The sequence below is a fragment of the Hypomesus nipponensis genome, chromosome 23, assembly GCF_054491055.1.
Source record: "Hypomesus nipponensis isolate SF chromosome 23, ASM5449105v1, whole genome shotgun sequence".
NCBI classification, from domain to species: Eukaryota; Metazoa; Chordata; class Actinopteri; order Osmeriformes; family Osmeridae; genus Hypomesus; species Hypomesus nipponensis.
The window spans coordinates 5,604,319-5,710,823 of NC_140383.1; the positions used below are offsets into that span (position 1 = coordinate 5,604,319).

Below are 106,505 nucleotides of genomic sequence, written 5' to 3' on the forward strand. Positions count from 1 at the left end.
CTGCAGATGTAACCCATGGGTAAGATTGGTACAGACAAAAAAGTTTAAAGTCTAAATTCAGGTGAACACCATGTATTTCACAAAGGCTCTTCTTTGCCACTACCTTTGTCATGTTTAGTTATCGTAAACGACACAACTGGGCACTCCTAGTCAGGCAACACAGTCCGAAACATGCATTTGAATAACGGCTATAACACCAACTCAACAGACATAATAAAGATATATCTTTATTGTAACAGTATCAAACTACAAAATGACAGATTATTTATGGACAGACACCAGAGATAATCCCAGACTATGAGGCATGAGGGAGTGATGTGCTTCCTCCTCTCTGGTTGAGGAGTTTCTCCACCAGACTGTTGGGAGGGGCCAGATCCGCAGGGAGCTTGCCCTGGGCGTTCCTGCTGGAGCAGTCTGCTCCGTGATCCAGGAGGACTGAGACCAGCTCAGGACTGGAGCTACGAGCCGCAGCATGCAGGGGAGACTCCCCATTCTTATTGCTGTTCACACTTGCTCCTGGCAAAGGCCAAAAACACAAACACCTCAATTATACTCAAAATTATACGTTCTTCTCAGTTCAAAAACCACATCACATTGCTAAACAAATTGAGAATATCTAGAATTTTCTGAAAATTGCCTTGTTAATGTTTGGTAGATGTATTTTGGTAGAATGGGATGAGAACTATTTTAATGTTGCTATTCCTTTTACAAATTCTGCCTTGTAATTCTGCATAAAATTGCTCACGATGCAGTAAATAAGGCCCTTAGACAGTCACACAAATTCTCTGGCATGATCTCAGTCAACTGAAGAAAATTCAATTTCATACCCAGCTGAAGCAATCTCCTCACAGTGCTGAGATGCTGATTGGTGCTGGCAATGTAAAGAGGGGACACTGATTGGTCGACATTGTGATTCACATCTGCACCATGATGAACCAGCGACTCTATGCACTCCAGGTGACCTGGGCAAACATACTATATCATCAGACTGTGGGGCTAAATGCATGGAATCATCTTAAGACCAGATTACAAACATGAGCCTGAGGTTAGGCAACTGAGTATTATAAGAAAAACAAGGTACTGTTTTAGAGGTAATTTCCATCATACAGTTGAAACCTTACTCTGCTTGGAAAGACTAAGGATAGTCTTAAATTTTTTAAATATTAGCCATGTAAATTTACATATTTTCCAACAACAAAGACTTTCCAGAAGAAAACAGAAGAAACAATAAAAAATGTTTTGGTCAATGATACATTTTCTCTCCCAAATTTGTAAAGAAACAAAGGTGCAACAATGCTTGGTGCAAACACATGGTAAATCTAAGCCTTCCTCACAACCTTCTGACATGCCTGTAGAAGGAAACTTTGAGAAAGAGTCTGTCCTGGAGAATGTGGCCTTTGGCTGACCTTTGGCTGCAGCTCTGTGGATGGGGGAGTCTGAGAGGCAAGAGCCTTGAGGCACAGCCCCATGCTGCAGGAGCAGGGTCACACAGGCCACATGACCCAGGTCACAGGCCTGAGACAGGGCAGTGGTCTGCTCCACAGTGGGTGAGTTCAGCTGGAAAACAACATGGTACTTCAGCTCTAATGAGAAGGTTCTCTTTACTCTGTACGCTCCATCTACTTCTTTTGGGTCAAAGATTATTGACAAATAGGAAAACCTCTGAACCGTTCAGTCAAGCACTGACAACGTCAGTATTGGAAATGACAAATAATTGCTGTCTCACCTACATTATGTATGTTGATGTTGACATGGGTGGTGCACTGTGTACTACTCACACCCCACAGATCTGTCTTTTGAAAGAGCTGATAAATTTGTCAGTTTTACAGAAAGTTTTTTCCTCACATTTTTGGCCAAATCATGTGACTTTCTCAGTATGAGTATTGTTCTCTAAGGATTTTTATAAAAAAGCAAACAGCCACTTGTCTGTATTTGTGGTTAATCACCAACTAATTTCACACACACACAAATAAAAAATCGGGCAATAATTGCCCGATTTAGCAGAATGATTTGTGGTTACTTTGTTCGGGCTTCATGTCCTTGTCAAACATTTATGTCCTCAAAGTTAATTTTTAAATGACATGCTTGACTATGCACCCAAATTTCCCCGTCTAATTAATAAAGCGTCATCTTCTCTCATGCTATTTTGAAGTGTTTCTACTTTCAAGAGGCCTCTTTTGTGAACAAAGTATGTATATGATGCATCATCTTACTGACATTAGCCCCATTGTCTATCAGAATCTTGGCACATGCAGTGTTGCCCTGTAGACATGCCACATGGAGGGGAGAGACTCTATCTAGGGTGGCCAAGTTCACACATGCTCCCTGTAAAGACCAAAGAATTATGTCAGGAAAATAAAACAAAGCACCAAAACATCAAAACAACCAGCCTCTCATTATCTTAAATTATATAATGGTTTAATGGTATATTCCCCTCATGCAGTAACTTGCTTGGAAGTTGATTACTTAATGTAATGTTGGACATCAAATAAAACTATACAAGTAAAGGCATGCGCTAGTATGATAACACATCCAGAGCAGTCCTGTGTGCAACTGTACCTGAGTAATAAGCTTTTGCAGACTGAGAGTATGGCCGTTGTAGGCTGCATCATGAACTGGAGACCAATCAGACTGGATATCTGTCGGGGGGAAATATCATGGTTAATTCATTCATAGGTACCTGGACTGAATGCTTAAGCTTTCATCGCGTTGTACCCAACTCCTCTGCTACTCACCACTCATCAATGGGTTTGAAAAGAAAACGACAGATCCAGTTTGACCTGCATGATTGTCCCCTAACTTCTGTTTGTGTCCAGTGGGCTGTGCCATTGTTTGTAAACTCTCAGAGCACCTCAGTTGCACAGATGTTGAAACTTTGAAACGCAAGAAGGTGACACTGCGATCGACTGAGTTTGTGTGTTTGTTGTTTCAGCTCACAGATGTTTTTGTTCCTCCTGACTGTGTCTGTCATGCAGGAAGAAGAGGACGTCCTGGTTGAGCAGGTTTGCAACTTGACACTGTCATCCCAGACTGTTCATACCTGTCACCTCGAGCCAGAGAGGGACCGGGGAAGGAAAAAGTTCACGCCTATCACCTTAAGCCTGAGCGAGAAAGGAGGAGGATCCTGAATTTGAGAGCGAGGAAGGGATTGGGTTTGGGGTTGAGAGTGATGGGGTGAGAGTTAGAAAGAGGTGGAGTTATATACCTGATATAGACACAACAGACTCAGACATGCAGGAAACTTGTAGTATTCTTTATTCAAATGGTGGCATAGCTCATTTTAGTGATGGCCTCCTGAAATAAAGGTGTGGAGTCCAACACAAGATATATTCAATAAATATTTTAAACACTTTGAAACTGTTTTAACCTTTCAAAAATATTTTTTCTCAAATTTCTTTAAATGCACCCTCTGCAAATTTTTACAAGGATGTGACAGATGCCTGAAACCTACTTTGGTTACTCACGCCACTGCACAATAAATGCTGAGTAGGACTTATTAATTCAACCCAAACTATTTAACAAAATAAATAAAATAAAAACTTTTTGTAAAATACATTTCCAATGGCAGCATTTGAGCGCACATCACATTAATCTACGATGTCACTGAGTCCAATTTGGGTTTGGGCTAGCGATATTGAGGAAATGGGAAATGAGCCACTCTCCTATCTCCGGTTCCAGGATTTGTTATCCGCCGTCGATCACTTTCTGGAAATAATATTACAATAAAACTTTAAGGGAAGTGACGAGTTGAAGAGCTCGTGGAGATGAAATTCCTTTGTGCCATTGGGATTCCAAGGACTGCAACTCGAAACACATCGTCATAAAAAGAAAAGCGAATTGGAGAAGTGCGTCCATACACAGCATAAATAGTACGTCCAATTAATTCCATATCGCTTTTAGCATTATATGATTGTCTTTCTACTGCTCTAAGTCCATAGTCAAAAAAGTGATGTTGTTGGACAGTTATTATCCACCACCAGATGGCAGTCTCAGAGAAGGGACTAACTGCGTTTACGTGTGTTGATGTTACGTAAGGCGTTGATGATGCTGCAAACTGTCACTCTACAAAACAAGATGATAACAATATTTTTTGTAAGATTCTATAAATAAGCCGTACTGACTTCGTGACTAGTGATCGTACATTGGTAACTTTAGGCTATCACGGTAAGATAGGCCGTGCATATTTGCATTCTTGGATGTTTAGCCAACAGAATAATTACTAACATAGGATAGGCCAATATGTCCCACGGTTGGCCTATTTCATTCCACATATTTTACGCACGTAGAAATAAAGTTCATATGAAGGTACAAAACAGACAGACAAACAAAAAAAAGCATTAAAAGGGAAATCAGAGGGCACACCCCAAACACCCTATTTAGTAGATTATTTGACAAATTGATTGCATGTTTTATTAACAAGCCTATTAAGCTACTGTGGATGTATCTTGAATTCAGCCTAGGCCTCTTCAGGTAAACCCTTAGGTTAATTATTTTACTACTACAAATACTACAATAATTTGGATTGTAGAGGAAAAAATAAAGCTAAATTTACTCCAAGCATTCTTCACAGGAACATTCTTTTGGTCGTCTTCGACCAATGTGAGGCCGTTAAACCCTGACTAGAGGGATTAAATGGAAGCACATGATGATTCAACCCGTGATTTTACTGAGCGCATGCCATCGACTAAATGAATGAATTTCTCCTTCTTTTCTTCCTCTGACACCGTAGCACACTTCTCCACACAGTCCATGATGGCATCCCCAAGGCTGGAGACTTTCTGCTGCCCAAACCGAGACGCATCCACCGAATTTGTCATTACTTTTCAACCGCTTTTCTTCGGTGCCATATGCATTGGCAGTGCAAGTTTGAGTCTCATTTTTTCAATACTACAGATTTTGCCCAAACGCAAGGGCTACAGACGTCTTGGACAGTACCCTTTGCCGAAACCTGCGTCTTCCTCGAGAATATTGTTCATAATCAGCATTTGTGATATTTTGGGATGTGCAGGTAAGGCCTGATATTTCTGTGCTCAAGCAAGGTTTTCTAATTAAATAAAGGCAGCCCAAGGAATTCCACGTGCCCTTTAGGCCTATGGGCAGTCACACATCTGACAAACGGATGTAAAAGATAAACGTTTTAAAAGTTTGTCCAGAACCTGCACTTGGAATATATAGCTCCACACTGAACTGAATTTGAAGACCAAGTATAGGCCTTTGACATACACACATTTACATAAAAAGAAGTAGCGGGATATGCATGTGTGATGCTTTTCGCCACTGCCAAATGACTTCAAGATCATTCAAACCAGAATTGACAATTTAATTCTGAAATATAGTTCCTCTGAAGGATGTATTCTAGAGACAAAATGTTGTCATGTTTTCTGTGAAAAGAATTTTGTTATTTTTGTGATGGAAATAATACCCTCCTCTCCATTTGTTGGGATTGATCTGTAATCCATTTCATTCAATGCCTCTATAAAAGACAAGGTAATTGGCAATGGAGATGGTAATACTCGTGAATTATCAGTTTATCGAGAATAAGAGTTGCATTATCTTGCTTGTTCTACAGTCAATGCATTGTTTTAGCCATATATGGTTCCTGTTTGTTTCTTAGCACGGTTCATTTTCCACTGCAAGTGAAAGCACTTAAAAACAATTAAAGCATTCCTTGGCCACAATTTAGACGCAAACACCCAGCACAATGTACGTCACAGGAACTTCCTGAAGGTATTCTCAGTTTTCCAAACCTTAGTGCTCTGCAGCTGGGCCAGTCCATTTGATAGAGGAAGTGGAAAGACCCTAATAAAACATAACCCGGCGGCCGATTGTATTTCCATTACTAACATATGCAACTATAACCAAAAGGATTCCATGACAGAATCGAATAAACAAGCTGTATTTTCGCAGAAAAAGAGGAGATGCTTTGATAATTGTTATGTGTCCCTACAAGATAGAACTATTGGTACTAATATTATTTGCTTTTACTTGATTGTTGTTGATGCATACAGTGTCATCAGTGAGACTCACCGACACAGCGTTCTCAGAGAAGTGTAGGGTGAGACAGTCACTGCCAAAGCCCTTGTGTTCCTCTTGTGTTTCTCAGGAATCATAGTGAGATCGTCCATCTGGCTGGGGATGCCAAACCTCGTCAGCGGTATCTCTGTGGCCAACAGCAGTGATGTCTGGCCAGAGGTGTTTTGTGTGGGCAGCGCCGTACGTACAGTTCCTTAACTTTATCTCTCAGCAAGCTCATCACAAGCTACTCAAACGGAACTCTGCGAAAATCAAGCCCATAGTATACTCTGTTGGACATAGTTACTTGCATAGAAAGATTGGTTTAAAGAAATGCATGTTCTGAATAATCTTCACCTTAAAAACATTTATTCTTACACAAACCTGTGTCTGAGGAGAATCAGCAGTGTTTATAAAACAGCTAATCTGCAGGGAACCTGACCCAGATTCAGGTTTGGTTCTTAGAACAAACTACTGAATCCCACACGTTCAGAGAAGGTCATGTCTCAGACTGTGAAAGCACAAATAAGCGATAAAATATACATTTCTGTAGCTGGGATGTCTAAGCGCTCTATTTATCAGGTGTACTATAAAGCACAAGGTTATACTGGACAATTAAATTCTTAGGTCATGACTTTTGTGTGTGTGCTGAAATGCCAAGACCATTAAAACTATTGCAAATAAACAGGCACCAAAGTAGCATCGAAATGGCCCAAACGCAGTTTATCCTCATAGTATTCATGTGTATCTAGTTGAATGGTTGTGCAGCGTTATCATGATGTGGTGGATGAGCCTTGTTCTGTCCTACAGATGTGGATCCAGCTGTTCTTCAGCGCTTCCTTCTGGTGGACCTTCTGTTATGCTGTGGACGTCTTCCTGGTAGTCAAGAGATCTGCAGGAATAAGGTACACCGAAAACACTAACATATCTTTGTTTGTTCCTCTGAAAAGTCCTGCATGTTGCGATGTGGATAAAAACAAACATTCGCACTAAATTATTCAGGCATTGTTAATTAAATTCCACTTACATTTGGCAGACAGAGAAAATTGAATATTTTTGCAGGCCCTTCTGCTTTAGCCTCCAACTCCATTTTCTGTGTAATCAGTGAGATACTTGATGTTCAGAGAACTGAGTCTCATGATACGTGACCTTTCAGTCTCACGCTCACTTTATCATTCTCTCTTGTTCTCTCTCTCTCTCCCTCTCACTGTCTGTCTTTCTCATCCCATCAGCACTATCATCCTCTATCACATGATCACATGGGGCCTGGCTGTGTTGCTGTGTGTTGAGGGTGTAGCCATGCTATACTACCCATCAATCTCCAAGTAAGAAAATAGTTTTCTTCTCAGTTGGGTCAACACGTTCCTGTAGTTGTCTCCAATCGATTCTAGACGCTAAATACCATGTCTCAAATGTTGCCTGATGTTTAGAAAATACAGTACTTACGTTTATATGCATAACCAGAGAGTCCTGTTATTTGACACACTCTGACGTGTCGACCTTTTGATTGCAGTTGTGAGAATGGTCTTCAGCATGCCATCCCCCACTATATCACCACCTACGCTCCCCTGCTGCTTGTGCTTCTGGTCAACCCTGTGCTGTTTGCCCGCACCGTATCTGCAGGTCAGTGGACCCTGCATCTCAGTCACTAGCTGAGACACATTGAGAGGAAGAAGTTGAAATAAGTATAACGAATATGCAAATATGACAGCTGCATGATGGTCAAACATTCAGCCATGGAGGTAGTTGTTTCATGTCATGATGATTGTTTTTAAATGTGGAATTTGAGATTAACTGAACTTTTGACTTTTGACTTGTGAAGTTACATCCTTACTTAAGGGACGACAAGGAATCTACACAGAAAATGAAAGACGCCTAGGCACAGAGATAAAGATACGCTTCTTCAAAATCATGCTGGTGTTCTTTATTTGGTGCGTATTACTTACTCTTTGCTGAGAAAATGGGATTCCCATTGTGACGCATGAGCAATATTGTAGACTGTATTCTATGCCATGTTCTCAAGATACAGCACAGCAACTCTTATTCTGTCTTCAACACACGGCTTGAAAAGGAAAAAAAACCTGCTTCTGGAAACAGCAGGGCTTGGGTGTGGGACTGTAACAGTCCAAATCCTTCCTCAGAGATTAAACTAACTGCAAATTCACTGTTTTTGCTAAATTACTTTCCACATGCACAAATCCATTCTATGTATATATATATTTAAAAAAAGATGATAGACGCATTCTGTATATAAAAGGGTTACAGTGTACATTCCTTGTTGATATTGTTCACAGCTGGTTACCCAACATCATCAATGAGAGCTTGCTCTTCTACCTGGAGATGCAGATAGACATCAAGGCTGCCACTTTGAAGAATGTGAGGAACGCAGCCCTCATCACATGGTTCATCATGGTAGGTCTCATCCTCAATAGATTTAATATGGAATTCAAAAAAATAATTGACCCAAGGTCATAACAGGATACCAAAGTGAGAGCCAAGAAAGGCTATTCATCCATTAAATAACTATAATCAAACAATCAAAGGATAGTTGGCATTGCATATACCGCAGACTAGAGGATATATGGACTGAGGGCTGAGGTTAGGGTCTGTGTGTGTGTTTCTATTTCCAGGGGATCCTCAACCCAATGCAGGGTTTCCTCAATACCTTGGCCTTCCATGGATGGACGGGCATGGATGTGGACCTGAGCCTACAGCGCAGGAGGGAGCTGGCCTGGGACTCTGCCTCCACCTCGGCAGCTGCCACAGGGGGCTACAACCCAATTGTAGGCTCCACCCTACTCTACCAGAGTCACGTCCAGGAAGGCAAGAAGAACAAGACGGCCAATGGGCATCAGCCGTCCGACGCGATCAGCGTCCTCTCAGAAGGTAATGGGTGGGGCACTCAGAATGGAGACTCTCCTGTGTATGAGGGGTGGTGAAGATGACCTTCCTGTACCCCACACATGGTGCTTCCAAATGCTGCTCGGTCGTCTCCTCCACACACCTGGGTCGCACAAGCTTTGATCGTTTTCAAAAGCTACAGGTGTTTTAGTGTTCCAAAATGATGTCTTGGAACATTGTGAATGTTATTTTTTGTTTTTTTTGAAGCTGAAGGTTAAGATAACCAGAAATGACCAGGGACTTCATTATTGTACATTATTGTACCAGGAGTGCTGTAAATCGCATGGAAGGATTTGTATTTGCGGAAATAAATTACAATTAAATGTTTTATCAAAATGTAAAATATACATGCTCTCACATCTCTTGTATAAAGATGTGAGGACTGAAATATGAAATGTATTTTGGGAGAAATGTTTTTTTTTTTTTTTTTTTTACTATTTATGCAGAATTAGTGAAGCTTACCTGTACTCATCGCATAATGTACACAATAATTCAATGTTTTGGTCAATATTCAGGATTCCTGACAAGGACCCTGAATATGTACAGTAATGAACAACTCTCAAGAAATAAAAAAAATATTTCAAAGGTTTTAATGTTTCATGTTTATGAATATAGCCCAGAATCTGATAGTCAGAAGGTTTTGTAAGTAGCTCTTAAACTATATCACCATTTTTTTCTACATAACCTTCTGACAGTTTTTTTAAATTACAAATAAAAATAAGACATTACTTTCCAGACAATTCAGAATCCCAAAATACATTTTCCAGTCATATAAAATCTACAGGTTTAAACAACTGGTTGAGAGAAGAAGCAATGAAATGTAAATGATTGAAGCTCATGTCTGTCATTTATAGAGTTTAGAAAAAGAGAATGTTCATCGAGACAGTTGGAAATTTTGAAGTCCAAAAACAGGTAACGTACACTTTAACACAGCCATCTCCCCCCATTTTGTCTTGCTAGGTTCTGAGTCTAGTACAATTGAAATCCACATTTCCAGTGAGCTTCGCGAGTATGAGGATGTAGACGCAGATGAGGAATCGCTGGAGAACTCTGTGAAGCGCTAGCTGGGGCCAAATGCTGCAACAACCACCAGCCTCTTCTCTCTCCACTCACAGAGACTGTGTTCATATTAAGTTTGCCCAAGTCCTCGTCTAGAAGGACCACTCTCTTTTTCCAGCGCAGGATTAGAACGTTTCAATACATACTTTACAAGTATTTAAAGCAATCTTTTGTGAGCTGTACTGTGTTAGTTGTTCTCCATCAATTGATATTTTATCAAACAAATATTGCACTATATCTATAGAGTATTCTCTGTCTTTATGCAACACCCTAATGGGCTTTGCCTGTTTGTTTCCACAGTACACAATCCTACTAATTAGTCTGCTATAGATGAAGTGGTGTTATATTATTGAATCATCAACTGTACAGTAATGGAAGTCTCATGGACAACTCACCGTTTCATGTTGAAGTCAGTCAACAGTAAAGACCTGTGATTCCCCATTGATAAATAACACAAAGGCTGACCTTTAAATGTGTTTGAGTTACTTGATAAACATGCGTGTACTAAATTCAACACGTCACCAGATGGCAGGCCTTGTGCATCAAATCTACACAAATGCTCATTCGCACCCGGTGCATCAGATGATTAGGAGTATTCATATGGGTTGTTGAAAAGTTAGTTTTTCTTAGTCGTTTTAATGTTGTTTTCTGTCATGTTTTTGCATTCTGGTTCTTTTTCATATAAAATTAAACATACATTTTTAAGTTCTTGTTCTAGAACTGCATGAAGGTGACAGTCACTGCACTGAAATCCCTTTTTACTTTAATTTCACCACTTTCAGCTAGATCAGGACCACCAGTGATACAACATATATAACTTATGCTCAATAAACGTCCCAAAGAGGACAAAATCATGACAATACAGAACACAGACACAGTAATTTCTAGTATCAAAATAGAGTGATTTATTTGAGACATTTGAGTGTTGACTTTATCGTCTTGGAAACAGGTGAGCGCACGCCCTGGTTGGGAGTGGGAGAGAAAGATGGCCGTCACAGCACTTGTTTCACACTGGGCCCTTCAGCAAGCCAAGATGGCCCCCAAATAACAGCCCCATTCTTAGTCTGACACAGACAATAATGGCCCTCTGCAAAAAAAAAAAAAAAAAAGATTATGTGTAAAAAATAAAATAAAAAAAAAGAAAGAAAATGCGATAGGAAATAAAATGCTGGCCTTCTCTCTTTACACAAATCCGAAACATAAGCTGACCCTACCCTGAAAAAGTGCACTTAACATTGCTCTAAAAATTTGCTTTACTGAGAGTAAAGGGACCAGAAAAAAGGCATATCAAAGTCATGGCCTGTTAAGTTTGTAGACACTGCTCTCACAATATAACCCCAGTAAGCTGAAGCAGACAGACATACTGCACACAATTAAAGCTAAGCCCATAATACAGGCATTCAAATAAGAAGTTAGATCTGACCAATTAGATCAGGCGGTGGCAACATCGGGACCTCAACCCAACTAAACCAATCACAGCTTAGAAGCAACAGCAGTACTTTTACTTAACCAATCAGAGAACGCTCAGCCAGTACAAATAAGACACTGGATTTCTACCCGACTGATCAGGGGAAGGTGTCAAATAGAGAAGGGTTGTTAGAACAGCTCAGTAGATGACCCATGACACTGTTACTTCAGCAGCATTGAAGAATTGAGATAAAAGTTGGCTCTTATTTCAGGTCAGTCCATGTGGTGTCTGTCTGTTCAGCTACCCAGACGCCAGGCTAATCACAGACGAGATGTCACGAGAGTTGCAATATCCTGTTCCAGAAATGGGAAATCCAAGCGCCTTGGGCTACGAAGCAAAGCAGGTGACAGTGCACTCTTGTTCAGTTCCATTCTGTCCACCGGGTGGTCTGCTGCAGCAGGCGTTGCTGAGGCACAGATCCCACTTGGCTTCAAAGTAGAAAAGCCTTAGAGATGAGGAACAGTATAACTGAGATCCAAACCAATGTCACACATTACTGACAAAGCACCTTAATATACTGTATGCATAATTGGCAGAATAAAAGAACAAAGAATGTGACAAAAGAAATATGTCTGTCATGCACCAGTTATCCAGGGTCTTGTAAAGTATTAGGAAAGAAGCTCTAGCCAGTGTTGAGCCCCAAGATGACATTAAAGTGTACTGTATATAAACCTATATACACAGTATATAAGTCTGTGTATTTATCTAATTTACATATCTTTACATTCATTAAATTTACATCCAGAGGGGAGAATATACACCTTTGGCATCTCGTACAGACGCCCACCAAAATGTTTATCCTCTAGTAAACCAAACTTCGTTTAAACTTGGCAGTTTTTTGTTGTTGCTGACCATGATGTTATTAAATGTGAGCTCAGAACTACTCTCTCAGCAACATATTTTTCAGACTTCTAAAAGTCAATTTCTTACAAATTCGGCTTGAAACAAACCACTCTCCACTGAGGAGAAGTTAAGCATTTTTTCATTTCAGGATGCTAGAGTATCGCTTAGGATGTTACCCTCCTTGAGCCTTCCTCTTCTTACTCAAATCATGGAGTAACATTTGCCCAGAGAAGTTCTAAAACACAAATCTTTCTTTCACGATTCATCGGCAAACACACATCAACACTGATTTGTCTGTTTTCACACCTCCTCCTGTGCACACCTTCTTTCTGGAGGTTTCAGAACCTCAGCCAGTGAGCAGGTAGACCACAGGCCAGGAGAAAGACAGCATGTTACATCATCTCCTCAGACAGAGGGTCAAATCAGGAGGACTGGCTTCAGCCCAGTCCAGTGGATTCTCCCAATCCCTTTGTGGTCTCCCACTGGAAAACACGTCCATGGGACGTGAGAAGTTTAGGAGGTTTTGGTTTGCCAAAAAGGTTTTCACACTCCTGAAATGTGGTTCCACTGAGGATGTTGTCAACACTGCCAGTCTTGCTGGAGAGTGTCTGCTGATGTCAGATGGCCTTTCACTGCACAATCCATGGTCCGTCTTCAAAGTCACTGCTAGGATGCTATTTTCGTAGATCAAGAACACATACCTGGAGGGCAAAGATAACAGGATTAATTAGACGTGAGTGTTTCGGTTCCCCTCCTTGCAGCCCGGTAAGCAGAGACCAGAGTGGTGGGTGTTTTTTAACACATCACCGTTATCAGTGTGTAAGCAGCAATATGGATGTGAAGGCTAAACAGCTGATAAACAGATGCAAAAGGAATTGGAGAAATTAGACGTATTTACATACAAACGATGTGAAATCATGATAAGGGCGGATGTGAAAAGGGGAAATCTTACCGATCCATCGGAGGCGCTGGCACCCACTTTGTCTCCAGTGCTGTTCCAGCAGACCTCGAATATGCCGCCAGTCCCCCTGTAGCTGTGCACCAAGGCCCCCGTCTGGAAAAAGACAAACCACAACGATATCACAACCAAGTCCAGAAGGATTGGCCAGTTTCCTTTCCATTCAACCAGGGGACACCCCCCCCACACACAAACACACACACATCTAAAACAAATCGACATCCCTGCATTCAACATCAGATCCTCACCATGGTGTTCCAGATGTGGACACACTTGTCGAAGGAGCCGCTGGCCAGGTGGCGCCCGTCGGGGCTGAAGGCCACGCTGTAGACGGGCTCCTGGTGTTTGGTCAGCGTGTGGATGCACACGCCACGCTCCACGTCCCACAGGCGCACTGTGGAGTCAAAGGAGGCACTGCGGGACCACAAGAGCACAAGACCACACGGTCATGTCTTCTGCTGGATGCTACAGAGCCAAACAAGAACGTGTCACACTATCCACCCTTCAACCCCCTGTTAGCGTAACACAGATGTGATCGTTCGAAAGCAGGCCCCACAGAGTACCGTCACACGTGTGATTCTGAACATTCCAACCCACTATTTTCCGATAGACAAAAACTATATGACAAACGCTATAGTAAGGCTTCAAAATTTACAATTACAACAAGTAACACTGGCAGGTAGTAGCATTGCTACGAGTATGCTCGGTTGCTAGGTAACGGAAGCTAACTAAAGCTAGCTAGCTTCCGTTTTGAAAAAATAACTCACTCTGGTGGAAGCGTCGGTAATAGAACTCACTCCTTAACAGGTTAGCTAAGGTGTTATTTTGTGTGTTTTGACACCAAATGTAACAGGTTAACAAATTAAAGGTTATTTTTGGTGCAGGAACATTTTGCTTGAAAACATATACAGTATCATAAACAGATTCCTCATGATGCTGTCACCAAAAAAGAGACAGATGAAACAAGTGGTCTGACAGTCATCAGCACTTGTTCATTAAAATTTTATTTTTAGGTAAGCTGAGCCACCTCCAGCTACATTTAAAATTACACTCTGAAAAGCTTTGGGGAAAGAAATGTGAGATTAAACTAAATAAAAAATGAGTTGAAAAAAAAGAAAAAGAGAATACATTATGGGACAAGAAGCAAGCTATATCTCTCCCACAACGGTGACATTTACTTAAGATCATTATCCTGTTCCTTGCAAGCCGTGCCAATAGTGGCGGTTTTACATCCGCAGTGAAATGATGTGCCTGTACTCTAGGATGTCAGTGGAAGCCATAAATGCCTGTGCTCGTTGAATTAGAACATTTCCGCATGCTGCACGCATGTCAAGGTCAGGAGCCAAGGCTCTGGGCCGCTGGCAGAGAGTGAGCCAAGGTCTGCATGGATTTCATCTTGAATGTCAGGGCTTTATAAGAATCTCCTCCTCCGGTACGCACGTCTGTTCTCCTCTTACAAGACAGTCAACGTTTTCTCATTTCGAGCCCTTTCGTTTTAGTTTGCTTGCCCGGGTACTGCGTAGGGGGACGGAGATGGTGCCGAGTCTCACCTAGCGAGCATGATGTTGGAGTTGGGGTTGCTGGTTCCAGGGCCTGTCGGGCTCCACTTGATTGTGTATATTTCTTTGCTGTGAGCTTGGAGGTCATGGACACACACGTCCTGCTTCATACTCCAGATCTGACAGAAGGGAGAGCAGGAAGCAGCATTTTAAAAAGCGCAGTGGAATAATTATTGTCCCAATGCTGACATTTGGGTTAGGCTAACTTAAACTTGATTTTACAAATGGGCTTCATTTAAAAACGTATTTACACCAATTGCGTTGGAAAGTATCAATAGATTTAGCAGCAGTCATCTTCCCAATACTAAATTCAATTTGGTTCCAGAAAATGCCTGAGAAAACTATTGGAAACCACTGCACGAAGGGACCGACTTGTTGATCATCTAGTCTCACCTTTAAAGTCATGTCATCAGAGCAGGAGGCCAGCAGCATTCCTGATGGATCCCACTTAATCGCGTTAACTTCATTCTGAGAGTCAAACAACAAAGACAGTCTGTAAAGAATTCTTCAGAACAAAGTGGAACGCGCAGAGCTCTTTTTGCGTCTCCTCATCCTCTACGCAGAGAGCCCGTTGTGCGACGACCGCCGTGTCTTCCGTGAGGTGGAGTGTGAAGAGCGCGCCGTGTGTTTACCGTGTGTCCCTGGAAGGTCTTGAGAGGGCGGTCGCTGCCCAGCCGACACACGTGGATGCACATGTCCGTGCTGCAGGAGGCGAAGGTGGAGTTGTTCTGCCAGTCCACGTCCAGAGCGGGGGCTGAGACACCAAACCCAACTCAGGTCAGTCATGTCGACACGCTATATTATCTACTCTGGGCTTGCTTCACTGACATCAACAACTGCAGATTCAATCGGCAGCTACAGATCATCTTGATTTAGCTTTACCTGAGTGGAAAGGAAACTGCTGCTTGGCCTCTCCTGTGTGTGCATCCCAAATGATTGTCGTCTGGAAATGGACACATGCATTACATATATTTTGTGTAGTATTTGGATTCTTTATATAGTGATTTGATCTATTCTGTTTGCGACTGGATGCTACTTCAAATAAAGTCTTTGGAAGCTTTTGGCCAACACTAACTTCTTTCTGAAAATAATGACTTCATACTTTTCAAAACTAATGTACATTTTAAATGACCCCCACCTTATCTACACCAGCACTGAGGATAGAGTTCCCCTTCTTATTCCACTTCAGTGCAAATATGGGCCCTTTGTGTTGCCCCAAAGTGCTTGCCAGATTACCTGTGAGGAGACAGATCAATGTTCTTCAGAAAAAAACAGCCTTTGATATGTGTAACACACAGACCATAACATCATTGTCAACTACAAGGAACTGAAGATGGTGTATACATACCGTCCTTCGTCCATATCCTTGCAAATCCATCATAGGACCCTGTTGCTAGAAGAGTCCCTTCGCTCTGTTTAGGAGGGAGGGGGGAGGGAGGGGGGAGGGAGGGGGGCGCGTGGACCAAAACGTTACTTAACTACTCTGGCTGCACGGAGACAGTCAAGTGATTTCCCCCCTGTTTTGAGGCAGAGCATGCAAGATGGGTGAAGACCTACATTCCAGTCCAGTGAGGTGACGTCTTTGTTGCTGGGGACGTCTTGGCCTCCCTCTCGGATGCAGTGGCGCAGCACCAGTTGGGTGGAGCTCGAGTTACTGTTCTCATTCAGGTTCCAGATCCTGGCTGTTGAGTCCCCAGAACTGAATGCATAAGAAACAGAACGACCAGTCAACCAGCAGCCACATCCACACTGGTATGTGTGTGTGTGTGTGTGTATATGTGTGTACAGTATGTTTCTCTTGTTGAATATTGGAGGGTCTTCTTCAGACTCGACACATCCAAATCTCTTGGTCCAGCCAGGCTGGTTCACTTGTACATTCAGAAGCATTCAACTAAAGGCCCACTCACCCTGAGGCTAGCAGGTCGCTGACTGGGTTCCAGGCACAGATGAACACCTCGGACTCATGGCCTCGCAGGACTGTGGCCTTGCTAGCTGGGATCTCCACATCCACATCCATCTCCATCTGCTCACTGTGGTTATCTGATGACACAACATCCCACCCTCGGTTAGCTACATACCTCGTACCACCCCCCAGATATCAAATACACAAACTAAAATACATAAGTTAAGATAAGCTAAAATAATTACGTAGGCTACACGTTCTATTGGTTTGGTTTAGAAATGTTAATAAAAATGTCTAGTAAATAGATGTCTGCCTGATATTTGATAAATCTTCCCTTAAATACATTTTGATAATTAAATGGGAGTTAAATGGCACACAACATTTGCCTCAAAATGGAAAACCGGTTATCTATTAAGCAATTACAACATAATTATAGCTTTTTGACCCACTTTAAGCAGCCTCTAAAGGAAGGAGCTACAGTTTAACGGGAGGAGCTGGGTATTTGAACCTGAGCTTGCATTGTTAGAGAGCGTTCCATGTCTTAGTCATTACACTAGGACAATTCTGCTTGTAGCCACCCAAACTGTTAACCCTTATCCCAGAGGGATCTGCTGACACAAACATCCGCTACCGGCCTCCCCTGGCCTGGATCGGCACCCAATCCCCTCCTCTCAAGTTTCTCTGACTGAACTTTCGAACTTGCTAAACGGAACAAAAAGATGGTAAATGTGCCTGGTTCGAATCAGTGTAAAATGTAAAACCCAGTGTTATGGGGTATCACATCGCTGTTGTACATCTCTTAATAGAAGTGCACACAGACACAGTTGGGGTTGTTGACGCGAATGTCAGGCCTGCTCTTACTCATGTTGTGAGTGCCGTTCTCGTCTCCATTCTGCATAGCCTCTCCGTTCTTTGGTGTGTTGCCGTGGTGACCCGAGACGCTGGCGGCCATACCGCAGGACTGTTGCTGGGCCAGTTTGTCGCGGAAAGCCTGTTGCCGCGTCTGCACTACGTCTGGCATCACCGCGTCGATAAGCGACAACGACTCGATGGGCCGCCCGTCAAACACCGTACCATCCTGCCAGGAGAAAACACACACACGGTTACTGACCCGTCAGTGTTCAGTAAAACAAAGAAGCGTTAACTGACATCACCGACTATGGGATTTGATTTCCTTTGTTTATCAGACACTATAGTGCAATGACGTCCAGTGGTGTCATTAGAGAAATCAATAAACCTGCACTGCATTCGGATGAGTCTGCACAAGGTTGAACAGAGCCAGTATATTAGTAGGGGCAGCCGTGCGTAAATAGCACCATTGATTTCCATGCAGCAAGAGGTGTACAGTTCGCTGGGCTGAAAGTTTAGATGGCAGTGGCTGCGTTTGGGGGGGGGGAGGGGGCACAGGCCACCATGCCAGGAGGCTGCAGTCTGTTTGCTCACCTCATTGATGCTGATCTCTGCCTCCACATACTGGAGGCCCTTCTGCAGGATGGAGATCAAGGCAGCAGGGGGCACTAGTGTTCCATTGATGTTGGACTGGCTGATGTGGCTCTCGATGCCAAAGGTGAAAGCCGAGTGGGAGAAACCTTGAAATGAAAACAAAACCAAAAAACACTTCCTTAATGAAAGCACCAAAGACAAAAGTATTGTCCGGTGTGTGAAAACATGTTTTCTGAACGGCAGTATCAACAAAAACAAATGTTTCCAAACTTGTCAACAATTGCGATAAGGGCCGGTTGAAATGCCAGAGTTGGCATGCTTTTCTCGAATGACTAGCTTGAAAGAGCGTTTCCAACAATGGAGTAATGAAATACAGAAGCTGCGGCCTCAATAATTCATTCACGGCCTGAGAAATAGGTTAGAGTGAATGGCATGTTGACAACTATACATATGAAGGAAATCGATCCACCAGACAAGCATATTGGAGGGCATACTGGGATTATATTTTCCACAAACATTAAGTCAAGCGATTGTGGTCGTCTGTCTCACAAGTCTACTGAGCGGCTTTCGTTTTTTTTCGTTTTGACGAGTCAGTTAGGCGGAGAGCAGACATGGTTTGGGTGGCAGTCATACCTGATTCTTGGAGATATCTGTAGACCAAGAAGTTCACTTCGTCACTGGTTATACTCATTTTAGCCCACCTCAATGGATGAGGTATTTAGGAAGGTTCCGCCCACTCTATATAATAAAAAAAGAGAGAGAAAAAAATAAGATAAGATATTTGGTGATTATTATTTACATTTTGCAAGACTTGGACCAAGCCTCTCCTCAAGTGGACTGAAGCAGATGGCAATACATCCATCATGTTTGAGCGCCAAGAGATAAAGAAGCCCCTTGAAACTCGGAGCCCAGGGTGAGCAGTGCAGTGCTTCCCCAACACAATCACCCAGGATGTTCCTGACTTCCTGTCGCCATTAGCATGTGCACCCCCATCCGCCCCCCTCCCTGTGCCCAATACAACAGTCCAAGCCTCACTGACAGACCCAGCTGCTGGGTCACTTGACCAGCCAATCAATCTCCACGGCTGAACCAAAGTATTTCTCAGCTCTTCACCCTGACCTGACAACAGTGTGTTCGAGTCAATATCCATCTGGGTAATAGAGGATCGAGGTTGGAGTCTCCCCTTACTGACCTAGCCAGTCATCTAGATAGAAGGGTATCTGATAAAGAAAGGGGGCCATAACATGTTAGGTTGGAGAGATTTAGTAAAAGGCAAAGGAGGGCATGGAGTTATTTTATCCCTCAGACTGGTGCTAAACCAACACTGCAGTATTACACAGTACCTTTCGTTTTGCAGTAGCTAAATGAAATGCCAGACTGGTTACAGGCAATAAGAAAACGCCTCCGCCATACTGACTCTGGCCGCTACTATTCATCCACCTACATGGAAAACATCCCCTTGTTTATATGTACATAAAGACACCAGCCAAATATATTACTCTAGACAGTTTTAAAACAATCCACGCTTGACATTCTCACCATTGTCATGTTTGATTATTTATTTCTATTCACATGGATTGAAATTACTTTATGAATAAAATCAAGTCGCTGAACAATAACATCATTAAAATGAAGGGATTTCTAATACTGACAACAACAATTATTCTGCTCCCACTAATAAGACCTTGTCTTCAGGCTAATGAGCACTTAACAAAAATAAATGATTCATCATTTTCTAACAATATATGAGCTAATTGGCAGAGGCGATTGTGCATAAGAATAGTCAAAGGTGGAATCTAATATCACTTTTAAATGAGCATGATTCATAAAACGAATTAATGATGGCTTAAAATGGTCTGGAGGATTAAAATCTCCAGTTGCTCAATGCCAAACTCCTAGCAAATCTCAACCAGGCCATTATTAGACCTGCTTCTAGGCTGGACTGTGAACACTGTTTGTATGTGCTTTATTTCAGCCTTACCTGTGGAAAGTAAATGGAGGACCTCTCTCTCTCTCCAGCCCAGCCCAGCCTGTCAGGCAGTAGGAATGCATGTCTCTCAAACCTCCATACCAAACAGCCTCAGCTCTCACTCATGTTTCTCTTTGGTAGCATAGCAACAAGCAGGAACCAGCACAAAATAGACAGAGAACAGTGTTGTCCCAATTACCAGTGGGCACACTGCCAACAGGGCTGAACATGTTACTCAACATGAATAATTCACCGTTCACCTTGGGATATTCTTTCAGATGGACTCCAGCTTTTATTGCACCACCACAGACACGGGCCATGAATGAAAAAAGCCTGGAATTGGCCAAGCAGGAGCGTGCCTCACAAATTCTTCCAAACAGGATGAGATGGCTGCTTTAATTTTGAAGGCAAGTGAGAATCAAATCTCACACACTGGGACATTCCCTCCTCTGGAATCACAGTGGCTGGAATGCATTTCAAATCCCCAAAAGGAACACTTTTAACACGAAATCCCTCGTTCCAGACAGCTGGGTACATGAACATTGTGGTCGAAAGAGAAAAAGGCATGTCCTAGTCCTACAGATGGCTACCCACCAAAAACCTCTCAACAGACACAAAACCCCGCAGTTTCAGTTAGTGCAGCCCCACAACCATGGCTAGACAGGAGCACAGAGCCACACTCGTTCAGCCCATTTGATACCAGGAGGGGCCTGGAAGCTTTTCTGTATCAAAGCTGTGAGCCAGTGCTCCCATGCCTGCTGCCACTCCACAACAAACAACTGGAACCATAATTAGTGAGGAGCCTGGAGGGGCATGAGTGTCTGCCAGGGGAGTCGGCAGCAGCACTAATCCGTGTATCAGATTGGGCGCATGACGCCACCATCCATTACAACGCTCCCTTGGCATCCAGGCTGTCCCTTGATAAAAAAACACGGCCTCTTCCAGGGATGCTGACAGAAACGCTTACCTAGGCACTAGCTTTGTGCTGTGGCGGGCATATCCACTCGCTGGTAAGGTAAGGGTAGTCCCACGAGGAAGTCATGATCCGTTTCAAGTGAAAGGAATACGGCAGAGACAGTGACAGACAGCACCAGTGAAGACACAGGCTGGGACTTCTGATACCACAGTACAGTAAAAATGCGCAGTGTCATCTCACCCCAAGTGGATATCAGGAATGAAAATCGTTTTGCATTCATTCGCTAATCTGTTTGCACAACCCATCACATTCTTTTATATTCCATTGTAATACAAGACCTTGTGTTTGTCATCCTGACCAGGTCATTGAAATTTGGCTCCTTAGAAGGAAGATATTGGCAATGAAGTTACAAGTGTTTTCTCCTTCATGCGATGACTCACTCCACTCCAACTGTTTAAAGCCAGCATTAGGAGAAGAAAAAAAAGATTTGGACAGCAAGACTCAATTAATAAGGATGTAAACTTAACAAATCCATACAAAACCTGTACACTGATCAACAGCATCAGGTGGTTTGTTCTGCCTCTGGTGCGTTTCCACTATTAACATTAAGGTAGTCAGGTGGCTGAACAATGAGGGAATCGGGCTAGTAATCTGAAGGTTTGCCAGTTCGATTACCGGCCGAGTCAAATAATGTTGGGCCTTGCCTCAGGGGAATGGCCCTGTACTTAAGCGTAAGTCGCTCTGGATAAGAGCGTCTGCTAAATGACAGAAATGTAAATGTACATTCATTGCAAGCAGTGCCACATCATACCCTACCCTACACAGTGAATTAGGATCCGCATTCTATTGAACTAACAAATGGATATCCCACTGGGTAATGATGAGCTTCCCTGTGGTGGTCCTCTGGCTCATTAGGGTCATCATTACTCCAGAGTAACAGTTATTACTTTACGACGTCATACCACTTTAACCAACCAGCCCTTGACACAACCTTACAGGTCACAGCTGATTTCAAAGCCTGAGGATAGGAAGTGAGGACAATAGCAAGGAACAGACCATAGCCAACGCATGACTGCTTTGTGACCAAGCACAACCAATAAATAAATAAAATACACTGGATTGAAATTATGTTGTTGATCGGTTCATCTACTCTAGTGTAAAGAGTCCTAAATTGGAACCTTGGTACAGATATGAAGACCTACAGAGCAGAATAGGATATCAACAGAGCAGCATTGGAAAACTGCAAAGGCACATTTTCTCTGGCTAATCTCCTCTAAAAATAGATATCAATTCTGGATGTTTCGTGGTGTAGAACTCAGGGACAGAGAATTTCTGTCGCAGATGAGAACATTCCATTAGAATTCACTCTTTGGAAAACCGCAACAGACAGGAGGAGCATTTTGATACCTAGAAGGAGAAACACACGACTCAAGTCAGATTACTTTTAAAATTATGTCTCTTGGGAATACAATCATCATTATATTTGGCCCTGATCTTGTTCAGACTGCTTCATGTCTCATGATATACTATACAATTAAACAACTCATATGTTTCATACAAATCAGTCCAAAATAAAAAAGTGAATTCTGATCATAAAGTTGGAAATCACCTCTAAGGAATCAACCAAATCAGACTGAGCAGAGAAAAACAGTTGGTTTAAAAAGTGACTGATGTAGAAAAACAGGACACCACAAAAAAAAAAAAGAGGAAGGTAGAGGCATATTCTACACTACACATGCCAAGGACCCCATTTTCTCTTGAACAGTCACCTCCTGACAGATGTGCAAACAAGACCTGGAAACAGCAGCCATTTTCTCTTGAACTGCCATGCTGGGTTAAACCCGCCTTTGAAGCTTTGGGCTGCAGTCATGGGGGATGGGAAGGGAGATGGGGTGGAGCTGGTTGGTGTCTGACAGGGGGTGATAAATAAAGACCCAACAAACAGGTAGTCACAACAACTATACGCATTATTCCTTGCCTTCTCAATGAGTCACTCAGTGACGGCGGATGTAGGTTGGAGAACCAGTGGGGGTTGGTAGGCTAGTCTACTCTCTCAGGGATCCTCCACTCCCACGCCTGTCTAGAGGTGGCATGAGTTAGGAGTTACATTGCTGGAAGGGTTAAGGGTCACAAATTGCATGCTCCCCCCCCCCCCCCAAAATCGGCAGCATTGCAATGACTAAGAGAATACAGACACAACATAGCAGCTGGGAACTTTTCTAGCACGAACACAGTGATCAACTTTGTCTCAGATATCTGTGACCTAGTCTTCGATAAGAAACTACATCTAAACTTGATACAGTATGGATGCACACCCTCGACACTCTACACACAGTTCCACTCCACTGCTACAAAGAAATCCCCAAATAACGAAAGAGCCTGCTTACCACAGCTTTTATAATCCACATTCTTCACAAAGAAACAGACCAGGGTAGTAGACACATTTACTGCCTGATTAGACGCCTGCCTCTGGCCTGTGCTCTCCTGTTCCCAAAGGAACATGTGAGGACAGCCACAGATACACTGGCTAACAGAGCGCGTTCATCATGACATGATCATTATGGGCAGGAACTTACACCCGCCGCCCTCTGCATTCGCAGATTTGCCTCTTACAAAAACGACACATCCCGCAGAGACGGCAACTGCCTTTCTAATCGTTGTGCGTTCAACAGCCGTGGGAGACGGAAGACTGAAGGCTCTTTAGTCCTGGCAAGAGCACCAACGGGGTAATTACTACTGGAATCAGCCTTGTAAAATTAATCCATCATTCCCCTGAGAGGTAGTCCATGTCTAAATACCAGGTCTCTACCGCGGAAGCAGTATGGCGGGGGAGAATACAGAGGGCCTTATTTCTCTGTCTGAGAACAGTCATTCTCATTGCAGCACAACTGGCCTCCCATGTCTGGTCCAAGTCATCCTTAACACTGTATAGGCACTGAGTAACAATGGTTGTGTAGTTTAGACAGTTGTGCTCTGCCATTTACTAATTCATGATATGTAAATATGATATAGGTGTAGGTTTATGGAAAAACTGTGTTGGTGTCCTTGTCATGAAAGTCCTTTCCGGGTGAGCCGGGTGAAGGTTTTTATTTCACTTTGGACCGCACCTTAGTTTCTTGCCAAAGCCAATGTAGGAATGAACTGCAGTTATTAACAGCTCCAACTCGAGATGGTTTGTACAACCCGAGCAGAGTTTTTTTTAAACATTATTCAACACCCGGGCCTTACATCAAGAGCAATCATGACACAAACAGCCAACACCACAGGTTTGCAACATTATGTGTCACTGTGTTGCATAATTTGATAACAGACTTAGAATTCCTGACTACAACTCCTGCCTAGATTAGCTGTTGACTTAGCGGTGAGATAAGCAGCAAATTCAATAAAGCAGGAGATGCAGCTGTCAGACACAAAACAAGCAAAGGTCTCCTTGCCTGCGCATCACTGAAATTATGCGGCATTCTCTTCAGACAATGGTAAAAATTTCAAGACTGAATGGAGCCGATATCCTTCAGTAAGTATCAGATGTACATATGTGCGGATGTTGTTTTTTTCTTCAAATATTACTCATTAGACTCTAAACATTTCAATCATTTTCCACTGGGCACAGACCTTGTAGCAGCAGGCAGCATACTGTCCCTGTGACTTTATCTGTCTCACCGTGACCATAAGGCCTTTTCACTCATAGGCTCACTGGCCATTTCATACTAAGCTGTAAACACGGTGATACACCATTGTGAGCAATAAAAGTGTTTCTATGGCGACTAAAAGATCCTGATTCTCTGTCAACAGCTGCTCATGCCATCCCAAAGTGCTTCTCCACCCCCCCCCCCACCTTCTCCGCCCCCCTCCTTTCTCCTTCAGCCTTCCTTCTCTCTGACACCAGGGTCAAGCAAGCAGGGAGGCCGTATCTATTGAAACACTAATCTTCATTCAAAGACATGCCCTGACTCATAGTTGGACACAGTCACATTAGTAGAGAGAGAGAGAGACACACTATTTCTACTAAAGCACCTCTAAAAAGGATGAGATTATCTCTCGGATTTGTGTGGTGGATAGATCTGCCCTACTATGTTTCACCAAAAGTATCAACTGTGAGAGCCCTATCCTGCAAATGTCCACTGAAGCAAACCAGTTACCAGGACCTTGACAGCTACTAGACTAATGTACATCTGCTATGTGCATTCACAGTATAAAGTGCGAGTTCTTCATTACAAAGGGCACTTACCCTTTCACACGAAAGCTTTCGTAGAATTCACTTGGCATGCAGTCATCACAAATAGGATTAGTGGCAGAAAAACAACAAGGACTTTGGATAGATATACCTGAATGTGCCTACTATTCTGTTCCCTTTGTCTTGCTTAATCATTAACCTACTCTTCCTGTGATGATTTACAACTATCTATGCATTCTGGAACTATTTATACAGTGTTCCATTGACAGTACATGGTTTGGACATTGTGAACCGTCTCGGTCGAGGAACTATTGGAGTCAGGGTTGTGGCTTCACAGCTGCAGTTGTCTGGAGTCATGCAATGACAAAATAAAACAAAAGGCTTTCTTTAAACAAATGTTTTATCAGATAGGCATGCCATATTGGCATATTTTGTCCTGTGACATACATGTAGAATGAGCGAGAGAATCTCAAGTCCCTTAACATTTAGTCAGAGAATTTAAGTGAATGTACTGCGGGTAGCGTGCTGAGAGTGTATCAGACTACACACAGCAGGATATGACAGAGATAGAGGATGGCTAACCAAAGCAGAAATGAAACTTTCACTGGCATCCAATAGACAGTTGCATGGTACCCGGAGCAGTGTTCCCTGAGCCACTGTTCAGGGTTTTCCTCAAAATAAGATAACCTCAACCAGGGCTGGCCATGGCCAAGGTTGCAGACAGATGACCTACATAAGCAAACGGACAGCAGAAGAAATATTTACTTACCATAAAATACAACATTCATTGAATGGTATTGACGCATTACGTCTTTCTAGTAAAGGAACAGGTTTAAGCAGATGAATAAGCGGTGATTCATAGTTAACTAAAGATTGATAGCGCTGGAAATCACTGTGCCAATCCCTAAAGCAGGAGGCTGCCTATATCACCACATGAACATCCTCTCCATCAACTAGACAAGGAACTAATGGATGCATTTAACAACAGTTAACTACCTCTGTACTTACCATGAAACTGTATTCCCTTTACACTAGATTAATTTTATATCGTACTTGGCATGTCTATTGCTCTGCAATCTTCTGAGTTACACAATTCACAGAGCAACTGATTAGATATGCCTGGGTGGCTTTTGATCTTCTTCAGGGTGGGAGGAACAGTGGGTCTTCTACAAACTGTCTTCTAACAAGGGCACCCACAATTCTTGCAGTTTAGGTCCAAGAAAAGAAATTGATGCAGTAAGTTGGCTAGTAGCCCACGTGAACAGCAAGCCTCTTTTGCCATTCTTGAAAAAGAAAAAAAAGATCCTCTTCCCATGTTCTATCATAAATAAATATTGCTGTGGAAATATTTGGACAGTCAGATACAGACTTGCAGAGCAGTTGTTGCATGGATTTAACAGGGGCTCACCCCTCACTGGCTGCTGGTGAAGATGGGAATCTCTGCCTTGAACGCATGGGGATTGTTCAGCACAACGTACATAATAAGATATCCTCCAATGTTGATCTTCTCAATCAATTGCATCATGATGTATTTAGGGCCACCAAAGGGAAGCTGGCAACCATGTCTCACATGCGGTGCCCTGCAGCTAACCGCTCACCTAGTGACGCACTGTCACCAGCAAAGTCAAAGACAAAGAGGTCTCCTCAGAAAGAAGATCACGAAAGCTGTGGGAAGACATTTTGAACCCCATGGCCCAACTCTTGTTATCCATGTATGCCCTTAGGGAGCAAAGCAAGCCAAGACTAAACCATCTTCCTCTTTAGAAACATCCTACTGAAAACAAAACAATAATATAATCTCTCAGAACAGAATGTTCCCTGAGGTTTAAACCAATTCAGTCTTTGCTGTTCCAGTCAATGTACAGAGTTATCTCTTGCTGCAGAGGCACTGGGCCATCTTACCAGGCTCCTATTTTAAAACATACTAATGGGTGGGAACATTACAACACTAATAGCTTTCACAATTCCTCAAATGGAAAAGAGCTGAGTCAAGAAAAGCAATTAGGCTGTAATAAAACCTCATTGTTCTTAATAAAGGGCAGAAAACAGTTTTTCCTTATGACTGTAATTGGGTTTCACAATCACCCAAACAGGCAAGACATAAGTAAGAGTTTTTTTTCTCCATATATTTTTTGGCAATCCGATAGGTTCACATTGTTTGAGGTGGCAAATGTCGGAAGAAACACCACAACCATGCTTGTACGCATCGGAACACTGAGTCCCTCCCTAATGTAATTGGTGTTTGGGAGAAGAAGCTGATGTTAAGCATGGCAACATATAAAATGCCTTTATGAAAAGCATGTTTGGAAACTCTACTTGCTTAACTAGAATAAATATTACAACACAATTACTACATACTTCAAGGAAGTGCAGCATAAGCCATCCTGAACAACCTCATCAACAGGTAACGCATAGGGTGTCACGGGCCTATGACCTAAGAGGCCTTAAGAACCCATCCATTCCTGAAAAATCTGCCGTCCATGTTTTGCGTACACAATTCGAAGTAACTTTATTGCCCACTCAACTTTCAATTCAAACGCACTTCAAACAGGTAAAAAATGAATTAGGTTGAATTTGACCTTTATATCACACGTTAGAATGACAATAGCACTTGATAAACAGGCCTATAATGAAATGAATATATTGACTGATACTGTAACAAGACTGTCCCTTCCTTACCCGGTGAAAGCAAGTGGTGCAGTTGAGTGACCCTCCCCTCCCCCACTCATAAGCTTCCAAACTATCTGTACGGGAAACGACCTTAAATTGTTGCATATTTATTGAAAGTACGAGTTAATGTCAATTGATTAATGGTGCGTAAAAAAATAAGCTTTTATTGCTTTAAACAGAAGCTTATGAAGCGAGTTTAAGGTACTTGATGATCACAAAAGAGCGACAACGTGCTAACAAAAGTTACTGTATTTTTAACTGTGATGGGTGTTCGCTTTGAAATATGTCCAGAAATGTAATGTATAATCATTACTGTGACATAATAAGTGAACTGTTAGAATACATCAAAATAATTGATCCAGTGAGAGGCATTTCAACACACGTGTTTAAGTGACAATGTGAGCCGGTGCATTACAATACCCACAATATTATCCCACAAATGGGTGCAAAGACTCCCTGTAATACACTGTGCAGCTACAAGGTTATTCATGACACTTGAGCGAGAGTTCCAACTTACCTTTCTCTTAGAGAGAGTGCTTGTGGTATTGCCGCGCCACCTATTCCTCTTCCACAAGGAGAACCTCCAACTTCAGTGAGCGAGCGGCGACTTTCCTCCCATTTTGCTTATCATAATTCGAGTTCTGATTTAACGATGGTCTCCAATTACGTTCAGTGCGTAACTAGTCTATTTCACCTCGACAATAAATTATGTGATATTTAGGTATGTTTACATTCACAGCTGTGAAGCCGAAGAGGTTGGCTTCGGAACACTTTTCAGCGTTTCTGAGAATGGAACGCAAGAGACAGCAGCAGCAGGCACTCATCGGCAGAGGGAGAGGTGGGGTGGGGTGAGGGGGGTGGAAGAGAAAGATAGAGAAACCCAGAAGGGGAGAAAAAAAAACGGTACACTATCACTGTCCATGTTTTAGGAAAAAGTCAAGCATTATTAGAATCATACTTTTTTTCAATGGATTCCACTTAAAATCAGGGATAGCATTTTAATTCGTTATCATTCCTATTTACAACATAGGGGTTATTTATTAAAACGGTAGTCCTATATTTTGACGACCGAATTCTACATTTAATTTGCATTTAAATTATCAGTGATGAAAGGGTGTGTTTTTGATTTGAGATGTGTATCACTTATAAAGATAAAGGTCAGCTGGATCAAGCCATACGGCTTCTTATTTGCATTTTTTTGCATATGCCATGTCCAAACTCAATTTCCCCTACGCTATATACCAAAAATATAGGCTACATGTTTGACGTTACATCGTGAACCGAACCGAAATACTGAACTGAATCTACTGCAAGAAAGGGCTACAGCCTAGCCTAGTAGTGGAATTCTTCATATGAGGAAACTGTACCATGTATTTGGCCTCTGAGCCGGTTCCCCCTCCCCCACGGTTCCGTATTTTTTGCCTGCCCGGTCACAGAGTGGTTGATTAATTCTCTTTTCGCCTTGCTCAGTCATTCAGATTTGGAAAGTAAATAACAAGTTGACATCATTACGGCTCTACATTGGTGTGACACATTCCTTTGGTTACCGTAAAAAATGAAACTTTGACGCCCCTAAAAGTAGAGGGCTCCGAATTATGCAATTTATTTAGGCTACTATGCAGCTGAAAATAAATAAATGCAATTTAGTTTTCAAAAACACAGGTTTGTATCACATGAAAGCCCACACATGAAGAACACTAAAATAAAGAAAGATCCTGCTTTTTACTAGTGACAAGTCAATATGCCCTTTCTCAGATACATTTGATCTCATATACTGTATATTTTTAGTAAGGATGTATGCACATGAGTTATAAGAAGGATCAGCCATTCCAGTGTCACAACACGGTCATCCAGTCGCATGACGGACAAAAACCAGGCGACAAATACATTTTGTCCACAATTGCACATTTTGTCCACATTCGACAGAAGAGAAAAGGGTTTGTTACAGTACGAAGCAAGCAACATGCCACATTTTGGATGCCCTGCTATTAGGGTATGTATGGGAGGCACTCTTCCTGCCATGGAGCTGGGGCTGACCTCCTAACAAAGAACAGGTTCAATCTGCTTCCCCTCCCCCAACCGGGGAGACTGATGAGGGTCACATGACCTTTCTAGACAGCACAGAGCGCGGATGGTAATATGTAGCTGTGGGGGAAGGGTGCCGCCAGTCACACGACTCTCGTTGGGCTGTAGAGGCCTGGGAAGCGCGGGGAAAGCTCAGCCTGTAGCAGGGGAATATCCAGCTGTGTGTGTGTGTGTGTGTGTGCGTCACTATGCTGCAGTGCCCATCGACATTTTGGATTTAGCTTCCTGAGCCCCTCCAGTTTTATTTATACCACAAAGAGAATATGAGCACGGGGTGTGTGAGTCAGTGTGGCAGGGCAAACACAGATACACAGGCTTTGCGTGTGTGAGAGAGAGGTGGGGAGGGGAAGGGAAGGTGTTGCTGTTGTATGCTGTTGTACCTGTGTGTGGGTATGTGCTTGTTCATTTTTGGTGTGTGTGTGTGTGTGTGTGTGTGTGTGTGTGTGTGTGTGTGTGTGTGTGTGTGTGTGTGTGAAAAAAGCGAGAGAAAGAGAGAGAGCTTTGTGTACTTTGTAACACTGTACTTCCCCTCCCCCACTCTCCTCCTCCCCTCCCCCACTGCAACCTAACAGCATAGGCAGGAGGGTTTCTGTGGTGCTGTTATGTCATTCAGACCCATTTTCCAGACCAAGCAACGGCAGATACAACAAAAGCAAACCAATGGCAGCTACATAACCTATGGTAGTTTACACAGGTATATTTATACGTATGTAGTATGTACGCACTATGTAAAAATATACTTCTACTAAATCACATAAACATTTCCGTTTCACATTTGACACTTCACATGCATAAGCGTTTTTTTATTTTTATCCAGTAAATTCTTTACCTAATGATCTGTAGTGGGAAAGGGAGGCAGCGGAGGAGGGGAGATTAGGAAAGGCGGGAAAAGTAGACAGATGTCAGAGAATCGGGCTGAGGTGAAGGGTCAAGGGTTGATGACCTGTGGATCCTCCAGCTCCTCCTCTTCTGCCCACCTCCTTTCCACTCCTGCACTGGCAGTAAAGTGCCTTTGATTGTCATGACAGTTCAGTACAGTAAAATAATACATTCTTGTTTGGAGTCTGGCTTCAATATGCTCTGAAATCAAAGCTTGTTTTCGTTCCCCTTGAGTCTTTGGTGACACTGTTGTGTGCTCTCAGTCAATTTGTTGGTGTCATCATCTTATTATAGTCTGAAGAAACCCAAGTCCTACACTTGTTGCAAGTGTGTAAAAGCACACAACCCAACTGAATCATTTTATCATGAGATTGTTCATTGATTACCGTTAAAACACAGGTTTACATTTTGCCCCTGATTACAGCAAACCTTCTTGTCTTTTTTTACATAACTTTTGAACCATAACAGTCACTGCATAGTCAGAACAAAGCGTCACAGGCTTTGGCACCTTGAAGTGTGCACCACCATGTACAATGCAGATGACTTTAACAGTTCTGCTGGTTGAAATGTCAGCAATTAGGTTTCCATGGAGATCCTAGCAGCCCTGGACGGGGGCGTGTTATGAACATCCTTCACACTTGGCTGCTAAACTGAAATGATAATTTACAGTTCAGCCTCTGTCTCTCTCATATAGGAAACTGTATTGAGAAATATTGCTAAACGCTGTGACTGTATAACTTGTGTAATTACCATAAAATTGCAAGGCAGTAACCTTTTACCGTCAGCAGTATTAACATTGAATTATTGTGTCACATGGTTGCATTTATTCTGCGTCGTTTTGAGTGGCGTTGAGTCAAAAGTAGTTTTTTTCACCAACAACATTGAATCATTAGGAAAATTTGTTTTTATTTCATAGAGAGAAACACCCCCGAGAATGTGGGCTGACACAGACAGTATATTGTTAACCAGAAGGACCTGGGAGGGGCAGGGCTGCCTTAGTTATTGCTGTGAAGAGGATCGGTGGATTCAGCCGGCTGCTGCTTTGTCATATCAGCATATTGCTGTGTAATGGGGCCCTCCAGCCAACCCATGTGGACACACTGATCTGTCACCCATACACAATCACTCTGCAAACTCATGGGGTTATTTAGAACTGGTTTGTCTACCTACAGGCACACGCAAAGGATTTGCATGTGACCAAATGAGAGAGAGGTTATCTTAGGCAAAAGAAAACTAACTGTGTTTATCACGTTGGGATTATAGTCATCAAATTAAGATGGTGATCTTTTTTAAATGGATGAGATGACTATGACAGGAATACATAATGTCCATTTTATCACCTGATTAGTAAACTAGGTCATGAAAATCAGTTTTTGAAAGGGTGGAGAACAAGCTGGGAGGGAGGGGGTATGAGAGAAAACATTAAGACCAAAATCTGCTTCATTTTCCATCATATACTTCATTATAATATTGCTTGGAGTTTGATTTAACAAAAAAAAAAACTTTTGAATTTTCTATTGTTGGGTTAATGAGTCTGGAACATCTTATGGAAATAAGTATGTCCAAAAATCAAAAGGGGGAAAAAAACGAACCTCGACAGGAACTGATCTTGAAGTTGTGTGTGGCCACATTGCCATCTAGTGGTCATTATAGAGCTCAACAGACATCACTGTATCCCGGTCAACTTCGATCAAGGATTTCTAGGGCATCTATGTATAGAACTCCTCTACACTAATCTGTAGCATATACAGGATCAATATTTAAATATTTATAACATGTATATATAACATCGTTTTCTTGACACATCATGAATACAGAAAGTCTACTGCTCAAGTTGAGGGAAATGCCTTATATGCTATGACTGAGTAAGGATAACACAAAGAACAGATTAGGAATGGGCCTGTATCATGGGAAATTAACATAACTGAAAATGTGACATACACACTCACCCTAAACCTAACATTAACCATAACCCTAACTTTTTAATACTTAGATTTAAGCAATAAGCCCCAAGAGGCCGTGGTTTGCGCTGATTTTAGAACAGGTAAGGGTTGTTAGGGTTGTTAGGCACTTTCGCAAGAAGAGAAAAAAACCCCTTATTTTGCAACACCAAAACATACATGATTAAGTGTTGATTATTAATTTAGCAAAGATCCATGGTAAATTATGATAAAATAACAACAATATATAGGGATATAAGTTACCGTTGGCACAACATAAAAATAATCGTTTTTAATTTAAAATAAAACATTACGTTTATTGCATAATTTTATCCAGGCAAATGATTCCACCTGGTGGCAGACATTGGAACTGCCAGGCTATCGTTTTTTTATGTGACATTAATGCAGGGAGAGGCGACACTAACACACACACGCACGCACGCACACACACACACACACACATACACACACACACACACACACACACACACACGTACGCATTGAGGTTACTTGCGGAGACCCTTGTGTGAACAGGGAAGACCACACAAACTCAACACAGAAAGGTCCGGAAGATAGCCCAGGACCTTCATGCTTTGAGAAGTGAGTAAATGAGTAAATCTTTTTATTATTAAATTCAGAAAACCTATTGAGGTAAGGCTCTTAAATGCAATATACATTGTAATTCAGAGCCAGTGTTTTTGATGGTTCAGTCGTGCTTGCCTAATTAGATGGATATCTGTTGTTATGATGTCATCCCAGGGTTGTGTAATATTTGTTGCCACGCTTGACTTTACAGAAAATGTGAAGAGTATCTGAAAATCATCCAAGATACTTCATCAATGTGCTATCAGGATGTATTCAAACAAAGAAAGGGTCTTCTATCCTGAAGTACAGGGCTTGTTTGTTCATGTTCTTTTGATAAATAGACACACACACACACACACACACAAACACAAAGGAAGTGATGGATTTATTAAAGATTAACAGATAAACATTCCACACTTTCTATGCGTTGTTTTCCTCGATGGTTGTGACAGAAGGGCCAGAGATATGCATCGGTAAAATTCCACTGTTCTAGTGACCAGCCAAAGTGTGAACCAATTTCTTCTTGGTTTCTTGGTTTTCAAGGGGAAATAGGCAACTGCCAGGCTGTGGACACAGAAGCAGTAAATGTTCAAGTGGTCATGCCTCAATACAATTGGCAGAGACTTCTTTATGTACTTTGTCTCGACATATCCAGAACTTAGCTGATTGCTGTCTCTCATCTGAGTGGCCCCTTTACGCAGGTGTGGGTTTATGACAAAGAACACACCTGCAGCCCCGGGATCAAAGATCACCAAGCAGTAGAGCTCTATGTACCTGTTTCTTCTTCAGTGTAAATAAATGACGTAAATGTATCTGGTGTGTTGGCAGTGTGTTCAGCTGGTGTGTTGAAACACTTATGACAGTAACATGCAGTATCATGTAACCGAAAGGTCCACCTAGATATAACCAGGGAACCATAACTGTCTTCAGTATACGTCCAGAAGAATTTCATTGAAATTGTGTAGTGTGGAAACAGTGATTTGGCTTCTCCTAAATGTAGCAGCTGCAAAATTCTACATGCTGGGAAAGGAAACCCACAACCTAGAAAAAATTCAGATCAATCTTACATGCTTGGGTTAAAACCGATATGTTATTTGTGTAGAGGGACAGTGTATGGCTTAGGATGGGGTCAGAGCGAGGTCAGAGGATCACATCAAGGGTTGAGGTGGTGGGGTTAGACCATTCAAAGGTGGTTGAGGGATTAAGGGATCTGAAAAGGAAGTTTTGGGCTAATGAGTTTGGTTTGGGTTTATGTTACTTTCAAAAGAATGACTTTCTCTATGCATTTCTCATTATTAAAATGTGGCCCAGAGGTGGGATGAGGATGGTAGTAAAATGCAGTAAAAGGATGTAAATCAACACAATAACCATGCTTTGATAGTCCACGGGGCACACATTCAAATCACTCTTGAGCAAACAACTATAAAGTTGTCTTCACACTTAGGTAATGTATGCTTTTGGTATACACAAAATCTATACTCAATTAGTTTGGATGCACTTCTATTTACACATGGAAACAGAAGTTACCATGGAGACCCCCAGTAATTAATGGTCCGAATTAAGGGAGTGACGTGGTTCGTTGAAAATCAAGTCCCACCTCTGCCCAGACAAACACCTCCAAAACTGCATCTGCTTTATGGCCTGAGTTCACTATTGGCAGAGGCTTTTCCCAGTCAATGAAACAGTGGAGTGGAAGAGATGCGTGTCTCCCAGGCTGTATGAGACATTAGGACCGCACACAGGCTTCGTGTTTCCTCCACCACACACCATAAACCCCCTTGCCACACATGGCTGTAATAAGCCAACAAATTAAGCCATTACACAGTTTTTAAGGTACACAGACATCCGCGTTTAAATATTTTAAGAGTAGCAAGGGATATCTCACCAGGAGTTGCATTGTGTCTGAGACCACCAGGGATCTGAACACCCATTCAGAGTCAGAGAGCAGTATCATACCTCCAGGAGTGGGTCTACACAAAACACATTGGTTTTAAAGACTTGATGGTCTGTCACTGTGGTTCACTGATAACAACAATCAAAAGCTCAATATTTCATAAAACAGTACAGGAAATATGGGAACCATAGTAGTATGGGAATGTAAACACCTCATCACATCAGTTAATTAATGACGTTTTTAGAGGGCGATCCCCACCTTTGGTACTGGCAGCTTATGCTTTCCAGGATATACTTGTTTGGGCATCTTTAAGGATTTCTTTTATTACAAAGGGAAAGGCAGAAGAATTGGCTCAGAGCAGTACTGGTTGAAGGCAAGTGGGCATACCTTAGATGAATGTAATGAAGGAGTAAGTCTCAGTTTCTGTCTAATTCTGCACAGTTTAGGATCAACACATAAAAGCTCATTACATTGGTGCTGTAATGGTATACAGGCAAGCAGTGAGTAAGCTAAGAAAAGCAAAGCGAGAGTGTCTTGTAAACCCTCTAGGGAACTTTCTTATTAAATACAGACTCTTTTTTTTCTTTTTTTTCTCTCTACAATAAATGCCTGCGATTTCAGCCTTTTCCTACATGTCATATTTTCTCCATTCCTAGGGCTATGAAACAATGCCAAATGCTGGGAGTCCATGTTGAGGAATGTGTTTAAGGATGGTTGTAATTGTTTTCCAGGTAGAATTGTTTTTCCAAGCTACTGTTAAACGGTGAGGCCAGGCTGGAGCAAAGGGGTTCCCTGGGATGCTAGCAGGCTGTGCCTGTGCCATATGTGGGGGCTTGGTTTAGACAATCTGTGTACACTGAATTTTGCATGTTTGTATTTGTTGCGTCATCAGTAGATATATGTAGGTTTATCTGCTGTACAAAATAAAGTACATGTTTTGGTCAGATCCATGCCTGTTATACAGTTTAGGGTACATCAAGTAGCTACTCAATGTTTTTGGCTGAATATATTTATTTATTATCTTAGACTTTGAGATTAAATATAATAAATGTGCATTATTTGTACTGATTAATCTTAATTTGAAACTAAGTCTCTACATAAGATTTCAGGCAATAACGGTGTAAATGTAGGCCTAGTATGCTCATTGCAGGACACAAGAGTATTGCAAAATGAAATGCGTTTTCAATCATTGTGATGATAATTGAATCGTGACGATCGGTCACGATTACAGCTTCAACATCTATGACCTTCCACACACTGTACCTGCTTCTATACATTCGCTGTATTCGCCAATCACCGCGCAGTCCTCCAATAGCAGAGCACATGAGCGTCTGACTCCTCCCCTGTGTATAATTGAAGTTTCTTTAGTTTCTCCAACGGAGTATACGCGCAGTGTAGTCCGATCTGTGGAGGGATAAAAAAGCAGAAGCTGAGGACCATGTTTCCCAGGAGCCTACATGTGGGCGCTACTCTCTGTCTATGGATTATAGTGTTGTCTACCCAGGGAAATGTGTCCGCGAAGAAGCACGATGACTCCTTCTTTACTGGCAGCATTTATCGAGCAAGATGCGCCTCAAGATGTCTCAGCCTGCACATCACTCGCATCTCTGCGTTTTTCAAGCATTCTCAGGTAAGAGCATGTTGCTCTATCTAAAAGTTTTACTTAACTGAGTCCTTCCATCCCAAAAACACAAGATTCCCATAAGTTTCATTTAATTTAATATCTCTTTAGACGAGTATATGCAGTTAACTACTTCATGTAATAAATACCTGTTTGTTGTAGTCCACTTAGTAGGCAAGTAATTAAGGGCTGCTGAAGTTTTTAGCGTGACTAAAGAGGGAGGTTCATATACTATGATAATTGGACAGTCCAGAGATGTTAATGGGACAAGCCTCGGAGAAATGTCTGTTAAAATATTAAATGATGGCAACTGATATCCATTTGTTGTGGCGGCAGTCTTTCAAGCTATGGGGCATCCGTACTTCTTTTGTAGACTGACATATGTACATGAAACATACAGTATATTATACAATGATATTCATTTTGTATTAGTTCATCATAGTTGAATGTTTTCTAAATCAGATGTAAATCATTGTGCATTGTGAGAAATTTTGATTTTTACATTTTGATTAACAAGTCTGAGAAAGTTGTGGTGGGTCCACTGATCCAATGGTTTAAATATGATGTTATTTTCATAGCTGAGATTCCACTAGGATGTTGCCCAGTTTTATTTCTCACCACAGATTAAGTTAATTTGCCTCTCCGCGTTGCCTCACAAAACCAAGACAATAAATTCTGAATGATATTCCCCTAAGACCACTTAACATATTGTGATGCTTTGTAGTGGATTTGTTTGAAATTGAATTGAAGTTATTTGCTGAAGATTTATCCTTGTCCTCTGGGTGATTTGGTATGTGGTGTCAGAAGTTGTTTTTCACCCTTCACTGGACACACTGTTCTCTCTCAGGACTTTAGTCAAAGAGCTGGCCTCGAAACCTTCCTCCCTTAACTCTCTTTCACCTCCTCCTATCTGCCTCCTGTCAGCTTTTAAACCCTCTACATTTGCATTTACAAGGATGAAAAAAGTTGTATTTTTCAGTTTCATCAGGCCCTTGCTTTATTAGTGTTAAATAATCATTACAAATCAACCCAAAACTTCAGTTCACTAGTTGGGCCCCAGAGACAGTATTCTTAAACCAACCACCTCAACCTCCTCGTCTACACTGGATACATTTCTGTTTAAAATAAATGTCTTTTACCAAAAGTGTTTGGTTTCAAATAGGTAACAAATCGACATTTGGCATGTTGGAATGTGTTCCAGAGACCATCTCACTCACCATCTCATCTCACCACAGCAAGAGCCGAAAGGGCAAACAGGTCATTGATGAAGTTACACCTATAATGAACCGATAATGGACTAAATAATTGACTGCAGAGCTTGAGTCGCTGTGGTTAAAGTCAGGTGCATTCAACGAGGAGGAAATGAGAAGGATGTGTTGTTTATGTAAAGAGAGGCGCATTTTTAGCCTGTGATAAGGGGGCTGATTGAGCAAGCTTGCCAGTCTAAGAATAGAAGGCAATTGTTGTTGATACTCTTTTAAGACTCTTGAATGCACTGTGTTCCCAACGGGCCTTTCATGTGGAAATGGGAGGTCTGGTCAGCTGCAAAAACACATGCCTCTCCTCCCCCCTGCCCTGCTGGCCCTTGCTCTTGTCCCTGGCCTGCCACCAACTGCCATGCAGCATCACACCTCACAGACTCCTAGAAAATACACTGATGCTGTCCCTGTGAGGTCATCCTTCTGCTAAATGCAGGGGTCCACTCGGACTAAGTGTGATAATCTCTAATGTACTGTTGCCACAACCCTGGAGCATGCTCAGTCAGCACAACCTACAGGTGGATACGCGTCCTCCAGCAGATCTTGTTACTGCGGCAGGCGAAAAAGCAAGCTGCTCCACTTCAATGATTGAGACTGCAGACCTTCTAATTCAACTCAGAAAGCCTTCATGCTCATTTAATACTGGTTGAGGAAACCAAGATATACAATATTTCAAGTTTCGCGGAAATTAAAGTTCAGCAGTATGTCAAAGGGAGGAAATTTACTATTGATAATCGAGTTTTCATTAGGAAAAAGAAAGTATTAATATACATGTATGCTTTTTAACGTACTAGTTACTTTTCAACAGGCAATTTGTTTTTTTAAATCTGTTTTTAAGATGTAATTTCTCTCGTTACATTGAATTTACATTTGTGAAATCCTTCCAGCATTTAACTGCCTTCCCTGACGCTGGCTTAATCTGGAATCAAAAGCTTTTTGTTTGAATATGTCACCGATAATGAATTACTTCGAGGTGGAAACATGCAGATTCACAGTTGGAAAAAGAGTGGGTTTAGTTTTTTTAATTTATGGTAACTGCTGATTTATAGATGTACTATTTCCAAATACATATGTATTTATTGACATTTTTCTTCCCCTGTGGGGGGAACTTGTCACCCTTGTACAATAGACAGAGGGGAACACCCAGTCATAAATATAGCCTCCAGACACTTTAAAATATTAAGAGTGAACTGGGGTCTCTGTTCCCAAAGCATTCTGAAAGCATTAGCCATGCACTGGATTATTTATGTGAGGACCTATAAAGCCAGAGAACAAGGTGTGTCCATCAGGTCTTGTTATTTCATTAAGACGTTCAATTTTTTTTTTTAATTCAGCCTTTCATTCCCGGTATTGAAGTTTATGTATGACACTTTATTTGGTAAAGGAAAGAAAAACATGGCAAAGTAGTTTTTCCATGTCTCCTCATTTTACCTTTGATATGTAACGACTTTGAATGGAATGAAACCACAGACACTGGCCTTCTCCTGGTTAGAGGTTTTCATTGGTGAAGACAGTGGATGAATGGGCTCTGTGTTACTTCACTTTACTGTAAGAGCTTTTATATCAGGATAGTGCTGTCTGTAAATTTGACCTCCAAAGGCTTCTCCATCTCTGATGAACAGGCATTCTCACCTGGATAAATGAAGCTTCAAAACCATCACATCATGTGAAAAAAGTCAAACAAAATAAAGGAGCACCTGAAGAAGTTGAATGTGTCCTATCTCTATATCTGGAGTTCACTTTTAAAAACATGACCACACACATACTCTATATATATAAGCTTTGAGACCTTTTATTTTTGCAGTCGGTAGTGCCTTGACCTGCAGGCTCCAGGGTTAGTTATTTTGGATCTGATTGTAGAGCCCCTGGGCAGTTGAAGGACACAGTAAGGCTGCTCCTTGCCCTGTCTCTGGGGTTGGTCACTGATGTACAAGAGCTCATAGACTTGCACTCTATAAAGGGAGCACTCAACAGACAAGTCGGATATTAATGATCAACGCTGTATTTATAAATGGTACATCTACACCAAGTAGTCTGGTGGCTTACACAAAATCAAAGAAGCCTCTAAAGGAAACAAAATCATTCTGTGTCAGTTTTTTTTTTAAAGCAGGAATTCTGTTCTCAAGGAGGAAGCAACACTTTATCCACGTTCCTCTCAGAGGCCCAGACAATACAACATGCCACAAGCCACCTGCTTAGACTGCTCAGCCAACACAAGTCGTATTACATCTGTAGGATGAACCCCCTGTTTACATAACTCTACCAGTGACACTTAAGAGAAAGCCCTGGGTTCACCTCTCTCTCTCTCTCTCTCTCTCTCTCTCTCTCTCTCTCTCTCTCTCTCTCTCTCTCTCTCTCTCTCTCTCTCTCTCTCTCTCTCTAGCTCTCTCTCTCTCGCTCTTTCTGGCTCACTCACTCACTCACTCTCTCTCTCTCTCTCTCTCTCTCTCTCTCTCTCTCTCTCTCTCTCTCTCTCTCTCTCTCTGTCTGTCTGTCTGTCTGTCTGTCTGTCTGTCTGTCTGTCTGTCTGTCTGTCTGTCTCTCTCTCTCTCTCTCTCTCTCTCTCTCTCTCTCTCTCTCTCTCTCTCTCTCTCTCTCTCTCTCTCTCTCTCTCTCTATCACACACACACACACTGCACTGTTTGGGCTAAACCCAAGTCATTTTAGCCAATGCATGGATAGCACCGGATGAGTGTGGGACCGGGAATGTCCCGGTGAGTCTAAAGGGATGAAGCTCTGACCTATAATTATTCCCATTGGTCCCTGACATGGCAGGGTCAGGTCCGGACAGCTGGGCCAACATCCCATTGAGCCCTGGTGCTACAGAGATGCTGTCACACATCAAAATTAGCCCCTCACCGGATCCCCCACTGTCTGCCTGTCGTTCTGTCCGTCTGCCTGTGGGATGCATGGTTTAGAAGAGGTGTCACAAACAGGTCTGCTGATTTAAGAGCACGTCTGGAGTTCTGACAACGTGTATAAATTATCCTGAGGGATGGTGTACCGGTGGAAATGTCAGGAGTTTAGCCTATTCGCAGAGTTACCAATTGATGATTTGAACTTACCTGATGGATAGCTTTTTGTATAATGCGGATAATTGTTTGTCAGGGAATTGATTGATTTGATCCAGCCCAGTGTTTTAACCACTCATATCTACTAGGGTTTTCAGACCAGTCGTAAATGTGCATTAAATAATAGTTCTTAATTGAGAAGTGTTACATGATAAAATGACAAGATTAGTTTGAATCATCCATGCTATGCCAGGAATCCCATTTTAATTGCAATCAGCTACAGGGAAACTTTTCAAATACACCTATGAGGAGGAAATTCTCTGTCCTCGACCTTGTCATACAATTATGAATAGCTTTGAAGCTAACTGACCATTATCCTTGACACCAAAAGCACAACACTCACCGGTACTGAATGGCAAATTAAACCCTTTAATGATAAGTTCTCCGCTGAGGTCTCTCTGGGAATTTCCATGGATTACATTGTTTGAGAAGGCTTTGAACTTGACATTGAACTTGAACAGACTTTTGGCTTACAGACCCTTAAAGTTAGGCTATGTCCTGCCTCTGGGTCTTATAGCAAGGAACAAAGCACATATTCAGGACTTGCAATGACTTTTCATTTGTAACATACAGTGTATGTATTAGCCAATGGAAATTGGCTTTTTGGAGAAGGTTTTGTATGATTTTCTCACATCTGGATTTTCCCAGCTATTCGTGGTTACAGAAGAATATCAGTTGCAGTAGTTGCGGCTCAATACACACATACACCTGAGCCTCCAACCTGGACACAGAGGTATATTAAAACCCTCCAGTGAGTTAATCAACTGGTCATTTAGTCCAAATATAATTTATCATGCAAGCTATCCAGTGCTCAAGTGAAAGTGTAATTGGTGCAAATGCCCCTTGTGGTTCCATGTGCTATTGGACATTCAGGAAATAGCCACTCACAGAAGTCATTTACGCCCATGGTCTGTATCACAGCGACTGAGAGGCACTCCATATTCAGCCAGCTCAATTAGGACCAAATGTTGGGTCTCTGTGGTGCCTAGAAGGTGGCACTTACTCAGCCATTAGTGGGAATTGGAGGTGTCTGCAGTCTGCTCAGGAGTGCTGACATCAGTTCCTGTCTGGTTGACCTGTCGGGATGTCTGTTGGGGAGATCAAACAGACTCTGATAAGAGCTGAATGCGGGCACTGCAGTGCTCTGAAGCTGACCAGAGATCTGCCCCCACAGCTCTGACCTTGCTGTCTTGTGTTACACACTGAGAAGGTTGCACTGACCTTTAGGAGCCTTTTGGGTTTGTGTATTTTTCCTGTGGTAATTGGCGTCTCATGCAGGGAAGTTGTGATGGGAGAGATTTTGAATGCTCTCCTGAGGCTGGGTTTGGGTTTGTTGTGCGCCACACCCACATTGATGACATCAATCTCATGGTCTGCTTTTTCTGTCTTTCAGAATAATGGATCCTTGGTGTGGTGTCAGAATCACAAGCAGTGCTCAAAGGTGAGGTATCGACAACACTCCCAACCTGATGTACACACTCTGACCAATGTCTATCTACGGGGGGGGGGGGTCATACTCATATCAACAGGTTACTGCACCAACCTACAATATTCGACATATTAAAGTGAAACATGAAAACGTTGTGTCTTTTTTAATCCGAGTTTACACTGCAATAGGATTTGTCTATGAAACTCTTCCCGGATACCTTGTTTGTTTTTCATGCCCTGTCCTGTGGATGGTTGATGTAAAGCTAGTGTTGACAGCTTCTCTGAAAAGACGGTGCTGACATGTTCCCTCAGCTTCCCTCCGAGGTGCTGACAAGGCGCTTGCTGTTGCGCTGAGTAGTCGGCGGAAAGGGTATTCTGAGAGAAGAACCAGGAGGTATATGATGACACCCCGGTCGTGCTCCCACGCACGGGAGAGACAGGAAAGATGCACTCTCTCTTCCTACCTGTCAGCATCTCCCCTTTCCCCCTGCCCCCTCTCTTTTTCTCTCTTTCTCTCTCTCTCTCTCTCTCTCTCTCTCTCTCTCTCTCTCTCTCTCTCTCTCTCTCTCTCTCTCTCTCTCTCTCTCTCTCCCTCTCTCACTCTCTATCTCTCTATCGGTTTCTCTCTCTCTCTCTCTTTCTCTCTCTCTCTCTCTCTCACTCTCTCTCTCTCTCTCTATCTCTCTCTCTATCTCTCTCTCTCTCTCTCTCTCTCTATCTCACTATCTCTCTACCTCACGCTGAGCATGAAGTGAGCCCACGCGCCGGCTCCGACTGTGTCAGATGTGGAGGAGGGAATGTAGACCTGGATATAAACATCAATTGAGCGAATGTTCACCGTTCACACAGATGTTTACAGTTTTCACTTTCAGGAGAGCATGTCTTTGTTTGCTTTTCCTTTGTGAAACAAAAAACTTGAAGGAACAGCTCACGGGATGTGTTTTCATGCAGAGATGATGACAAATTGGACCTCATCCTTGCCTGTGTTTAGTGCTCTTGCTGGTACGACTTGTTCATCCGGCATGGTGCGCGCTACAAAAACAAATTCATCTAGTGTAAATGTTTGCCTTTCTCACACTTTTATTGAGTCCTGTTTTATGAATCACATACCTTGAAATGTCCAAGGACACTCGTTTATTTGCACGGGCAGAAGCTTAATATTGTTGGCCATTTAGAGTATTCTAAATGATCTGGCAGCCTATTTTAATCGTACATGACAACAGGGAAAAATCAAAACCTGGAAAATGAGGGTCTGCTGTAGTTGACTTTACAGGCACGTTTGGTGGAAACATTAATCACAACAGTCAAATCAATCTCGTGATCATTTTAATTGATTTCAGAGGTTTCTCTGTCCAAATTAAGGGAAAATGCAGCTCATTTAGTCCAGAATAATCTAAATTTTACTATACTATCCTGTTTACATATCAGCTAGGCAAACATTTCTACTCTACATTCCTTGTTCCTTCTCCTTTGGAGAAAAATGTACATTAGTAATAACGCTTCTGATGTAATTCCCAATGAGCAACAAGCGAGTTTGGGTATTATAAGGAGAGATAGGCATGCCTTCTGTTAGAAACGAGACTCATTTGTTTTCACTATAATGCAGTGAAACTTGTTTCTCTCCTTTCCATAGTGATGGCCAACATTGGTTCTTGGCACTAGTCATTCCCCAGTCATTCATCAGGAGTTTTATGTTTGAAAAGGTTTTTGCTGGCTGCAAGTCCATGCACAGCATACTGTTTTCATAATCAACCCGCTAACATTGCTGAATCTCCGAAAATGCCAGAGATTCTTTAATAGACATCTTGTTCTCCCTATACTCTAACAAGCATGTCCGTTTTGCACTTGTTAACCCTTGACTTTCATATGCATGAGTTGAGTGCATTCTTGAAAGTAATTGGATGAAAGGTTTACAAGGCGTGTTGAGCCATAACAAATATTGAACACCCTCATGGTTAAGTTTGGTTTTAAGGAAGTAAGATTTTCAAATTCTGTTCCTATTCCTTTTTTGACGTTTTCCAAGGTATCTACACATGGACTGTCTTCTTACTTCAAGCTTCTTCCCAGGTCTGGTGTTTGTGGAACATACGTACACACACTTCACACCCCCATGAGGAACTCAAGTGTTTACCTAAGCTCTCTGTGGATGTCAAAACATGGAACTATTGTGGAAGCTCCAACAATCACCCCAAATGGGGCCGTGTTGTACAGTGACCAAGGGTGAATGACTCTACAGCCCCTGATTAGCCTCTCCACTTCATCAACAGCTCACAGTCAAACAGACAGACAAAGGTGGTGTCTGGAGCCCCCCTCCTCCCTGGGACTGGGGCATGCTCCCATGGCTTTGCTCAAGGCCCTTAGTGAGCTCCCTGGCTGTGGAGATAATGTGTGGAAAGGCTGGTTAATTATTTAGACAAAGATGCGGTGACCCCGTCCATCTGTCTGCGCTTTAGGAAATCAAAGCCTCCCGTTTTCATTTGAGACGGGAAAGTCATCTTGGCCGTCTCCTGTGCAGTGTCCGGAGTCGGCCCCGCTCCCAGTGTCCCTATTGTCATGGTAATTAACCCTCTTGCCCTCTCGGCGGACCAGAAAGAGGTTTCGCGCGGTGCGGCATGGGGGAGGCATTAGCATGCTATAACAGTGGCCCAGCAGCCCAGCCCTATTCACATGGGACGCTGGCATTTGTATGAGCTATTGTCATTCTGTCTTTGCTTTGATAGCGTCCCACTTGAGAAATGTGGAAGTTTGAGGAGAAAGTTTTGAAAACTACAGGGCGTTCTCTCTCTTGACTGTGTGTGTGTGTGTGTGTGGATATGCTAGAAAAGAGAGCAAGCCAAAACGCTTTCCACATTTGGAGCATGGCTGACATAACTGGGTAGCTTTCCCCAAGGGTGTGATCCAGGCTCCAAATCAAATGCTACGATTGACTCGAGGCAGCTAAACGCCAGTCTGCAAATAAGCAATGCACTTCATTACTCAAAGTCCTCGAAGGGTAGGAGAAGAAAGGGGCCGTGTCTCATGCCTGGATGAGTTGGCCTCCTCAGACTCTCAACCCAGAATTCAATTATTTCGTGTCTGAAGAACATTTTTCTATTTTCTGAAGAGAAACATAAAATTCTGCTCCAGGATACATTTGTTATGCCTCTGTGCACAGTTTCTGACCAGTAAAACAGATTTCCCAGTGAACTAGAAAGCATGGATTTCTAATCTGAAGAGATTTACTGTGGTAATCTCTGGGATAGCATCTATCTCTAAACTGTGGGCTGATTACTGCTGCCTCTCTCAGTTTTCCTGCCACATGACCACACAAGGTTTTTTCAAGAGCTTGCAGAAAGAAAAAGCCTTAGAAAGCAGGATTGTTTAGAGGAAGCTGTTTGACGGCAGTGCGTCCGTTTTGGAATTGAACTGCCCCAGGTGTTCCTATTGAGAGATTGTAGAAGTGCTTCTTCCAACCAATCATACACACAGTACAATGATTCAAAATAAGACTATACAATGTCATTTCATTCTCTTGGTTCACATGTGCCACAACCCTTTATGTTTGGGACTAAGGTTTTGGAGCAGTTTGCTTGACTACTAATCATTGAAAAGCTATGTCTCTCATTCAAAAGTGTCTTTCAAAGCCTGTCTTCAGCCCCCCTTCCAACCCCCTCATTTTCTCACGCCCCCCAAAAACGTTCAACTTCCCCAACAGTAGTGTTTTTCTAGGTCAATCAGTCCAATAAAATTTAATTGGTAGCACTGGCTCAGTCATGATTCTGCATTAATCTTCATTAAAAAGAAAAATAATAGTAAGAGCTTAGGGGGAAATATCACATTCCTTTTTGGCTTCAAACTTAAAGAGTGTGTCATGGCAAAGTTACTAAGGTCTTTGTGTGGTCATCTTTTCTTTGGCCCGTGGGGCAGTATATTTTGTGGTGCTGTGAAAAGCCCTGATAAAGTAGGTTCTGTGTGGAGGGTTTATGGCGGGGCATGGCACATTTTCTGTTCTTGGACAGACTTCAAAGCCCCTTTTGGTCACGTTGAGACCTAACACTCACACTGGACACCTCTGATGTGTGTAGGGCAGCACTACTAGCACTAGCCTGGACACATCAGGCCAAATCTGAACCACCCCACTGTCTTTTGTCAGGATATTTTGTTGTATATTTTGATAAAGGTTAGAGGCATGTGCTTAGTTCGACCATTGGATCCCAGACTGACAATTGACAGCGACTCTCTCGATCTTACTTGTCGAAGAGAAGAAAGAGGAGCACATACCTCAGGGTTGAAACTCAGGCTAAGCTCTTTTTTTGTTTGAGTTTGAGGCCTGTTTGTGTGTGTGTGTGTGTGTGTGTGTGAGAGAGTGTTTGTGTGTATGTGTGTGTATGATAGAGAGTGTTTGTGTGCGTGTGTGAATGTGAGAGAGTGTGAGAGAGAGTTTGTGTGAGTTTATGTGAGAGCGTGTGTGTGTGTCTGTGTATGAGAGAGAGAGTGTTTGTGTGTGGGTGGCGAAGGAGTATGAAGCAAGGCTGGTCAGTCCCAGCAGGACAGACCTGATCTGGACATGGCTGTTAAGTTTCATTGGCTGAGGGGGGTTGCTCCATTGACTGCTATCTGTGGAGCTCATTATTCACATGGTGGGTGGCAGAGAGCAAACCCCCTCTGCCAGACCAGACCAGCAACCCTTGCAGAGAGGAGACTGAACAGCCTTCCATCTCCACCGGAGATGATAGCCTGGGACTGAACTGTAATGACGATGATAAAAGTGAGGTTAGCTAGACTTCCTCTAGTGAGGTAGCAACTATTCACTCTCGCTGTTTTAAAGCAGCAGTTAGAAGAACAGGCATTACGCCATAATTTTTTAAAGGGCATTTCAGCCATGTATTAGCTGTTTCGAATATGCAAAAAAAAAACGTTTTAGTTTCCGAAATAATCTTTCAAAGCAACCCCCGATTTCACACCCTCTCCTCATCAAATGTCAGATGGTTTTTAATTTGCCTGGTGTCCATGGAAGGATTATTGTAATCAGAGCTGCTCAGAACAGTCACAGCAAGGCAATCTGTTCTCATCCAACTGCTTATGCTCCTACTGAGTCAGTGCAACTCAGGGCTCTTTTTCTGTCAATTTACCAAGACGCACAAGCTCAGCTCATCTTGAAATCCCTCCCTATCTTGCTCTTATGTAAACCCTCATCATAGAGACCTCACAAGCTGAAAGAGTTTAAGAACATTGCTGTTTGGTAATTAAATGGGATCTATTCTATTTGGTCCATCGATTGACAAAAAGGAACTTGCCTCAGGCTCAGTTTTGTTCAAATTATAGTTTTTTTAATGGGGATTTTGGTTCAATCAAATCACATCTAAAACACTCATTGCCATTTTAGCTGTTAACTTTTGTGAAAAAACACATGCATTCTCTGTGATATGGCTGAAGGGATGGAAAGAATGGTGTCAAAACCTTCAGTGGCTCTTAGCTTCTATGTAATCTAGGGCCTTGTGGTCAGTCTGTCAGCAGAGTTATTTACACATCTAGGATTTACCAAGGCGAATTTGCCTGTAATCAAAAAATAATTCATCCAGACTTAAGCTCTGGTTTGATCCTTGCAAACACACAGCAGTGTAAATCCTGAGCCCTTTGGCCCTGGCCTTGCCCTGTGGCCCTCTGGGTAATTCAGGACCCCTGTGAGCAGTGAGACATATGGAGAAAACGAGGAGCCTGACACCCTGATCCACCATGAGGAATGTCTTCTAGATTACCACAGTGCTCCTCATTATCTTCTCTCGAGCAGGAGGTGATGCAGTTCAGCCCTGGTTAGCAGGGAGGACCACTCCCATTAGGGATCGCTAGCAGGAGTCACTGGGGGCAGGTTGAGTGGGATTAGTGGATGTGGAGTGTTTCTCAACCTCAAATAAACAAAGGCAGATACTGGTGGAATGTGACCGCTGCATGTGATTAGTTCCTTCTGCCTCCCGTCGAAGACATGTCATTTTAGACATGTTGTTGACCTAGATTTCAGACCACTTGATGGTACAAATAATCCCTACTGTCTTTTTTATATGGCGGGGAGCTAGAGACCATAGGCTACATGGTTTCACAGCCCCGTGCGGCAGAGGACAGCAGGAAAATGTTAGCAACAGTTCATTTGTTTGCTATCCCGTCAATTCTCAAAGGAGAATGGGCCGTAAGAGCAAAGCCTTTTTTTTCTTCTTTTAACTTCTTTGTGAAAAATTTGACCCGGTTATCACAACCATAAATCTATTAGTGTTTAAGAAGTCTAAATCGAGCCGACTGCTGGGAAAGCACATTAGCGCTTGATCCCGTTTTAAACTCTGCTTTCATGTGTCCATCAATTTTGTGACGTTGCGGTGGTTGGTGTCATCGCTCGGAGAAGTGCAGACGTGTGGGAGTAGGGAACAGCAGCGAGGGCCTGTGCTTCCCAGGCTGCTCCACAGTGAAAGGACAAACAGCGTCTTTATCGTGAATCTGACCCGACGCACCACGGAAACATCCTGTTGGCTCTTATTGTCATGAAATGTAAACCGAACCCTGAGAAAAGTGATCGGCGGGGTCTCCGATTACGGCCCACTGTAATTTTGTCCCTTGTCGCGCTTAGTGTAACAACTTCAAATGGAGGAGACCTGTAGAGTCCCCCCCCCCCCCCCCCCGGCTGCTTTGATAGTCTCTGTGTCTCGTGAAGTGATGGACTGGTTTTAGTGAGTAGAGTAGGATGTCTGTGTGTGGTTAGGTGGACTGCTGAAACAGAGTCATGAAGTATTAAGGCAACAGCTATTGCATTCCACAGCAGACAAAGCCCAATCCTGGCAGAGCTCTTTTTTTCAGCTCATAAATAAAGCAGGCATTTCTGATTGTGGGGTGTATGTATAATTCATGGCCAGTCCCCCCCCCCCCCCCTCTCTTCCCCTTCTCGCTTTCTGGCAACAGATTCCTTCTAGGCTCTTTGTTGTCTGCTCCCTCAACTGCATTTAAATTAATAATTAAAGTGATACTCGAAGAATGTCTGTGACACCACCTGCTATGCTGCTCACCATATCATGCTCCTGTTGGAGAACAATATTGCTACTCTTTAGCCTTATCAATTCCAGCCCAAAAGAGCTGGAAATCGACATTGTTTTTCCTGGTGTGAAAGTTAGGAAATTGTTTGTACTGTTTCCAGGCCATAAACTATTAAGGTATTTGGGCAATTTCATTAATTAGGTCTATCAAAACTGGACATGAGATGTTTAATTTGACTGGAAATACATTTAATTTGCCTTTAAATATTGTAACATTAATAATGAATAGACAGTAATAAAATCTGTAAAAAATGTTTGGCAACAAATATCTGTAATGTAATAAAAAGTATCAAAGGTGTTTGAAATATGTAATAAACAAATATTTTTCTTCCCTAACGTAAACTATGGAAGTTACAGAGAGAGAGAGAGACATGCCCCCTGGTTACATTTCAGGGTTGTGAACCCATGACGGTAGAAAGAGACACAGTAAGTCATGTATCCTTGGTAAACTCAACCAACACAAAACCAACAGACGCTTTTGAAGTTTGAATCAACCTTAGCAAGCTGTGGCGAAAGATGAGGGATTGTGTGTGAGTATGTGTGTGTGTGTGTGAGTGTGTGTGTGTTTAAGGAAAGAGAAAAAAAGGTGGTTCTGAATCGCATTTCAAGTTAGAACACTCTTGTTCATTTGTCTCTGTCTCCTCCATCTTGAAGCACATAATCCACTCCAGGACGGCAGCATGCCTTCACTGTCCTCCACATACACACCTGTGTTGGTTTATTAAGAGCACAGAAAGACAAGCTGGCAGTCTCACGCATGACCACACCCCAGAAAGCAGACCAGAGCACTGAGTATTATGTGAAAGGTTTACTGTAGCAGTCGACTAGCTCAGCACCCAGCCACTCCACCCAGATTTATTCGTAACAGTTTTACAATCCTATGAAAATTAATGGTAAGTCAAAGACATATTGGAAAGGCATATTCACATCTTATTTTATACTTATTCAGATCACAACTCGCAACACGTGATGGAATATGTTTCCACTTCCTTGATGTGGGGACCTCTTGTTATGATACTCCCAGAGTGCATCAAAAGAGATAGGCATTTGAAAAATGTCACGCAGCTCGTTTAAAAAGAACTTTTTTCGGGACATGGTTGAAATAAAACACTCGACTTGAATATTGATTTGGATGGAAACCAAGCTGACTTCTGAATTCTCTCTAATGCAATTTGAAGTGGGGCCTGTGCCACGAATAAGAATGAGAGAAACAGGGGGATGACAGGGGAACCATCCAGAGTAATGGCACTCCTAGTAATGCCTCTGAGACACAACTGGGGTGGGGTGATGAAGGAGAGAAGGAGAGGCATAGAAGAGGCAGGGAGAGAGGAGGTGGAGGGGGGGTAGAAGATGCAGAGAGAAGGGAAAAGGAGACGGAGAGAGGGGGAGAAGAAGCAGGGAAAGAGGAAGAGAAGAGAGGGAGAGGAAAGGCAAAGAGGTTAAGAAGAGGCATGTAGAGAGGAAGTTGGAGAGGGAGAGAGGGTGAGAAGAGACAGGGAGAGGCAAAGATGAGAGGGAGAGATTGAGTGGGTGAGGTCATGAAAATGTGAGTAAAACAAGAAAAAGAAAGAGTAGAGAGAAGGAAAAGAGAGAGAGAAAGAACGGAATTGAGTATGCCAGGAAGAGAGAAAATGTGTGAGTGAGCACTTTAAACCCAGAACTGAAGTAAGGTTTGGTGACCAGCTCCTGGATGGGTCGATAAATATGAGCAGCCTCGAAGCTGCCCGGAGTAATTGAGTCTGGTCGCCGTGTGCGTGAAAAGCGCCAGGGCAGCAGAAAAGGCCCATAACTCAGTGAGATAGGAGGTGGGATTTACAGCGTGTGATCAACAACAGAGATTCCCTCATATCTGCCTCTCCCAGAGGAGTTTGGTCCCTACGCTCTCTCGCCTGCCGCCCAGGGAGTCCAGGCACGCCCCATCAATATCCCCCAGTCCCACCCGGCACTGACACCAAACTTCAGACCCTGGGTCGATAGCCTCGGCTTGCCGGAGCCACCTCTTACATTATGAGATGACGTGGAAAAAAACTTAGGCAAGTGGAGCTTTGGAAAGTTATGCTCAGGTGACTGTAAAGCAGAATTCATGGGTACAGAGAAAACTCTCTTGTCAGTTATGCATGTGTAGAAATGCTGTGTTTACTTGATCGATGTGAGCAATTATGAAACGAAAGCATCCATCATATCTGTCACGTAATAGCCACACACATCTCCCCTGATCCAGCCGCATGATTGTACAAATAGGCTCAGGCTGTATGGGAAAATGTCTCCTATGCGATACATTAGTATGAATTATATTCCCACTTTTATTATGTCTGCAGTGCTTATTGTAAGGCCTGGGGCAATCTTGCCTGGTAGCAGTTCATGCTTCATTAACTGAAGCAAAACACTTCTGTGACATTTTGTACATGGATTTTTCCCTCGTTTATGTTGTTCCAGCTGTCCCCTTTGGGTAGGGTTTTTTTTGTAGTTTTTTTTTTACGATGGACAGAGATAACCAAGCCCCCCGGCCACAGGGGAAGTGAGTTCTAGGTTGCAGAACCACCCTCCCCTCCCCCTGCTTCTCCCCTCCTCCCCCACATCGCCCCAGCCTCTGCCACCCACCCTCCACTCCCCCTGCTTCTCCCCTCCTCCCCCGCATCGCCCCAGCCTCTGCCACCCACCCTCCACTCCCCCTGCTTCTCCCCTCCTCCCCCGCATCGCCCCAGCCTCTGCCACCCACCCACCACCCCACTGCTTCTCCCCTCCTCCCCCACATCGCCCCAGCCTCTGCCACCCACCCACCACCCCACTGCTGTGTCCTGGCCGTGACAAACTGAGGACGAGCTCTTGGCATTGGCAGCCATTCAGGCTGACTCTCACATCGGCCCCACAGAAAGCCTTTCAGGGTCCCCCGGTGCAACAACTGCTGAGTTTTATTACAGCGTGAAATGGGGAGTGAAAAGGCCCCATGGACGGTCCTACTTAGCCATGCAGAATGTGTCACTTTTGGGGAGGAAGATAAGAGCACAAAAGAGAGAGTTGGGAGCACAATCGCTTTTGTCGGGAGACTGTTAGCAAACAGCTCCAAGTCCATAGAAATGGCGAAATGTGCTTGTTTACATCTGAGAGTGAAAACATTCAATTCAAGATAAATTGGTTGAAAATTGTGAGGAAATATGTTAAGTACTCATAGGAGAATGGCTTGCTGTTGTTATTCCAACAGATGGTAGCATGGTTGCCAGACTGAGAGATTTGCTTGAAGAGAATGTCAAGCTGACATCCACACTAACAGATGTACCATGTCCATCCCTATTAGAATGTGTCTTCTGTTACATGCTTTCTTTGCCCAGCTAAAATCAAATGGTTCTGCCCATGCTAAAGAGTCACAGCACCTGATATTGTTGGAATTGGCAAGAAACTGTGTAAATTCACAGTTTCTTTTGATTGATGAGAGCACCTTTGTAATTATATACAGGCTCTTCTATTTGCTTTGGCAAGACATCTGTCGTTAAACCCCTCCTCCTCTCCCACTAAAATGTCAGGTTGTGGGTGTGTCTGGTGAGAAATGCTGACAGATTGTCAGTTATCAGCACACCTGTGGAGAACTATCACACAGACCACTCCAACGCTTACGTTTTATGACCCCTTTTTACAACATATCCATTCCCTTAAGAAAATTGTAACAAGGGAACACATTCCTAAGATATCACCTTCTGGTAAATCAGCATCCTGCACACGTGTGTGTGTCTGTGTGTTTGTTATGTGAACAAAACTAGCTTCAAGGGTTAATAATTAGGGGAAAGGCTGAAGAATGGGAAGAGGCTGGTTCTGGAACCACAGAGCAAGCATTCTGATCTGTGTCGCAACCTCCCGTCGTGTGGTACAGTACACTATCTTAATGACCGTGGCTTGGCACGCGAGTACAGGCATCTCGAGATAAGTTCCTAATCCATTTGCACTTTCTCTAAAGATCTGGCTGTATGCTCAACTCCACAGAGACACCGTCCTATGAGAATAGCCCGTTTTATTTTCTCCCCAACGGTGGAATGCATTCATTCCTCGCACACAAGATCTTTCAATGGGAAAACGGGCCTGATCCTGAGGCTTACGAGTGTATGTTCAGTGATTTGTAGAGGGGATTTGTGGGCTTTAACGTGTGGGTTACTGGCGGAGGTTCCTGTAGAGACTGATGGAGCAGAAGGCTTCCTTCAACGCCTCATTGTTCCAGGATGGTGCTTCTTGAAGATGGGGCACGGTGCTGCTGCCAGGGCTGCTTCTGCCCTCCGCCTGGCCGCCTGCCACCCGCTCCCGACACTGGAGCTAGATGGAAGTGTTCAACGCTGTTCACGCTGCCTCAGGCTAGCGTGGAGGAAATTCTGAAATTCATTTGAGGACACCGGTGGTGTTCAATATGGCATCCTCGCAACCTTTTGACTCCTTCCCGTTCTCGTACGTTTTCAAAGTTATTTCAGTTTCAGGTTGTCGTTGTGGTGTTCAGTGGAGCCTGCAGTGGGTTTGTCTTGGATTCCTAGACCAACATAACTTATTGCAGGGTCGTTATGAACTGACACTGATACATTCTCCAGCAGTGAAGGCTGAGTCACACAGTGAAGACAATTCTGCATTACCCTGAGTGAGTTATTATCTCGTTGCTTTAACACTTTATTGGACAGACGAGCCAAACGCGACCCAGCGACAAGACACAGACAGCGGTAACGAGGTGAGGGGGGGCTGGGGGAGAATCACAGCACAGCATGTCATTGTGAGCTGGCAGGCGAGCACAGGGCCCTGATTGCAGTATGTTTCACCAGAAGCCAGATTTGAGCTTCAACGTGTGCCTGTCCCGCTCACTCCATAAAAAGCAAATAAACTTTTCACTGGCAATGGCATAATAACGACAGAGGCTGCTAATGAGCTAATTAAAGACTCGTAAACACAGGTTCGGCTCCCTGACTGAGATGTGTAATTTTGTTACATCGACTTTGCGTTTAACTGATTATTATGATGAATGCACTGACTGTACTATGAAGACATGGGCGCTGACTGTAACGCCAGAGACATTTTTTCTCCTGGGTTTCCATATGCCGTTCTTGGTTGGTCTGGTTCTCTCTGAAGTAAGGCATCCAGAAGCATCTTGAGCCCAAGGTTCACATCAGAATCATTCCCCCTCTCCTCTCTCTTCCTCTCCTCTTCTCATTATTTTTCTCCAGGCAGTACCCGTCTCTTCTTTATCAGAGACGATTTCCCCCCCACTGACCAACCATGTTGAACTTTCCCAAAGAAGGAATGTGGTGAAGACTGTTGAAAGTTAGCTGCTGTGACTCCATCACTGTTAGCTGGTGCAGGAGGCGAAATTGAATGACTAGCTCCGGCAGGTCTCTGGTTGGTGTGGTTTGGGCCTGTCCCAGAGGTTGAACAGAAGCAGCGCAGCAGTGGTTTCTCGCTGGGAACCCTCTCCTCTGCTCTCCGCTCCTCTGCTCTCCGCTCCTCTCCTTTCCTCTCTGCTTCTCTCCTTTCCTCTCTGCTTCTCTCCTTTCCTCTCTGCTCCTCTCCTTTCCTCTCTGCTCCTCTCCTTTCCTCTCTGCTCCTCTCCTTTCCTCTCTGCTCCTCTCCTTTCCTCTCTGCTCCTCTCCTTTCCTCTCTGCTTCTCTCATTTCCTCTCTGCTTCTCTCTGCTCCTCTCGACTATTCTGCACTCCTCTCCTCTTCTCCCTCACTGTCTCCGCTAGCAGCCAGCAGTCAGCAGAGGGAACGCATCAACCCCCGTCCTCTCAATCCAGACGGAATTCTTGCCCTTTACTGTGGTGGCATTGCCTTGATTTTGTTGGACATGCATGAAGTTTCATGTTTTATAACATTTACCATCATTGAATTTGATTTGTTGAGGGTGAGTTGTTGTATTTACGTTGAAAGGAATTTCACCGTATTGGTATATTTTCATATACATTTTACCATATGATAGGTTTGGCTAAATGAGTCTGGCAGCAGTCGCAATGAGATTCGTCTTTCATCCTCTGCCAACACCAAACTGATGCAGTAAATCAGTTCCACGTGTTGCAAAAGGGAATCCCAAAAACATTTTAACTGGGTGTATCATCTATTAAGCATCATCTCTGCTCTGTACTGAAGGCGGTGTAGAGTGAAGGTTCTGCCAGTGGCAGACTGTATCAGGTCCAGACATGACTGTGTGTTGGTGGGTGGGTGGGGGGGTCTGACGCTGATGCATCAGCAAAGGAATTTGTCAAGGCCAGGGCCAGACAAAACCCCAGAATGCACCTTTTCTTTTTCTTTTTCTAAGTCAAAGCACCGGTGTGCTTTACTCCATTCACAATGATCCCCTTTTAGCCCACGCCTCCTTTTGTAGAAAATTGTTTATGTTCTTTGAAGGTATGCGGGGCATCTGTGTCAAAGAGGTGTGACGGGTGGTTGCGGTGTAGTTGCCAGGGAAGTGGCTGGGAGAGGTACTTGTCATACAGGCGGCGGGCGGGCGGGCGGGCGCGTTGTCTGAGCGAGAGCACCTCCAGTGTGCTAGGTTTCTTTGATGTGACTGAGTCTTTGAAGCGCTGACACCCTTCTCCCTTTCACAGTGCCTGGAGCCTTGCAAGGAATCCTGGGACCTGAAGGAGAACCAGTGCCAGGACTTATGCGAGGTATGTCACCATCGCCTCAGACCTCAAGTGTTTGAGTACTCCCTCTGGAGAGGGAAAATTGTAAGAAGGGGGAAAACTCTGAGGGGAGTGTGAAGTGGGTATTTTTCTGTGCTGTAATGGCACTCTTGTCTAAAATTGAATCAAAGCTGTTTAACTTACTCACCACTCAAATGAGTCATAAGCTGAAATGTAAACAGGACTATCCCTGTTAGCTCACTGACCTGCCTGTTCAAGGCCTGGCAGCCCTAAACTTAAAAATGATCTGACACATATTTTTCCCTTCTGTGCCCTCTTCCCCCCTTCCTCCTCCTCCCCGCCCCCCTCCAGCCCCTCTTTCCCAAGAAGCACTACGAGTGTCTGACGAGCTGCGAGTTCCTGAAGTCGGTGGAGGGGGTGAAGCAGGGCGACTGCCCCGCCCCCGAGAAAGCCAGTGGCTTTGCCGCCGCGTGCGTGGAGAGCTGTGAGGAGGACGCCGAGTGCTCCACAGTGAAGAAGTGCTGCTCCAACGGCTGTGGCCACACCTGCCAGCAGCCCAAAAACCTCTACAAAGGTACATGTTCGCAGGCCACGCATCGGTCACCTGGCTCGCCTCGAGCAAGAGCCGCCTTTGAAGGCAGCTTCCGTCATGTGTTTGTTACGACCTGGGGCATTCGTGGCCTTTCTTTCTGCTATATTCTCTGAATTCACACTTTTTTTTGTAGCAGCAGAAGACGTATTGTGTATTAAGTTTGACTGTATTAGGATTCCAGTTTTCCATGTTTCAGTGGACCGATTAATAACATTTAAACCCTACGAGTCCTCCCAGGAGTTCATTGGCCACTTTGGCACACCCATGTACGCTGAACACTGTATAGTACCTGTGTAGTGTAGAATCATTTAAAGCCAATTTAAAGGTTCCCGGCATGAGAGTCTTTTAAGTTCACTTCCCAACTTGCGAACGATGGGCACCCACAAATATCTCCAGATTCCCCCTAGCGCTTAAGATACCACCTTCCTGACCACCTTGACGGTGTTTCACAATCCTGCATGCTCTCCAGCTCCAGGAGACCTGTCTAATGATCCAGCCCGAGGAGGCTTCTCTGAGTGTGCCCTCATTGTTTGAGACGAGTGCCTGCTTCCCCACCGGGAGATAAATGCTGGAGCTCCATTCTTTGTCATGTCGGGAAACTGGGGCCAACAGCCTTGGGCCATAACAAGGCAGCGTGCAGGGCCGGTATCAGTAGAAGATGGGAGCCGGCTCTTACCTTTGAACCACTGCAGTCGGAGCGGTGATTACTTTGAATCGCGTAGCCACTGTATTTGTGTGTGTGTATGTGTGTGTATGTGTATGTGTGTGTTTTGAAGCAAACTTTTAAATTGATATATGCTCAGAAGTGAATGATGAGAATGAATAAGGTGCAGATTCTGTGCAGTATCAGTGCCGGGAGATGAATAGCCATGACTACGTAGGCAGATGAATGAAGAGTCATTCAATACAGAGATGTCTTCGTTCAATCACCGCCACCCACACCGAGACACAGCTGACAGTTAATACCATCCAGACAGGCTGACTACCCGAGGATTGATCTCTCACTTGCCCATATTCTAGATACCCAGGCGGTCAAACTCTTGATAATTTCAGTCCTAATCTCCAGTGTTAAAGGTCTAATTATGTGCTCACGGTTTTGAGAGTGTAATTGTTTCTGTGTGTGCACAAGTGTGTTCAGGATGATCCATAATGCTGGAAGCCATTACCCTACACGAGTGGTGCAAAAATGGAGCATTTCCCAATGCTGAGATCACTCTCAGATGTGTGTGTGTGTGTGTGCGTGTGTGTGTGGGTGTGTGTGTGTGTGTGCGTGTGTGTGCGTGTGTGTGTGTGTGTGTGTGTGTGCAGGTGAAGAAGGTCCCTAGTGAGCATGTGTCCCTGACAGAGTAAAGGCAGGCTGAACGAAGCACATCCCTTTGTGCTTTCTACGTCTTCTCTTAACAGAGATACCGAGGACCCCCGACTGGGTTTTTGTTCCATACGAACTGAAGCTCTTCCCCTTACATCTACATGATCCAGTTCTACTTGTTTTCAAAGACATGCTGCGATGTGAAATATTTAATAGGATATGTATAACATAGCAGATGGTGAAGCAGATGAAGACTTTTCAGGGGTTTCAGTGGAATACAAAAGCATTCTTGTGTGAATTTGTGATCATTCTCCTTTTAGTTATTGTTTATTTAGTATTGTTTATTAAAATTCCACTCTTTCCTTTGTTTCATTCAGAGAGACCCTATACTCCCTCTATAACTCTCTCTTCTGCCCTCTGTCTCTCTCCATCTCCTTCTGTGTCCATCCTTCTCCGGCTCAGTCTCGCATTCTGTCGACGACCACTTCTTCTTCTCAATCCACGTCCACGCGTCCATCTGTCAGTCTCCATTCATAAGCGCCCTCCCTCTGTCAACTGTGAATCCACCACAGTAACTTGGTCACTAGGAGGTCATTAGATATGGACGCTCCATCATCCCTCTTGTTGACAGAGAAGACCGTGGGACTGTGTGATGCAGCCATTATTGGATAAATGGATTTACCGGAAAACATTGTAATTATTTGACTTTTGAAGTGTGTTTTGGGAAACGTTCCTCCCCCATTTATCGGTGCCTGTTATTAGAAAGGTCATAATGACAGCGTGTGCGTGACTGTGTCGAATTATAACACAAGACTTTTTGTTGGCGAGTTCATGACGTAGGACTGGCACTCCACTCTTGATAGTTGTTCAACAGAAGTTACATCATGGATTGGAAACGGGAGAGCAGGCGTGTGGTCATTGAAAGATGAACACTGTAAATACGATTCTTGGACAGGATCTCAAGCCAATAGTTCATTTTCATGAGGAAGGAGGTGTGGAAAGGTTCAGGATTGGTTGTTTTGTCCCACATTATGTTTTCCTTTTGCCTGCGTGTGTGTGTGTGTGTGTGTGTGGAAGAGTTCTGCACTGACAAAAGATGAGTCTGATTGGAGGAAAGACACAAAGTTGTGTTTGTTTTTAAGCGTGTCAAAAAAGCGTGTATTAGAGTTTTTAGGGGGTATCACAAATACACCCACACACACGCCAGAGCTGTGAAACCACGGCACAATGGGACACAGCTGTTCCTACACAGACTTGTTATCTGTGGGACACAAAAAATGGCTTCGTAAAATGTGGTTGGAAAATGGACCCGACTGCATCTTTACGTGCATCAATCAATCACATCAAGAAGCCTCTAGAAGATTGACTAGAGATATAACAAGATCACCCCCCACACACACACAGACACACCCCAAACACCCCTCTCTAACAGCACACGCTGTTCCTGATAACCCGAGTGTGTTGTTTGCACCACAGGCTGAGTTTATTGCTGTGAATGCAAAGCAGCTACAGGAGTGGTGCTCAGTAATCCAGTGAACTGCCAAGTAATTTATAGGGAGGTGTGCGATTTATTCGGCGTTCTTCCGTACTCTCGAAACCGCTTTTTTGCAATCTCCATCTCATTATCACTCCGCCCACCTCTCAATCAACAACTCACTACGTCTAAACTGTCATAAATCCTACAGGGAGAGTTAACCTGTCGTGGTGGAACACTTACACTCCATCCCGGACTTAATAAATCTCTAATTTATCACACATGGGTACACTGACTGAGTTTGAATGGGTTGAATGTGTGGAACAAAGATACAACTAGATTTGAAACTTGTGTCTGGGTGCGTGCGTGCGTGTGCGTACGTGTGCGTGCGTGTGTGTGTTTATCTGTTGGCACACCTCACCATCATGATGTCATGTCCTCTCATCGCCGCCACTGTCTCACAGGAAGTTGTTATGTGTTTCCCACAGGGGCTCCCCTGAAGCCGAGGAAGGAGCTGCTCTTCCACGAGCAGCCGTCAGGCCAGCTGGACATCCGCTGGTCCTCCAAGTTCAACATCTCGGTGGAGCCCGTCCTGTATGTGGTGCAGCGCCGCTGGAATTATGGCATCCATCCCAGTGAGGACGACGCCAGCGAGTGGCAGACCATGGCACAGGTGAGGTGTGCCGCTCCAGTCCTCTGGAACAGATGCGGTGGGATACCCTGTCTTGCCGGCGTGTTACGTCACAGTCCCATTGTTTATCCCTCTAACCTACTTCCATTTGATGGGGGTCTTCGTAACTTTTTGGGAAAATAACAAACACGTCGACTAAAAGCATTGTGGGCGTGACACAGCTGTGGAATCACTGCTCTCACTCAACGACTGTAGCACACGGTTGCACATTCCATACAGACACCGTGTCTTTGAACGTTCCCCCAAAGAGAAACATGTAGATGACTGATGTGGCAGCAAAGGCACACGAGCTATGACCCTGCGTGATCCCTGACCCCTGTGGGCCTGCTCTCCCCCCCCCCCCCCCATCTGTCCCTACAGACTACAGAGGAGCGCGTCCAACTGGCCGACATCAGAGCCACCAGATGGTACCAGTTCAGAGTGGCGGCCGTCAATGTGCACGGGACCCGCGGTTTCACTGCCCCCAGCAAACACTTCCGCTCATACAGAGGTCCGTATGTGCGTCTGTGTGCGTGTGTGTGGCCATTCCTTGAGTGTCAGTTCCTGTTTGACACCCAATGCCCCCCATTTGCTACAGTTAAGACCTTGGAACAGGTGGAGCCTTTGGGACACAACTTTACAAGCTGATTTGCCTCAGTAACGCCTGGATTACCCTCTTTCGCTACACATACTCATGAACTGTGCACATATGTGTGTCTGTGTGCGTGTGAGTCTGTATTTTTCTCAAATTGAATCAGACATGCACAATGCTGAAACATTGACGTTTGAGACACATTATTCGTGTTTAACTTTGACGGTTCTCAAGTTCAAAACATCTGCTGTCGTACACAGCTCAGATCCTGCTTGAATTAAGCAGAAAGTCTAGGCCTCTATGATTTATTTTTTTGCTGGATGCCTCAAATCCATCAGTACTTAGCATAGGCTTTTGAAAGGACTGTATTTGTATCAGTACCTAGCTATCCTGAACACTAAAAAGGATTAAAGCATTTCTCCTTCATTGTCTTCAAACTTGAATAATGAGTGTAATAGAAATTGTAATCCAGCTCATAAAAAATAGAATTGTACCAGCAGAACATTTATTCTCTGTTTTGCAACCAGATCTTCATTCAAGTCTTCAAAGGTGGGGCTTTCCCTCTTTACGGTCATATAAAATGTAATATGTCTGAATTAGTTAGGATATTGCAGGTTTCAACTGCATGTGGGAATGAGGTAAGGTAGGCCTGCTTCAGATCTGTGGCCCAGATTAGACCTTCAGGAGGGCTGCTTGCGCTGGCTCCTTGCTGCTCTGAGTGTTCCATGTTGAATGACACTAAATAGCCGTGTACTGCAGATGCAGATGGCAACTGTTAAAGTGCCAAGCTTTTGTTTCTATGAGTTCTTGTAAATTACAGGTTTATGAACGGGATATTGTGTGTGTTTAGATTTCATTTGATCTACAGTAGATAACATCTGTTCAGCTTGACAATAAGCAACCGGGCCATGTGTGCCAGGCAATTCAGTTGCATTGAGCTGAAATGGCTCCGAAAAAGTTCAGATGACGCCTCATCGCTAGCACTAAACCCTGTCACGTGTCATGGACCACCTGTGTGTTCGTCTTCAGTTGGAATTCCTAAATCTTAAATACTGGAATGTTCACAGGGGACCCGAAACACACACTATCTTGTGGCCTCATGTGAGGACTAAGAAGTCATAATGTGTTTGGTGGTGTATGCTGGCTGACCTTCCCTGTCAGTGGTATTAATACGACGAGCTCCCCGGAGTGTTCTGGATGTGTGTTTGACACAGCCAGACACCAGGTGGACCGGGACTCTGCTGCAGGGCTTGGAAACGGATCTTCAATCAGTCCAATCAGAGCCCGGACATTGATGGATTGATGGACGCTGTCATGGATTTGATGAGAACTCAGCCGTTCCGTCATTCCATTGTTATTGACATAGCACGGCCGCATCATCTGATTGCAATTTCGCACACCGCCATACTTTGTTAGGTGCAATTTGCAAAAACTGCCTGCTTATTTATCTTTCGGATAACATTAGCCAGCTCTCTGAAATGGTGCGTCCCAATTCCAGTCTCGCTCCACCTCAAATGTGTTTCAGGTGGGAGAAGGCAGGCAGGCAGGCAGGCAAGCAGGCAGGCAGGGGGAGATGAGCTAACTGGGCTGTAGACTCGATCATTTTCTCATTATGGGCTGATTCCCTGTGCTCTGGCATCTGGCCCTGTCCTCCTGAGTCCTGCAGACTGGGGCCCGGGCTGACATCAGCACTGCACACGGCAGCCTCCCGGCAACTAGCCCAGGTCACAGCCCATCTGGCTGGCTTCAAAACAAGCTTACAAAGCCTCTCTCTTTCCTTCTCTCTCTCTTTTTCTTACTTTCTCCTACACACACATTCGCGCATTGAACCTGCACACATGCACACCCATGTGCAAGTGCACATGGACACACATGCTGACACCGACTGGTTAGGTAGCGACTCTGACATGATGGAATGTGGGGGTAGAGTCAAAGTGAGCAGCATGTGTTTGTTAACCCCTGACCCTCAGTCTCCATCCCGTGAAGCGCTGTCACAGACATGACATGACACCTGTCATAACATTTCGTGACAGATTGTCAATGTAAGACTAATTACTCTAGGCCATCAGAACGGCTCCTTCTTAGCTGCAGTTAGAGGCTGTTAAAACCAGGAGAGATTTACCCGGGTTTGTAGCACAGAAATAACCAAAATGCCTATCATGATATCCAGTTTAGTAATTAATCCTGTCGAAAAAAGATAAAATTGGTTTTTCATTTTAAGTAAGGATAGACAGATGACTATTTCTCCATTTTACTGCAGGAACATTTTCCTGTCATGTCTGATGCAGACTGTATTTGTGGCTGTCCTCAAATTTGCTAAGCAAAAACAGCTCAAGATGATTCTTTGTCATCCATTAGAAACAATAGCCTTTTATGTATCCTATTAGGCTTAGTCTCGAGACTAAATCAGAACAGCTGGAGTGAGGGCTGCTGTCTGACTCTGACCTTTTGTGTGTGTGTGTGTGTGTGTTGGTGTCGGTGTCTGTGTGTGTTTTGCCTGTGTGTGTGTGTGTGTCTCTGCAGATCCGTCTGCCCCTCCCAGTCCCACCAGTCTGCGTGTTACCAACATGACACAGGGTACTGATGGTCTGGTGACAGCTCGCCTCAACTGGACCCTCCCAGAGGAGCCTGACATCCCTGTCCATCACTACAAAGTTTTCTGGAGTTGGACTGTTGCCAGCAAGTCCTTGGTACCATCCAAGAAGAAGAGAAGAAAGACGACCAATGGGGTAATCCTCTCTCTTTCTCTCCGGGGTGTGGATAGGGCTGATGGAAGCTGTATTGTCCTCCAGTTGAGGTCTGGGACCCGGTCTGGGTCCAGGTCTGGACCTGTTCTGAGTCTGGATGAGCTGAGCCAGAACAAATTCTTTCTGCTCCAGACCTACTTTCGACTTGGTCCTCCAGCCTCAACACTGCGAATGTGAACCACAAGTACACAAAGGGAAATAGGATAAACAATGAAAGGCTGCATGTTGGATGAAACAAACTTCTGAAGCCATCCCTCACACAGCGAGACGCAATGCCCTTTTCACTGTTTTATTTCACTATACAAATTAAAGCTCTCTTAAACGCATGGTTAAGCTTGGAAAGAAAACACAACAAATCATTTGAGCCTCATTTACAGCGAGATAAATTATGTAATGTGTTGCTTGGAAAACTTGATGCATATTTGTCAAAGTTACTGTTATTTAGAATACTTCTGACCCAGGAATTGGACAGAAATAAACCTTATATCAGAGACAATATTGCTTTAAAAAATACAATATTTTCACAAACGTATATGTCCAGACAGTGAGACCAACACTGTCTGTAGAGCGTCCCATCCAGAATTGGTTCTAAAGATCAGTAACAGATGTTTGCAATGGAGGTGAGTGAGGTGGCAGATATCAGACACCTATTGACACATGTACTACTGGTTTCCACTTTGGCACCTCAGGGCTTTGAAAGCAACCTGCTGATGTAGGAATGTAAAAACAAGGCCAGTCAATAAGCCGGGCCTATCAAGCCCATGCTGATGGAGGAATGCTGGGAGCCAAACACAAGGCGACCAGGCCCCAGGAGGCTGCGATAATACATCCCCCTCACGCAGCCCACAGCCTCTGGGCCTGTGCATTGTCTCCTTGCGCTCGTCGCATCCCCGAGCACATGTGTTCCCCATCAGCACTCCTTCTCCTCCAGACTGGCTTGGTGGAGCTGAGTGGGTGTGGGGAGGACCTTGGGGTCTGGGAGGCTGGGAGTGAGACAGGGTGCTGAGTCTGGGGGTCCTGATGGGGGTCTGTGTGTGTCTGCAGGCTCAGAGCTGGGTGGAGCTGGAGGGGCTGCAGGCGAACAGCAGCTTCACAGTGGAGCTGCAGGCTGTGACCTACTGGGGGCAGGTGCGTCTGAAGAGCTCCAAGGCCTCTCTTCACTTCACCACAGGCCAGAACGAAGATTCGGGTAAGGCATGCTGCTTTTGAGTAGGGGTAAGAAAGAAAACAACCAGGCCTCAGTTGAAATCTCGTTCTGCTCGCGGTTCAAGTTTTCTATCCAATATCCCTCTGTGCACTGTATATTTATCATTATTGCATGATTAAAAGGCCGGTAAAGGACAGTATGCCAAGTAAATGTGAAATTGTGGTACCCAACTTCTTCAACACTTTTCTTCCCCAGTTAAATTGGCGTCTAAATCAAGGAAGGAGGAGATGTTGCCTGTTGCCTCCACCCTGGGGAAACGCCCCGCAGGGCCCCTGGAGGTGGGCACCCCCTTCTACCAGGACGGCCTGCTGCAGGTCCGCGTTTACTGGAAGAACAGAGGAGGTATGTGCTCCTGGCCTGGTCTCCATTCTACTGTAATTACTACCCCGGGTACTATCCATCATCCTGCTTCCTTTTATCCCCTAATCAATGCAGGGTTATGGATATGATTCTCAATGACTTACACGGTGGACGTTTCATTTAGAAAGAAACGGCATGGGATATTGTAGATCAAATAAATGAAACAATGTGTCTTTGTGACGGGGGTAATGGGAGTGCCGGGTGAGTGAGTGTAAATCTGCACCGGGCCGGGTGGAGCGGAGGTTCTGTTTGCTAAAGAACAATAAACACAGAGAGCCAAGCCCATGTGATGGGGTTTATTGACAGCTGTAGTTAATAGATCCTCCCGTACAAAGCCCTCCCTCATATTAGTGCCGAAACAGTCCATTTGGGGTTTTACAAGGTCTGACGTCAGGCAATAGGGCACGTCGAAGGGTTAAAACCTGTTGGAATGCTTGCCCCTGCAGCATATGTCCCTAGCCCCGGCCCTTCCATTAATACCAGAGTGGAAACCTTGAAAGGCATGCACCAAGGGAAGCCTGTCAAGTTCCATTCACTGGTCTATGTTATGTTACTAATATATGTCATCGCCCAAGCCAAGCTCCACAAGGCAGAGTCAAGAATGCACAGCCTTGCTGAATGTGAGCCTTGGTGGTACTGATGGAGAGGCTCACTGCTGAATCACAGAAAGAGAGTGTTAAGAGAGAGAGAGAGCGAGAGAAAGAGAGAGAGAGATTAAGAAAAAGAAGAGGTAATGCTTCCTGGTCCAGAGTCATTATAAGAGTTGGCTGGGTTTGAGGCTGCCAGGGGTTGAGTGATAGTGACTGGGTTGGGCATTTGTTCAGCCCTGAGTCTTGTGGAGTGCATTGAACTGACTGAGCCCTGGGCCGGGGCCAGGGCCAGATCCTGGGGCTTGACTGACTGCGGGCCTGGTCTTGCAGTGAGGGCACAGCTCCTCGCTAGGCTGATGGATCACTTTGCCTACGACCCTGACCACCCATGTTCCACTGCAGTAAACAGACAGCTGGATCTGGGAGTCGTAGTGCCTGGGTGTCCCGGCTCTGGTTTCCCATTAGTCCTGTGTGTTCTGATTGAGGGAGAGACAGGTTAGCTTAACCCTGATTGCAACATTCATCCACTCACTGTGAGCCAGAGCAGCAACAAGGGCCTGATCCCAGAGCTGGTTCTGACCTGATTATCTGGGCCGCTTCCAGAAGACCCAGAAGGGTCCGTTACACCGAGATAACGTATCACCGTCTGTCCGACACACAGACAATAGGCAGTCCAGCAGCGTCGGCGACGCTTCAGAGATTAGTTTCCAGTCATGATTTATCCAAGTGTTCCGCGCTGCTCTCTACCTGATTTCCATGTTCCTGCTCTTGCTTTACATACCACTTCCCTTCCATGTCAGACCCAGCTTCTCATATCTTGTTTATTTTTCCCAATTTCCCGCTTCCTCGTAATTCCCTCTCTTCTGCTTCCAAAGTGCTCGGAGGCTGTGCGCGCCAGATCTGTGTCTAAGCCTTCAAAGGACCCCTTTTATCTCCTCACCGCAACCCGGGCCCCTGCCAAGGGCTAACACAGTGTAACTCAATTATTAATCGGAGTACTATCATTTCACATCCAAACGACGCAGCTAGATGAATAATAAATCCAGTAGAATAACAGGGTGTGTTGGGGGGGGGACGGGGGGGTTACAGGAGCATAAACACTGCTGATTAGTCAATGAGGTACTGGTGTAGCGTAATGATGTGAATGTTGCTGGTGTACCCAGACTCAGGGCTGCCTGCTGCTGCACAACTTAGATGGTTAAACTCAACAGTTGCCAAAATATTTGTGTACTGGAGTGTTTATAGAGAGAAGCTGGTATGTGATGGTTGAGACCTGCGCAGCATAGCTGCTGGAGAAATTCAATTGGACGATTTTCACGTATATTATATTCACATGAAAACTTTTTGCGTCTGTGACGGTTGGTGACGGTGATAGACAGAATCAAACTGATACAGAGAATTGATCAGATTAGACATCCAACTTGTTTTGATTTGTCAGATAACATCACTTCGCCGCACACGCAATTATGATGTCTGAAATTGCATCATTCTTATCAGGCCCTTTGTAGTACTTTATGCCGACATACCGTCGGTCAGACTGAGTGATTTATTTATCTCTGTCTCTCTCTCCATTTTCCCCCCTCTCTCTGTCTCTGTCTCTCTCTCTCCCTACCTCTTTCCCCCTCTCTCTGTCTCTGTCTCTCTCCCTACCTCTTTCCCCTTCTCCCTCTCTCTCTCTCTCTCTCTCTCTCTCTCTCTCTCTCTCTCTCTCTCTCTCTCTCTCTCTCTCTCTCTCTCTCTCTCTCTCTCTCTCTCTCTCTCTCTCTCTCTCTCTCTCTCTCTCTCTCTCTCTCTCTCTCTCTCTCTCTCTCTCTCTCTCTCTCTCTCTCTCTCTCTCTCTCTCTCTCTCTCTCTCTCTCTACCTCCATCCCTCATTCTTCCCCAGACCCGACGGTGAGCCGCTACCATGTCCAGTGGGTTCCAGAGTACTGTAGCCACAATGAGACCAGGGGTCCGGAGAAGTCTGTCACACAGGTATGTCCCACGTCCTTCCTGATCACCAACAGTGATCATACCATCTACTGACTATTATACAGCTCCGTGGTATGTCGAGCACATGGCTATTCTTCTGTCTGGTCCTAATCAAGGCCAACCACTCTAATGAAAAGAGTTCCACTCAGAGAGTCTGAGGCCCTGGTGGGTTGCTGTGCACTGGGCAAATCAACCACTGTTGTTTGTATTATTATGAGTCAGTCAGTGTGGTCAAGCATGTGGTTTGCTAGGCCGTAAAATACATTTACTAAAACAATGTTTCCGGGAATTGGGGGCCTTTGCCCCCCCCCCTTCCACCCTCACCCCCACCCCCCTGCATGAGAGTCTAGGCTGAAGAGGCACTTCTTGAGGGTAGCAGGGTTGGGGTCCAGGGGTCTGGAGGGAGGAGGAGGGGGTTGAGGGCTTGGCTGGCTGGACTCTGGCTGATACAGGATGGCAGAGGCCTGGCAATCAACGCATTCTTTTGGGACCTGATCTCCGGTTGCTAGGATATGCACATCCTTTTTCTATAGATCACTGGGAAGTATTCCAAAGCAGCGCTCCTCCTCGTTCCCTTGTGTGTGAATGTGGCGCCTCATTCAGATTTAATCAGAGCTGTTTCATATCAGGAGGAAAAAAAACACACCAACTCTGGCTATTAGTGTGGAGCCATTTTATTACCAGTGCGAGATCTAAAGCTTGGACTCAGCAGAACATTTCTTGTTTCCTCAAAAAGAGATGCAAGAGGCGATTTTTAAAAGATCAATGGCTGAATAATGTGACGGCATTAGTCCACAGCATTCAAATACAGGAAAGAATCAATCAACATTGATTTAAGTGTGATCCTCATTTTAATTCACACAGAAATCCATTCAGCTGTTTTTCCCCTTCATTCGTTTTCTAATAGGTTATGTGTTACATTTGGAACCCCTACAAAGAGAATGGCTATTTTACATAGATGTGTGTACGGAGGGAAACAGTGTTAACCCTAACCATGTGAGTGTTCTGAATGTCCCTGTAATGTGGGGCATGTTCCACATGCTGGGGAGGGAAATTCAATCCTCTCTGGCTCTGTGCATTTAATTATCTGTGTGGCCCACAAGGGACATGACCTGGGCCACATGATGTCAAAGTCATCAGGGCTGAATCATTTTTTTCTTGGCTCAGGAGAACTACATCAACCTCCCAGACCTGCTGTTCTCATGCAAGTACAAAGTCACCGTCCACATGCTCAAGTCAAAGAGACGGGCCAAGGACGAGAGCACCACTTTCCTCACCCCCTCCTGCGCAACCATCAGGAGCAAGACCCACAAACACATCCCCTGCCCTGGGGAGGGAGGTGAGACACAGACAGAAACAGCCAGACACAATCGGCTGAGATTTAATCAGCATCGGTCCTGCGCCCTGATGGTGATGTTGATGAGAATAAATCCTCAGATGAATACAGATGTCTAATAATGATTCTTTTTTCTTTGCTGTCTCTTTCTCAGCCACTGGTCTTCCCAAGGTGTTGGCCAAGCCAGAGAATCTGACAGCCTCTTTCTCCATCCACGAGGGCAACATCACCGGTAACTTCCTGTGGCGAGTGTCCAGGGTTCTGGCTCACCAGCGAATCACAGGCTTCCAGGTCACATGGGCAGAGGTCACCACAGAGAGCCGACAAAACAGCCTTCCCAACAGCATCATCTCGCAGTCCCAGATTCTGCCTCCAGTATGTCTACTCTCAGTCACTTTCAAAACAAATAACTCTGTTCACCTTTGCTCTTGTCTGAAAAGATAAACCTCATTTCATTATATGTCTATGCTGTCATGGAGGAAGCACAGGCAGAAAAACATCTGTGTGTTACTTAACGGTCCTGTCTTCTATTGCTGAACCAGAAGACATTTTCAGTGTTCCATTATGCAGTGTTTGTCAACATTGGAGGTATTTTTAAGAATACACAGTTATGGCCTATTTACATAAAGCTCCTCATAGGCTGGGGTTTGCAGATGGAGACAGAGAGGGAGGGAGGGAGGGAGGGAGGGAGGGAGGGAGGGAGGGAGGGAGGGAGGGAGGGAGGGAGGGAGGGAGGGAGGGAGGGAGGGAGGGAGGGAGGGAGGGAGGGAGGGAGGGAGGGAGGGAGGGAGGGAGGGAGAGAGAGAGAGAGAGAGAGAGAGAGAGAGAGAGAGAGAGAGAGAGGAAGGAGAGATCTAAAGGCGGAGTGTTGTCTCCTGGTAGAACTTCTCCGCCTCCCACTTTTCATCTACCTTCCCTCGTACCTCTTTCATCCTCTGTGAGAGCTCAGAAAAAACCACTGTTTTACATAATCTCCTCTATCAACAACACGCTACGGCTGTCTGCGCCGCCCAGCGAGGCAGACAGATCTATAAATAAAGGGCCCCACCACCATACAACTATCAGGCTGGAAGAAAAGTAAAACAGGTTTTAGGAGAACAAAGTCCACTGTCGCAGATAAAGAGAGAGAGAAAGAGAGAAAGAGAAAGAAAGAAAGACACGAGCACAGGAAGGAACACCTTCCAGGATTACACCGGTGGGTTCAGCAATGTTTTGACAGTCAAAATCTGCAGACCTGTTCACTGGGTGTAAACACTCTCCATTTCATCCAAGCCATCTTCTGATTAACCCCACCAGGACCATAACTTGTTGGTGGTGTCTAACCTGCGGCCGGCCACATACTACAGACTGGAGGTGCAAGTCATCACAACAGCAGGCGAGGGTCCTGCTACTGTCAAGGCTTTCCAGACTCCCGGTGTCTTACCTGTCCTGCAACACCGTAAGCAGTAACTATCTTTCTGGTTTGAACACTGTTAATGGATAGCAGTTGTTTTACTTTTCTTTCGACTTCGAAAAAAAAAAACTACTAGGAACTATAAAATATGTGTTTCTTGTGTATTGTAGGACCCAGACTCAGGCAGCACCACTCACACCACCAGAAGCCGTCAGCAGAGAGGCATTGAAAGGCCTGGCTAGCGTGATCTTTTTGGGAGCAGATCCAATGTCTACCAGCGCCGTTTCCCAGGAAGGGAATAGAGAGTGGAACCAAACAAACCCGGCAGACCAGATTCTGATCTGACCCCATACTTATGTGATATAGGTTCTCTTCCTATCTGTAGCTGTCCCTTGTGATCCCATCTACTGACTGGGGGCTGGCACAGTCAGAAACATACTCTAGGACCATTCTCTTATTTGTATATTTCATCGTTTGGGGCTGTAGGACAAAGTTTGCGTTGGAGCCATCAAACTGTTACACCCTAATTGATCGAACATATGATGCAAAATTGATTCCCATGTCAGTGAAACATGTTGGCAGTGTGATTGAAAACCCCTGGAATACACCGAGGATATGAATGGAGGAAATGCCGTACAATTGTAAAACACAATCATTTATTCATCTAGTCAGGAAAGATTGATTTCACCTATTTATTTTGATTTCCCAAGTACAAAAGAGGGCGCTTAGGCATACAGTATGTGCTGTTGAATAATGTAACTAAAACCAGTGTAGTTTAATCAAAAAAATAATTCTCATAGTATGTTGCATGTAGAAGTACATTTGATTTTACTGTAAATGAATTACCAGCTTCAAATTGAATGCTTGTAATGGTTTTGCATGACAAATGTTAGTGTTGTGTAGGCATGAAATACTTCTGTGTTACCTCTTTTGAATATGTTAGCATTAACTAATTAACAGAGAACTATATGGGGAATAATATGTCATGTTTATTAATGAAATTATAACTTTGTTTGCAGATGATGGAATTGTATATGTTCTTGGCTGTAGAAATATTTGTCGTGAAACAGTCAGTGAATATCTATATTTATTTATGTGTGTATTACAAAGTTTGATTTGTGTGGATGTGTGTGGATGTGTGTGTTTGGTGTGTTTTAGTCTTAGAGTTTTTGAACTGGCAAAACATCTTGTAAAGACATTTTGTAAAAATGGAATTGTAAATACAGTCTTATGTTACATGTTATTTTTCCATGGTAGAAACTGTACAAACTGCTAAGTAATAAAAAATAATCCTTAACCTATACCCTTTGCCATTTCTTGCGTGATCAAAAGTCTATGAACCGTCAAAATTCAGTGTACTCTCTGAGCATGAGGTTATTTGGCAGATGCTGTTGCTTGTTTTGGCTGGAACGCCCATATTGCTAGACTCCCAACACACAGTGTGTTCACTGATCTGCCCCGGAGACTGAGACACGCACTCCAGCAGTCTAAATAAACAGGTCATTCAGAGCTTAGCAGCCGCAGTGAATGCACGGTGACCAGGGCAGGGTGCTCCACAGCATAATGCCACGCTTTTGAGTTTGCTGGGGTTTTTAAAGAGCTTTGAATCTGTTATAGCAATGTTCTCTTGCTTTCTGTGTTTACAAGATTATCATTTTTCTTTTTTTTTCTTTTTCATATCCTTGCTATGTGATGTTCAAAACATTTGCAGGAATTGTGTATTGTTTTATTTTTACACATACCAAAAATTGCATGTGTATGAGTGAGAGGAAGTATAATGTATGTTATGTATCGTGGGTGCTATAATATTAGGTTTGATTTTTTCAGTCATTTCTGTTTTTGTGATCACCTTTTCTCAGCAGTTCAGTGCTAGAATCCTACCTCTCACACCTGTCTGAGCCACACCATCCTTATAGAATATAGAAGGTTTGATGTACTCCAGTCACCCTAGTCAGTTTGTTTTGGACAACCAGAGATGTTTGCCCGTGGTTGGGCAAACAACCTGTTTTTCAGGTTGTTTGCCCACTTCTTTCATATAGAAAATTAGCAAGCATTTAATTCTCAAGGACTGTCATATAACCTGAGTTCCTGGGTGGTATGGCAGAAGTACAGTATAAATCTATGACTCCATTGTCACTGTGTCATAGAAATGAAGATACAAAGAGATACAGAGAAAGAGGGAGAGGGAGGTTCAGGGTTAGAATTGCACCAATACTAAAACTAGCTCCTGCATTTGCAACCACAGCAGCCGTACAAGTCTAGACAATTGGCTGTTGTGCCTCAGCGAACGTCCAAATTTCCAAGTGGTCAAGGCCTGGTCTCATCCTTCATCCCCAGCACTTTCCACTGTGAGGAGCTAATTATTCTTAGTCCTGGTTTCGTGCACACTGAGACCATCGAGCTTGGCCTCTCTTCCTCTCTGAGATGTTGTTTATATGCAGTTCTATTAAGTCATAACAGCTTAGTTCCTCTCAGTCTGCGAGCACTAATCCTCTTCTTGGTTCCAGGAGCCGAGCCAATGTTCAGCCAAAACTGCTTTCTCTGAGCCCTCCCAGTGCCTCACCCTTTCAGTCGCTCTCCACCCACACCAAATACCACGGTCATCAAGTGTGAAAACCTCAAAACAAAAGCCCCCAGCCTCCTTTGAGCCACGTTGTGCTGTGTCCAAATGTCTGAGGACGTGAAAGGGAAGAAAAACGGCAACAGCCAAATAAAATGCAACACATTGGCACGAAGGCTCTGTCTCGGACAGTGGAAGGCAGTGGGACCAAGTGGATTCACCTCACGTGATCGCGTCCTTTATTGTGTTCGAAAGCCATTTTTATCCCATCACAGTCTTTTCTTAACAATATGCAAAATATTCTTTTTATTTTTATAAATCATGCCTGTCATTTGTTTAGTCTTCAGCTGATTGCTATTCTTTATAATGTTATCAAGTATAAAACAGTACCTTGTTTCACAGGAGTAACAAAGACTGTCTGTGTCTCCAAGACATTTCCTTTGACCTCTTAGCACCGTTCTGCATATTAAAACTGCACTGAACCATGCTTCGCCGTTTATCAAACTTTGCACGCTATTTCGGTCCTGTTTTCCTCTTGCATGTGCAACAACCTCTCTGCTCTAAAACACCCCAACCCTGACTGAACAGGATCAGTTGCACCTCATAAGGAGGAGGGGGAATTCTTCACACGATTGTTTTTGTTTGTAGTGCACTTACTTTCCAATACCCCTGGACGCTTCAGTGGTCACGACACTAACCCATCTCAATTCTCCCTCTCCTACTCCCATGTTTCTGAGTTCCAGCCCGCAGATTTTGTCACTGGCACAGAGTAGAGAATGGTTTTCATGTCACCACCACCTGGAACTATTCGGTTGGCATTGTGAACCCTTTAGATATGAACGACTGGGATATGTGCTTTGTGAGTTTGATCAAAAGTAACTGGAATGTCTTTTCTCTACATTAGAGGAGTCCATGTTGCTTTAGGGTTGTGGTCTGGTAGGAACTCTGACCTGGCCTTGGGCTGTGGCGTGTTTCTGGTTAGGCTCTGGTTAGTGGGACCAGGCAGCAGACACATGAAAGGCTCTGGCTGTCAGGCCGCGAGGATGTTCTGTCTAAGTCTAATGAAGTCCAGAGCATGTGTATGTGGGGGACCTGAGAATGTGCTTAGCACACATTCTATGAGCATGCAACATGCTAAATATCTGCCATCTTTGCAAAGAGCAACACAGACTAAGAAGAGGCACAAATAAGCAAATGGATATACTGGGTTGCGCAAAAAACTCACGAACGACAACGCTGTCTGTCTGAGAAGAAAAAAAAGAAAAAAGGAACCAAGTTGGAACATTCAGTGTCTGCCCGGACATATTGTACTAACCTTCAAGGACACAGTAGAATTCAGATGCACCCAACCTTTAAAACGTTTTTTTCTTTTTTTTTCTCCCATGAGTCATATAGCAGCAGGTAACCTGTGGAGGAGACAACAGGCTGCCAGTTCTCAAAGCTGGGTCGAAGGTAAACAAGAGGTCCACTGAGACTCTAGTTTGTGTTTACAAAAGAAATCCTCCCCTGAGAAATCATTATCTAGATCCCTCTTCCCAAACCAAACATCCTTCTCCTTGAGCTCCTACAAAGTGTAGAGATTATGTTGAGGACTATCATCCATCCAAGTAATAGTTGCATGTAATCTGCTTCAATTGGCACTAATCCAGTTACGGCTCCTTCCTGGAAATAAACAAATATTGACCCAAGCACCCTGTTCCTAATTAATACAGTTATATCCTGTCTTTCAGCTTCATATGTCTTCTTCCACTTTGAGTGTTCAGCCCAGCTTTGTCTAGATATTGGTACTGCAAATGTCACGTGATGCGTAGCATACAGTAAGTTATGCAAATACTACCAAATACTACTGTTATACTGAAAATAACTGGAAACTTTTAAACACTGTATCTGTGACTTTAAACTAGTTTCAATACTGCATTGTTAGCAATGTTCACTGCTTGGACAAAGGGGATAAGAGTTCTCCACTCACAGCCCAAGGCGTGCCTGGTGGCAAGAGGTAACTTTATGTCTAGAGTTCGCCTCTCTCCTCTGAAGTTAGGGTGTGCCGAGAGGTCAGAGAGTTGGACGGTAGCTGAGCCTCAGAGGCAGGTCAGAGGTGAAAGGTCACCATCCCCAAAGGACCAGGGCAAGGCAAGACCTGGGCTTCGGGTTCACATGGAATCCTCACAGAGGATGTAAGAACTGATTGTAGGGAAAACATCCAACTCAGTAGTGAATCTAAACATTATGTGAAAAGGAAAGGATGCTGTAATTCTAATTTGGAGTCATTTGTCTCAAGAAAAACATCAAATGAAGGTAACACATGTGAACTTGTTAATGAAATGATCCATTGCTCATACTAAGTTCACACTGTAGAACATGACAAGTGTAAGAAGTCTCAAATGGAAATATTCACAGCATCTAGTTCTCAAGTACATAAGTGAAGCTATTTCTGGTTTTCCTTTGACAAATTCAAATGAATACATATTTTAAAAAAGTTTATTGTCTTCACACATACCTTCCTACAACACCCTTGACACTGCTTGGTACCCTGACTACTTTAATGAATTGCTTAACAGTATGCGCGATGATACTGAATTTTATAACAACACACTGTTTCTAAATATAATGGAGGCTGTGCCAATATATGGCTGTGAGAACCACATTGATTATAAAACAAATATCAAATCTTGCTCTTGTGTGTATGTATGTGTATGTGTGTGTGCTCCTGGACTGAGAGCTCATTTCCACCCTGATGATCACAGGCACCATTGATTATAATTCCAACTAGCAGGCTGTTCTGCCCTGTGGCATACAAAGGAATCTGGACGTGTTTAAAGCACTAACTTTTACGTTTTTTATGTACTAGCATAAAGTTCAATCCTGATGTTGTGGGCAGCTGGCTCTCATTAACAAAACATGATGTCAAACAGAGGCTGGTGAATGTGAGCTGTCAACTGTCACTTTCTAGTCCTGTGGTGTCTGTTCGAAGGGCCTCAGTACTGTTATTGTATTGTGCTCCGTGGAATATGTTCACACTGTTCATGTTGAACTGATTTAATTTAATTCTACAAAGATAATCAAGCTAATTATTTGTAAAATACAAAACGTCTGAAATTATCAAGATTTTAATTCTGAAATGTAACTGAAATCTTAAGCCAATTTGATTTAGACATTCGGTCAGAGTATTTCAAACAACCAATATACTTATCCAACTGTCAGTTATACGACGGCGTGCTTTGAAAAATGCGAATCATGCACCTGCGTCATTTTCAGTAGCCTAACTCCGTAGATGTAATTAAGTGTCACCCACCAGGGTTGCTCTCCACAATGTTGGTGTTCTCATATGGAACACTGGGAGGTGCAGCAGTTTCCATGGTTCTGTGAGGCTGCCTCTTCTGGTTTGTTGCTGTCAGATGGTGAGGGGAACCGCGCAGGAGGCCATAACTCACAGGCCAGAACAGTCAGTGAGACTGAACCCATATGCATCCTGCTTCCCCCCTTCCACGTTATCTGCCACATGAAATATTCTCATTACGCTACTGTTAACAGAAAATGTGTATTTTATTGTGTTGAAAGTAGGCTATGCATTTTTTCTTGGTACTGTGTAGGGACAATGTGTAAAGTTGCATCAATGTCGGGCATATAATGGCGCTATGGAGCTAGTCTTCAAATAAATCCATCGTGTCACAGACAGCATGACGAGTTTCAACAAAAATCCCTGTTTGAATGCATCGTTGCCTTTACGCTGTTTTGGACCCTGCTCGTGACATAAACAGTTCCGTTTGTGTTAAGGTGCTGAGAGCCGGCCAGATTTAGGTGAGCCGAGGGAACAGTGTGATTTGGTGTCGGGATGGGCCGGTGTGACCGTGTTGCCTGTAACACGTTTATGACACCCCAGAGGAGGGGAACATGTGGGATACATGTTAGGGAGGTTAGCTCTGTGCAGCTAGAGGGGAAATGATAGCTCTTTTTCCACACTTTGATGATAGGTGACCGTTAGCCACCGACCGCCCCTGGGATGAATGTTATTATCGACTACTTCTGTGACGTTATGCAGACTGACTGGTTCTCATCAGTCTCACCATGTTGTCATCTGTCAGGTCCTGACTGTGGAGTAAAGGAACAATGTTTCCAGCTGACAAACCCTGAAGACAAGACAATTAAAATAATGAATATTGGATGAAGATACACTTCATTAAATTGATACGTATTACATGACACTCTATTTTTTAATTACTCAGCAGACCCTTTTATCTAAAGCAACATACGAATAGTGTAGGATCAGAAGTGCACAATTCTAACATGTATTTTGGTGGTTAGAGTCAAGGAACATTCTGAATTTATCAGGCCCAGGGCAGAGTAACCAGATCTCACATCCCATGCACTGTGCAAACAAAATTAAACGACAGTGCAACAACATCTCAACTACAGTTTAGTATCACACAGTACAGTGCGGTAAAAACAACATCATCTCTGAAGTACAACATCAAACAGTTTTGTGGGTGCACCGTGGAACAAGCTTGCCCTTTTAATCTCCATTGCTAACTGTAGATCAGGCTTTGACGGAACCTTCATGATTCACATGCTGCAAAGGGTCCAGGCAGGAGACAGAATCACAATAACTCTGCATGTTTTCCTGAAGGGGAAAGGCAAGAGATGAAGACCTCTTTATCAGTGCCAAGATGGACCATACACATATATCAAGAATTCAGATTATATGAGAGCATGAACATTTTCCCACTTTGATTCAGAGTTGATTTACGTTTTCATATTATGTTTGCAGTGTCTTGGCAGTGTTCAGACCCTCACGTGTTATTTGTAGTGTGTTTGGTTGTTATGATGTTGCTACGGACCCCCTCTCTACACAGCTCATCCCTACCTCAACTGAGAAAAGCCTTTACAGCACAACTCCAAAGGCAAGTGAATATAGAGCGGCTTGAAGAATTGATTCAAACCAGCTTCCCCGATGTGAACGTGTATCTCTTTGACGTGTCATTTCATGTTTCAAAAACTGAAATGTCAACATAATTTGATTAAAATGGATTGACGCCACACTGTCAATGTATGGAAGTTGGAAGACTGTTTTTGATTTCTCTGGAGGGGAGTCCTTTACCTTCCAATTGTCCTGTTTAATATGAGGACGGTGCCTTTCATGTGCTCCTCCAAGAAGGAGGCTTAATGCATTACAGATCTTTTTCAACCCTCTGATAATATTTTACCATCGTTGTTTTGCGGTAGTTGGGAAGAAACCCTATTAATCTTAGTGATACTTAAAGCAAAAAGTCAATACTCTTTGCCCAGATTAAAGTTATAGTTTGAACTGTGAATGTCGCATACCTATCTTTCTCTGCTAAAATACATGTTGGACAATAGTTCACAGTCAAGTGTGCACGTGAAACTGTGGTCACGTGCTTCCAAACATTTGGCCTTCCAAACCTAGGTTTGTCAGACGTTAATTTGCTACTGACACTATACTATAGTGTCAAGTAAAACAACAGAAGCTACAGAATTTCAAGCTGAGCCGTATTAATGTTCAACAGAGTGAGAAGGGAGACAATAAGTTGAAGCCTCCCACTATGCCTTGTGTGCTGCATCTACTGCTGTTCAGGGCGGGGGGTAGGTAGGATGGGAGTAGGTAGGGGTGGGTGAGGGTAGGTGGGGGGGTATATGGGGGGTGCATTCCTCTAAATCTGGGGCTTCATCTGTAGAGTTTTAGGTTAGCAAGAGTAATGATGCCGCAAACACAGAATGCCTGATGTGATTGAACCAGTGCCCATGCTAAATATTATTGTTCCGTCATGACCTCTTCACCTCCACTGATCCCACTGTGGTTCTGCTGTTTCAGAGGCCTGCAATAACCAACCACCCTCAGCTGCCTGTACAGCACTTGGGTCCAGGGTGATTAACTTAATCAGTACATCCAAATCTGAATCAGGAAGCAATAATATGTAAAAAATAATAATATGAAACCCAAACATTTTATTAACTAACTACTCAAGTGGTCTCTGTGAAATCCCTATGGGTAAGCGTCTGGTCTTGCTTGACGATCTGTCTTTCATAGAGCACCCAGCGTTGGCTGCCAAGAACAGCACTTTGCCTGATGTGTCTGGCTCTTGTTAGCACATGATAGGTCTCTAACGGTGTTCAAAAGCAGGCTCTTTCTTTTCTCCCTCTCCAGGCTGTGTGTTGCTGTGGTTGTGAGGAGCCTTGCCTGTTGTATGCAATCACTCATTGTCAGAGATGTCAGGACTAGTAAATGACACACCTCCAAACAACTGATGCTTTGCCAGCAAGAGTCATTTCTTTTCATTGCAGAGGGCCTCATACAATGGCTTTGAACAGGTGTTTATCTTTCTCATCTCTCACTGCTATATGTAATCTCTCATGCTCTTATTATTCTCTTTTTTTTTTACCTCTATCTGTTTGCTGACCTCTATTTTTTTCCTATTAATCTGCATCAACTTGTCCCTCAGTCAAAGTCTTTCTTTGTCTTTTGGTCTTTGTCTTTATCTCCCTCTTTTTCGGTCTCTCTCCATATCTCTCTCTGTGTCGCTCGCTCTTCCATCTGTCTCACCCACTTGTCTGCTCCTTACTAATCTCCTCTGTTGTTAACATTGGAAGAATAAATCTGCATTCATTGTGCATTGAAATGTAGAAGAAACGGGAGGTCTGAGAAAACCTACCGTTTAGTCACGTTCCATGGTGTGTTCTGACTGAAAATAGGTTTCTCATTCAGTGTTATTTCAATTCTCCATATTTTCTGTGGCATATTAATCCTCTTTTGAAAGGCTCACAAATTGTTGAAGTACAAGTAAAGAATTACATGAGCAGAGAATTTGCTCTCTTGAAGGTCTGCCAAGCATTTAAAAAGCCTGTTTCATATTGACTCATTGTCCACATGGTTGGAATATTCATTGCCGTTGCCATGGGCGCTGTGTTTTCTGATCATGAGCTGCAGCTGACGGCTGGACATCTCTGATCTAAATCCTCTAATTGAATAGATGGGGGCCTGATTGATGTTTTAAGGAAGTTCATTCCTATTTAAATATTCATGGGTCCATGGCCTGCAGGGGTGACATGAGAAGCCAAAGCCAACCTGTGGACAACAATAACAGCCCACTAGGTTCCTCAGTCTGTCTGCTTCTCATTAAAATGAACCTTCACTGGTCTACCATCCCTTCACCCTGCATTCCTGTAGCTTTGCTATTTCCAGGACAGACCCCACCAATATACAGGATGTGTGGCCTCTGGAATCACATTAGCTACGTGTTGTGGAAAGGTGTTCATTCACAGTTTCTTTATTCAGTAGGCTACAGTAGTCTATTCAGAAGTTACCACATCTTATGAAGATTGAGAGTGACAGATAGCAACGGCACGGTGACTGAATCATATTAGTCATGTTACAGGTGTTGCCTCAGGCAAAACTTATTTTTCTTTTCCAACTCCTCCTTCATTTACAACAAGCCAAACTAAAAAGCTGTCCATCGAGAAAGGTCTGTCAATTCCACAACACAGGCCCTTTCTGGGGCTAGCTCCAGTCTGCCACACCATATTTATCAGGCCATTAATAATGTGGAATAAGGAACAAAAAGCATTCTTAGAAGCTTTTAGAAGATTTATTCATCATGCCATAGCTGTTTGCACTTAGCTGAAAGTTTTCTTTTGCCAAATATGAATAAACTGAATGATGAACGTCCTACAAGTGCTGGTTATAAGTTTCTTCCACTTATTTTGGTCAGCATCCACAGTGGTAAGTTGACTATTGACGTGTTAATAACCATTTGGAATACCTCTACTTAATGTCCTTTATGTAGTCAGAGCAACAAAGCCTTCCCAGAGATAAGCAGGCAAAAACAATATGATACTATCAGGAGAGACCATTTAAAAGCCTTGCATGAAGTTTTTTGCCATGCAGATCACCCATTCACTCTTCATCATGGTGTTTAAGTGGAAAATTCCAGGAGCACGTTCCAACTTTTCTTCTGACACCACAAACAAAGATGAAGAGTATAAACAATGTGAGGTGGTGAGGGCCGCCCACAAGCACGGATTGCGAGGCCCTCGAAATCACGCATCCTCATCAGAGGAATCAACTCAATACCTCAGCAGCCCACACTCAACAACTTTCATTACCACAATAAACATGCATTCAATGTGTCTGTCGTCTTGTAACAATGGAACAGCAATACATTTCTGGGTGATCACCCAGATGACAAAACAGTCTGGGAAGATATCGATAACTGCTTCATTAATTGTGCTCAATGATGTTTGCTAAACAGACTGTTCTGACTCTTTTCACTTTACATAAACTTTTTTTTAGTGAGAATTTAATTACTAAGCTACTGTGAGTGTAGGGAAACTGGGCAAACAGTACAATAATGAAAAGTTCTGTTAAACTGCCAGAGAGGAAGAACATCTTTCTATTAAATATACAGCTCACATTTCTTTCGTGTTGCTGTCAAGTGTTTGCCATACTGCATAATTTGTCTGCATATCTTTATTTATGAAGTCTGTAGATATGTGGCCTCACATTCCTTCATAATGTTGAAGCAAAGAAAGATTATTTGGAGAGTATGTCAAAAATTGCTGAAAATGTGTTGAAATAACTTTTCAAATCATATCAATTAACTGTCAAGATACAATGAATACTGTGAATACCCATGACGTGTGTGCATTGTTGGAATATTTAAAACTGCACAGTTATTTTGACGATTGGGGTTGGTACATTAGCTTGACATCCTGGTGAAGATGAATATTTGAGTGAACCATCAAACCCCAAAATAAATAGACTGTGCATAACCCTTTGACTTTGTATTGTGGGATAGAATGACTGTTAGTACAGTGAAAAGACAGACATGGATACGTACTGTCGTTTGTCTCATGTATCTCAAGCTACATGTGCAAAAGATAGCTGTTCTTCAGATGAGCGAAGCTTGATTTCTGAATTTCCGATACAGTGAGTCAATTAATTCCCAGCGCAGCCTTTGAAGTGACATGGAATGGAATGAAGCTAAACATCCTCAGGGTCCCAGTTGGTGTTCAATGAAAATAAACATTTGTTGGCCAAGTCAGATCTTGTATGATTCTGAAGGTACCGGCCCATGGAAAACGCCAGTGGTATTTTGATGTTTAGAGATGATCTAATTTGCCAGTGCTGTATATTGTGTTGCTCTCTGCCTACATTGACAATTAGGTCGATGCTACTTGTGAGCTCAAAACTAACATCCAACAGGACATACTGGTACTCAATATGAGCGCCATGTACAGCAGCAAAGCACTCTACCACCAGTGTGGTATTATTATCATTCTGTATGTGCCTCTTTTTTCCCTTTTCATCTTTTTACATGAGGGTTTGAACACATAAAGAAATGAACAATCTCCGTTAAAGTCATGTGAATTTATGGTTTCCCAACAGCAATGTTCTACTTGCTGCTTATCACTGCCGTGGATTCGGCAGCGAAACTGTCTTATGGATGAGTAATTGAGGAGCGTTCAATTTGATTCCACACAGTTAAAACAGATTTCCAAAGCCTTCGGTTCTGCTGCCCATAATCCCCCCTTACACAATATCCTGATTTATCATATCTTCGAATTTCACAATCTGGGGACACATTTCCCCCTCAGGAATGCATATATATTACTTTGAAGCACCACACTGAAATACAATTAATTCACAATGCAGTCTGAAAGAATGTAGGCATCACGTATGTCACTGTGAATGAGGGAGTTTTCATAACCGACAATACTGTTACTAATTTGGGGGGCATTTCGTTTGGAGAATTGCATTAACCGAGAAACAAACAGAGCCGCCCGCAGCGCAGTGTCTCTCAGCTCAGTCCACGTGTTTGAGGTGACAAAGACACGCTCCCAGCTGAGACCAGCATCTCCCCAGTGATAGGAACAAAAGAACCGGGTGAGTCAAAACAGGCCACCATGCCAAAACACTCTTAAAGAGGCATGAACTGGCAAGTCCCACATCTCCACATCTTGAGAAATAATCACTCCCTTCTGGATGTGTTTATGAGAGCAGTATGGTCTCAGCTAGGACGCCTGTACAATGCACCAGGAAGAGGAAAACACACACAGTACAAGTGAACCTTCTCCTATTGGTCGAACCAAGACTTTGTGAGATAAGAGGGATAAATTGAGGAAATGGACTGTGGGTAAAACAAACCAGTATCAAAACATAAGCATAAAAGCCATACTTAATTGTTGCACTGAATGTCAGGGGTGATTTGTGGCATGATGTAGATGGAGGATTGGTAATTCAACCCACTCTACAAAGCCAATTTGTCAGTGCTAATGTAATAAGCCTTGTTTTGGTGGAGCGTGTGGCTTTGGTGAAATATTTCAAGTAGATTACTCACATCCGTTCCATGATTGAAATAAGAAGACGACAATATTTCACTTTTCAGCTATGGTTTGTATATTATACTGTAGGTATCCCTACATGTGCTTTTGATAAAATCATAACAGTCATGCTTTAAATCGTACTACAAAATCATTTATTCTGGCATATGTGCAGTTATTTAAGATTTGCAGTAAAAGAGAATATTTGTCCCTTGGCACAGAGCAATTGTTTTTTTTCCAAAGGAGAGAGCTTCGTCCAACACCTAAGAGAGTGGAGTGCCATAACAGTGACAAAAAACCTTCTGATCCACATGAATGGAGCCAGACTTTGGGCCACTGAGCCAAGGAGCCTGGACTTTTTTCAATTGACAATAACACACTGATATTCTATCGTTTTCCCATTTGCATGTATTCATATAGTTAATTAGTTTTTAATATTGTTTGTATTCAAGCAGACAGGGATATTTGTCTCAAAGTTTCTCCTTAAAAAATTACGGAGTGGAAACTTTATGTGAAATAATATTTTAAAGTTCCATGTAAGTCATTTCAGACTAATGTTATAAAGTGGAATTGAAACCATGGCATCCTATGATTGCTAAAACCCCACACAGACATTTAGACACCCTTCCATGGTTATTTGAGTGGAGGGCTGTTTGTTTACAAGGTTCAGCAAGATTATGATGGGAGAGATTCATGTTCCAACTGAGGCTCAAGTTATTCCTCATCAAATCCAGGGATGTGTGTTATTTTTTCCTCTCAATTTGGAAGCAGGCCTTTCAAGCTGACGGAGACGGTGAGATCTCATGCCATGGAGTGGGATTTGCATCTCTCTTTTATGATTCAGTTTCATTGTTTATGTCTCAGCCCTGTGATTCCCTAAGGAGCTCTAGGAAAATCAGGCATTTGTTTGTTTGTCAGAAACCCATTTATAATAGATCCATATTTCAAAACAAAGAAAACCATCAAAGCCTTTATCTTCAGCATTATATTCTACTCAGTATAACACACTTGAAGCATGTTCTCATAAAGACGTGATTAAAGACATAAAACAGATTACATCTCAGATGTGATTCAGGCCCTCTCAACATCACACCTTTTTGGATTGTTAAAAAGAAAACATAAATCCATTTCAGCCAGTGCAATGTTTGGTTTAGCCAATCACTTAATGTTTGTTTTTACGCATCATCAGAAACAAACCTAATTCCTTGTATGTGAAAATATACTTAAAAATTTAATTCACTGTCCAGACCTACTCTTCAACAGTTAAGCTATACTGGACATCCTAGGATTGGTTTTGCTCTAGTTTGCCACTGCAATCATCTGCAAAGCAGGATGAAAGAGTTGGAGTAGCTGTGTTTCCTGAGTCCACGAAAGAAGGCTTTATGTGTCTCTGCAAGCTCGTTAAGAAGCTAGCGGGAATGTCACGGAAAGGAACACATGTGGATATACCATTCCCAGAGGGGTGGCCCAAAGTTTAAGAGTCAAATGTGTTCAATTGGGTTTGCCAAGTTTTCACAAATAGCTGTTGCTATCAATATATTGTATGAAATATGAAGAGACTTTGATAACAGATAGTGCCAACAATCTGAGATGCAATATAAAACTTTCCTGGAATACAACTCGGAAGTGCAATAAAAGCATGTTTGTTATTGTTAACGTTGGGAGGCATGGTTATTGTGTTAACACGGTCCCTTTGGATTTATCATTGCAAAAAACTTTAGAATCTTGATTTATGTCAAACGTATTTCTGAAAGATGAGCTTGGCATATTAAATGAATATAATTGTGAGAGGTGAACGTCCAAAACTATAGGTATTACCCAGAGAGTGAGGTGTATGGGGGAAATCAGCCACAGAAATGAAACTAATTTGTTTGGGTTCATCTTTCTTTGCAGGGCAAGTCGAGACCAATTCCTGTGTCGACATTTACGAGATCTCTGATTGGGATGGATTGTTAAAACAGGTTTGATCAACATGGAGGGGTGGTGCCAGTTAGGGCATGCTGTCTACTATCTACACCAAGAGCACTACATCCTTACAGGTCCCCTATGGTTGGTTCTGGTGACAAGACATCTAAATACTTTTAACTTACCTCCTCCTTAAAGCCCACTCATGCATCAGAGAGCCACTCAACAGCATAAATCAGACAGTACAAAATATAGCTACGAAACAAACAATTCCCTTTATGATCCTCTAATGCATGAACATCAGAACTCCCCATTGCTCTGAGCAGCTCAGATTGGACGAACGACATTGACAGTAGTTGCTTGCCATGTGAGGGTGTTGCTTCACTTTCCATCTGATTTGATTTTAATTTGGATTTAACTTCACGGGCAGAGAATCAATAGAACATCACACAAGGAATTGTCTGGAACCAATTTCCCTCCAGTGTGACCCTCGTTCTGAGGTGTGTAAATGAGGGCCACCACTGCGGTGACCGCAGCCCAGAGCACATCTATCACCCTGCCAACTGTCCTCTCTCCATCCCTCCATGCCTCTGTCCCTCCCGTAGTCAGTAAGAGCTTTAACCTTGAGGCCAAGGCAGCACCAAAACATGTGCAAGCAATTTGTTAAGAATAAATAAAGGGATGATTCTCTGACAGGCAGCACAGCTGCTCTGCTTTGTTGTTGCAAGGTTAGAGGACACCATTCATGGGATGTGTCACCGGAGTGGCATTATTGTACTGTCACCAAAATGACCTCTAAGCCATTATACAGAACACCTAGGACAGGAGATATGTGAGGCCTACTAGAAGGATACTAAGGACACAAGAGCTTACATATTGACTCCAGTGTGCCACTACATGCTAAGCACATAAATCTCTGCTTCTCTCATACATTTTTCATTTGCTGTCCATAGAAAATCTAATCAATGTTTACAAAGTAAGGGAGCCAAGTGAAGGTCGATAAAAAAAACTCACCGTATGCATTGGTACATTTAGTCATTTATCAATTGGTAGTCTGCCAGACTGGTTTCAATATCAAACCATGAGGCTGTGACTGCAAATGAAAAGACCACACCCTTTTTTGTCCCTGCCTCTCTCTCTCACACACACACACACACACACGCACACGCACACACACACACACAAACACACATCGACCTGCTGTGTGGGTCTGACCTGCACTCCTAAATACCCTCCCCATCACACATGGCCTCAAAGCCACTTGCACAGGCACATATGGTGGGATGGAGAACTATTCAGGGAATGTCTTACAATGTGTGAGTAATGCATCATAAACTTTTGCATCCGTATCACTTTCTTTCTCAGCCTCTTTTGCAGAGGCCAATGATTCATACCAGCCTGGAGAGCAAGGGTGTTTAAAGCAAATTGCTGTCTATATGCTTCCCCCCCCTGCCCCATCAAATCTGTAATGCAATTGAGATATACAAAGCAAATAAAAACTTCTCATAAAAAGATAAACTGTGGACTGACACCAAATGGCTCATTCTCTTGATGTCAGATCATCTCCCCATGGCAGGTATGGGTTATGGATCTGTTCATTTCCCCCTAACTGAGCCCTGCAGCAGATGGATTGCACATTGAAGGGCTTCAGAGTCACCTATGACCATTTATAAACTGATAAAATATGAAGGTTTAGGAGATCCTACCTTTGCCAAGGTGACAGATTTAAGGTGCCATGATTTCCCGAAGGCCCAGGTGACCTGGAGCTACTTGGAGAGTAGACCTATGAGAAATCATCCACTGGTCTGTGAGAATTTGTCCAGATATGTAGAATTTGTATTGTAAAAAACATCTTATACAAACAACTGGGGTGACAGTTTACAATATTCTTGAATTATGAAAATCCATCCAATCTGATTAACTTCATTTTACAGAGCTGCAGTTGAGAATTGCAGAATAAGCATGTGTACAACACAGTCTAACTTTGACGACGACAGCAACAAATAGAGCTGTGAACTGTATCTAACACTGCTCTGTGACTCGTGGCCCACTGTCATCCAAGAATACCACATAAAACAAAATAGTTCTTATAAAGTTCTGCTGTCCCTATGGCTTTGAGGTTGGGTTTCGGGGCAATAAAGGGGATACTAAAACCCCTTTAGGAGACTCTGCGGCCTTGGGGGTTAAGGTAACAGCTAATTGTTTCGCTCATGTCCTGAAGATATCCACACTGAGCTCATGAATCCAGCATGTGACTTATGCATCCAGCCACATCCCCTGGTTCTCCTCCTGCTGCAGGCCTCTGATTTACGGCTGGACAGTGGCCTGAAGAGGTGTTGGATTCAATGAAATACAAGGGAGAACATCTGGAAAGGCCATTGGCTGAAATTCACAACTTGGGCTGGTTTGATAGCAATGGCCGTTGCAGGCGTGGAATTCAGATGACAGAGCACTTAAAGGGACATTCTGGGGCTCCTTGCTGATCGTACAGTCACATGTGAACCAAGGTTATTCACAATTTAGGTAGATAATTCTCAATGTTCCTTTTAAAACCAGCAGGTGAGCAAATGAGCTCATAAATGAGCTTATTGGCTTTATTCTAATGTGTCCCAGATGCACGGCCCATCAGTGATTGTGGTGTCCTTGGATGTAATATAGATTCTTGGTGTGGAGAATCAAAATAATCTGTGCAGCCAGTTCTATGTACCCATTGAAAACAGTGTGTCATCAGGTTGTGTAAGGTCCTCTGGTGTTGGAGCTATGAGGAAGGAGCATCAGTGTGGAGTGTCTAGGCGACGCCCCTCCTCCCCCTCCCCCTCCTCCTCCTCCTCCTCCTCCTCCTCCTCCTCCTCCTCCTCCTCCTCCTCCTCCTCCTCCTCCCCCCCCCTCCTCCTCCTCCTCCTCCTCCCCCCTCCTCCTCCTCCTCCTCTTCATAAGAGCAGGGGAGGTGTGTTGAAACACTAGCCAGTATCATTGAACTTCACCCCCTCGGTGCAACATTGACTAGCATGCGGTCTGCTTTTCATTTGGTGGATTACCTGTGGGGGGGAGAGAGGGGGAGAGGGGGGGGGGGCAGACGTCTCTGGAGTGGGCTCCGTGTGTGTTCTCCCCATCCCTGCAGAGCTGTCTCATTAACACAGCAGCACCCAGGCTGGACTCACATCTCTCTCTTTCTTTACCTCTCTCACTCTTTCTCTCTTCTCATTCTCTCTACCCCCCTCTCTCTCCATCTCTATCGTTCTGTCTCTCTCTACCTCTCTTTCCTTTTTTCCCCTTTCTCTTTCCTCTCTCTTTGGCCTACAGACTGAGTCCACACAATACTGGTAGACGGTAACGACTCACAGGTTTACATTAAAGCAGATTGTTCACAATGTCTACACTACTACTTCTTACACTAGAGACGCGAGGCAGATGAGAGAGAGGAAATAGAAGGACGCCAGAGTGAATAAGGGCAAAGGAAGAAGGGCTGGCTTTTCTACAGCACTATCTTCTATCTCATGAGGACATGCCTCATATCACCTTCATGTAATTCTAAGCCCTGTGTGTGACAGACATGAACTGACCACAAACCTATAACGAGTTCCTGTAACGGAGGGGATGGCTGGGTGGAGGGAGGAAGCATATCCCTCGTACGGCTCTGTTAGAGGGGCTGTCAGAGCCTGTGAGGGGCTGTCAGAGGACAGGATCCAGACCGCCGGCCAGCACAGGCCAGGCCAAGCAGCTGTCACCTCTCTGACACAGGGTGAGCCCATCCATCTGGCTGTGAGAGGCTCACGACGGGCGCAGAGAAGCACAGCAGTTCCCCACCCACCCACACACACACACACACACAAACACACACACACTGTATATGCATGTACAGACAACAAACACATATGCATATATACACACACACACACAGGCACTCAAGCATGACAGAGGATAAGTGTTCAACACCCCAATGCTATTCTGGTTGATCACTGACTCAGTCTTTGGCTTTTGTCCAGATTAATCATGCTCTCACCGAAAGATCTGGGAATAGGTCTGACACACTACCATCACTGGCCAACCAGCATAAATAAACAATCAGAGCATATGGATGTAATGGCTTCCTGCACTTGACTTTGACTGATCCACAGAGTGGCGTTTTTAATGCAAACAATTTTACACATAACTTTTTCCATGAAACTATTCGTTATTACAGTAACAAACACGTAAAAAGTAACTTTCAACTTCCAAATGGTGTAGTACTAAAGTTGCTTGTCTGGGTTAGGCATGGTGGTGCAAACAGTTCACTGCAAGGCCTATTCCTTTTGTGGGTTGACAGACACTCTTGCCGAGTGCAGTATTGACACCAGAGCAGATTGGAGTGCAATCCAGTTCATCTCACAAGGCATACTACTGCCGCAGGGTCAAAGCGGGACCCAGACATATGGAGAACATTTTGAGATGCTCCAACTCTATGCACCACATGAAAGACAAATGGATTGTTGCGCTTCCCGAGCGCTGATTTCTATGCTGTCCCCAATCACCCATTAACAGTCCCAGGCTCCAATCCATGCACTGCCTTACCTGCACAGAGCTCAGACCATACTGGCACTGCCTTCTCCATCAAGCTCTTTCATTGGGAAATCTATTCTTTACAATGACATTTGCTCAAAAGCTATTTGCTTTTTTGATGATTGGTCTTTGATAGTGAACAAATGTTCCTTTGTAGACTAAAAATCATTATGATGCATGTACCCTCAGATAACCAATCAGTAATGCACTGATGAACTGTTTGAGGGCAAACTACAATGAGGTTTCGATCATCATTTGATGCACAATCCTGAAACAGCACAATCATTTTCTACCATCGTCAACAAATTGACACTAAACAAATCTAGAAAGTTCAGCATTTTACCTTTATTCATACTCATTCAGAAAGTTCCCACAGAGTGACTCCCTTTAAAAATCTGGAAACAGTGCACGTAGCCTCTGGAAAGGTTTATGTAGTAATTGATGTGAACATGTGTCCCTTGCTGTCTATGAGAAGTGTACAGTGGGCTGCTGTGACTGTGGCAAAGCGCCGTGCCATCCAACCGGTGTGGAGACAGCAGCCGTAAATTCACCAGATTGGCTGCAATTACCCACAGAGTTTGTGCCAACACATTTTTTCCAGCGATTATCAGCAGGGATGCCTGTTAAGTATTAGAATCAAGTGAAGGTGATGTGTTGTTTTCACAGTCTTTGACAAAGACTTTCATTGTTGTGTTGTTTGTGGTAAAAAACAAAGCAGGTCACCGGCCAATTCTGAGCTATTCTGGTCCATACACAGTCATCTGGTCTCCTCGTCGTTTTGAAGTGATGGAGGAGAATAATGTAATGTTGTTATGGGAAGTCCGAATGAGAGAGGTGCAGTATGGAGTGCCATATTGGGTAAAAGGCTGAGAAAACAGAGGTGATAATGAGATAGAGGATGAGTAATTGAGAGAGAGAGAGAGAGAGAGAGAGAGAGAGAGAGAGAGGGACAGAACGAGAGATCAATGAAAACGTGATCTGATGTCATTGACGAGTGAGTGAGCTGTTGCTCATGGTGGTCCGTCTTAACAATTCAAAGATGAAGAGAATCAACTTTGTTTGGATTGACTTTTATCTTTCCATCAGGCAATATGAAGGAGGCAGTACGCTATGAGAGTGTTTTCCATTTTGCCACATGAGAATCATGTCAGGTCTGGGAGTTCTTGCAGCATGGCACTTTGACAGGCAGCTTGTTCAAATAAAGGACCCACAAAGCCCTGAACCAAGCAACTGAACTATTGAGAAATGTATTTACAGGACACACGCATGACAACACAAAACCAAAACAGAGTGATTTCCTGTTGTTCCCCTGAGGTAGTCTCTATGCGGCATGGCAAGGATGCATATTCATTAAGTGACAGCAGAATGTGAATTTTCCAGTCAAAAGTTAATCAAAATGGTTACATTCTTATTTTAAAATGTGGGCAAATTTAAAACATGAGCTTTGTGTGACAGCATAACGTCTTTCTAAGTATACACAAGAGAATTCTGAGAATTATGCAGGGATCATCAATGACAAATAACATCATATGGTGCTCATTGTTTCAAACAGAAGAGTGTGAAACCAGATGATTGGTTTTTTGAAGAGTACTGGTTGCATGGGAATATGTAAATGTGAAGAATGCTTTCGTTCTGTGTCTTTTGCATCTGTCAGTGAGATGTCTGTGCTGCGCAAACCCTTATTTACTTTAAATGACACTGATTTCCCTCAAGGATAAACTAAAAGCATATAAACAAATTCATATGGTGTTTAACTTCAGCCCATAAAAAAATTCTAACCAAGTTGCCAAAAGCAGTTACTGCATGCCTTTTGGATATTAAGGAGTCTTTTGCTCCATGTTACAGGGGTATTTCAGTTCTGTCAGCTTGGATATACTGTAGTGGGCAAATCAGGACTGGACTAGGTCTCCATTGGCTGACTAGCTGATTAAAAGAAAGACACATGAACAAATGATTTTTTTTTCAAATGAATGCCAGTGTGAAGCCAACTTGACAACAAACAATTGCTTTGAGACCTTTGCCAGTCATAAGAATGAAAACAAATAGTATTTACTTCTCAAACTGAGTTTACCGTAAACATCTCTTTCCTGAAATATTTCCAGGAGGTTATGTGACTGAGTAACAACACAAAGGAGTCTCCGTGACTTCAAAGACCAAACAGACCACAAAGAAATGTTTTGAGTTTCTTATTGGGTTACGGTTATCCTTGTAGAGCGCAGGAACTGTTGTGAGACTCACGCGAGCGCTACAGAAATGCCACTGTGGGCACCATATTTCAACCTGGAGGTCTGGAACACAGTGTTTACACTATGGTCTCCAAATATGAAAAGGGCGCAACAGTGTTCTGTTTGGTAGACAGTGTAACAATTTGAACAGAAAACAAGGCAATACCCTCAATTAGTTAAATTACCTTCAAGTTAAATATTGAAAGCCTACTAAGCTCACAAATTGCCATAGTATAATGTCACATGTTGAAAAGTGTAAATATGAATATTCTGTGTTTACATTTTTGACACTCTTTTGATTACTTTCACAACTAAAGATTTGGACCGAATCACTTATGGGAAAAAAAAAAGGTTTACAAGAAAACAGTGCCAGATAAAAAAAATATATATATATATATATATATATATATATATATATATATATATATATATATATATATATTATGTGGGGAGGAAAGGCCATATTAGTTACACAGTTAATACCTTTTTCTTGTGGACGGGAAAGAACATGTTTGTTACTGACCTGAATATCATCAAGAATGCCTTGGGGCCTTTTAAATGTTGCATGATCACCAAATGTTAACAGCAAAATGGAGCATAAACATTGGGTCTGATCCAAACACAGTCATAAAGCCCAGTATCTTGGACGGCAGTCTCAGTCAATACAATGCGATAACAACAATACAGAACAATGCCTTCTTAGTCACTCCTGGTATTCTCATAAAAATGACTCTGGAGACAAATGGCTGCTTAATAAAGGTCCAGAACGCTAATGGGAAAGGAGTCTCGTTCATTATTCCATTATGTTGTCTAAACCACACTGAATGATTCATCCCAATAATCACTCTGGGCACAGAGTTTGCACTGTCACAGTAAACTGTAGGTACAAAACGAGCCATTCATACGCACACTTTTTATTGAAATTATATTAATTGATCTATCCTGAACCATCCGGATCTGGCCTCCTTGGCCTCAGTCTCCCCAGTGGAGCTGTGCCAGGACTCTGTCTGAAACCTGCATAAAAATAAATGAGAAGCTCTGGGGCCATAGTCTAAAGCCAGAGGATATTGTTCGATTCTCCCTCAACCCTCCAGGAGGCTATTTAAACAACCAAGCATGCTAATCAACCTGGTATAAAAAGATTCTTCTGGAAGGTACCCCCCGGCCCCCCCTATCCCCCCTTAGCAGAGAGGCCAAACTGGGCCTATTTCAAACTCAGAGGAAAAGAGTAATTGGCTCTGTCTGAGGCAAGTAACTCTCCAAAGAGACATATATATCGTACAATGTCTGTTTTAGACCCGTACTCTCTAACAGGACATAGACATTGTGTGATGTGGAGGTAGAAACAGGTTCTCTTGTAGCACAGGGAGCATTACAACTTTATGAGTTGCTTTGCTCCTCTTGTCTGTGTCAAGTCAGATCCAGTGCAACCTGAAGATGAATCAAGTAACTATAATGTGGCCCAGTGGATGGCCTGTTCCTTCGTCTAGGAAGACTTATTGTCGTATTTTTACAAATTACTGTTGACGATTTATGTCAAAGCTAAGAGCCAGGAACCTCCTCTGTAACAATAGCAGGCTGGACAATCCTTGGAGAACTGGGAGGGGTGGAGAGGCGAAGCAGCTCTCTAACCACAAGATCCACATGATCTGAGCCCTCCTGCTGCCAGCAACACATCAACAACGTCTCAGAGGAACCGCATTGTGACCCCCATCTAAAGAAGCAGCGGGCCGACTCCCCCCAGTATAATTCAATATTCTAATACTCCCCTGGTATTTGTTGTGACCACAGAAATACGATAGTGTTCATTTTCCACTTGTGCTGGGAACCCACAGGTCAGCTGGCTGGTAGCAGATCACAGACCTCGCTTTGACTCTAAGGTTAAACTAATCAGGCCTGACTATAATAGGTAAGGTCTATTCCCATTGGAAGTTTACACTAGTCACTTACACACAGATTACAGAATAAAAGTAATTTTGCATTATTTTTATCAGCCACTGAGCAGAATTCACAGGACTGAATTATGTTACTCTATTTTCTTTTTACTTTACCTATGGTATGTATGGGGCAAACATACAGATATATTAGTACAGTCAGAGTCAGAGTAAGAATTGGTTCATCGTGAAGAGGTTATAGTTTTTGTCACTAAAGGAAATACTTTGTTTGCAGATTACTGCTAAATCCAGAGAGTTCTTGATAGTCAAGGAGTTGTCCAATGAAAAGAAAAGCAATTGAACACCATCCCCTAGTGGCAATACAGTGGTATTGCATTGAACTCATTACAGTAAATCACTACTTAAACTCATTATTTCATTACACATACCTTGTCTGAACATTTCCATCGACACATTCAACATCTGTGTCAATCTCACCACATTAGTAATCTGTCATCTGAGTGGTGGTTCTGTTTTGGAGTGATTCTGGGTCTGGTAAGTTCTGATGGGTGCTTCCTCTCTGTAAGGTTGTTACCCATTGTCATTTAGCAGACGCTCTTATCCAGCTGTGTTCCGCTGTTTCTTAGTTCATCCGAATCTGTCAACAACTGTTTTATTCTAATTTCATGCTAGTTATATAATCGCTCTATATAGTACATATTCCACACCAAAATTATCTGTGCACAATTTAAAATACTCATGAAAGGAAATATATAAGATACAGGAACGTAGCCTATTTAATGACATTATCCAAATCTATATTTAATATGTTGTGTCAAAAGCATAATTGTCCAGCTAAACATTGCTAGTTCCACTACAATATCATCTGACCAGTCTAGTGATCAAAAGAAAAGCTTTAGAACACTGACTCTTACTGGCAATAAAGTAGTATTGCAATCATAATTTAATGCTCCAGTTAATGATTTTTTCTTTGCCATAACATTTAAGTGTTATTGAACCACTTTCTCTAAATATGTAACTGTCAATCTGAACAACATCATCATGATTGTAAGCATCATCCATCTGTCTTACTAATATATACAAATGTTATTTCAAATGAAAACCAAACAAATCCTCAGTTTCAGATTATATTTTTACATATACAAATGGTCATATGTTCTCATGTTGTGATTTATAATGGATTATAAATGGATAAAGTTATAATGGATAAAGTGTTGAAGCAAAGAGAGGTTTCCCTGGGTGTGGTAAAGTTCAACTGTGTGCCAGTGTCTGGCATGTCAGTCCTTTTAAACACCTTTCCCAAGCACTGACTTAAGTATGTTTTGGTTCTAAATGCATCTCATCATCCCAGTTTATCATATTTAATATAGTGAGACGGTCTGCCTAGTGAAGCACCTAGGAAAATTAAAAAAAAACAGGTAAACTAAGAAATTCAACCTCCACTTGTATTCTCCCTCCCAGACCTCTTTCTCAACACCCACATAGCCAGGTTTATGACATTCAAGATATGATTTTACTATCTGGTCTTTATCTCTAATTTCTGCTGTGTGTGCATGTGAAAAAACGAATCCAAAAGTAAAAAGTCTCTCATGCCTACCCCTTTTTTGCTATTTTAAATTTAAAAAGAATTATACAACATAAAAAAGGTCAGTGTACAGCAAAACAGTTTCCTCTGAAAACTAAAGACCGAAAACAAGATTTATTTTTACATAATTCAGGATTAACACTTTGATCACTTCTACATTTATAAAATTGTATATATACATATTTTTTTTTTGCGGTATTCTTGTTAAAAAAAATCTTACCTCCTGCTATCCCTGCCTCTCCGCTCTGCTTCCCAGAATTGATTACCCTCTCTGACTGCCTTCATGTCCCTTTCACAGTGTTTGCTACCTAGCAACTCAACAGTATCCTTCTAGTCTTCTAACTTTCAATCTGTCTCACCCTGTTCTGTCCCCTTAGCTTTCACATCAGTGTTATCATCTGCCTGCTTATCTGAACTTGCTCCGTCCATCTGACTGTCTGCCTTTATGCCAAACCCGTCTTTTTTGTCATCTGGTTCCTCATTCACATTTTTCTCCACTTCTGCCATTTCTACTGTCTCACTCTGGCTTGAAACATCGGCCTTCTTTCCGGGGTCTGGATGTTGCTCTGCACTCTCACCTGTGCCTGTCTTTTCCTCTTTCATGGACTGTTGCTTCGTATCCCCCACTTCAAATGATTTCCTATTTTCCTCATCCACTGTTTCCATGTTTCCATCTATCCCTATAGAATGATCACCCCCCCCTTCTGGTATATTTTTTTCCACATCCCTTGCCTCCATCTCTTCCTCTGCCTCCTTTGATCCTTCTTCACTCCCTACTACCCCCCCAGGAGAGATGGAACCACTCTGGGAGTTTGGCTTCTGTTGACATAGGTCCACATTTCTTACAGCTTTTGAGTCATCCGGTTCTGGTTGGACCTGACTCAGTTCTGCAGGCTTGGAGACAGCTACAGTGTCTGGTGTGCTTCCATTTATCTGATCCTTTTTGGGACTCAACGTAGAATCTAGAGAACTCTCTGAAACACTGTGTTCTCTCTCTTGCTCTGTCTTTACGATTGCGTTCTCTCCATTTTGGTCCAGGGCATCTTCGTCAATTCCTCCATCATTTGTCTTTCGCTTTGTTTCCCCATCCCATGTCTGTAACCCATCTTCACATACAGCCACTACAGTCTTCTGGTCAGAGAGACTGACCTCCACAGACTCTGCTGGGTCCTGATCTGGTACTGTCTCTTGTTCAGGTCTAGGTTGTAATATGTTCTGGTCTGACTGGATCATGCTGGCTTGGGAGGGTGAGGGTGGATCAGACCTGTTGCATTCTGCTGAGGGTTGTGTAGGAGTCGGAGCCAGAGGTTGTGTATCATTTGTCAGTTTTGGGGTGCTTGTATCTGTGGGCTTTGTTGGACTCTGAGCTGAATCCTCAGCCTGCTGAGATAGGTCTTGGGCTTGCTCTGACTGATTTGGTTCTGGTTGGACCTGACTCGGTTCTGCAGGCTTGGAGACAGCTGCAGAGTCTGGTGTACTTGCATTTATCTGATCATCTTTGGGGCTCAACGTAGAAAATGGAGAACTCTCTGAACCATTGTGTTCTCTCTCTTGCTCTGTCTTTCCGATTTCCTCTCCATTTTGGTCCATGGCATCTTTGACAATACCTCCATCATTTGTCTTTTGCTTTGTTTCCCCATCCCTTGTCTCTAACCCATCTTCATCTCCTTCCTCGCCCCCAGAAGAGGTTGAACAGCTTTCAGAGATTTCATCCTGATGACCCTGAGCCGGAACCCCGGTTTTGGCATCTGTATTTGTGTCAAGCTGATTTTTGGGAGCCTCTGGTTCTGACACAGCCTGTGTGGGATTCTTCAGGTCTGTCAGCAACCCAGTTTGTCCCACTATGCCTGTGTCTGGTTGTTCCTGATGTCCGGTTTCTCCTGCGCCCGTGTCCTGCTTTGTGGGACATGTCGGTCCTGGTACTAAGTCTGATATGGCCGGATCTGTGGGTTTCTTTGTTATTGATACACATGCGGCCACTACAGTCTTCTGGTCAGGGAGACTGACCTTCACAGACTCTGCTGGGTCCTGATCTGGTACTGTCTCTTGTTCAGGTCTAGGTTGTAATATGTTCTGGTCTGACTGGATCATGCTGGCTTGGGAGGGTGAGGGTGGATCAGACCTGTTGCATTCTGCTGAGGGTTGTGTAGGAGTCAGAGGTTGTGTATCATTTGTCAGTTTTGGGGTGCTTGTATCTGTGGGCTTTGTTGGACTCTGAGCTGAATCCTCAGCCTGCTGAGATAGGTCTTGGGCTTGCTCTGACTGATTTGGTTCTGGTTGGACCTGACTCGGTTCTGCAGGCTTGGAGACAGCTGCAGAGTCTGGTGTACTTGCATTTATCTGATCATCTTTGGGGCTCAACGTAGAAAATGGAGAACTCTCTGAACCATTGTGTTCTCTCTCTTGCTCTGTCTTTCCGATTTCCTCTCCATTTTGGTCCATGGCATCTTTGACAATACCTCCATCATTTGTCTTTTGCTTTGTTTCCCCATCCCTTGTCTCTAACCCATCTTCATCTCCTTCCTCGCCCCCAGAAGAGGTTGAACAGCTTTCAGAGATTTCATCCTGATGACCCTGAGCCGGAACCCCGGTTTTGGCATCTGTATTTGTGTCAAGCTGATTTTTGGGAGCCTCTGGTTCTGACACAGCCTGTGTGGGATTCTTCAGGTCTGTCAGCAACCCAGTTTGTCCCACTATGCCTGTGTCTGGTTGTTCCTGATGTCCGGTTTCTCCTGCGCCCGTGTCCTGCTTTGTGGGACATGTCGGTCCTGGTACTAAGTCTGATATGGCCGGATCTGTGGGTTTCTTTGTTATTGATACACATGCGGCCACTACAGTCTTCTGGTCAGGGAGACTGACCTTCACAGACTCTGCTGGGTCCTGATCTGGTACTGTCTCTTGTTCAGGTCTAGGTTGTAATATGTTCTGGTCTGACTGGATCATGCTGGCTTGGGAGGGTGAGGGTGGATCAGACCTGTTGCATTCTGCTGAGGGTTGTGTAGGAGTCAGAGGTTGTGTATCATTTGTCAGTTTTGGGGTGCTTGTATCTGTGGGCTTTGTTGGACTCTGAGCTGAATCCTCAGCCTGCTGAGATAGGTCTTGGGCTTGCTCTGACTGATTTGGTTCTGGTTGGACCTGACTCGGTTCTGCAGGCTTGGAGACAGCTGCAGAGTCTGGTGTACTTGCATTTATCTGATCATCTTTGGGGCTCAACGTAGAAAATGGAGAACTCTCTGAACCATTGTGTTCTCTCTCTTGCTCTGTCTTTCCGATTTCCTCTCCATTTTGGTCCATGGCATCTTTGACAATACCTCCATCATTTGTCTTTTGCTTTGTTTCCCCATCCCTTGTCTCTAACCCATCTTCATCTCCTTCCTTGCCCCCAGAAGAGGTTGAACAGCTTTCAGAGATTTCATCCTGATGACCCTGAGCCGGAACCCCGGTTTTGGCATCTGTATTTGTGTCAAGCTGATTTTTGGGAGCCTCTGGTTCTGACACAGCCTGTGTGGGATTCTTCAGGTCTGTCAGCAACCCAGTTTGTCCCACTATGCCTGTGTCTTGTTGTTCCTGATGTCCGGTTTCTCCTGTCGGTCCTGGTACTAAGTCTGGTATGACCTGATCTGTGGGTTCCTTTGTTATTGATTCACATGCAGCCACTACAGTCTTCTGGTCAGGGAGACTGACCTCCACAGACTCTGCTGGGTCCTGATCTGGTACTGTCTCTTGTTCAGGTCTGGGTTGTAATATTTTCGTGCTGGCATGGGAGGGTGTGGGTGGATCAGACTTCTTCTCTTCACTTTGAGCTTGTTGAAGTAGTGCTTGAGTGCTGGGGAATGTGGCTCTGTGAGAGTTATCTTCAGTTCTTTCGATGTTCTCCTGCTTCTTACTCCCGTTCTGGTCATCCAGTCTCCCTAACAGAGAAACATAGAATGAGAGGATGTGTGTTACATACCAGTAAGGAAGCTAATTCCCAATAAAAAGGATCATAAATTATGATGGGCACCCTATGAACATACTGAAGGCTCAATGTAGCAAATAAATACCTTTTTTTGGAGCCTGCTGCAATTTCAGTATTCTGTTCTGCTTTTCCTTCGTTGTTTCTGCATTAATTTTTTCTACTTTCTCCTTTACATGTCCTGTGAAATATAAGGATTGAGTTTCAATAGTGGTGACTTGATTCAATGTCCTCTGTACTTGCAACATTAAGGAAAATGAAACATAGCCTTCACGTGAGGAGTAATTTGGGTTTTTTTCATGCTTTGAAACCTCTGTTAAAATATTTTCTGCAAATTACAAACTCTGCAAGTCTGATGACAATCTTATCTCATTATGGTATCTTTAACCGTTCTACAAAATATGATGGCAGCTTTGTAAAAACATAACCTTTCATGGACTGTTGCTCCGTATTCCCCACTTTTTCCACATCTGCCTTTATCCCTTCTTCTGCCTCCTTTGATCCTTCTTCACTCCCTACTACCCCCCCAGGAGAGATGGAACCACTCTGGGTGTTTGGCTTCTGTTGACATAGGTCCACATCTCTTACAGCTTTTGAGTCATCCGGTTCTGGTTGGACCTGACTCGGTTCTGCAGGCTTGGAGACAGCTGCAGAGTCTGGTGTGCTTCCATTTATCTGATCATCTTTGGGGCTCAACGTAGAAACTGGAGAACTCTCTGAACCATTGTGTTCTCTCTTTTGCTCTGTCTTTCTGATTGCCTCTCCATTTTGGTCCAGGGCATCTTTGACAATACCTCCATCATTTGTCTTTCGCTCTGTTTCCCCATCCCTTGTCTGTAACCCATCTTCACATACAGCCACTACAGTCTTCTGGTCAGGGAGACTGACCCCCACAGACTCGGCTGGGTCCTGATCTGGTACTGTCTCTTGTTCAGGTCTAGGTTGTAATATTTTCATGCTAGCTTGGGAGGGTGTGGGTGGATCAGACCTCTTCTCTTCACTTTGAGCTTGTTGAGGTAGTGGTTGAGTGCTGGGGAGTGTGGCTCTGTGAGAGTTATGTTCAGTTCTTTTGATGTTCTCCTGCTTCTTACTCCTGTTCTGGTCATCCAGTCTACCTAAAAGAGAAACAGAATGAGAGGATGTGTGTTACATACCAGTAAGGAAGCTAATTCCCAATAAAATGGATCATAAAATATGATGTGCACCCTATGAATGAACATACTTTACGCTCATTTGATTTAAATCAAATGAGCCCAAAGCAGCAAATAAAGACCTTTTGTTGGAATCTGCTGCCTTGCCAGTCTTTCAAATAGTTGTCTCTTCTCCTTCACTTGTCCTGTGAAATATAAGGATACAGTTTCAATAGTGGTGACTTTAATTCAATAGTTTAAACCAAAAACAAAACACATTGCATCGTTGTTTGTTTCTCTGAGATCCAACAATTGACGGTATTCTAGCAGAAGCAGTGTCATGGACTGTACAAATAAAGATACATATTTCAACAGGTCTAGCATGTTGTAAGGAAGATCAACGGTCAGTCGAAAAAGTAATGAGATATTATTATTATATAATTAAGCTGGCGGGTCTGTGTCCAGCGCCTACCATGGAAGAAATGAAATCTAAGTTAGCCTGGGAAATATAAGGATCATATCAAAATATGATAGCAACTTTGTAATAACCTTACCTGGGATCAGAGGATCATCCACACCATCTTGATTCTTGAGAGCAGGTTTTGCTATGAATCATTAAACAAAAACAGTGTTGGAGGAAAAACAAAGATGAGATATGTCTGATAAAAATAAAAAAATCTTGACTAAAACTAGGTTAACAAAGGGAAGTAGAAAGATCATATCAAAATATGCAGCTTTGTAAAAACATAACCTTACCTTGCTTCAGAGGATTCTCCACATCAACAGCAGATTCTGCTATGAATCAGTAAACAAAAACAGAGTTGGAGGGAAAACAAAGATTGCCATCAGACATACAGTAAGGAAGTGACCATTTGTGAAAGAAGCATCATTCTTTTAGATAACTGATCTACCATTTTACCCCCCCCCCCATCTTCTACCATGTGATGGCCCTCTGTTCAGTGAGACGGGTCTTACCTTTCTTGTGTCTCTTATAAAACCACAAGGCCAGAACAGCCAAGATCAGCAAAATGACCAGGCTCAACAGGGAAAGACAGATAGCCAGTACTGTAGATGAGCTTTCGTCTAAATAAAGAAACACCAAAACAATAGTACAGTTGCGTACTTACAATATAATCTGACACTTACTGATGAACAATTATATAACATTGTCAAATGTGCAAAGTAGCAAAGTAGACAAAAACAAATGTAAGGTCATGAATTATGTATTACCTGTGAAGCAGTTCTTTACTTGGAATTGGGCCTGCTTCTTACTCACAATGTTGCTAACTGAACACTGGAAGACTGCCTCGTCATGTCTGTCCTTAACAGCGATGGACAACTTTTGATCAATGGATGAAGAGTTAAGAAATGTGCCCTCCAACCCCTCCCAGCTGTATGTCATTGGGGACTGTTGGTCTTTAGGGTCTGCATTGCACTGCAGTGTTGCCATGGAAGCAGTCGTCTTGGCATCGTTGACCACACAAATAATGGTGGGCTGTGCCACTTCAGCTATGAAAAAACACCATAAACGGCATCAAATCACCTTCAAAAAGTAGAGTTCACCACAACTTCTTCACACTTAAATATAGGCTATCCTATTCAATAATCTAGAATTTAGAGGTGCGTAGCAGATTCATTGTGGTTATTAATCTATTTATTTTTCCTCCTTATGGATTTTTTCCCCCCTTGATGTGCCGGCTATACAAAACTTTAGCCTACAAAGTTTTCAGACCAGTGGCTACCTACTGGGGCATGGTGGTAACATGTGTACTCACAAATAGCCTATGCATGAGTAAAGTATAAAACAATTTCCACACAAACTTACCGATGACCTCCACTTGATGTTGTGAGTACTTCAGCAGGTTGTTGATGTGTGCTTCTAACTCATAATGTCCACTGTCTTCGGTAGTGAGGTCACTGATTATGAGCTCTCCGGTGACAAAGTCAAGGACGGTCCTACCCACATAAGAGCCAAACTCCTTGTTCTGGCTACCATCAAACTCCACCACTTTATTACCATTGTGTTTCCACAAGATCTCGTCCATTTCTCCCGTGACAGTGGGGACCAAAGTGATCTTCCCTCCGAGTTTTGCATGTTCGGCGTCTGCCGCTTTCACAAACACTGAAATCATACCTGTCAGGTCAATAGGCCTACCAAAAACTAACAAAACACATTGCATTGTTGTTTGTTTCTCTGAGATCTAACCATTGACGGTATTATAGCGGCAAAAGTGTCATGGACTGTGGCCTACAATATAACCTACATATTTCAACAGGCCTAGAATGTTGTGTGGAAGATCCACAGATAAGTATTTCGAACTTTGTAGAATAGCGCAGCTGCGTGGAACTGTCAGTCGAAAAACTTATGAGATTATGTCTGATAGAAAAAAAGAAATCCTGACTAAAACTAAGCTAGCTCGATCAATCTGTGGTTCATTTGTTGAAAGATCATGGGTAAAATAAGAAAAGTTTCAGATAGTTGTGATTGATCACAATACCTTAAATTTGGTGCAGCTACCTGTCCAGGTCCAGTTTACATTAGCTTAATTAAATGTAGGACCTAAACTAACTACACGATGGATTATATTATAAACAACTTAATGCAAAACACGTTTAAGTTACTCACCAAAGTAAACTCCAACAAATAAAATAACACTTCGGATAGCCATTGGAGGACGAAGTGAAACTGTTGTGGTTTCGTTTACGTCTCTTCCAGAAAATGTTTTTTTCTTTATCCACGACAATCAAGTTTACTATTTCTCAGGATAACCTATAAATGCACATGGAAGGGTTGTGGTGGAAATAAGTATAAATTACATCTGAAAAAGCAACGATTCAATATTTCGATATATATAATATTGCGTTTACAGGTAGGCTGGTTGATTTCAGTTACAGGTGAACCCACCTCTTCTTAAAGGACCCGTGTAAAGTTCGCTCATTTGAGTCATATAGTTTAATGATTCAGCGACTTGTGCCGTTTGATAGCTACTTGATACTGAACAACATTACGAAATAGCCAAGGCAAACAACTCCATTGTTGTTTCAAGATTTTGAATAAGCTACAGGCATTTCCTGAAACAAAACGTGTTTCTCTGGGTCTCAACTGTAGCCTAAGGCGATGTCAATGGAACATGTGAACTCTGCTCTATTCCCCTGCAAATTCATATGCACATTTCTTAGGGTTATGATAGTCTGCCTTCAAACGTCGCATAATAAAAGCCTATAATAAAATAAAATAAAAATAACAACAGTCAATCAGATATGTAGGCCTATTTATTTATTTGTGCTCTGTATGTGAACAGGATATAGGCTAAAGGTTTGAGCCAAGGGACTAACTTGCCTAAACGAGCTAGGAAAATGAAGTTATATTATTATTAAACACACTTTAGCCTACAAAGCGTGGGTGGGTTGATTTACCCCTGGAACCAATATGCCATAGCTAGCCATGATATAGGAAAATAAACCAACCCATGTAAACACAGGCCCTAATGTGTGCACGTTATTCCTTTGTTCAAGGAATAGCCTATGCGAAAGCTTTTATCTTCATAAACCTTTAGAACAACATTTCTGTAAGTAGGCTAGTCTGCCACACACAGGGGTGTATCTAGCCCTATTTGGGGGGCTGAAGCCCCCCCAAAAGTTTCATTAGATCGTCAAATTCAAACCTAAAAAACGATTTAGTGAACTTATTTTGTTTCATTTTTAGAGTTACAAATAAAATAGTCTCGAGTAGCACAGGCCTGTATGAGACTGTTGTGGCACACGGCTCTGGTTGGTCATGCGTGCGTGAGTGGGTGAGTGAGTACGCCTTGAGAGCTGCAGACAGACGGTGATAACCCTAACTACACAACCTTAATTTTGACTTTTCTTCTCACTTATAATGGGCTTAATGTGTACGTAGATATATAGAGTAGAACATTTGGTGGGAGTCAGGTGGCTGAGGGGTTAGGGAATTGGGCTAGTAATCCGAAAGTTGGTGGTTCAATTACAGGCTGTGCCAAATTACGTGAAGGCACTTCACCTTACTTGCCTCAGGGAGAATGTCCCTGTACTTATTGTACGTCGCTCTGGATAAGAGCGTCTGCTAAAAGTACATATAAAGTAATGGCTATTTATATTCTTTATTTGATGGCCTATGTTGCAGGTTTTCTTATAGTTTATATTCCAATATACAACTAAATAAAATTCCAGTATCAATATTCCAGTATTAATTGGCTCTCATTAATTCACCTGGGGTAGATCATTTGTTAAATCTCATCAAGAGTGCATAGCCTTTTAAAATATGCATATATTAGGATCTTTATCTTTGAACCCAGGATCACAATGACTCTTATTGAGAGACGTGTTGCTCTTGTTGATTTTATTGTAACTGTCCTAAAAAATGATACTTGCTGTGAAATACGTATATTATTGCTGCTTGCTTTTTCCAGAGGTAAACTCTTGCACTTTTGAGGTTCTTGCTGTTTTATTGTAACTTGTCTAACTACATGCTCTTTTTGTTCTTCTCTTTGGGACTTATTTGGTTTCACAATGTATGCTTCATGTTTGGCTACCCACAATGTTTGGGGATATCTCGTTATAATCAGTGACCTATGCACTTTTGTAAAACTCTCTCTTGGAAGTCGCTTTGGATGAAAGTGTCTGCTAAATGCATAAATGTAAATGTAATGTAAATGAACCCAAAACAGAACAATGTTAATAGCTGGGACACAATGTTACATTTCATTTTATTGTCTTCTGTGAAACAGGCAACTAATCTGTCTCTTTTCATTAAATGATTATGCTACGGTATAATTAGCACCTATCTCAGCAGATGTCTTCATGTTGTTTTGCCATAATTTAAATCTAAATTTGTTAATTTATCTTCCTAAAACCCACTAAAGGACAACATTTAAAACACTATTTATTCTGGGAGAACATGCCCCCAGACCCCCCCTTGTTTTGCTGGGTCATAGGAAAAATAATAGGTTTTATATAGGGGCTTAGCCAGTGCCGCCGCTCCCATAACGCGCACTATGCGCTGTGCGTAGGGCACCAAGTCCTGAGAGGGCACCAAAAATTTGCCAAATGAAAAATCATCATAGTTATTATAATTATAATGACGATATTATTTCAGTAGACCTATATAAATATTACGCACCTTTTAGGCATGTTTATCACAAAACAGGCAAAACAAGAGATATATTTAATTGCTCAAAAAACGTTATGATGGTGCCCCCCCACCCCCACCCCACAAAAAACAAATACACAGTCAACTTTCCAAGCTCGCCGTGGGTGCCCTTTTCTATCTCAGTGGCCTGACAACAGGAGTCAGGGGCAGAAAAAGAAATAAACTGCAAGATGATGCCCGTGCATCACTTTCAGGTAAGTCTATGTTTAATTATTGTTAAATACGGGAAATATGCTGCTAACTTATAGTTAGCCTATGCATACACCTCGAACTAGCTGACGTTATTGCTAATTTTAGCACACTCAAATATGTTAGGTGCAAATTAAATTTAGATTTTACTGTTAAACATTATCTATGCATTTGAAATAACTGACGCCAGCTAGATGTTTCTTTACTGTACATTCTATGATGCTTTTATATTTGATTGATCAAATAGTTTTTAAATGAGTAATAAAGGTTTCAGTTTTAAATGTTTATAATTTATTTGGAAAAACATGCTAAGAAACGTAAGAGTGGGGCTGATCAATTAAGAGACAAAAATACATCATGCACTCAAATAAAGCCCCCAAAATTTCGCTCGCGCGCATTGCGCGCTCGCATTAACCAGCATCATATCAAACACAGAATGTGGATGCATTGACAGGGCAGCTGTGGTGGTGGTGGTGGGGGCAT

The 106,505-nt window shown here is 43.2% G+C and overlaps 5 protein-coding genes and 1 long non-coding RNA gene across 9 annotated transcripts; 2 read left to right on the forward strand and 4 right to left on the reverse strand.

Annotated features, from left to right (window-relative positions):
• Positions 1 to 214: 214 nt before the first annotated feature.
• Positions 215 to 3,248, reverse strand: LOC146233778 (ankyrin repeat and SOCS box protein 9-like). Its single transcript, XM_084689219.1, has 6 exons — positions 2,736 to 3,248; positions 2,560 to 2,639; positions 2,218 to 2,325; positions 1,407 to 1,557; positions 828 to 962; positions 215 to 516 (listed from the first exon to the last, which is right to left on the reverse strand). The coding sequence occupies exons 1-6, from the start codon at positions 2,827 to 2,829 to the stop codon at positions 296 to 298; spliced, it is 789 nt and encodes a 262-aa protein (XP_084545345.1). The 5' UTR covers positions 2,830 to 3,248; the 3' UTR covers positions 215 to 295.
• A 198-nt stretch (positions 3,249 to 3,446) lies between these two features.
• On the forward strand, positions 3,447 to 10,677 carry gpr143 (G protein-coupled receptor 143). 3 transcript variants are annotated; one of them, XM_084689059.1, is made up of 10 exons: positions 3,447 to 3,869; positions 4,730 to 5,008; positions 6,104 to 6,213; positions 6,823 to 6,917; positions 7,245 to 7,337; positions 7,526 to 7,635; positions 7,835 to 7,943; positions 8,307 to 8,424; positions 8,643 to 8,898; positions 9,874 to 10,677. In XM_084689059.1, exons 2-10 carry the CDS (start codon positions 4,750 to 4,752, stop codon positions 9,975 to 9,977), a joined length of 1,254 nt encoding a protein of 417 aa, XP_084545185.1. In that variant the 5' UTR covers positions 3,447 to 3,869; positions 4,730 to 4,749; the 3' UTR covers positions 9,978 to 10,677. The 3 variants fall into 3 exon arrangements, with proteins under 3 accessions (XP_084545185.1, XP_084545184.1, XP_084545183.1); XM_084689058.1 differs by lacking the exon at positions 3,447 to 3,869 and adding an exon at positions 3,914 to 4,164; XM_084689057.1 differs by lacking the exon at positions 3,447 to 3,869 and having other exon boundaries at positions 4,630 to 5,008.
• A 176-nt stretch (positions 10,678 to 10,853) lies between these two features.
• tbl1x (transducin beta like 1 X-linked) lies at positions 10,854 to 28,686 on the reverse strand. 2 transcript variants are annotated; one of them, XM_084689055.1, is made up of 16 exons: positions 28,393 to 28,686; positions 18,780 to 18,884; positions 18,147 to 18,292; positions 17,565 to 17,781; positions 16,708 to 16,840; positions 16,358 to 16,499; positions 16,149 to 16,212; positions 15,939 to 16,036; positions 15,683 to 15,743; positions 15,433 to 15,554; positions 15,194 to 15,268; positions 14,792 to 14,919; positions 13,490 to 13,655; positions 13,236 to 13,337; positions 12,606 to 12,984; positions 10,854 to 11,059 (listed from the first exon to the last, which is right to left on the reverse strand). In XM_084689055.1, exons 2-15 carry the CDS (start codon positions 18,835 to 18,837, stop codon positions 12,958 to 12,960), a joined length of 1,539 nt encoding a protein of 512 aa, XP_084545181.1. In that variant the 5' UTR covers positions 18,838 to 18,884; positions 28,393 to 28,686; the 3' UTR covers positions 10,854 to 11,059; positions 12,606 to 12,957. The 2 variants fall into 2 exon arrangements, with proteins under 2 accessions (XP_084545181.1, XP_084545182.1); XM_084689056.1 differs by having other exon boundaries at positions 12,590 to 12,984.
• A 6,575-nt stretch (positions 28,687 to 35,261) lies between these two features.
• On the reverse strand, positions 35,262 to 37,089 carry LOC146233781 (uncharacterized). Its single transcript, XR_014741616.1, has 3 exons — positions 37,029 to 37,089; positions 36,522 to 36,662; positions 35,262 to 35,334 (listed from the first exon to the last, which is right to left on the reverse strand). It is a non-coding gene; the product is annotated as an uncharacterized LOC146233781 (long non-coding RNA).
• Positions 36,657 to 71,840, forward strand: anos1 (anosmin 1). The gene is made up of 14 exons (XM_084688907.1): positions 36,657 to 36,888; positions 42,603 to 42,650; positions 56,258 to 56,320; positions 56,648 to 56,870; positions 60,160 to 60,344; positions 60,723 to 60,852; positions 63,457 to 63,662; positions 64,725 to 64,869; positions 65,083 to 65,229; positions 67,723 to 67,811; positions 68,976 to 69,147; positions 69,299 to 69,519; positions 70,441 to 70,582; positions 70,708 to 71,840. The coding sequence occupies exons 1-14, from the start codon at positions 36,697 to 36,699 to the stop codon at positions 70,764 to 70,766; spliced, it is 2,022 nt and encodes a 673-aa protein (XP_084545033.1). The 5' UTR covers positions 36,657 to 36,696; the 3' UTR covers positions 70,767 to 71,840.
• A 24,083-nt stretch (positions 71,841 to 95,923) lies between these two features.
• LOC146233783 (uncharacterized) lies at positions 95,924 to 103,417 on the reverse strand. Its single transcript, XM_084688463.1, has 10 exons — positions 103,290 to 103,417; positions 102,489 to 102,785; positions 101,894 to 102,172; positions 101,639 to 101,746; positions 101,420 to 101,458; positions 101,218 to 101,268; positions 100,807 to 100,869; positions 99,962 to 100,648; positions 99,622 to 99,714; positions 95,924 to 99,489 (listed from the first exon to the last, which is right to left on the reverse strand). Exons 1-10 carry the CDS (start codon positions 103,330 to 103,332, stop codon positions 95,924 to 95,926), a joined length of 5,226 nt encoding a protein of 1,741 aa, XP_084544589.1. The 5' UTR covers positions 103,333 to 103,417.
• Between the last annotated feature and the right edge of the window lie 3,088 nt (positions 103,418 to 106,505).

What these genes read in the sequence shown, in the direction of transcription:
- tbl1x (XM_084689055.1), bottom strand. Translation starts at nt 18,837, where the DNA reads ATGAGTATAACCAGTGACGAAGTGAACTTCTTGGTCTACAGATATCTC. An exon ending in CAGATATCTCCAAGAATCAG is followed by an intron (nt 18,293 to 18,779) that starts GTATGACTGCCA and finishes TTTCATTTCAAG; the next exon opens with GTTTCTCCCACTCGGCTTTC. An exon ending in AAGGATATGGACGAAGGACG is followed by an intron (nt 16,037 to 16,148) that starts GTATGTATACAC and finishes GTCTCCTCACAG; the next exon opens with GTAATCTGGCAAGCACTTTG.
- anos1 (XM_084688907.1), top strand. Translation starts at nt 36,697, where the DNA reads ATGTTTCCCAGGAGCCTACATGTGGGCGCTACTCTCTGTCTATGGATT. An exon ending in ACACTTCCGCTCATACAGAG is followed by an intron (nt 60,853 to 63,456) that starts GTCCGTATGTGC and finishes GTGTCTCTGCAG; the next exon opens with ATCCGTCTGCCCCTCCCAGT. An exon ending in AGGCCAGAACGAAGATTCGG is followed by an intron (nt 64,870 to 65,082) that starts GTAAGGCATGCT and finishes TTTCTTCCCCAG; the next exon opens with TTAAATTGGCGTCTAAATCA.
- gpr143 (XM_084689057.1), top strand. Translation starts at nt 4,693, where the DNA reads ATGAATTTCTCCTTCTTTTCTTCCTCTGACACCGTAGCACACTTCTCC. An exon ending in TGATATTTTGGGATGTGCAG is followed by an intron (nt 5,009 to 6,103) that starts GTAAGGCCTGAT and finishes TGTGTTTCTCAG; the next exon opens with GAATCATAGTGAGATCGTCC. An exon ending in TGCCCGCACCGTATCTGCAG is followed by an intron (nt 7,636 to 7,834) that starts GTCAGTGGACCC and finishes TGACTTGTGAAG; the next exon opens with TTACATCCTTACTTAAGGGA.
- LOC146233778 (XM_084689219.1), bottom strand. Translation starts at nt 2,829, where the DNA reads ATGGCACAGCCCACTGGACACAAACAGAAGTTAGGGGACAATCATGCA. An exon ending in TGCAAAAGCTTATTACTCAG is followed by an intron (nt 2,326 to 2,559) that starts GTACAGTTGCAC and finishes TGGTCTTTACAG; the next exon opens with GGAGCATGTGTGAACTTGGC. An exon ending in TGATAGACAATGGGGCTAAT is followed by an intron (nt 1,558 to 2,217) that starts GTCAGTAAGATG and finishes GTTGTTTTCCAG; the next exon opens with CTGAACTCACCCACTGTGGA.
- LOC146233783 (XM_084688463.1), bottom strand. Translation starts at nt 103,332, where the DNA reads ATGGCTATCCGAAGTGTTATTTTATTTGTTGGAGTTTACTTTG. An exon ending in GGAGAATCCTCTGAAGCAAG is followed by an intron (nt 101,269 to 101,419) that starts GTAAGGTTATGT and finishes AATGATTCATAG; the next exon opens with CAAAACCTGCTCTCAAGAAT. An exon ending in GGATGATCCTCTGATCCCAG is followed by an intron (nt 100,870 to 101,217) that starts GTAAGGTTATTA and finishes TATATTTCACAG; the next exon opens with GACAAGTGAAGGAGAAGAGA.